The 120,781-nt window shown below is 42.1% G+C and overlaps 2 protein-coding genes across 15 annotated transcripts; one reads left to right on the top strand and one right to left on the bottom strand.

Annotated features, from left to right (window-relative positions):
- Positions 1-1,926: 1,926 nt before the first annotated feature.
- PUS10 (pseudouridine synthase 10) lies at positions 1,927-91,473 on the bottom strand. 13 transcript variants are annotated; one of them, XR_007916329.2, is made up of 21 exons: positions 91,335-91,473; positions 88,822-88,881; positions 85,247-85,396; positions 81,388-81,642; positions 77,452-77,538; positions 40,588-40,622; positions 35,473-35,584; positions 33,254-33,315; positions 32,916-32,961; positions 29,216-29,280; positions 27,701-27,786; positions 26,506-26,631; positions 23,500-23,556; positions 22,597-22,673; positions 22,453-22,508; positions 20,918-21,035; positions 14,444-14,586; positions 12,961-13,060; positions 10,272-10,346; positions 3,204-3,299; positions 2,354-2,488 (listed from the first exon to the last, which is right to left on the bottom strand). XR_007916329.2 is itself a non-coding variant. In XM_051838411.2 (19 exons), the coding sequence occupies exons 3-19, from the start codon at positions 85,370-85,372 to the stop codon at positions 10,308-10,310; spliced, it is 1,590 nt and encodes a 529-aa protein (XP_051694371.1). In that variant the 5' UTR covers positions 85,373-85,396; positions 88,822-88,881; positions 91,335-91,473; the 3' UTR covers positions 8,187-10,307. The 13 variants fall into 13 exon arrangements, 11 of the variants coding, with proteins under 11 accessions (XP_051694371.1, XP_069925189.1, XP_051694380.1 ...); XR_011386631.1 differs by lacking the exon at positions 88,822-88,881 and having other exon boundaries at positions 1,927-2,488; positions 91,335-91,458; XM_051838411.2 differs by lacking the exons at positions 2,354-2,488; positions 3,204-3,299 and having other exon boundaries at positions 8,187-10,346.
- A 48-nt stretch (positions 91,474-91,521) lies between these two features.
- Positions 91,522-119,355, top strand: PEX13 (peroxisomal biogenesis factor 13). Of its 2 annotated transcripts, XM_070069090.1 has the most exons (5): positions 91,678-91,815; positions 109,479-109,604; positions 109,691-110,385; positions 114,862-114,987; positions 118,601-119,355. In XM_070069090.1, exons 3-5 carry the CDS (start codon positions 110,031-110,033, stop codon positions 118,897-118,899), a joined length of 780 nt encoding a protein of 259 aa, XP_069925191.1. In that variant the 5' UTR covers positions 91,678-91,815; positions 109,479-109,604; positions 109,691-110,030; the 3' UTR covers positions 118,900-119,355. The 2 variants fall into 2 exon arrangements, with proteins under 2 accessions (XP_002709900.2, XP_069925191.1); XM_002709854.5 differs by lacking the exon at positions 109,479-109,604 and having other exon boundaries at positions 91,522-91,815.
- The last annotated feature ends 1,426 nt before the right edge of the window (positions 119,356-120,781 follow it).

The raw sequence follows: 120,781 nt of genomic DNA, 5'->3' as shown, positions 1-120,781 counted from the left end.
CTCTCTACTGTTTTCTTAGACTATCCTGGGAAAGGTGACCAGAGATTATCCACTGCTTCCCTCACTCTTGTGAAATCTGGTATCTTTTTATCAGTCTTAATTCTCCCTTCCTGACCTGCCCAAAGCCGTCTACCCCTGTCAGCCACACCTTCTTTGGATAGACCTCTCAGAAGATGCTTTCTTTCCTGGAGGGTCAACCCCAGCTCTCACTCGGTACTGTTTCCCCTGTGTGATCTCATCAGTGCCCACTGCTTCAATTTTCTCTCATGGTACCTAGATGTCCTGATAAACTGGCTTTTCCTCTTGGATTTTTACATTCCTTAAGCATTACCATTTGTCCTGCCATTTAAGATACTTAATAGGATTCTCAAAATCTTGTTTTATTCTTTCACACTCCTTCATATTCCAGTCTTTTTGAGTCTGCTTCCTAAAAATCCTTGTTATTTGTCCCCTCTTCATTTCTGCCACTGTTAGTAAAGGCCCTCATTCTTTTTACAAAACAAGAATCTTCTCTATATTTTAACTAACTCATCCTCTTAACCCTTTTTACATGGTTAGCATTCTTTGAAAAAAACATTTCCTGGGATCGGCATTGTGGCATAGTGGGTTAAGCCACCATCCATGCTGCCAGCATCCCATATGGGTGCCACTTCGTGTCCCAGCTGCTGCACTTCCAATCCAGCTCCCTGCTAATGTGCCTGGGAAGGCAGTGGAAGATGCCCAAGTACTTGGGCCCCTGCCACCAGTGTGGGAGGCCTGGTCTTGCTCTGGCTGTTGCTGCCATTTGGGGAGTGACCTGTAAGATGGAAGATACATTTCTCTCTCTCTCTCTCTCTCTCCCCCTCCCTCTCTCCCTCTCCCCCCTCCCTCCCCCACCCCAGCCTTTCAAATAAAATAAATCTTTTTTTAAAAAGTAAAAAATTTTCTGTTTCCTTACCTTTATAAATGTTATCCACTCTGTCTGCTCTTCTACAGCTAGAACACTCATCATTTAAGATTGGGCTTCTCTGTGATGGTTGGTCCTGCCTCCATAGTCAGGGTGCAGCTTAGTACATGCCCATGTTATAGAATTCATCAATGAATTATTGACATTTAAGTGTTGGTATCACTCATCTCTGGGACTCTACCACCTGGTGCAGTCCTTCCTGGCACAGTTGGTGCTGAGTAAATGGTAGCTACTATTAGAGAAGGAAAGGTGAAATTGACCTAAGTGTGGTTATTAAAATACAGACAAGGATGCAGTTTTTAAAAAGATGCTTAACCCAGGAGAAAAAGCAGAGATGCCAATATTAGTTAAGTCTTGTAAAATATACTTTTCTTGACCTATTTGCCTCCCTTTTAAAAACTCTTTTGTAGCCCTTGAGGATTGAAAAGTTGCATGATCTCATACCCTTGCCTGGTTACTTTGTCCACTGTCAGCATCTCCCTCCATGCACATGGCACCTTCTCCTTGAACAGACACTCCAGTGATCATGTCATCAGTCCCATCAGATTTTTTGAATGTCCAAAATACAGAGCACCATGGGAGGTGCCAAAAATGATTGAGGTGAATGAGACACAGCTTTTCCTTTCAAACATGTCAATCTTTGTCTTTTTGAGGGACATAAAAATTGCATAAAGTAGATGAATTTTTAGTGTATAGCTTGATGCGTGTTTATGTATGTAAATACCATGTAACCACATTTGCAGCACTCTAGAAATTTTCTCTGTACCCCTTCCCAGCCCGTACCTACTATAAAGCAGCATTTGATTTTTATCATTGGAACCTACTGGCCTTTGGAATATTTAACTGTGAGTCTGTGTCAAGAGTGCACAGAAACAGCTGGGCGGTCCACTTCTAACCAGATGCTTCAGATCAACTCATTCTATCTTCCATGTTGAGAGAGAATGGGAATTGGTGATTCAGACTGCAATAGTAGCACCAAATAAGTTATCATAAATTTATTGAAAGATTATCATGTGCTGTTAAACAGTATGGAGAAACAGAAGAGAGACCTTTGTCAGATAATACCCAGCCTATCTACCTCACAGATTATTATACTAAATAAAATAATACATGAGAAGAAACACTGTAAATTGTAGGGCTAATCAAATATTAATAAGCCAATATCGGTATATCCTGTGGCCCTGATTCACCTCTACACACTCCTTCTAGTTACCTTGTACACGACAGAGTGAGAAAAATCACTATGGGTTAGATCAGTAATCAAGAACCTTGAGATAGGTGTCTTTTTAGAATGATCAGCAATTGTCCAGATCTGGGGGATATTCCCTTCTTTTAGATTTATTCTTTGCAGAAACACTTCCTATGTAGAGTGTGGATAAAGTCAGTTAATGACTTCAGTTCTAAAATTCTGTGATTTTGAATTTCTTTGCCAAAGACGATTATGAATCGGGAGTACTTTCACGCTTTCTCAAAGTGAGTCTCATCAGAGTTAATGAAGTTGCCACCAAAACTTTCTTTCATGAAAACTTTTGTTTTCACAGGCTGCATGTGAAAGAGGGAAAATTATAAAATGCTTTTTGTATTGCATATAGTAGAAATTTCATTGTTTGTCTTGAAAGCCCAGGAGTCGATTCTTAGACATAAATATACGGGTTATCTGTCTAGTTTTATGCCTTTGTTTGTCTAAGACTTAGTAAAATAAGTATTTTAACTCATATCTTAGCAGAGTTCAGTTAAAGCACAGGTTTAATAACAGTGGGTAAGATCAAATCTCAAAAGTAATCCTGTATGAAATTTCATTTCATGTGTATGACAGACCAAAAAACTACTGTTTCAACTACCCCCAATAATAAAAAAGATACATCATTTTTTGAAAAGCAATCCCTCTATTCTAAATGTCTGTGGTTTTAGGATATGTACTACTTGCTAGTAATTACCAATTTAAAGAGGTAGAATTTACCATATTCTAATATTCTTACCACTTATTCCCACAACTTCGTTTACTACTGGGCTTTCAAAAATTTAAAGAAGTACAAATAAAATTCATTAAACACTTAATATGTGAAATGGTAATACACAATAATTAGTATGAAATGTTCTTTAGCAGATTGAACTTTCAAGGATATTAGCAAGTAAATATAAATTTATGATAAAAGTAGCAAATATTCACCTTTCCCACTTGTTAAAATTTCTTTATCTAATCAAAACATTACAGCTTTCAATAAAATGTAGTTAGATATAAGTAAGTTTGGAGTACCTAGGGATCCATTTGTTGAATTGTCTTGAGATTTCCCTGGCGGGCCACTGGATTTTTGTGTAATTAGCTGATCCTGTTAGCCACTGTAGCACGGTTCTGGTAGTTTTGAGATGGGAAGGAAAACATAGAGCTTCTGGTTAATGAGCCTTCTTAAATGAATGAGTCAGACCAGGGAATCTTTAGAGGCGATTCTTGTTTTAAAGTAAGTCCTTAAAAATACTGTTGGCTATGATGAATCTAGATCCCAGCAGAATAGCAAAATAATTTTTTGTCTGTTCCAAGTAGTAGTATATGCTTGATGACTGGAAAAACATTGGAGGCACTGCTAAGAATGATACTTAAAAGTTCTCAGGTACTGTTCAATTATTTAATGTTAAGTTTAGTATCGGTATGCAATAGTTTTTAAAATGTCAGAATGTGTTTTATTGTACAGAATATTTTATCTTTATAATATCTTTGTATACAATGATTTTTTTCTTTAATAATAAATGGAAAACTTCTAAAATCCTTGATAAAATGTTACTGCTGCTTGGTTTTCAAAGTATCAACAGATTTTCTACATATTTATAACATCTTCCCGGAAAGGTAATTTTGCTTGCTTACAAATAGGCATTTTGGGGGGTGGATATTGTTGGACTGCTGCTTGCCTGTATCCCACATTGAAGTGCCTGGTGTTGAGTCCTGCCTCTGCTTCTGATCCACCTCCCTGCAGGGTGATGGTTCAATTGATGGGGTCCCAGCCACCCGCGTGGGAAACCCAGATGGGATTCTTGGCCTGTGGCTTCAGCCTGAACCAGCCCCAGTTCTTGCCAGCATTTGGGGAGTGAACGAGCAGATGGAAGGTCTTGGCCTCCTCTGCCCCCCAGACTCTGCCTTCCAAATAAATAAAAACAAAAACTTTAAAAAAATGTTTATGGAATGCTAAAGCTGAACGCTTGCATGTGTATTGAAATGGTAACTTTGTAGAGTAATGAAATGCCTTTTTAAATTGTTTTGGCTTAAACAACAAATTATTTTTTCACAGTTCTAGGGCTGGAAGTTTGAGATCAAGGAACCAGTATTGTTGGGTTCTGGTAAGGACTCTTCCATCTTGCAGATATCACAATTCTTTATTCATTCATCTGGGGCTAGACATGTAGGTTAAAGATTCTACGTCTTGGCTATTGCAAAGAACATGTGAATGCAGATGTATCTCCAGTATACTGATTTCATTTCCTTTTCACATATTAAGTAGTGAGATTGCTTGATCTCATGATCCGTCTATTTTTAATTTGCTGAGGAACTTCCATATTGTCTTTATAATGGATATGCTAATTTACCTTCCCCTCAAGTATCATAAGGGTTCCCGTCTCGCCACGTTTTAACACTTGTTGCCTTTTTGAGAATAGCAATTCAAACAGATGTCAGGTTTTAACTTAAATTTCCTTGGTGATGAGCGATGTTGGGGAAGGTTTCATATACCTTAGTATTTGCATGTCAGCTTTTGAGAAATGAAATGTCTGTTCAGACTTGCCCTTTCCCCTCTGTGTATTCTTGGCACTTTTGTAAAAAATCCGCTGACTCAGGGCTGGTGTTGTGGTGTAGAGGGTTAAGCTGCTGCTGAGATGCCAGCATCCCAGATTTGAGTTCCGGCTGCTCCGCTTTGGATCTAGCTCCATGGCTGATGGTGTGCCTGGGAAAGCAGCAGCAGATGGCCCAAGGACTTGAGCCCCTGCCACAAGCGTGGAAGACCTGATGAAGCTGCTGGCCTGGCCAAGTACTGGCTATTGCGGCCCTTTGGGGAGTGATATCTCTGGAAGATATCTCTGTCTCTCCTTCTCTAATTCTGCCTTCCAAAAAAAATAAACAAAAACAAAAAAACAGGTAAATCTTTAAAAGATCACTTTGGGTAACAATGGATGTTTTAACAATATTGATTCTCCCAACCTATGAATGTGTGGTATCTTTCCATCCTTCCAACAGTGTTTATAGTGTGGAGATGTTTCACCTTTATACTTCCAATGTAGAGCTCCTTCACTTTCTTGGTTAAATTTATTCATAAGCATATATTTTTGTGAAGCTATTGTAAATGAGATTTGATTCTTGGTTTTTCAGACTACTGACTGTTCTATGTTGATTTGGGGTCCTGCAAATTTATTGAATTTGTATATTCAATAAATATACAAAGTTTTTTGGTGGATTAGGGTTTTCCTTAAGTAAAATCACGTTCTCTGCAAACAGGGATAATCTAACTTCTTCCTTTCCAATTTAATGTCTATTATTTTTTTTCTTCCCTAATTGTTCTTGCCAGCACTTCCAGTACTGTGTTGAATAGAAGTGGTGAGAGGGGACATCCTGTGTTGTCTGTGATCTTTGAGAAAGGCCTTCAGTGCTGTACTCTGCTATGGTGTTGGCTGTGGAATTGTCATGTATGGTCTTTATTGTGTTGGGTTATGTTCCTCCTAGATGTAGTCTATAGGCAGTTTTTATGAAAGGATGGTAAATTTTGTCAAATGCCTTTTCTGCATCTATTGAGATGATGTTTTTTGGCCTTTAATTTGTTGATGTATATCACATTTATAGATTTGCAGGTTGAACCATCCTTGTATCCTCGAGATAAATCCCACTGTATCATGGTAAGTGCTTTTTCAAGTGCACTATTAAATTTGGTGTGTATTTTGTTGAATTTTTGCATCTGTGTTCATCAGAGACATTGGCATGTAGTTTGTTTATTGATAATGTCCTAATCCAGCTTTGATATCAGGGTAATGCTAGACTCACAAATGGACTTCAGAATTCCCTTCCCTTCCATTTTTTGGGAAGAGTTTGACAAGGACTGGTAATCATTCTTTAAATGTTTTGTAAAATTCAGTAGTGAAGTTATAAGGCCTCTGACTTTCAAATAAATAAATAAATCTTTAAAAAAAAAAATAGGAGACTTGATTGGAAGTAGAGCATCTGAGACTTGAATGAGCATGCATAGGGATGCCAGCAGCTTAACCTGCTGTGCCACAGCGTGGGCCCTGGAATATCTTTTTGTATAAAATAAGAACTTAAAGAATGATGGGGACATGTCAAAAGAACACAACCCAGCCTGAAGCGTGTCCCATTGGCAAAATCAATACTTAAAAAGCAGAAATTAAAACCCATCAAATAGGAAGGCTGTGAGTCTTGTTTCTGTGTAATTCCTGCAAACAAGAACATTGCACTTAACCCCACAAGTATCAAATTCAGGAAATTAAAACTAATACATTATTATCTAGTCACAAAAATAAACATTTTTAATTACACAGTGATGTAAATAAATGAGAAACTACCTTTTAATGGAATGATGACCAATAAATGTTAAAGGAATGATAAATTAGGCCGGCGCCACGGCTCACTAGGCTAATCCTCCGCCTTGCGGCGCCGGCACACCGGGTTCTAGTCCCGGTCGGGGCGCCGGATTCTGTCCCGGTTGCCCCTCTTCCAGGCCAGCTCTCTGTTGTGGACAAGGAGTGCAGTGGAGGATGGCCCAGGTCCTTGGGCCCTGCACCCCATGGGAGACCAGGATAAGTACCTGGCTCCTGCCATCGGATCGGCACGGTGCGCTGGCCGCGGCGGCCATTAGGGGAGTGAACCAACAGAAGGAAGACCTTTCTCTCTGTCTCTCTCGCTCTCACTGTCCACTCTGCCTGGCAAAAAAAAAAAAGGGAATGATAAATTAGAAAATATTTGGCAATTGGTACAATAATTGATTCAGGTGGAAATCTTGAATGGATGCTAAACTTGGGAGTGAACGTTGGATAGCCTCTTTACAAGATACTAATGGCAAAAGGGAAAAAAGAGAGTTACCTTATCAATGGAGAAGTTTGGTAGACAGTACCTTGATCAAGTGATCAAAGCCCAACCATCAGTAACTGGGCAAATAAACGCTGATAAGATGCAAGTACATAATGTTTTCTGTGTGGTACTCATACCAAAAAGGTGCAAATGGAGTCTGATAATAAGGAAACATCAAGCAAATCCTAACTGAGGGATTACTACTGGCCTGAAATGCTCAAAAGTGTAAGTAATGGAAATCAAGGGAAGACAGAGTGTTTCAGGTTGGGAACTAGGGACATAATTAAATGCACAGTACAATCACCAGACTATGAAGAACACTGGTAGGACAACTAGCAAAGCTTGAAGAGGGCCTGAGGATTGGATAATACTAATGTATCAGTCCTGATTTTGATAGCAGTACTGGGGCTGGATTAAAGAATATCCTTTGTAGGAATTACACACTAGTGTATTTGAGACAATAAGGCATCATTGGCTCAATGGTTCAACTTAAGGGTACCATTTTAAAATGAACTCAGAAAAGCTTATATCAAAGTCAATTTCTTTTGGATTTAAAAAGTATAAAACTAAAGATTAGCCTAAAATGTTTTTCTCTTACAAAATGAAATTTAACTTTTAAATTTATTTGCTATAACTTGAAAATATAAAGTTATCTTGAAAATTTTTCATTTTAGTAGCTTGTTCCCCAGGTATTCAGAATTGTGATTTTCCTAAAATAAACCACAGACTATATTTGGGACACAGAAATACTAAAAACTGCAAACTGAAAGAGCTAACTTTCTCTGAATGTTATTTAAAATACTTCTAATTTAAAGCTTTAAAAAAAGAAACTATAAAATTTTAAGAATTATTTTTAAGCAAAAGGAAACTATGGTATTCTCATTACCTGATGTTTCCAATTTCACCTAGAACAAGGATCAACATTAATTTTTAACAACTTGTGTCTCAAATAAATGGAATGTTTACAGCTAATATTACTCTTTGCTTGAAATTTTGTGTAATTTTGGGTTTAAAAATTTAAGAAATAAGTTTTCTAAGTTTGCTAAGGAGGTTCCTGAATTTTCCATATTACAGATATACTGGATTCAAAGCTGAAACAAAAGAAATATTCAAAAGACTCTTACATTATTTGTCTTTCTGTAGCAAAATTTCTTCAGAAATTGAAAATGATTCACACAGAAGTTCTTTTATCAGAAGTTTATTTCTGTTATTCCATTCTCATTTTCTAACATTGGAAAGAGTGAAAATTATTTGCTACTATTCACATATGAAATCAAAGTGGTAGGCTGGCTTACCAGTTAACACTATTTTCCTGATATCTAAAGTGAATCTTCATATTTATGAAATATGTGTAATACAGAGATGGGAAACAGTGAGTAATTGATACTATACAAGCCATGTGAATACTAAAAAAAAAACCTCTAATAGCTATATTAAGAGTGACAGGAATTACACTTAAATCTGAAATTTTAGGAAAGTTTTCCTTTTTTTTTTTTTTTAAGATTTATTTTATTTATTTGAAAGCCAGAGTTACACAGAGAGTGAAGGAGAGGCAGAGAGAGAGGTCTTCCATCCGATGATTCACTCCCCAGATGGTCCCAATGGCCAGAGCTGCGCTGATCCGAAGCCAGGAGCCAGGAGCTTCCTCTGGGTCTCCCACGTGGGTGCAGAGGCCCAAGGACTTAGGCTATCTACTATTGCTTTCCCAGGCCATAGCAGAGAGCTGGATCGGAAGTGGAGCAGCTGCGAGGTCTCGAACCAGCACCCATATGGGATGCCGGCGCTTCAGGCCAGGGCATTAACCCGCTGTGCCACAGTGCCAGCCCCAGGAAAGTTCTTTTCTAAAACTTTCAGTAACCCATTGTTCTTTAGGTTTAGCTTTCTTTTTTCCTTTTTATTTATTTGAAAGGCAGAGATAGAGAGAGAATCTTTCTTCTGCTGGGTTCACTCTCCAAATGGCCCCAATGTCCGGGGTTGGGTCAAGCTGAAGCCAGCAGCCAGGAGCTTCTTCTTGGTCTCCCATAGTGGTACAGGGGCCCAAGCACTGGGCCATCTTCCATTGATTTCCCAGGCCATAGCAGAGAGCTAGATCAGAAGTGGAGCAGCTGGGACTCAAACTGGTGCCCATATGGGATGCTGGCACTGCAGGCTGAGGCTTAGCCTTTTATACCACAGTGCCAGCCCCAAGTTTAGCTTTCTTAATATTATTTCCCTTCATAACACCATTGGGTAATAAACTTACAGGTGGCAGTTATATGAGATTGTATGAAATATACTTGGGCTTTTTTTTGGTAAGCTGCTTGATTTGGTATTTTAATTCCAAAACTCAGTTATAATGGTCCATGAGTCTAAAAGGCATCCTCAGGTGCCTCCTCCATACCATAAGTACTCAATAATATAATGTTTTAGAAAAGAACTCTAGAGACAAAGCAACTTCAGTTCTATTCCTAGATATGGAGGTAACAATTTTTAGATGTCATCTAACTTCTTTGGTTTCAATATTTATGAAATAGAGACAATTTCCTATTTGCCTTTCATTAAGACGTTTGAAATTAATATATTGAAGTAATACTAGTTTACCCTTTATTTAGCAATCTGTTTTTCAAATTCTTAACCCTGGGATTGGAGTTACTGAAGGCACTTGTTTCTCCTTATTTAAAATGGTATGTCTCAATTACTAAGGTTTCACTTCCCCTTGCACAGAAGAAAGGTATTGACAATTTTAGATTGTCAAAATAGGAACTTGAGGTCATTAGATATGTGACAAATCACGCTCAAAAGGGCTTCTATTGGTAATAGTTTGCTTGAGGCTCACCAGGAAAAATATTGGCAGATTTTCATTTGATATCTTAGAATATTATAGGATACTATGCTGCATAAATCTAGAAAAAAATTTTATTCAGATAATTTTAAAGCTTTGGAACATGATTTTAAAGGTAGAATGCCTCTTCAAGAGGAAAATCTTGTTGCAAGAAATTACAGCGTCTCAGACTAAAAAAGAATGTGTCTTTTTTGTATACCCCTCTAAATCGAAGAATTGAGAGAATGGTTTCCTTATTTTGTTTTGTGGAGATGTAAGAGGAAATGAGAAAAAATCACGACATCCTTGGAACAGTTAGAACACAAAATCTACACACAGAGATCCTGAGCTGTTGCAATAAACTAGAAATCATACAGATCAACATGATCCAGATGGTTTCCCAGACACCGTTATGCTGGGTAAACAGCTGTGTTAGCATGGATGTTGAGTGGAAGTCTACATCATACCAGGAAAACACTACTCTTGGTCTCCACATTGAGAAGTTAGTCTTCCAGAGCAGGTGGCCAGTCAACATCCACAGACTAGAAGGGAGAAAACAGTCATTAAAACAGCTCATACTATTCTGGTCAACAGTTACTGGTAATATTGCTCAAATTTACCATAATACAGCAGAAGAAGATGCATTTGAAGGCAAGAGGTACTGAACACCATCATTTAAATGCTCTTGTCCATTCTAGGGATTCTTAAGCTTAAGCTCTGTTTCTGAATTAAGCAAGCAGCAGGATTTTTATTTTATTTTTTTTTTTACAGGCAGAGTGGATAGAGAGAGAGAGAAAGAAAGGTCTTCCTTTTGCCATTGGTTCACCCTCCAATGGCCGCCGTGGCTGGCGCACCGCGCTGACCCAAAGCCAGGAGCCAGGTGCTTCTGGTCTCCCATGCGGGTGCAGGGCCCAAGTACTTGGGCCATCCTCCACTGCACTCCCAGGCCACAGCAGAGAGCTGGCCTGGAAGAGGGGCAACCGGGACAGAATCCGGTGCCCCGACCGGGACTAGAACCCGGTGTGCCAGTGCCGCAAGGCGGAGGATTAGCCTAGTGAGCCGCAGTGTCGGCTCCATCTCTGATTTAACACATTCAATAGTGTGTAAACCTATAGCCTTGCTGGTAACCTAGCAACTAAATCTAAAAGACAAGAATATGAAAGATCACCTGTAACTAGAAAAGGATTAAGTATCTTTGTGTTTGATTCTTTCAAAGTCTAGTCTACTCTTACCTTCATTTTGCTCTTCTGGAACAAAACCTTGGCCTTCAAGTTATGATGAAATTACAGTAAGACTATTTTGTCCACACATAAACATGTCTGTTTTTTAAAAAGATGTATTTGTTTGAAAGGCAGAGAAAGAGGAAGACGGAGAGAGAGAGAGAGCAAGCTTTCATCTGCTGGTTCACTCTCGAAGGAGCTGGGCCAATCCAAAACCAGGAGCTTCTTCCCAGTCTCCCACGTGGGTGCAGGGGCCCAGGGACTTGGGCCATCTTCTGCTTTCCCAGGCCATAGCAGAGAGCTGGATCAGAGGAAGAGCAGCTGGGACACAAACCGGTGCCCTTACGGGATGTCAGCTCTGCAGAAAGCAGCTTAACCCACTATGCCACAGCATCAGCCCCGCATACCATGTCGTAACTATAAGGAATGTGTTTTAAGAGAAAGTTAAAATATTCATAGTTTTTATTAACTTTAAAAATTTGAAAACTAAAATGAGGTACTGAAACTGTTAATCCATGAGTCATTCACATTCCAGATTTATAAAACTTTGATTAGGAAATAGCAAGCTGGCATTGTGGTACAATGGGTAAGCCACTGCCTGCAATGCAAGCATCCCGTTTCAAGTGCCTGTTTGAGTCCCAGTTACTCTGCTTCCAATCCAACTCCCTGCTAACATGCCTGGCAAAGCAGTGAATGCTGGATCAAGTACCTGGGCCCGTGCCATCCCTGTGGGAGACCGGATGGAGTTCTGGGTTCCCAGCTTCAGCCTGGCCCAGCCCCAGCCACAGCTGTTACGGCCATTTGGCCAGTGAACCAGTGGATGGAAGATCTGTCTCCCCACTATCCCTCCCTTTGTCACTCTACCTTTCAAATAAATCTTTAAAACATAAACACTTTTATGTGTGTGTGTCTTTTACAAATCTAAAGATAACTTCAGTTAAACTAGTTTCACAATGTAGCCATATACAAAACATCCATAATAAGTTAATGAGTGGTTTCTCAAACTGAATTTTTAAACATCACTGATTGCAAGCGTGTGTTGAAGGCAAGGGAGGATAGCCGTGGTGTATTATCTCAAAAGCTCCCCAGGTGATTCCAGTGGACACTCAGGGTTGAGAAACCTTGGCCTGTGACTCCTTGACACTCCTGAGATCTCAGAATGTCCTAAGAACGAGGGCCAAAGAGCTAAAAGTTATCTTCCTCAAAATGATAGGCTCACTGAAAAGGCAGGCTTGCAGGAGCTGTCATTGGGTGCACTGCAGAAACTGCGTAAAGTCCAATCAGAGGATCTGCGATAATCGATTACTATAGTTTTTTCATGCGAGGCAATGATATCAACCTCTCTTTATAACTTTAATATTATTCCTAATACAAAATGCTAGCTTTCCTAAGATTTGGAGGATAAGATGAAGGATAAAGACTATTCCTAAATAGACTTTCATCAAGGAACACAATGTATTACTCACTATGTGATACTCAAATGAAACAAACAATTTCCTGAAATAGCCATTCTTTAGAATTTAACCTTCTTTCAGTTCAGGCTGTAAGAGCAAGAAGTCTGGACCACAGCATAGAGGTCCTTTACAGAAATGCGACTCCCACCCACCCACCCTGAATGTACATTTCTGAGCAAGCTGCCTTGAATTCTTTATAAAACAAAACAGATATGGAAATGTACTCTTGATTTCAAAGGACATATGAGAGTCATTACAATTTTGCTTGGCTTAAAAGTTACTTTATGTAAAGCAACTAGTAAATAGATAAAATAGTAAATGAGACCTTGTATTTTTAATGAAGTCTGAAGGTATTTCTTGTGATACAGTGATACTGTGTGATTATTTTCCAGTACTATGAAGGTGGGTAGTGCTATCTGACTAAGTGCCAAGGAGCATCACTCTGGCTGAATTTGCAAATGTGCACTCCAGAGCTGGCTTACCTCAACATCCAGCTCAAGAATGTCTGCAGTCACACTCATCAGAGAGCCAATGTTTGGCTTAGTTCTCCCGAAGTCTCCATGGACAAACTCTTTGATGTACCTGGGCTTTGTTTAAGGAAACAGTGAAGACAGCCATGCAGTACCAACCAATGGGCAAGATTGGATAGGTCAAAGCAGGAATGTTACAACACCATCCTGAGCTCTGATTGTGATACATGTCTTGGAAAATAAGCTATGGAAAACTGGTTCCTATTAGCTTGGAAGTCAACATAAGGACCCAGGACCTCTGTTTACATCAAAAGTACCAAAAGTCATAGTTTTCTTTTTTTCATTATAGCTTATCCCCAAAGTGTCAAGATTTATATATGGGACTTAAAAATTAGCTATAGAGGCCAGCGCTGTGGCATAGCGGTTAAAGCCTCCGCCCTGCAGTTCGGCATCCCATATAGGTGCTGGTTCGAGACCTGGCTGCTCCACTTCTGATCTGGCCTGGGAGGCCTCCTGGTCTCCCATGCCAGTGCAAGGACCCAAGCACTTGGACCGTCTCTACTGCTTTCCCAGCTGTAGCAGAGAGCTGGATCAGAAGAGCAACCAGAACACAAACAGACACACCTATGAGATGCTGGCACGATAGGTGGAGGTTTAGCCCGCTACACCATAGCACTGACCCCACTGAGTTTTTACAATTCAGATGTTTTAGGGACACGGGCTGCTGTTCTGGGCCATTGGCCACATAAAGTTAAGATCAATATGTACAGTCATCATTCCCATCTGCCAACCATGTTTATTCATCCGGCAAGGGCTTGAAATGCTAACAGGACCCACATTTGGTCATGAATTTGTGGCTTGCATACTATGTAGAGACAGCAAATGAATCCATTAAAAATGTTTCTGACTACTTCCTATGTGCCCAGCACTGGGTACCAAACTAATTACATGAAACATAAATAACTTCAAAGATGACATTGAACTGATTGTACCTCATAATTTAAAGTCATTTTGGGGGCTGGTCCTGTGGCATAGCAGGTAAAGTTGCTGCCTGTGATGCTGCCATCCCATATGGGCACTGGTTCATGTCCCGACAGCTCCTCTTCTGATCCAGCTCTCTGCTATGGCCTGTGAAAGCAGTGGAAGATGGCCCAAGTGCTTGGGCCCCTGCCACTCAACATGGGAGATCCAGATGAAGCTCCTGGCTTCCACCTGGTCCAACCATGGCCATCTGGGGAGTGAACCTGTGGCTGGAAAATTGATTCTCTCTCTCTCTACCCCCTCTCTAATTCTGCCTCTCAAATAAATAAAAAATTGTTTTTAAAGTCATTTTGAAAACCACAAAAGAAAAAAGATATCAAACCAAAAAAGCATGGCTTCTTCTCCACTGTACTTATAATGCTTTCCCTAATACCTCCCAGACCAAGTGGCGCCTCTTCCAGGCCTGCACTAGCTGTTCCACTAGGATCCCGCGGTGCGGACAGCGAGAGGATACGTCCCAGCTTGAGTCTTGAGATGGAGGCGAAAATGATGCTCGTCCACGTAGTGCGTCTCCATGGAGTGAATGACACGCGATCTCACAGCCAGTGGCCTGCGGTGCAGGACCCGGAGAGGGGTTTTCTGGTCGATCTTGAGGTCCTGCAGGGGGGTATGGTCACAGCAGAGAGTCAGCGCGGCCACCCAGGGAAGGATGGCTCGGCTCCTCTGTCACGCAACCCTCGCCACACATGTGCTCGGGAGGGGCTCCATGGATCACACTGCAATAAACCGTCTCCCCTCAGGTTCAGCCTGTGCTCTTCTCAGAACCTGGTCCATAATTCCTCACTTCCTGGGCTCCAGGACCTTCCTCATAAACAAAATCCAAAAAAAGGTTTCAAAGCAATAATCCTCAAAGTCTCTTGCTCTAATATTTAAAGGGTTGGTTACGACCCTAGAGTTCCACCCTGTCTTTTGCTTCAATGGGCTCTTCTGGAAGGCAGTGCTCTTTACAGACTGTGTGTGCGTGTGTTCGTGGGGGGGGGGGGGGGGGAGAGGGACAGGGAGAGGGAGAGGGAGAGAAATGTTATATATGTGAAAGGCAGCATGAAAGGGAGAGGCAGACAGAGACAGATCTTCCATCCCCTGGATCAATCCCCAGATGCCCACAACAGCCAAGGCTAGGGGCAGGCCAAAGCCGGGAGCCAGGCACGCCCTATGGCTCTGCTATGTGGGTAGCAAGGGTCCAGGTACTTGAGCCATCACCTGCTGCCTCCCAGATGCACATTAGCAGGGAGCTGGTTGGGGAAGCCGGAACTCAAACCAGGCACTCTGATGTGGGATGCGGGCGTCCCCAGCAGCAGTTTAACCTGCTGAAGTGCAGTGCCTGCCCCGAGAGGGCAATGTTCGTTCTTTAATTTTCCAACCAACAGAGTGACCTGGGAGGATTTCAGGCTGGGGTGAGAAATGGCTGCTTGCAAGTACAACACGTGCCTCACTTGTGCACAAGCGTGCTTTGCATATTCCAAGGAGGGCCATATATGCGCTCTCGGGGTGGTTGGTTTGGTTTGGTTTTCTGGTTATACAGAAGGATAAATCTGGAAAAGTGGCGAAGGTGACATTCCAATGTAATGATTACAAGTAGGTGTGCACAACAAATCAGGCTCTGAGCAGGTTAGCCCAGCCCCGGAACGCAGCAGTGTCGCCTCATCTCAGCTGCTTCGGGGACGTGGGCTTGCTTTCCTTACAATTAGTTCAAATGAGAGATTTTCCTTTATGTCACAAGATATAATCAAGAAATAAGGAGAAATACTGTAAAAGGTTAATTCCAATTTTAAAAATAGGTACTGGGCAGAACTAGAAATGCCAGTTCCCGAGAACTGGGCTTCCTCTGCAGTTTCTTGTTGGAACGATTCCTAATTCACATGCTTAGTGAGTGCCTGAGCCCTGCTGAGCGAAGAAAGGTTTCTGTCTGGTCTCTGCTGTGTGGCGCTCTCTGCAGAGAAAGGAAGGGCGAGTTCTGACAAAGAGCATGCTGGGAAGGTATAACCGCCGTTATCAGAGTGGTGAGTCAGCAACCCCCCCCCCCAACTCTGTGGTTTTTATGCTTAATTCTTTGATTTTAGAACCATTTTTATTATTATTCTGAGATAAGCCATCTCCACAAGGTTGGCCTTTTCTCTGGACAAAAAGACCAATAAAATAAAGGCCAAGGCTAACTATTAAGGAGTCTATAAAAACAGGCTGCACTTCAGACTGCAGGAACAGCCAGCCTTTAATTGAGCAACTACAGAACGAGTGCTCTTCTCTGATTCCTTCACCTCTCAGTCACTCCCAGGAGGCTGACCAGGAACCAGGCAGGAAGTGGAAATACCAGCTGAGCTGTGAGGCCCAGCACTGCTGCCAGCCTGGCTCTCAGACCAACGCTGCTTGCTGCTCATGTTTCTTGTCTCTGTAGCTGACAAAAGGAAACCATTTACTCTAACTTGCACTCTGCTTTTCAGAAACACAAATACACTTTTTTCCATAGAAGTAGGTTGCCCTTAAAAAGGGGGACAAATAGTACATTTGAAATAACTTTCTCAGAATTGGAAACTGATTCAGTCTTTATATGTTTATGGCAGCAGGAATATTTGCAAACTGTAAAAAATGTTACCAGAAATCCACTAATCACATCAGCCGACTTGGACTATGGACCATTAAAATAGATCCTTTTACCACTGAGTCTGCTTCTATATAATAATCTTTCAGCCAGCATTATTTCTGAATTAGCTCATTGGCTACTACCCTCAAATGAGTTTAGGAGCCGGTGTTGTGGCCTAGTGGTTAAAGCTGTCACCTGTGTCACCCGTGTCCTCTATGGGTGCTAGTTTGAGTCCCGGCTGCTCCTCTTCCAATCCAGCTCCCTGCTAATGGCCTGGGAAAGCAACAGAAGATGGCCCACGTGCTTGGGCCCCTGCAACCATGTGGGAGACCAGGAAGAAGCTCCTGGCTCCTGCCTTAGGCCTGGCCCCACACTGGCTGTTGTGGCCATTTGGGGAGTGAACCAGTAGATGGAAGGGCACACTCTCTGTGTCTCTCCTGGTCTCTGATTTTCAAATGTAAATAAATTATTTAAAAAAAAAACAAGTTTATTTTTCCAGTAGCATTTTGAATGACTCATACACATGTGAAAGAATGGAGAATTTTATAAATCTGTTTTAAAATCTTAAAAATGTATCTACATTATAACCATTATCCCAAAGGCCCTAGATAATTAGGGCTCAGTTCCAGGGTCGCAGAGCTGACCTCCAGAGGGGCCCTTGCTTTAGAGAGGAGCTTCTCTAAGCAGGTGAATAGCGTTGCCACCGAAACCTCATTCTGCACTTTTCCCCTGAAAACACCATGGGTACTCCGTCAAGGCACATCTCTCCTCAACATTTTTCATCATGTATTACTATCCACATGTTTACATGTTAACATATAAAGTAATTGGGATCATATGCTGGTTTTTTTGTTTTTAATTTGAAAGGTAGGCAGACAGAGAAAGAGTCGGACAACAAGAGTTCTCCCGTCTGTTGGCTTACTCCCCAAATGCCTCTAACAGCAAGTTCTAGGCCAGGCTAAACCAGGAGCCAGGAACTCAATGGCAGGAACCCACCTACTTGAACTGCCTCCTGCTGCCTCCCTGGGTGCACATTAGCCGGAAGCTGGAGTCAGGAGCAGAGCCAGGACTCGGTCCCAGGCGCTCCATGCTGGATGTGGACATACCAAATGGCGTCTCAACAGCTAGACCAGAAGTCCCCCATTTTTGTTTTTTGGTGCCTATATAATATATATATATTATATATATTTATTATTTTTCTATTGAAGGACATTCATTTTGTTTGTAGTTTTTATTGATTTTACCACTTTCAACAAAGTTAATAAACATCCCTGTGCAGATATCTTTCCACACTCGAGTTTTCTTTCTGTCAGAGAGATTGGCAGCAGAGGGAGTGCTGGGTAGAAGACCAATGCATTTTTTTTTAATAATCATTGCCATGCTGCTTTCCATAAAGGCTGCAACACTTGCCATTTCTATTGACAATGTATGCAACTATCCTTCTCCTCCATTCCAGCCCACTGCTAGGTGTTACTGGTCCAACAGAAATAAGGTGATGTCTTATTTGAAAAGATGTCCCACCTCCAGATAGAAGTCACAATAACTTTTGGCCACTTAGAGTTGCTATTTTTTAGCTGCCTGCTCATATTTTTTGTCCTTTTGTATCTATTGGGTGTTTATATTTTTATGACAAGTATAAATCCTATTTATGGTATCTTCTGCCATATAATGTGTTTTCTACAGTCATATATATGAGTACATACAAACATATGTGTATGTGTTCAAATCACACTGTATCATCTTTCTATCTACTCTTAACCTTATCTTTCCCCTCAGCACTTAGTACCATTTTCTAATGTCAGTGAATATGCACTACATCTGGATAGTAACAGTCTAATTTAATTACGGTAACCACAGTATTAATTCAGTCCCCTCTAGTAGGTCATCTACATTGTTATAAAATACTGCCCATTTAATTTTTAAAATTTTCACTTTATTTGACAAGCAGAGAGACAGAGACAGAGGAATTGTCCATTCATTATTTTACTCCCCAAATGTCCACAATAGCCAGGACTAGACTGGGCCAAAGCCAAGAGCCCAGAAGTCAATCCAGGTGTCCCCCATGAGTGGCAAGGACCTAAGTGTTTGAGCCATCAATGGCTGCTTCTCAGAGTGTGTGTCAGCATGAAGCTGGATCATAACCGGAGTAGACTGCACTCTGATACAGGATATGGGTGTCCCAAGTGATGACTTAACCGCTGTGCCAAAGTCCTGCCCCAAATACTGCCCATTTCCACAGTGTGATAACTATATGCATTTCTGAGCCCAATTATGCTCTCTTGGCGTCTTTACAGGAAGAAGTGGGGGCAGGTGGGAAGAAAAATGCAAACAAACAGGAAGATTCTCTACAAGTGACACTCCCATGTGAAGGAAAATGGCATAGCCCAAAATGTATAGGCTGTCGTATACTATCAGTGTTTTTTATTTGCACAGATAATCTTAGCATTAATTCTGTTAGGTAAGTTCTTTCTTTCTTTCTTTTTTTTTTTTTTTTGACAGGCAGAGTGGACAGTGAGAGAGAGAGACAGAGAGAAAGGTCTTCCTTTGCTGTTGGTTCACCCTCCAATGGCTGCCGTGCTGCAGCCAGTGCACCGCGCTGATCCGATGGCAGGAGCCAGGTGCTTCTCCTGGTCTCCCATGGGGTGCAGGGCCCAAGCACTTGGGCCATCCTCCACTGCACTCCCCAGCCACAGCAGAGAGCTGGCCTGGAAGAGGGGCAACCAGGACAGAATCTGGCGCCCCGACCGGGACTAGAACCCGGGGTGCCGGCGCCGCAAGGCGGAAGATTAGCTTAGTGAGCCGCGGCGCCGGCCATAGGTAAGTTCTATTTTATATATAAATATATATACAATATATAATATTATTATATATACTATATAATATATAGTATATATTATATACTATATAACATGTTATATATATTATATATACTATATATTATGCATCATATATCAATATTTATATATATTACATACTTATATATTATGTTTATATATTGTGTAATTATATATCATATATTATCATGTATAATACATGTTAATATTTATATTTTACATAATTTATACATCAATATCAATATGATAATATGTAATATAATACATATAATATATATTATATTATATGCATAGTATATAATACAGTATATATTATATATAATATATTCATATATATTAATAATGTATTATATGATTTATGTTTTGTATATTTATGTTATATATAAATATAAATAATGTATAATATATTTATAAAGTATATTTAATATATATTTATATTTTAACAGAAGAGCAAATATAGTAATAGCATTGTTGAGTGTTTTCTATGTGCCAGCTTGTGTTCTTAAATGCTTGAAATGCTTGATACTCAATAAAGAGATTAAATAACTTGTCTAAAGTCACACAGCTAAGAAATGAAGACCTTAGGATTTGCACCCAGGCAACCTGTCTTTAGGGTTGGACTCCTAACCCCTAGCGACACTGCCTCTCCACTGGGTTAAGTGAGTTCCCAGCCACTTAATGACAAAGCCGGGACTTGAATCCATGTCTCACAGGCTCTAAAGCCTATGTTCTGTGACTTTAGTTACAAACAACAATAACTCTTTTACAAACAACAGAAAAAGTAAAAGAGAAAGGAAAAGGGTTAAGTCTCCGCCTATAATGCCAGCATCCCATCTGGGTGCTGGTTCAAGTCCCAAGTGCTCTGTTTTTGATGCAGTTCCCTGCTAAGGCACCTGGGAAAGCAGCAGAAGATGGCCCAAGTCCTTGGGCCTTTGCCACACATATGAGACCCAGATGGAGGTCTGGGCTCCTGGCTTTGGCTTGGCCCAGCCCCAGGCCTGGCTGTTGCAGTCATTTGGAGAGCGAACCAGCAGACAGAAGATCTCCCTCTCAGTGTCCCCCCAGCCCCCATCTCCCTCCCCGCTCTCTGTAACTCTGCCTTTTTTTTTTTTTTTTAATTTTAATTTTTTTTTTTTTGACAGGCAGAGTGGACAGTGAGAGAGAGAGAGAGACAGAGAGAAAGGTCTTCCTTTGCTGTTGGTTCACCCTCCAATGGCCGCCGCAGCCATCGCGCTGCGGCCGGCGCACCGCGCTGATCCAAAGGCAGGAGCCAGGTACTTCTCCTGGTCTCCCATGGGGTGCAGGGCCCAAGCACCTGGGCCATCCTCCACTGCACTCTCTGGCCACAGCAGAGAGCTGGCCTGGAAGAGGGGCAACCGGGACAGAATCCGGCGCCCCGACCGGGACTAGAACCCGGTGTGCCGGCGCCGCAAGGCGGAAGATTAGCCTAGTGAGCCGCGGCGCCGGCCTTGTAACTCTGCCTTTCAAACAAATAAATAAACAAAACATAAACTACCTTTATATCATCTAGGAATTCAATGTCTTTCTTCTGGATTGCTTTATTTATCCATATTAAGGCGCTGTAGGTCTTGGTCTTTTCTTCTTCACCTTCTTTCATGTGTCCTATTGCCTCTCTAAACAGACACAACAAAACAAAGTTTGTCTAAATATATAAAATACTACAAGCCTTGCCCAAAAATTCCCTTTAAGAATAGCTCTATTGAGATAATAAATGCAATTACCCCATTTGAACTACAATTCAATGAATTTTTGTAGGTTTACAGAACTGTGCACCTGTCACCACAATCTCATTTTAAAATACTTTCAGAACTCCCCCCAAAGAAACTCCGTTAGCCATTAGCAGTCACTTCCCATTCCCCTTGAACTTCTGCCCTGGGTAACCGCTAATCAACCTTCTGTCTCTATAAATTTTCCTATTATAAACATTTCCTATAAAATGGAATCACATAGCATGGTGGTGTTTGGTGACTGGCTTCTTTCAAGTCATAGTATTTCCAAGGCTCATTCATGTACCAAGGCTTAGCTCCTTTTAATTACCAAATGATATTCCATTGTATGGATACACAATAATCGATGGTTTCAGTTAACTGCAGCCAACTGCAGTCCAAAAAAATTAAATGGTAAATCCCAGAAACACAATTAATAAGTTTTAAATAACCCTCATTTTAGTACATTGTTCTATTGTTGTTTTGTTATTGTTAATCTCTTACTCTGCTTCATTTATAAATTAAACTTTACCACAGCTATGTACATATAGGAAAACACAGTTTATATAGAGTTTGGTACTAGCAGGTCTTGCAACGTATGCCCCAGATAAGGGGGAACGACTAAATTCCATGTTATTCATCTGCACACCTTTGGGGAGTTTCTACTTCTTTGCTGCTATAAATAATGCTACTATGAACACTCACGTCCATGCCTTTGTGTGGATGTGCGTTCTCATTTCTCTTGCATATTCAATACCTAGAAATGGTTGCTGGGTCACAGGGTAACTCTCACGTTTGACCTTTTGAGAAACTGCCAAACTGTTCCGCGCCGATCCGAAGTCAGGAGCCAGGTGCTTCCTCCTGGTCTCCCATGCGGGTGCAGGGCCCAAGCACCTGGGCCATCCTCCACTACCTTCCCAGACCACAGCAGAGAGCTGGACTGGAAGAGGGGCAACCGAGACAGAATCCAACGCCCCGACCGGGACTAGAACCCGGTGTGCTGGCGCCGCAAGGCGGAGGATTAGCCTAGTGAGCCGTGGCACTGGCCCTGTTTTCTGTCTTTTTAACAACAGCCATCCTAGTGGGCACAAACTGAGATCTCACTGTGATTCTCATTTGCATTTCTGTGATGACCTGTGATGCTGAACATTTTCTCACATGTCTATTGGCTGTTGGTATCCTCCTTGGAGAAATGGCTATTTAATGGTTTCTCCATTTTAATTGGTTTGTTAGAGTTTGTTTATATTCTGGAGACAACTCCCTTATCAGATATTTGATCTGCCCCCTCCCTCCTGAAATCATCGCTGGTTAGCCCACCCCTCACCTTGTCACAAGCTGCAGGTCACGCACTTGGATCTTATTAGATGACTTATTAATTTTCTGTAGTAAGAGAAAGGAAAAAGCAGTCAGCAACTGTGCTCCGTTACAGAGCTGGAGACGTGACGCCTCCCCGTCCCCCGTGCTTTACCTGCTGCAGCTCCTTAATTTCTCGGGCAGTGAAGTGTATTCTGTGCGGGTTCACCAGCTCCACTGCAAAGGGCCTCCCTGGCAGCGCACAGCGGTCAGGAAAGAGAAGCGTGTTGAGGGAGTTACCGTGCGAGCGAAGGCACCAGGGGTTAGAGGCACGAAAGTCGTGTTGAGCTCTAGAGGACTAAGAGTGAGTGACAGCGCTACAGCTGGGACAGGGAAGAATGTGTGAAAAGAAATCAAGGAGCTCTGGGGGAGGCGAGGGCTGGAAACCTGCACGTGGGCAGCAGGTGAAAATGACTGCTTCCCCGAGCTCCAGACAAGCCTGTGGTAATTACCAAATAAAACTCCAACAGCCACTAATTAAAGAACATAACGCAGTCCCACACAGCCATGCCCAGGTACACCGAGCTGAAATCCCATCTTCCTGGTGTAACCCACTAGTGACCTGGAAAGGCCGTGACTTCACGACAGGGAGGCGGACAGACCTCACACAGTTCTCATCAGCTTCCTTGTAAGGCAACTAGGCAGAAGGTGAGCCCTGAATGCTCGGAGCAGATTCACTTTCTCAATGGAGATGTACATTCCGGAAACTGTACTGGTACTTCTGAAACGCTATTAAGTGGGACAATCAATAATCCAACTTTTGGGGAAAAAAACATCGGGCTCTCCTTGTCGGTAAACATGAAAGCCCCTTGTCACTGGAGGCGTGTCAGGGCGGCCCCCACCGAAATGACTCCTGCTAAGACGTGTATAATGCAGGTGATAAAGGGAGCTCCGTGCTCCACAAAGACGTCTCCACTGGAGAAGCTTGGGGCCGTGGGCACTCTGGTTCTGGCTAAGCTGCCGAGAAAGGGTGAGGATCGAAGACTGTTCTAGTCTGGTAACGCTAGGGTGATCTTACCATTTCCTAATGTTCTCACGTCTACATCTTCTCTTCCAGAGGATGAAAAATTAAAACCTTTGGGAAACAGATAAAACAAGTCAGACATAATTGCCCTAAGATATTGGTTCCTAATCTTTGCTGGAAACCCAGTAAAAGGGCTTGAGTAATATACAGGAGAACCCCAAGGGACAGTCATCTTCCCTCCTCTTACCCAGGTCTCTGCTAAAAATAGTAATGGTAATGATAAATACCGTTTACTGAGTACTTATTATCCTCCAGGCATTAGAGTAAAAATAATGCGTAATTTTATTTAGTTCTTATTACAACCTTATGAAGCAGGTATGCACTCCCTGCTAGTGCATTTGGGAAAGCAGCAGAAGATGGCCCCATTCCCTGGCCCCCTGCCACTCATGTGTGAGACCCAGAAGTTGTTCCTGGCTTCCAACTGGCTCAGCCCCAGTTATTGCAGCCACTTGGGGAATGAACCATGGATTGAAGATTTCTCTCTCCTTGTCTCTCCCTTTCTCTTTCAAATAAGTAAATCTTTAAAGGGGGGGGGGGGGTTGGGGGGCCGCACTATGGCATAGTAAGCTAAATCACCTGCAGCACTGGCATCTGATATGGGCGCCAGTTCATGTTCTGGCTGCTCCACTTCTGATCCAGCTCTCTGCTATGGCCCGGGAAAGCACTGGAAGATGGCTCAAGTGCTTGGGCCCCTGCACCTGCATGGGAGATCCAGAAGAAGCTCCTGGCTCCTGATCAGCTCAGCTCCAGCTATTATGGCCATTTGGGGAGTGAACCAGTGGATGGAAGGCCTCTCTGTCTCTAAACTCTACCTCTCAAATAAATAAATAAAATCTTAAAAAAAAAAAAAAATAGGTAATTTCCCCAAGGTCACACAGTTCAATGGCAGAGTGAGGTGTCTTTCATGTCAAAGCCAGACCCTGACTATCAACAATTTCATGGGCAGAGAGAGCACTGTTTGGAAAATGATCCCACCACTACCCTGGCCACAACCTTATAGTGAAAACCCTATCAATCTTTCTTTCCTTAAAACAAAACAAAAACATTCATTAAAAATTAAACTCCATGAAAGAAAGGAGAACAAAAACTGTTTGACTCTAAAAGGCAAGTTCATCATTTAATCAAACCTAAACTGAGTCTGTATATTAGCTATTTCAAAATCCAAATCAAGGGCAAGAATTATCAGACATGATAAATACTCAGCTAAGCTGCAGTGGCCCTTATCCCAGGGCTGGGGGCAAGGGGAACACACAGCGGGACTAAGAGAGAGATGGGCAGATGTCAGATGATGAAAGCCCAGAATATCAAGTAGTTTGGATTTTATCCTGTAGCCAGTCACTGACCAGATTTCACCAGGGAACTGATGTGACAAAGAATGACTCAGTAAGAGAAGTCATAATTGTATTAGGGGAAAATTTCTTTGAAACAATGATTTTGAGAGTGTGTTTAAACTCTGTTACTCATTAACTAGGGAATTAGCAAGTAGACAACATGATGTGCTGGTTCGAAGTGACTGTGAAACAGGTGTGCATACCCACTCAGGGCACATAATACTAGTTCACCTCACAGAGAGGTAAAACTTAGAACTCTCTTCCTAGACTTGTCACATGTGGACCATTAATCAGAAGTATCAAGTGTTATATCTGAGAAGCATGCGATTAGCAAAGGGCAGCCGTGAATCAGGGAGTTCAGCCAACCAGGTTTTACAGTCTGGCCCGCAGCCAGTTGGCACAAAGGCCCAGAGCTGTGCTGTGCCCAGGAGCTGTCCATCATCTTCAGATGCTGAGCTCACAGACTGCGCTCAGTCTGGGGGTGGTCGTCCCCACTCCGGTGAAAGATGGCCACAAAGCACCCTCACGACAGAGTGCAGCGGGGTGAGGGCAGAACGCACACTGTGCCAAAGCCTCCGCAGCTACTCTTCTTCTAGAAAGGGGGTAAGGTGGCCCCAAAAAGACTTTGAGAGAGACTTTTTGTGCCAATGCCTTATTTTTACTTCTTCACAACTTGCCTAAGTGTTATCACCAGTTAGTTGAAGTTAGGTAGACAAATACTCATGGCAATAGCCCAGTCTTTACTGCTAAGGTTCTGGGAAACTGTTGGGTGGCTGGGTTGATTTCTTCTCCATTCAGTAAACAATTCTTAAAGACCCTTAGAAACAGGCCCACCTACCTGATAGGCAATGAACTGTAAGAGTGCTGAAGTCTGAAGGGCTCCCCCCTTCCCAAGTCATTCCCAAAGCCCTGTCATTCCCAAAGCACACTCATCTTACGCTTGTCCAGACAGAAGGATGGATGTCTCCACAAAAGATTTTTCTAATTGTACTAGGAGCCCCTTGCCAAAGAGTGACATCACTCTCTGATATTTTTCCTGACGTGTGACGTGATTTCCATCAGTCGAAATCTTAGTCCCTTTTCTCTTATCTAACCCTGGGTGAAACCAGATTTTACATTGCCTATGGCCTGACAGGTCTGTTGAGAAAAGGAAAACATAAGCCTGGAAGGACCTGGCTCACCCCACAAACTGGACTCATTAATACCCAAGAAATGAAAACACAACACAGCTGCCTTAAGTCTTTGTAAAATGGTTACTGTTGATTTTTTCTAGGCCTGAACTTTATCGCTGGAAAATGTATAGGTGACCTCAGAAGTCACACATTTACAAGTGATTATTCTTAACAAGCACTGGATGTGGACATTGTGTTTCAACTTCCTCACATTCCCCGCAAAAAGGCCAAGGCTGATGTGTGCCAAGGCCAAGGCTGAAGCCCTTTCAAGCCATTTCAAGTAGCTTCAGTTGCTTTGATTTCACCAGGAGTAAGCAGTCACCTTGAGACAGGGAACACCTTGGGCACCTGGATCAAAGTCCAGCCCAGGCTACAGAAGTCCTGGACATGATGATCCCTGTGCGGCCAAGGGGCCTAGACTTGGTGGTGGTTAACCTAATACAGAAATCAATTCATGAATGACAGCAGATTGAACATACAAGTATTACAGCACCTACTCTCTGCTTTGAATTCTGTCAGCAAATGATCTGAAATTAATTCTTCCACCGACGATTCCAGTTTCCTTTCGCCATCAATGATCCAAGGAGTTTGTGGGAGATTCCTGGAGTATTTATTGTATCTCCCTGCCAAAGAAATGTCAGGCAGCCTGAATGGAATGGTGTGATTAACACAGTAGGATAAAAAGAAAAGCAGCAATTATTCGATGAGTGCCAATAGCCTAAGTGCTGGGTCATAAATCAAGACCTCATCTTAAGTAATTTGGGAAGCCAGAACATGGACATATAGATATTTAGGTAAAAAGGTTTAAAGTAGCAACAGAACAGACAAGTAAAGACATGATACGAATAATGCATTAAATGAGTTTGAAAGAAATGCTCAATATATTAATCTGATTAGTGAACTGAGTTATAGAATATTTAATTACTTTATTATTGTAATATAATTATTATATAATATTGAAGAATGCACCAAAGATCGTAAATAAAAAACTATTGCTTTTACACTTCATTTATAATGTACTACTCATTAGTGATAACGTATGCCAAAGAATTCAAACACAGGAAATTTTGAAGTGTTTCTAAGTTGAAACAAAACAAACAAAACAAAAAACCCTAACAGAACATGACTCCTTCACCACTAGATGAGTAAAGCCACACCAAGGTGGGCAGCTCTCATCGCCTGAGGGCAGGATATTGTAATGAAAGCTAAAGAGCAATTTCGTTTTAGCTATTACTACGAAACAGCTGGAACTTTCAAAACAAAATCTGCCTACTTAGATTACCTCTTGGGAAAGTCAATGTAACAGTTTTTTTTTTTTTTTAAGGTGGAAGTCAAGTGTTTAGTCATTTTGGCAATACTGAAATTACTTTTTCAAGTTTTCTTTCCTATTATAAAACCATTCTCTGTGCTGCTTTCTCCTGACAGTTTCTGGTCGCTACATCTGCTAATATTTTTATTCAGCCATCTCTGATGAAAACTACTAACACCTAGCAACTGACATTGCATCTTAAGTAACAAATATCTGGTAGGAATGCTTATAGAACCTAAAGTCTGGTTATCAGTTCTACTTCTCAAAAGAGTAGATGAGTAAGAACCCAATAACAGCAGTAAGAATTTAACAGAAAAGGAGTCGCTTTTCAGAAAGGACAGTAAGTTTGACAGTGAATGTAGATTCCAGACTAAATATTTTACCAGCCACAAAAACAGCACCATGAGCACATTCAATTTCAAGAACAGTGCATACGGCCTTTGGTGAGTTTGGAGGACAAGGAAACTGCCTGCAAAACAAAATAAATTTTACAGCTACTATTTTCCAGATGCAATACTGAATCACAAAACCAACATGAATCGGCATCGTCCAAGACACACACGCAGCCTGAGCGTCACAAGGCCTAACCTGCTCCCTGTCTGAGTTCCCGAACAGGAAGGCCTGTCAGGTGGGAGCACACCACTTTCTACACCTGTGGTTGGTGTTCAGTGAATCAGGGTCTCACTGCTACCTCTGATGCTCAGGAGGCCTCATCTTCACAGATGGGAATTTCCAACAGCCTTGAGATTTGCAGAAATAATCTGGATCTTCGCAGAGGAAACCCCTTTGGGCGCATTAGCCAGTGTGCTACCCTGGGTCACCTGCTGCTGGCTTTCATGACAGCAATCTCTGGGTAGTGTTGCCAGGCAGTGTGAAGCTGGTCATATGATTAAGTCCCACCCAGAAGGAAGTGTGCTACCATTTTTCTGTTTCCTTCTCATTCTAACTACTATCCTGTGAATTAGACCCCAGAGCCAGCAAAGATGGAATGGAGCTGACACTGCCCTCTGCTAAGAAACTGAAATCCAGCTGAAGACAGGAAAGAACAAGGATGACTTTATTCTCTGTCCACCACGCAGAAATTTCTATAGCCACTGACTGGAGTCTACTTGTAAATGACTACATATGGACATAACCCCAAATGCATGGCTTGAAAATTTCATATGGTTTCCCAAGATCACTTAACAAATCAATCATTCAGGAAAACTTAGGCATTATTGGCTGTAGAGTAACTACCTCTACTTTCTCAAATTTAACAAAAAAACTTCCTGAGATTCAATTTTAGTCAATAAAAGACATGAAATTCTCCTTGCACTGTCATTGCTTTATATTCAAATATCTTCGGAAGGATAACTACAGTGACATCTGACTTTATAAAATGAATGCCCTGAGAATTAACATATATAAGACTAATTGTACAAAGTGGCTCTCAGCATATTTACGTCTTAGAAAAGGATATCAGTGACTACAGAGGGAGCTCAGCTGCCTAAGATTTCAACTGGGAGATAGACAGTGGCCTAGAGCCAGATTTCCTGAGTCTCTGACCACTGCTATTGCTGCGACATCCCTAATCCTGGACTTCCCACTATAGTCCATGTTCAGCTGAGGGAAGAGAAGGCTCTGCTGAGTTTGCTCACCTGTGATAGGAATAGCACAGGGCTGGAGTGTTAAGAAATCTGCCTCTCGGTCACTCTCTACTCCCAGTTGATCTTGGGCAGGTCAACTCTCTCTTGGGTCGGTAGTACACTTACCGAACAGTACTACATTCCAAGTACTGTGCCACAAACTGGGGGTCTCACAGTGACTAAGACTGAGTTCTGGTTCCTGAAATACATCCAGTCCATCCCCTTTATTCTAAAAACTCCATGATACTTCTTTGTTTCAATACTTCTACTTACTTCCGGAAATCCTCTTCTTTTATCTTATTCAAAGCTTTCATAACTGCCATTCTAGTGAATATAGACTAGAGCAGGGTAAAATGAAAAGAAAAAGCATTATATCACCTAGAGAAGAAAACATCAGAGGTGACACAAAGAGCATGGTTGGAAAACTGCATCATTTTATATACTTGAAGGAGAGAATTCCTTGTTCCCTCAGACCTCAAGGGGGATTTGGTTGATGCATCTAACCTTCATTCCCTGCATTCCAGTGGAAACCTCGCATGTGCTTGAGGAGACGGCTGCCAGGGTTACAGACAAAGCAGCCAACCAGCCTGCCTGGCACCTGTCAACTCGACAGCCCTCACCAGCCACAAAGCAAGTCCACTGCACTGAACGGAAGAGCGTCTACACAAATGTCTCACTTGGGATTTTTTAAAATAAAAGCCAAGCTACATGGTAGACATATGAGAATTAATTCATGTATGTAATCATGGCTATGATAAATCACAATTGTTTCTTCTGTTATGAGAAATTATATTCACTTAAAGGAGCAAAATGTAAGCATCTTAACAGTTTATCACCAAAGCAATGTTTTTCTTTTTCTCTAAAGATTTATTTGAAAGGCAAAGTTGCAGAGAGGTAGAGGCACAGGCAGAGACAGAGAGAGAGAGAGGTCTTCCATCCACTAGTTCACTCCCCAGATGGTCCCAACGGCCAGAGCTATGCCGATCCGAAGCCAGGAGTTTCCTCCGGGTTTCCCGTGCAGGTGCACTTGGGCCAACTTCAACTGCTTTCCCAGGCCAGAGCAGAGAGCTGGATTGGAAGTGAAGCAGCCAGGAAATGAACCAGCATCCATTTGGGATGCCAGCACGGCAGGCGGCTGCTTTATCCATTAGGCCACAGCGCCAGCTCCAAAGCAATGTTTTTCAAACTATATTCTGGGGAATTTTAGGAAGTTCTGCAAGGTACAATACGGTTAGAACTGGAGCTAGAGTTGTGGCAAAGCAGGTTAAGCTGGTACAAAGTGTCGGTTCACGTCCTAGCTGCTAAGCTTCAGATCTAGCTCCCTGCTAATGTACCTGGGAAGGCAAAGAAAAATGGCCTAAGTGTTTAGGCCCCTGTCACTCATATGGGAGACCTGGATGGAGTTCCTGGCTCCTGGCTTCAACCTGGGCTGTAGTGGCCATCTGGGGAATGAACTAGCAGATGCAACATGTCTTTCTTTCTCTCTCTCCCTCTCTCTGTTGCTCTGCCTTTCAAATGAAATAAATAAACCTTAAAAAACAAATAGGATGGGCCAGCGCCGCTGCTCAATCGGCTAATCCTCCGCCTGCGGCGCCGACACCCCGGATTCTAGTCCCGGTCAGGGCACCAGGTTCTGTCCCAGTTGCTCCTCTTCCAGTCCAAGTCTCTGCTGTGGCCTGGGAAGGCAGTGAAGGATGGCCCAAGTCCTTGGGCCCTGCACCCACATGGGAGACCAGGAGAAGCACCTGGCTCCTGGCTTCGGATCAGTGCGGTGTGCCGGCCGCAGTGGCCATTGTGGGGTGAACCAACAGAAAAAAGGAAGGCCTTTCTTTCTGTCTCTCTCTCACTGTCCACTATGCCTGTCAAAAAAAAAAAAAAAAAAAAATAGGATGGGGCCAGCGCTGTCCTGAATTGCTGGCATCCCATATGGCCACCAGTTCTAGTCCCGGCTGTTCCTCTTCCAATCCAGCTTTCTGCTATGGCCTGGGAAAGCAGTAGAAGATGGCCCAAGTCCTTGGGACCCTGCACCCATGTGGGAGACCCGGAGGAAGTTCCTGGCTCTTGATCGGCGCAGCTCCAGCCGTTTGCGGCCATCTGGGGAGTGAACCAGTGGAAGGAAGATCTCCTTCTCTCTCTCTCTCTGCCTCTCTTCTCTCTGTGTTACCCTGACCTAAATACCTAAATAAATAAATCTTAAAAAAAAAAAAAGTAGGATTAGAACTAAAAATCAAGTGCCTATCTGATAAGACATGGAATCTAGGCCTCTCAAAAGGTCACTCAGTTCACTAGGCTAATCCTCTGCCTTGCGGCGCCGGCACACCAGGTTCTAGTCCCGGTCGGGGCACCGGATTCTGTCCCGGTTGCCCCTCTTCCAGGCCAGCTCTCTGCTGTGGCCAGGGAGTGCAGTGGAGGATGGCCCAAGTGCTTGGGCCCTGCACCCCATGGGAGACCAGGAGAAGCACCTGGCTCCTGGCTTTGGATCAGTGAGGTGAGCCGGCCGCAGCGCGCCAGCAGTGGCGGCCATTGGAGGGTGAACCAACGGCAAAGGAAGACCTTTCTCTCTGTCTCTCTAACTGTCCACTCTGCCTGTCAAAAAAAAAAAAAAAAAAAAAAAGGTCACTCAGTTTACCGTTTACTCCCAGCCATGAGGCAAGAAAAAGACATTTGAGACTCTACAACTCCTACTGGAGAAGTGGTGTGGTGGCTATGACGGTTGTACAAAAATCTGCTTGTCTGATTATTTGATGCTGGCACTTGCATATTTCCTCAAAGGTAACAAAAAGTGAAACCAGACAACAAGATGTCAATCCCTTTAGCCGACAAAGACGGCCATGCAGAGTCTGGGACAGTAACACACCAGGCCTGTCACTTCCAATCTGGAGCGATGTCGCCCATTAACCTTGGGGTGCTGAACACCCATGGGAAAGCCAAGGAGCCCATGCAGCGAGGAAAGCAGGGCCACACTACCTCAGGCCTAGTCTGCATTTCTCATTATCTCTGCACAGAGTATTTGACAAATGTGACAAACACCTCTCCCCAGTTTTAAAAGGCCCGTAATTAGTCAAAACAAGAGGAAAAACCAATGATACATTCTCATGTATCCTATTATTTTTAACAACTCTTAACAACAAATGGATGTCATGAAAACTGTAGATGACTGACTATATGAAATCAGCTAAATAACTAGGGTGTGAACAATTGCCAGTGCCATGCCATGCCATTCTGTCCCAGTGTAATATATTAAAGCACCTCTAATGTGCTTGCTTATTAATGTGAAGCCCAGCTAGTATTGGACAGCAAAGGAGATTTTGAATAAAATGCCTCTTTTGCAAACATAGCTTACAATAAGCTAAATACTTTACTATCCCTAATTTGAAAATCCAAAATCCACATCAAGGAGGCTCAACATGTAAAGTGTAGCAAATACTCCAAAATCTCAAACAATACAAAAATATCTGAAACATGAAACATTTCTGGTCCAAAGGATTTTAGACAAGGGATACTTAACCTGAATTAAGGACTATCCTAAATAAAATTATTAATTTTGGATTATGTTTTTAAAACACCAATTTCTAGGAAATGGATACCAGACTAAAGTTTGGAATGCTACCGATACTTTGAACAGATTTTCCCAGATGATGTAATTTGAGGAATTAAAATCTAAAAGTTGGATTTCCCCAAATGGGTAATAGTAACACCACTGAAACACTGATTCTAAATTAGGTGAACCAGTGAGACAAGTCAGACACCGACAAAAATTTGAGGATGTTTCTGTGCTATAACTTCCTTACCAGATGCAAAGTTGCTAATAGTTAAAAAAAATTACAATAATAAATGGAGCAAATGGGAATATTTAAAAATTGATTCTTGGTGTCATAGAGTTACCACATTTCAATGTATATCCTTTTAAATAGTTATTTGAACAAACAAATGAGAAAACACTCACTAAATAATAAGAAGTTGAAATCTTTACCTGTTTGTTTTTGGCTGGCTTGAAACAATCTGGGCAGACTGTACCTCTAAAATGAAATTCAAGTTAATGTAAAGGTAAATGAGTTTATTTAGGGGTAGATGTAATTCAAATATACTTTATACAACATGGCTGTTAAACTCAGGGCATCAAAAGCAGACAAAAATCAATCTTTACGCAAGCTGCATTGGTTTGCCTAAGAACCTTGTATTACAGCACACATTTTAAACCTACAACAACATGACATGCTCATTAGAAAGAGAAGCAACACTATTTTCATGAAAACCAAAAAAGATGAGTGATTTCACACAATTGACATTGTTGTTCATGTGGCAACTTACAGGAAGTGGCAATCCTCAACTGTTTCTGGGTGAGCAAAGACCACACTCACTTCAAACAAGCTCTAAAAATTATAAAGACAGTTTACAAATGAGCAAAAGGAAACTCACATCTAACAACTTATGAATGGAAATAGACATGAACTCTCAAAGGCTGGCTCTGAAAAAGGGTGACAAGGAAAACTGGAAACACTGCTGTTCTCACATCAGCTTGCTCAAGGAGCAACCGGGAAGGAAAGTGTGGTTGGGTTTGGGTGTGTGTGTGTGTGTTTGTGTGTGTTAACTTCTGAAACTCAGTCACAATGATACTGCCAAAAAATTTTTTAACTAAATTTCAAAATAAATGTGTATGTTTGGGGACAAATATGCAAATTAGATGTGAAGATAAAAGAAGAATTCAGGGAATTGAAAAAAATGAAGAACAATTCTGTTGATACCATGATTAGGATTATCAGCAAGGAAAACAACATTGTACTCACATCCTTAAAAACTACCTAACAAGCTTCTTTGGAGAGAATCAAATTTCTTGACGGATTTGAGTTTTAAAAGAGTCATGTTAGTTTTTTGTTTTATTATAAAAGCCATACATGTACATTATAAAGCGATCAAGCATAGGATGGCTTTTGACCCCTTGGACTGAGGCAGAACTATTAACAATTTGATGCGTTTCTAGGCATTTTGATGAATATAAACATATGCATATATACTTTTTCGGGTATTAGGTATGTTTTTAGGAAACCAACTTATTTAATATTATCCCATGGACATCTTTTTCAGCTCCAGGAATTATCAGACATTTAAACTGCAGAATATTTTTGTTATTAAAAAATGCTACAGTAAACATTCTTGTACATCAAAAAAGTACAATTTCATACTCTCTGTACTTTTACCTCTACAGAGAATTCCCCATTGAACAAAAGCTATAAATGTCATACCAGGTACAACTGTCTTTTTTACTGAATTCTGTGTTTATTGGTTTTATATTTATTGATTTCACTGAATTGTCAGCAAGCCTATTAGCTACTCTAGAATCATAATAATGAATAGCTTCTTCTTTGTTCCTTATTCTAATCTACAAAACAAAATTAAAAGGGACATTTCTTTATTCAAAAAACATCTCACTTGGCCTGAATCTATTAGAACATTACATCTTTTGTTTTCTATTTTCTGTTCTCACTGATTCAACATGTAAATATATTTGTGCTTCAAAACTGAAATTTGAGGTAAAAATATTTTGCATTAATGACTTCTCTAATTTCCAAAGTACTTTCATTACCTCATTTCCTCTTCATACTATCTGTGAAGTGGTTTTATTCTCTATTCTCTCAGTATTCAGTTTAAAGAACAGTCAGAGCTTATTCTTACTCACAGAAGGAAACAGAGCTATATGATTCAGAGTGGCTAAAAAATAAACTATGTAGCTTTATGATTTTGTTAGATAGTTTGTAATTTTATTTCAGTAAGGGCGCATCTGATATTCAGGGAATTTCTTTCAAGCAAAATAATGAAACAATGAGGCCATAGTATTAAAACTAATTTAAACTATACTGAAATTGTTAAAAACTAAATAAAATTTTATAAATATTACAGATTAAAAATAAATAAATAAATAAAATCAAATTTAAGATAAGCTAGGAATATGTTTGGTTTCCACATCTGGAAACCCTCTGAGACTCAATCCATTCCAGAGACTGAAGCCAGGTCTTCCCCGCAGTAGGAAAGATGGCCAAGTGTTCTGGTTCTCAAGGCAGTCTCTGTCCAAAAGTTGCCAGAGGAATCTGAGACCCCAGGAGTGTGGATTCTCACTGTAGTCCTGAATAAGTGTGTGTATCTGAAAATGACTGGCCGCAGACAAAGGAAAATCAGCACCGAGTGGACTCTACATTTGCTCAGTTACTTAGATATTGCAACACAGGAATAAACCTTTGCCTCCAAATACAGTATAAGTAAAGGCAGAGATTCATTTTTAACTTTTTAAGGCCATTTAGGGTACACTGCACCTATTACATTCATAAGAGTCTTGGATCACAAAGAAATCTTTGGGGAAAAAAATGAAAGAAAGGATCTAAATTTAACACTGTCAGGAATTGACATTTTAAAGGCTTAAAAATCCTTCACTGAATAAAAGAGACGATTCTTTTGGCTAACCAAAGCTTTACCACATAATGAAATAAAACTGGTAACACTAGAGAATAAAATTAACAAGGCAAATGACTCAATACCTTTCCATCAACAGGAACACCCAGTTCCTCTGAAAACAGGGGATGAGTTATCCATTTGTAAGCTTCTTTTAGCTGAATTATATCATTTCTTTCCAGAGACAAATTCTGCTTTCTGAAGAACATAAAAATTCACTGACATTGAAAGTCCACTTTTTCTCTTAAAGAATTTATGCAATTATTAAAAATTACTGATCAGGTGCCTATGATGTGCTAGACACTGTTCTACATACTAGATAAAAAGCAAACAAAAATTCCTCACCTCATGGACCTCATATATCAAGGAGCTACATTTTAAATGACATGTAAGATACTGGATTTTTCTGAATTGCCAGATCCCAGGAGATAGAATGGTGGGTGAGATGATCATTTATTGCTCAGAAACTATAAAGCTGTGCATTACAATAATCACACCCGTATTATTTCTTTTCTTGTTGAACATTGGGGCTTACCGTTGGGAAATCAATGTAAAAAGCTGTACTTTTTTTTCTACACTTCTGAAGAAGAAATATTCAATTCTAAAGTATCATTGTTCTAAAATGCTCATCAATGTAATATCAGATAAATGTTTGAATAAAAAACTGACATTCTCCCCAAATATACACATGAACCAATAAATACGTTTTGGGAAGTCCCTATTATGAGTTCTAGCTTTAGTTTGTAATCTAAAATTGTGATAGGAAGGAACTAAGGTAAGAAGAAAGAAAAATTATTAAAACTGCTCCACTCTGTTGAGAACACTGAGATACCACTAAACAAACTAACAAGCTTGCATCATTCAAATAATTAAAACTTGAAACCAGACAAATGGCTATTTTCAGGGCAGTTTTTTAAAAAGGGAAGGTTAGGACCAACTTGTAAATCATCCCTTTTAAATGTCTAATTTTCACTGATAGTTACTGTAGGCAATATCCATTACAATTTAATTCTTTAAAATCAAAAAGCACTACAGTCTGCAGGCACAAAACAAAAAGTAATTTAGCTAATGGCTAAATTTAATTGACATTTAAAAAACATAAAAATCACTGTTTCTCTACAATTGAAATTTAGATCTACCCATTCAGGATCCAGTTGAGAATGTAACTAGTTACAGGGAGTGCGCTCATATGCTTTGGAATTGTGGCTTAACCAATGGAATACCAAAGTAAGTCCTACAGCTGACAAATAATCAAATTATTTCTCTACATTCAAGAACTTATTCAGACACTGAGCTTCAAAAACTGCTCCTAATTCTCCATGTATCAGAAACATTTTTGAAATTTTAAAAAACTATCATGGTATTGGACCAACAGTTTAAGTATTTAATGATATTTGCACAAAACAGTATCACAGTTGACAGTAAGTAATAACTATATGAGAATGGATTTTAAAGAATAAAATGTCAAATCAGAAAAACCACATGAATAGAAACTATTTTTAAAATTATTTAAACGTTGGCCGGCACTGCGGCTCACTAGGCTAATCCTCTGCCTGCGGCGCCGGCACCCCAGGATCTAGTTCCGATCGGGGCGCCAGATTCTGTCCCGGTTGCTCCTCTTCCAGTCCAGCTCTCTGCTGTGGCCTGGGAAGGCAGTGGAGGATGGCCCAAGTGCTTGGGCCCTGCACCCGCATGGGAGACCAGGAGGAAGCACCTGGCTCCTGGCTTTGGATTGGCGCAGTGCGCCGGCCGTAGCGGCCATTTGCGGCGTGAACCAGCGGAAAAGAAGACCTTTCTCTGTCTCTCACTGTCTAACTCTGCCTGTCAAAAAAAAAAAAAAAAAAAAAAGTCTAAATGCTGGAGACTCCAAAGTGTTGCAGCAAAAGCCAACCCCAAAAATAAGTTAAAATATTGCTCAGTACATATTTCAGAACACTGCTGTTTTAAAACCTTCAGTCTTTGAAAGCTATTTAGAGCACGTGATCTAGTTAAAAAGCTTCAGTTATTTTTTTCCCCTCCAGATTAAAGAATCAGAGGATAGGTTAGCAGACAGCTTGGAAATCTTATCCCTATATATGAGAGTTCTTCAAAAATCTGTGGAAAAACAGAATTAAAAGATATAGTTATTTGGGTGTGTGGGGAGCAACTGGGAGCAACTCGGACTAGACTAAGTTACTGGAATTAAGACTTATTCTATGCATCTGCTTTCCCACAATATGGCGCTGAGAAGGGAAACAGCTTCTACACAGCTGCCTCCAGTTCAACCAATAAACTGTGGGACCTGCTCCTGATTGGAGGAGAGCAGCGTACTCGGCGTGTGGGTAGCAGAGTTGGGATTGGTGGAAGAGGACTATAAAGGAGGAGAGAGACAACATGCACCAGGAACATCTATCTGAAGGAACACCTGAGCAGCCCCCGAGAGAGCCGGCCGGCGGTGTGCCGCTCCCCCGCGGAAGTGGGGAATGTGGCAGGGGGAACCGCCCTTCCACGGAGGTGGAAGGGTCGGTAGCCAACCCGGGAAGAACCAGCAGCAAACCCCGGGGAGGGCCGAGCAGACAGAAGAACAGCGCAGGGTCCTGTGTCGTTCCTCCACGAAGACGGGGAGCGACATAATGGTGCCGTGACTCGGATATGAAGCCTGGGCAGGGTTTAGTGTCGTTCCCCCACGAAGACGGGGAGCGACATAATGGTGCCGTGACTCGGATATGAAGCCTAGGCAGGGCTTAGTGTCGTTCCTCCACGAAGAGGGGGAGCGACATAATGGTGCCGAAACCCGGGAAGAACCAGCAGCAAACCCGGAGAGGGCCGAGCAGACGAAAGAACAGCGCAGGGTCCTGTGTCGTTCCTCCACGAAGAGGGGTAGCGACATAATGGTGCCGTGACTCGGATATGAAGCCTAGGCAGGGTTTAGTGTCGTTCCTCCACGAAGAGGGGGAGCGACAGGGGGCAGAAAATTTTCTAAATCCATGCATAGTGGGGGTTTTTGTTGTTGTTATTATGTATGTGTGTTTTCATTTTATTTGAAAAGCAGAGAGACAGAGACAGAGAGATGTTCCATACACTGGTTCACTCTCCAAATGCCTGCAACAGCCAAGGCTGAACTCAATCCAAGTTTCCCACGTCGGTGGCAGAGATCCAAGTGCTTGAGCCATCATCTGCTGCCTCCCAAACTGCACAGTGCAGGAAGGGGTGTGGAAAATGGAGGCAGGATTCCATGCTAGGCACTGTGATAAGGGACACTGGTGTCCCATGTGCTGGATTAACCTGTGTGCCACAACACCCATCTATCTTCCTTCCTGTCTCCCTTCTTTCCTTTTTCTTTTCCTTTCTTTTCATTCATTCAATTACAGAAAAATACTTCCATCTACTGGTTTGCTCCCCTTAATGCCCATAACAGCTGGGGCTGGGTGAGGCTGAAACAGGAGCCCAGAACTCAGTTGGGATCTTCCATGTGCGTGGCAGGGACTCTTGTACTTGAGCCATCACCTACTGCCTCCCAGGTTGTGAATCAGTAGGAAGCTGGAATTGGAAGCAGAACTGGGACTTGAAGACAGGCACTCCAATATTGGATGCAGATGTCCCAACTGTTGTACCAAATACCTACCTGAAAACTTACTTCTTAATTCCATTGCACAAGAACTTTTTGAAGTACTCTTGTATAAGGCAAAAATATAATACTTAAGATGCCAGGTTTTCAATCCTGAAATTCAAATGTGACTAATAACTTTTAAAATACATTTTAGGGTAAATGTTTTCACAAAGGCCCTTAGTCCATACTCATTAATGTAAATTCAGTTCCCAGGGCCAGCAGGGTGGCAGAGTGGGTTACATGGAGGCTTGTGATGCTGGCATCCCATACCTGAGTGCTGGTTCAAGTCCCAGCTGCTATGCTTCTCAACTAGCTTCCTACTAAGGCTTCTAGGAAGCAGCAGATGATGGTCCAAGTTCTTGAGCCCCTGCCACCCCCATGAGAGAGCTAGATCAAGTTCCTGGCTCCTGGCTGTGGACTGGTCCAGCCCTGGCTGTTGTGGCCATCTGGAGAGTGAACTAGCAGATGGAAAGTCTTTGTCTCTCCCATTCTCTCTGATGCTCTGCCTTCCAAATAAATAAAATTAAATCTGTAGGGGAAAAAAAAAAGGACGCTCTTACTACACTTTCAGATTTCTAAAAACATAGGATCAAATTTTATTGTGCCAGAATCATAAATATTTGAGATGCCTAGATAAATCTCCAAAACCTTTGATAAGTAATTATTACTTTTTAAACAAAACAAAACAAAACAAAAAACTCATGTTAATTTTTCTATAAATCACTTAAAGTATGAGATTATGATATAAAAATGTGTATTTCTCTCTGGGTCCTCTCTCCAGATAACACAGGGAGCCTCCAACAAACCACATAGCCCTTTTCATATTGATACAGACTTTTTAATTTCAAAATTCATGAAGTTCTAGTGAATGAAAAGTTGTTTGCTTTTTTAACTCAGTTGGCAACCAAATCCTGGTCTGAACAGGTGAGGCTATTATCTGTTTATCAAACGTAGTATGAATATTCTTGTTTCATTGCAGAAATATTAAAATGTTTGCCTACACAGCACCACCTCGGACCCTTGAGCACAGGAACATGTAACATATGACAGTTAATGCCATGCTACATTCCTACATTCCAAAAATTCTAGGTTTAAAACACATTTGGTGTTTAAAGGTTTCAGATAAAAGATGGCAAACCTATGTTATCTATGTGATATCTATGTATGAACTCACTGATTTTCTGCCTTAACTAAGATTTTTTTTTATTTTTAGTGGATTAACTAAGACTTTACTTTTTATCTTTCAGAGCACAGTTTTACAATTTAATTTCTAAGACCAGTGTAAAATTAACTCTTTTCAGATAACTTCCCAAATAGTACTCTATTGTGCCTAAAGCGTATAAAATGTTCACATCACATCTATACATGGAAAAGGAATCTGCTTTAAGAGATTACTACACTGCCATGCTAGTAAACTAAACAGTACTGACACCCTAAATTTCTACATTAAGAACTATTTTTCCCCACCAATTTCTCTAGTAGCTGGTGAATTCAGTTTTAAAGAGAGGAGAGTAGGAGCAGCCACAGCAGTAGTCGCAGCAGTCATAGCACTTCAAGAATCAGGCGGCTTGTCTCTAAGTGGCAGTGAGAATTCCCTGCCGAGATTACTTACCCCATTTCCTGTTTTACCAGCAACCATGCAGCATGCTGCAGGCAACGTAGTCACACCCAGAGAGAAAAGAAAAAGGGGGAAATGTTCAGTGAGATGAGGTTCCAGCATCATTACTGAACTACTTACCTAATTTGCTAATCAAACTCCCCTTTTTTGGAGGGGAGTTCGGTTTAGAACTGTAGCAGTAATGTCAGTCTCATTTAAAATCATGAATGAGGTAAGATTTCACTTAGCAATGCTGGCCTGCTGTGGCCTAGGAATTCAACAGGGGTATCCCCCTCCTCCCTACTGATTTTTATTTCTCATGATGAGGATGAGTGTAAGTTTCTTAGCATAGGGAGCTTACATTTTGTCTTAAAACACTGTGTTATTTCATGTGGGGAAAGCCCAAAATGACCAGGCACATAATCTCCAAAACACAGAATTGCAGGCCCATTTTTTGTTTTTGTTTTTTCATCAGTGCTAACACATATTTTCACTCTATCTATTTGATGATATCTATACCTCGATGTTCAAGAGTAAGGTGTAGCAATGTCTGCAACTCACTTGGAAAAACACCAAAAACTAAGATGAAGTGATGAGTGGAAAAAAGGATGGCTGGATATATAAAAAAGCAAGTACAGAAAAACAGTAACGACTGTAGAATCAAAGTGTGTATACCAGTGTTTACTGACAATAATTTCAACTTTTCTAAGCACTGGAAAATTCTCATAGTAAAATTTTAGGAAAAACGTTCTGGAAAGGGTTAATTTTAAAAAACTGAAAGATAAGTTGCTAACGTGAAGATAGCATTCACAATCATGGATGTTATATAATTAAATCTGATTCATGTAAAATGCTTTGCCTGGTAGGTGTGTGACACCAAGATTTCTCAGTTTTTCATTAGACTCCCCTAGCTTTCACTTTAACAAAAGGCAAATGCCATGTCCTGCACCGTGGTATGTGGCATCCGGTGAACATAACAGGAACATACCATATAAATCAGTAACATCCCGTAAATAGCTCCTGTCTCTACATGTCACAAAATTGGCCATCATTATCACCCACATACCTTCAAAACAATACATGTATACGTTGCGGTTCATACATAGAGCCATGTCCTTTTAAATAAATGGGAATTCCTTCAAATGACAAGCAGGATGCTACAAACTTGTAAAGACTATAATCATTCAGGAACGTTAGGTACACTAATATATTCAGACTTGAGCCAAGTAGAAAAACTAATCACCAGGTAGGTAAGACCTGGTCCCAGTGCCTGAATGTCTTGGCAGTACCTCCCAATTTGTTGGGTTGTTAACTTAGAGCACTCAATCTAATATCATTTAAAGTACTACCATCTTCCCTCTCAGGTATTCAAGCTCTGTTTCAAACTGTTTGGGTACAGTATAGTACACAAATTACTAGGAATCAGAAAACCTGACTTTAGGCTTTCTGTATTTCCTACGACTTCATTTCCTAATGTGTAAAACAGGAGAATTGAACTAAGATGATGGTAATCTTAACTTTTCTGAATGGTTGGAAGTGATCATTAGTAGGCATTAATTAGTATACAATGTTCTAATTATAGGACTTTGAAATTACAGAAAAAAATGAATAATGGCTGCTTAAAAATGAAACCTTATAGTCAATGTTGTCCCACCCTTCCTTCAGGCTCCTACTTTAAGAGATCAAAAAACAGTAATGACCTTATCTATATAGGTATTAACATGGTCATCCATCCATGTCTGTGGGGAACTGGTTCCAGGCCCTCTCCACTCCCCTGCGTGTAGATACCAAAATCAACAAACACTCAAGTGCCTTATATAAAATGGCATAGTGTTTGCATATAATGTATGCACATCCTCACCCCCCCCCCTTTTTTTTTTTGAGAAACAGAGAGGGAAAGAGAGCTCCCATCCACTGGTGCACTCCCCAGATACTCTTACCAGCTAGCCAGGAGCCAAGAACCCAATCCATGTCTCTCATGTGAGTGGCAGGAACTCCAGTACTTGAGCCATCACCACTATCTCTCAGGGTTTGCATTAGCAGAGTCAGGAACCAGAGCCAAACATCAAACCCAGTATTCTGATTTGGCATACAGATGTCTTTGCTGTCTGAACCACTAAAGACCTGCCCCCTCCCATATACTTTAAATCATCTCTAGATTACTTATAATACCTAATACAATGTCAATTCTATATAAATAGCAGTTATGCTATACTGTTAATGAATGGCAACAAAGAAAGTCTGTACATGTTTAGTACACAATTTTTTTTTTCAAATATTTTTGCTTAGTAGTTGACTGAGTCTGCAGATAAAGAACTGAGTGTACTTCCCACGGATGGACATGAAATGGAAGATTTCATGAAAATGTGTATACAGAACCAAGTAACTAACGTTCCTGTCATGTACTTGGTAAATGGTACCTGTTGTTGCTGAATTGAAACCGTATATATAATTTGCAAATAATAAAATTCAAATTTATCCCTTAAACGATTTATAGGACTTGGTCCCATTTCCTCATATCCCCAAACTGCTCTGCTATAGGTAGTTCTTGAACCTTTCTCATCCACGAGATCTGAGCTATAGAGAACCATCTGTTTCTTCTTGAAGGGTCCTCAGACTCTTCTGTCCTTTTCTGTCATTTTTCGTCTCTTTTTGAGGCAGACTCTGTTCACTATGGTCACTTGCAGGTGATGCAATCAAATATGCAATGCATTCTACCATCCTCTGCTTACAAAGCAGGGTGGAACTGGAGGTTACCAGGGGAAACCAGAGAACCATGTGTAACATGTGAAATTCAATCAACTGTCTTCCGTACCTGAGACTTGCTAAAGGGTTTTTCCTTCCTAATTCCTGGCAGGTTCCCTGTGCAAGCAAACCAGCAGGTTGGACAGAACTAATCACACAGCAGGGGCCAGAAGGCTGAATCCCAGAGAACTCAGTAGTGCTCAATTATTCAATTTTTACCACATGTTAATAAGGCCCTGGACCTGCTACTGCCAAGGAAAAAGAAGTACATTTCTCCCTTTTAGGTCACCAGGATAATTTTAATAAATGTTCTGCTCCTTAGTCAGTGAGAAAAAAAAATGTTCTCTAGAGTAAGCAATTAAATTCTTCCTCCCCAATAGAACCAAATGGCATTAAAGTTATCAACTTTAATCAAATTTGATACCAGAGGCAGTGTGTCACCTCCTGAAAATTCTGGAACCACACAATTTAATCCTGGGCTCTTTATTCAAGAATTCCAAGCTAGTCCTAAATAGGGCAGTTGAATACCTGCTGGCTGAAGTGCTGTATACTCCGGTAACACACACACCCCACAGACAAGGTCTGTGCCTAGGAATGGCTCTTGAGCTTTTGAGTTCTGAGCTGGAAGTTCATGTAACACCAAACAACGAGTGGGTGAACATGCGGCCAGGGATTAAGACTGCTTCAAGCAAAGGCAGCAGGAAGGACAGAGAGAAAGGCATTATAAAGATCATACTGGGGGCCGGTGCCGCGGCTCACTAGGCTAATCCTCCGCCTTGTGGCGCCGGCACACTAGGTTCTAGTCCCGGTCGGGGCACCGGATTCTGTCCCAGTTGCCCCTCTTCCAGGCCAGCTCTCTGCTGTGGCCCGGGAAGGCAGTGGAGGATGGCCCAAGTGCTTGGGCCCTGCACCCCATGGGAGACCAGGAGAAGTACCTGGCTCCTGCCATCGGATCAGCGCAGCGCGCAGGCCGCAGCGGCCATTGGAGGGTGAACCAACGGCAAAAGGAAGACCTTTCTCTCTGTCTCTCTCTCTGTCCACTCTGCCTGTCAAAAAAAATCATACTGGGAACTACGATTCACTCGAGTTGGAGCTCAGGGTATGTGTGTGTGTGTGTCTGCGTGAGTGTATCAATGACAGTAGGGGTTCGATGATTACAGACTAAACTAGAAGGATTAGAAGGTTTTGAGTGCCAAACTAGGACATGAACCCAAAGATGGAAGCCACACTGATGTATATACCAAGTCCCACAGTCGCACGGAGAAGAGCCATTTGATCTTTGGACCTTCTATAGTTCCTCAAGTCACAATATAACTGCTATTTTCATGCTAGTGTTTTTCTTATGTGGTAGGTAAAAAGGAAAACATTCCTTTATCAGGAAAATATAGTGTGAAAAAGCTATATGTTCCAGAAAGGTGAGATAACGTGCCCAGATCACTTTTCTCCTTTTGTTGCCTATCCGGTCCTTACAGACAGCTAAGTGTGTCATTCTTGATAGAGAGAAAGAAACACTAGGCGGCCATAGCAGGCTATGCTTCCAAATATTTTGCAACTGCTTGCAAGGTGGTTTATCTCTTGGTTCCTCAACCAAATATAAAGGAATTCAACACTTCATTATTTGGGCATACCTACTATGTGGTGAGTGCAAGCAAAGTGAAGGCCAGTCTCTACTCATGAGCAAAGCATGAACTAAGAAAGAAAAAAGATACTTCAAATAACAATAAACAGTAGTAGTATTACTAATAACATCAGTGAAAATAATTAATAGAGGTTGTGCCAGGGATATGCTGACCTGATCTTGTCAGTCTTGCCGCAGAAGTGACAACTAATCTGACCTTTGAAGCATCAGTTACTTAGAAGCAGAGGTCGGACAGTGCTAGGAGGACCCCACGAGCTGGCGAATGCAAAGGAGGAAGCAGCACACCCACACTAAGGGGTGTGGATTTTATACTTAGGGCACAAACGGGTTATCAGCAATGGAATGGTGTGGTCACAGTTCTCTTCAGGAATCCTTACTCTGTCCTCAGTGTGAGTTAGCAGAAGAAGGAACTAAGGAAAACAAAGGCATTTGATAAACTACAGCAGTAATTCAAACAAGAAATAAAAGAGAATGGCAGGGCTGGTGAGTGGGGGCAGCAATCCTACGAGACAAGGACACAGACTGGCAGTGATGTTGAGCTGCCAAATAACCATCAATGCTCTTCAAACTCTAAAGTCTTCTGAATGCTTCACAGCTCTTGGACTCATATATAGACTTGTACCAACAGACTTGTGCCAATAGGGAAAAGACAGTAGTCGCCTGAGCAGCTGGAGGCATTAGCAGCACCCCCTGCTGCCAACTCTTCACCCAACATCCACATACGTTCAAGTGTGTTTTTCTGGTACACAAGTAGCCCGTTGGGAACTGGGCTCATTAAGGAGATTAGTCAACAAGAGACACTCCTCTTCCTGCTTCCCGCCCAGGGCAACTGCCTAAGATTTCTTCCTTCTCCTCCTCTGCATCCCCCGGCCTGCTCTAACTGCAGCACCTGCCCCAGCAGGCCCTGCTCCTTGCCTCCTGTCTCAGGCATGGTGGCAGAAAGAGGAAGGGAAGAGAGGAAGGGCAAAGACTCTCCCAGAATCACTGCTTGACCCTACCACTTAGCTGAAGTGAAGACTCCCCCACCACCATCTCTCACCCATCCCACCTCCTCGCTTAGCTTCATTCTCCTCTTTTCCCCAGAGCCTCTCACTTCAACCCCCTGCTGAAATGGCTGCAACACGCTGAATGCGGGTATCGCCTCCGATGAATGAAACTTACGGCTGCCATGTTTAAAAGCCCACCAGAATCCCTACAGGGTTGAGAAAAAAGAAAATGGAGACATAAGAAGAGACCTTTTTATTCTCCGATTCCCCACTACCTTGGCAATAAAAGCCTTTAGATGGTGTTAAGAATGGTGACCATTTTTATTTGGGACAAGGCAAGACAGGAAAAGCAAAGCCAGACCAGGAAAGAGCATGAATCTGCACAGCCAAATGCGGTCCTACAGCCCCATTGGCCCAGTCCCAGAACGGCTACTTCTAAGCTGGGCATTTTAAGGAGAATTTCCACTTCATCTTCCAACAGTGTAAATGCTGTTGTTTGCTCAGCTCTGAAGGACCTGAAGAACCTGACAGAGATATTCACAACAGAAAATTCTGCAAGCGGGTGGGGTGGGAGTCCAGGTAGGGAAGGACAGACAGCTACAAAGACAGACACAGATCAGTCTTGTCCTTTAACGTCATGGGATACTGAGAGAAGTTGGCAACTGAATTTCAGGTAACTCAAGAGTTAACAACATCAGGAAGCAAAACCATCTTAACAAACATCTGTTGGCGACTGGGTGTGTCTGAGAAGTGAAAATACATTTCCTCCTCAGATCTGATTTCAGAGACCCAGCATGGCCACCCACAGACTTCGCAGGGTCTGGTATCTGAATTCCTGTCTTGGGCACAATGTGGGTTCCAAGAAATCCAGCACAACTGTCAGAAGATGAGGCTGGCTTGTGACAGCTACTTCCCTGGGGAAGCCTTTCCACGCTGCCTGCCTGAGGCTAGAACTCCACGCCTTTCATCCAGGCCTGTCGTCAGAAGCCCACTGTTCCCTCATCTAAACCACACCTGCTAACTGGGCCTGTGGACCAAATCAGCCACAAGGAGAGCCTAAAGCACTACGTAAGCCAGTGTTTCCAGGTGGCAGTTGTGCCCATAAGCACATATGAACAGACACACAACCAATAAGTGAAGACAAAGATTTGTACCATTTGTAGGTATACATACAGATAACACAGGTGCACAGCAGAATATCCCATTCAAAGAAGATTTAAAGAATTATAGCAGGGGCCGGCGCTGTGGTGTAGCAGGTAAAGCCGCCGCCTTCAGTGCCACCAGCCTGTATGGGCCCCAGTTTGAGTCCTGGCTGCTCCACTTCCAATCCAGCTCTCTTCTATGGCCTGGGATAGCAGTAGAAGATGGCCTAAGTCTTTGGGCCTCTGCACCTATGTGGGAGACCCGGAAGCTCCTGGCTCCTGGCTTTGGATCAGCACAACTCTGGCCATTGTGGCCAACTGGGGAGTGAATCAGTGGATGGAAGACCTCTCTCTCTCTTTCTCTCTCTTTCTGCCTCTCCTTCTCTCTGTGTGTAACTCTGCCTTTCAAATAAATATTTTTTTTAAAAAAGAATTATAGTAGTACATATACCTTCAAAATAATTAAATTGTTCTATCTAGTTTGATTAAAGGAATTTCCACATTCTTTTTTTAAGATTTTATTTATTTATTTGTGAGGCAGAGCTAGAGAGAGAGGGAGAGACAAATAAAAAGGGTTCCCAATTTGCTCCCCAAATGGGCACAACTGCTGGAATGGAGCCGATCTGAAGCCAGGAGCCAGAAGCTTCTTCCAGGTACCAAGCGCTGCTTTCCCAGGCTATAAGCAGAGAGCTGGATCAGAGGAGGAGCAGCCAGGACACAAAGCACCGCTCATACGGGATGCCGGTGCCACAGGCGAAGTCTTAGCCTACTACACTGTGGAGCCAGCCCCTGAATTTCCACATTCTTAAAAAACTTTGAGGACTCCAAATAGGTTTGTTTATGTTGGTTATATCTATCAGCATGAGCCATATTAGTAATCAAGCTATGAATTTAAAAAATATTAATTCATTTGAAATTAACAAAGTAATAAATCTCTTACATATTAGCATAAATTTGTTTTTAAAATGTATTTTCAGTCATTTGGCCTAGCAGGTGAAACATTCACATCCCACATTAGAGCACCAAGGTTCAATTCCCAGCTCCTGACTACAGTTTCCTCTAATGCTAATGCAGATCTCGGGAGGTGACAATGATGCTTCAAGTAACCAGGTTCCTGCCACACATGAGAGAGACGTGGACTGAGTTCCTGGCTCCTGTCTTTGGCCCCAGTCCAGGGCTGTTGCAGGCATTTGGGGACAAAGCACTGGATGTAAGCTCTTCTTTTTTCTCTTTTAAGTAAGTAATGTTTTCAAGTAAAGTAATTTTAGTCAGAAGCGTGACATGTGGTACATTTTTGCAAATCTCTTTAACATGTCTTAATAGAAGATAGATTTTCTTAACTGCTTTACATTCAGTTTGCTGTAATAGTATATATCATATAAGCTCTGGAAAACTCCACCGAAAGCTCTTTGGAGGATGAGGACAAAAACAGTAAATTATTATAAAAATATTTCTAACCCTATGTACCTCTCATGGATGCCGGCGCCGCAGGTGGAGGATTAACCAAGTGAGCCACGGCGCTGGCCCTGTGGCTGCTCCATTTTTGATCCAGCTCTCTGCTATGGCCTGGGAAAGCAGTGGAAGATGGGCCAAGTCGTTGGGCCCCTGCACTTGCGTGGAAGACCCCAAAGAAGCTTCTGGCTCCTGGCTTCAGATCAGCAAAGCTTCGGCCAATTGGGGAGTGAACCATCAGATGGAAGACCTCTCTCACTCTGCCTCTCCTCTCTCTGTGCAACTCTGACTTTCAAATAAATAAATAAATCTTTAAAAAAAAAGAGAGAGAGCGAGAAAACTACCAAGCTAGATGAAACAAGACAACCTTGAAGGAAAATAAGTGCAATTAATTAATATTTAATTAGTTAAAATTTGACTCAGGAAGAGGGAGAGGGAAGGCTGAACCTGGGGCCGGCATGTGGCACCGTGGGTTAAGCCACTGTTTGGGACATTTGCTTCCCATTATCAGAGTGTGGGTTTGAGACCCAGCTGCTATACTTCCTATCCAGCTTCCTGCTTATGTGTCCTGGCGGGCAACAGATGGTGGCTCACGTGCTTGGGTCCATGCCACCCATGGAGGAGATATGCATGGAGTACCTGGCTGCTGGCTTCTCTCTCTTTCTCTCACTCACTCTGCTTCCCAAGTAGATGAAAATAAATAAACAAACATTAAATCGAGTTAGACCAATAATCCTCTTAGAAGAAACTGAAAAACAATAAAGACCTACTCTAGCCATCCTCTAAAATGGTTTTATATGTAAATTCTACCAAAATTGCAAAGAATAGAAACAGATTGTTCCTTTGTTGTTAAAATTTTCTAGGCACAAGACAGAAACCTATTCTAGAAGGCTTACCTAATATGCATTCATTACATAATTTAGTACTCAAACCAAACATATGTATTTAAATATCTTAACTAAGATATGTTACATTTTTACTAAGATAAACAAAATTTTAAAAATTTAAATTTTATTAAGATAAACAAAATTTGAAAATTTAAACTTTATTTCAGGGGTCGGCACTGTGGTGTAGCGGGTAAAGCCACTGCCTGCAGTGCTGGCATCCAGTATGGGCTCCGGTTCTAGTCCCGGCTGCCCCTCTTCCAATCCAGCTCCCTGCTGTGGCCTGGGAAAGCAGTGGAGGATGGCCCAAGTCCCTGAGCTCCTGCACCCACATAGGAGACCCAGAAGCTCCTCGCTCCTGGCTTTGGATTAATGCAGCTCTAGGCACTGCAGCCAATTGGGAAGTGAACCAGCAGATAGAAGACCTCTTCCTCTCTCTCTCTCTGACTCTCCTTCTCTCTGTGTAACTCTTTCAAATAAATAAATAAATAAATAAATCTATAAAAATAAAAATAAAAAGCTTTATTTCAGGAAAAAAAGTTCAACACAAGGAAATCACTAACTTGACTACAAATAATTCAAAAGAATATCATTATTGAACATATCCATTTCTGATCTAAAAACCATTAAGCTTGGAATAGAAATAAATTTTCTTAAATAGAAAAAGGATATATATTAGAAAAAAGTTAACAATATACTGAGTGTTTAGTTATTGGCATACATATAAAGAGTTAAAACCACAAAATTACTAATTGTAAATAAGGTAATCACATGACTAGAAAATCAACAGAAGACCCAGAGAAACATCAACACACACACACACACACAAACACATTAATTTCCTAATAACCAAAAAAAAATCCCCCTCAAATTTCCTCTTCCACCTCTCTCTCCTCTGCCCCTCCCTCTTCGTCATTCTGCCATTCAAATAAATCATAAAAAAAAAACCCAACCTGTAAAACCAGAGTGGGCATTTGACTTAGCAGTTGAGACACTTGTTAAGACACCTGTATTCCGTATCAGAGTGCCTGAGTTTGATACCTACCTTTAAGCTCCTGACTCTTGCTTCCTGCTAATGCACACCTTGGGAGGCTGTAGAGACAACTAAAATAACTGAGTTCCTGCCATCCAAGTGGGACACCTGGACTGAGTTCCCAGCTCCTAGCTTCAGCACCCTCCACCCCCACCCCTGCCTCCACTGGCAGCATTTGAGGAAATGAATCAAAAAATGGTAGCTCATTCTCGCTCGCTCGCTCTCCCTTCTACAAGCCAGGAAAACACATTTTTTTAAAAGTTAAAAAGCTATGAATCACTTGAAAGATCTTAAAAAAATAATTTTTTAAAATGAAGAGAACTTTTTTCCTAGATGAAATGTCCCTCCCAAATTAGAAATATGTGTTTGTTGAATGACAATAAATGTAATGAGAAATAGCAGGCTGAAAGGAATAAAATAGAGGTTAATAACCATTACAACCAAGAAGCTCTTACTACTCAACTTTTAAATTTTTTTAAAAAATTATATATTTGAAAAGCAGAGCAAAACAGACTAATAGAGTCTGGCATTGTGGCACAGCAGTTTAAGCTGCTGCTTGCAATGCCAGCATCCCATATCAAAGTGCCATGTCCCATACTGGAAATGCTTGGATTTGACTCATGGCTCCCCCTCCTGACTCCAACTTCCTGCTAATGCAGACCCTGAGAGGCAGCAGTGATGGCTCAAGTCGTTGGGCTCCTGCCACCTACAAGAAAGACATGAATTGATTTGTCAGCTTCCAGTACTAGCCCTGGTCCAGCCCAAGTCGTTGTCAGCATTTGGGGAGTGAACCAGTGGATGAGAACTCTGTCAGTCTCTCACTGCCTCTCTCAAAAAATAATTTAAAAGTTGGATCAGGTGTTTTGCCTACAGTTAGGACACCTATGCTTCACATCAGTCTCTTGGTTCAGAGAGCGAGCGAGCGGGAGCTCCCATCCACTGGCTCACCCACAAATGTCCACAGAGGCTGGGGGTACCAAGGCCAGTAGCAAGGAATTCAAGCATTTGAGCCATCACTGCTGCCTCCCAGGATCTACATCAGCAGGAGCTGGGAACTGAACCAAGACACGCCTCTTTTCTTTCTTTCTTTCGATTTGAAAGTCAGAGGGAATGATGAGAGTGAGAGTGAGAGTGAGAGTGAGAGAGAGAGAGAGAGAGAGAGAGAGAGAGAGAGAATCACTCCACTCCCCAAATGACCTCAATGGCCTGGGCTGGGCTGGGCCAGGCTGAAGCCAGGAGCTTCCTCTGGGTCTCCATGTGGGGACAGGGGCCCAAGTACTTGGCCATCATCTGCTGCTTTCCCAGACACATTAGCAGGGAGCTTGAGCCAAGTGGACAGCCAGGACTTGAACCAGCACCCTTATGGCAGTTTAAACCTGCTGCGCCACAGTGCCAGCCCTTGAACCAAAACACTCTGATGTGGGCACAGGCATCCTAACTGTAGGCAAAACACCTGATCCAACTTTTAATTTTTTTTTCCAGTATGGGACATGGCATCTTAAGCAGCATCTTAAACTGTTTGGTTAAACACCCTTAATTTTATCTTTTGTTTCTTTGTATTTATTTTCTTCTACTTGAAAAGCAGAGCAAGGGGGCTGGAGGTATCTTGCATTTGCTAGTTTACTCCCTATATGCCTGTGACAGTCAGGCAGAAGCCAGGAGCCCAAAACTCCATCTGGGTCTCCCATGTGGGTGGCAGGGGACCAAGAAATTCAACCATCATCTGTTGCCTCCTAGGGTGCATTAGTAGGATGCTGGATCAGAAGGCGAGTAGCTGGAGGCTCAATCCAGCACTCTGGATGTGATGTGGAGTTAAGCTGTGGCTTAACTCACTATGCCACAAGGCATATCCCATCATTCCTAATTAAAAAAAAAAAAAGATAAAAAGAAACTCAAATGGTTTCTAAACATAAAAAGATGTGAAATTTCACGGGAAAATCAAGTAAGCACAAATTAAAACAAATTTTGCATTTAGGTTAGAAAATATTGAAGAGTATGGTAATTCCCCACTTTGGTAAAGCTGGAGGTTGTAGTATACTTGTGAACCAGTACTATCTCTTAGAAGGGAAATTTGGAAATATCTACCACAATTTCAATCCAGCATTTCCAGTTCTAAGGACTTACTGGACAAAAATATAGATATACTAGACTCTAGATACAAGAATCTTCACTGCAAATTTCATTTTTATAATTAAAACTGAAGGTGATGACTACTCATCAGTTGGTTAACTGGGAAATTTAACCAACTGATTTGGGAAATTCTTATTTAACCATATGTGAGCTCTGTAAACTCTAACATTGAAGAGTGTCTACCATGGGTTGTTCCAAGAAGAGAAAGCATTACAACACACAAACTCAAATCACGTATGGTACATGTATGTGTTTATACAGCAAATGGTCTATAAAAAGATATATCAAAGTGTTTCTCCAGAAACATTTAGCAAAGAGGAAGAGAAAGAGATTAATTTTAACTGTACACACTTCTCAGTTGGCTTTTTCAATAAGTATGTTCTACTTTTGTAATTTAAAAAAATGCAAATGTAATCTGGTGAATCTTTTTAAGAAGCTAACAATTATTTTATTAACTTATAACCAATCATCTACATTCTTTTGTGTAAGTTTGCTAAAACGAATCACACCTCAATTTACTACTAAGAAGTTAAAAGTAATAACAATTTTGTTTGTATACTAATTAGAAGAATTCTAACTTAAAGATACCTAATAGGTTGATACTCATTATTTGACTTTTAGTAATGAAAAGAAGAGAATGGTATAAAACAATTTCTATCTCGGGCTAAGAATGTTTACCTTTGAAAGATTTATAGACTTTTTGAAATGTAGTATTTCTATGAGGAATTCGTGCTAAACATAGTATTTCTTGCTCTTCCTCTTTATTTCTCAATGCCTGTTTGGATAGGGCCCCATCTCTTGAGTTTACTATAGAGAATGCCTGCAATCAAGTGTTCACAGTATCAGAACATCTGTTATGGGAGAGAACTCAGACTTTCACAGTAAAAGTGTTATTTGTACATTTGCATCAGGGAAATCTAAAGAAAATGCATTAAGAGGACTCACTAATTCAGAATGTTATGTTTGGAATAACAGTCTGGGGAAATTTAGCTTTATTTAGAAAATGCTTTCTTCATAGACAAGGTTGATTAATAACACAAACCAAATTTTCAGGACCAATGCTTTAAATGTATAAGAAAACAGTTTTAAGGGACTCTCAAGTACATTTAAAAAGATCATATAATTAACATACTAATTACAAGTTCATTTATCTATTCATTAAAAGATATCTCCAAGGATCCTTTAAGTTGAAATTTCAATGGACTATGTTGACCTAGTTTAAGTTACTGCACGCATTTGAATGTAAGAAAATTCTACCTGTTTGAAAACACTCTATTATTTTCATCTACTCAAAGAGAATATTTTTCCATTTTTTTAAAATGTAAATCTAATTCCCCATAAAGGTAACAGCTAACTCTGGAATCAGTGCAATGATACAATGAATGCTTTGTTAACTATAAAATTTATACAAAATTCCCCATATATCAGGATCTCATTTTTAAAGAAAGATATTTCTCCAAATTGGTGAATTTGTGAAAACTGAATTATAAGCCAGGCTATTGATTTGAGTCTTTCTAAAGTTATTAGAGCAATACACTAAAAACTTCAAACCAAACCTTTCCAATATAAACTTCTGTGATGTGTTTAGGGTTAGCATGCCTGCCACTCTCTTTTCTTTCCATATACCTAGCTAAATAGTATCAGACCAGAATGAGAAGGAGGACATAACGTATCCTAGAAACCAGATGGGATTCTAAGACAAAGAACAGGATTGTGGTGGGCATTTGGCGCAACTGTTAAGACCCTGTTCCTGGCACATCAGGTTAGGCTGCTAACACGCCATCCCATATGGAGTGTGAGTTCAAGTCCTAGCTACTCTACTTCCTATCCAGTTCCCTGCTAATGTGTCTGGGAAATGGCCCAAGTACTTGGGACCCTGCCACCCAGGAGGAAGACCTGGACGGATGTCCAGGCTCTTGGCCTTGGCCTGGCCTAAACCGCCCACCACAGCCATTTGGGGAATGAACCAGCTGATAGAAGATCTCTTTCTCTGTTTTTATCTCTGTCTTTCTCTATCTCTGCCTTTCAAATAGATAAAAATTAAATCTAAAAAAATTTTATAAAAGAACCTGGATCCAAGTTCTCTTCTTACTTAACAGAAGTAATTTGGAGCAAATTAAGTGCCCTTCTCATGCTTGCTTCCTCGTCTATCAAACACGGAGACTGAGGTTTCTTTTATAATTGGAAGGTGAAATGAGACACCCTCTTTTTTAGTAATTTAAAAAATAAATTACAATGCTTTTTAAAGCACATTAAATAAAAAAGGGGATTTCCTCAACCCTGGCCCCTTCCAAACTTTCAGTTCTGGTTTTAGTGTAAAACTTTAAGGAAGGTGATATTTATTAAATTTTGTCATGCATCTGAGAATGGAACAGCATCTGCAGTGGGTCAGTTTCTAGCCATGAATGTTGGTCAACAGGTGTACAAGACATAAGGGCAAATGACCAAGACAGTTCTAACCACAAACCCAACAATGAAGTACAGTAAGACACTGAGGAGAGGAGGAAGGGACCTTAAATCTGTCCTGTCTAAATCCTGCCAGTAACTTCATTAGAAGGAAGCAAAGCGGACGAGGAAATGCGGATAGAAAATGAGAAAGAAGAAAAGAATGACAGATTCCTAAGAACAACATGGTGGAGCCTTGTCTAAAGGCAAGGTCTAGTGACAGAGGTTTGTTGGGGAAATTTTAAGCAAATTTCTGGAGAATGGTAATGTGAAGAGTTGTTCACAGATCAATACTATTTTTGTGTTTTGTGATATAAATATAGAAGATAGTAACCAGAGGGAAAAAGGCTTAGGCTCATGAGCTACCAAAACTGATTACTGGGAGGCATTTGGCTAAGCAGTTTTAAGCTGCCAGATGGGACGCCTTTGTCCCACATCAGAGGACTAGCGTCTGATTCCTGGCCCTGGCTCCTCATTCCAGTTTCCTGGTAAGTCAGATCTTGGGAGGCACGAGTGATTGAGTTCCCCACGACCAGGTATGTTATCATCTTTGTGCCCAGTTTACTCAGTGAGGAAATACTGCTGCCCGTAATTGTGGCCTATGCCCCCCAATCAAAAGGCTCTCATTTTACTGTCTCTGGAAAGAAAAACTTCCGTCTTTTCCTCTAGGGTTAGAGAGGGGCATTCTCCAGGCAGGCTCGTCGAGTGAAGTTCACCAATTTCCTTACTGCCCTCATACTCCCAGAATTCCTTGGTACTGTTTATTCCTTAAACTTTTGCTGACTGTGGAGTTTGTTTCCCCTTGAGTTTCAAATTTTTGGAAGTCTGCTAAGTCCTTTGCAACTCATGTATCTTCTTTCCAGCTTCCAAAAAGTTACTCCTCTCCACTTCTTACTGTCCACATCCTGGTGGATTGGTGCCCTTGAAACAAATTTCTTCACTGTTTTAAGAGGTTTCACAAAACTATTTCCCTGAATTTGATCTTCCTTCCTTACCAAGAAGTCCAAATGTATTTGCTTAAAGAGATAATTTTTTGTTCTTGTCTTATTTTAATTTTTATTATAATTGTATTATTTTATTTACTGTGTTAAACATATCACCAATACTAAAATGTATGATCTCCTTTTTTTATATTATGTTGACCAGATTTATTGATATATAATTCACATACTATGCACCTGACCCGTTTAAAATCTTCCAGTCAGTGGTTGTTGGTATATTTACAGACATGTATAACCATTACCACATTCAATTTTAGAACATTTTCACCACTTTAAAAAAGAAACTCTCTACCCTTTAAGTATTTCCTATTCCTCCAGTCCAAAAAAAAAAAAAAACCACTGATCTACTTTCTGTCTTGTTTCTTTTACCTTTGGGGTTAAGAATACTTTCTTGCACTATAACAAACCTAATGGAAATCTTCCAGTGTAGTTTTTATTTTATAAACTAGTTCCAGGAAGAATATGAAGAGGAAATATGTTTAAGAATATAGTAGAGTTTATATTCTTTTTGGCAAATAATAATAGAATTCACACCCAATACTGAACTTCAGAATGTTTGTAGATTTTAAGCTTATGTAATGATGGAGTGAAGGTAGAAAAAAAATCGGTATCAATTAGGTTCATAAGTGTATTTAGTAATCAATTAAAAAAAAATTTTAAAGACAGAGTAAGGCAAAGAGAGAGAGAAAGAGCGCATTCCTGGGGGCTGGTGCCATGGCGTAGTGGGTTAAATCACTGTCTGTGGTGCCAGCATCCCATGTGGGCACCGGTTCAAATCCTGGCTGCTCCACTTTCAATCCAGCTCCCTGCTACTGTGCCTGGGAAAGTGGCGAAGATTCTTTTTTTTATTTTTTATTTATTTTTAAAAAAAATTTTTTTGACAGGCAGAGTGGACAGTAAGAGAGAGAGACAGAGAGAAAGGTCTTCCTTTTGCCGTTGGTTCACCCTCCAATGGCCACCGCGGCCGGCACGCTGTGGCCGGCGCATCGCGCTGATCTGATGGCAGGAGCCAGGTGCTTCTCCTGGTCTCCCATGGGGTGCAGGGCCCAAGCACTTGGGCCATCTTCCACTGCACTCCTGGGCCATAGCAGAGAGCTGGCCTGGAAGAGAGGCAGAATCCGGCGCCCCGACCCGGACTAGAACCCGGGGTGCCAGCGCCACAGGTGGAGGATTAGCCTATTGAGCCGCGGCGCCGGCCAGCAGCCAAGATTCTAATGAGCATCTTAGGAGGCAGCAATACTTGGATCCCTGTCACCCATGTGGGAGACCCAGATTGAGGTCTGAGCTCCTGGCTTCAGGCTGGACCTGCTACAATTATTATGGGCATTTGTGGAGTAAACGATGCTTCAAATAAAATTTTAAAAAGTAATTTTTTAAACATATGGGGGTCAGTGTTGTGGTGTAACAGGTTAAGCCACTACCTACAATGCTGGCATCTCATTTGGGCACCAGTTCAAGTCCCCGCTGCTCCACTTCCAATCCAGCTCCCTACTAACGTACCTGGGAAGGCAGCAGAAGATGGCCCAAAATCTTGGTCCCTGTACCCACCTGGAAGACCCAGATAAAGCTCCTTGGCTCCCAACTGCAGCCTGGCCCAGTCCCAGTCTTCCTCTCTCTCTGTTATTCAAATAAAACAAATCTTAAAAAAAAAAAAAAAAAAAAAGGGCTCGGTGTGGTGGCACAGTGGGTAAAGCACTGTGATGGATCCCATGTTGAGTGCCAATTCCAATCCCAGCTGCTCTGCTTCTGATTGAGCTCCCTGCTAGGGTACCCAGGAAAACCAGAGGAAGATGCCCCAAGTGTTTGGGCCCTTGCCACCCACTGGCCTTGGCCTGGCACAGCCCCAGCCATTGCAGGCATTTAGGAAGTAAACCAGCTGATGGAAGATTTCTCTTTCTTTCTGTCACTACCTTTCAAACAAATAAGAATAGAATCTTATCTTCATAAAACACACACGAGGTAAAAGTGGAAAACAGGAAAAGGTCTTGGAAATTTAAAATATAATATCTATGAAAACAAGAAGGTTGGAAAATAAAGGTTAGAAAATTTGTTAGGGGGTGGATCAATTCTCTTCCTGCAGCAGACTAGAAAAACTGAACAGATAAAAAGATCTGCTCAAAGGCATCAGAAAGTTAACAAGGCAGTGAAGAATAGCAAGGCCAAAATCCAAAAGGAGGAAACCACAGATGAGCCAAGCTTTCCGAGCAGTTTTTCCACAAGAGGCACCTGCCAATCAGAAGAGGTGGCTGAGCATCACAAGACGGTCAAAAATTAGAGTCCAGTACCTAGCGAAGGAGGGGGAGTCCTGACGAGCCCTATTCTTCGACTGAATCAGGAAGGAGCACACCCTGAAGTCAGGGTAAATCTGGACTAGAGCAGCCCTGAAGGTCTGAAAGAACAGCTTCGGATCGCTGCGATCCCTTTAACGGAACATAAGGTGATTCAGAACTGCTAATGCCCAAGTGTTGGCAAAAATGTGAAACAACGAGAAAGCTCACCAGCTATTGGTGGAATACAAACATAAACTGGAAAAGCAGCAGTTCCTCATAAGGTTAAAGAGATACCCACCACAGGACCCAGACTAGCCACTTCAAGGTACTGACCGCCCCCCCCAAATAAAATATCTACACTAAGAAATAATACATAGAATTTCATACCAGCTTTATTCATAACAGGCCAGAACTAAGACAACCCAAATGTCTCTCAACAGGTGAATGCATAAATTGTGCTGTGTTCTTAAAATGGAACTTTACTTAAAATCGAGGCTTCTAGCAATAAAAATTACTGATACACATAACAACATGTATGGATCTCAAAATTATGTTGAGTGAAAGCAGCAAGTCAGAAAAGAATATGGCCAGCGCCGTGGCTCAACAGACTAATCCTCCGCCTTGCGGCGCCGGCACACCAGGTTCTAGTCCCAGTCGGGGCGCCGGATTCTTTCCCGGTTGCTCCTCTTCCAGGCCAGCTCTCTGCTGTGGCCAGGGAGTGCAGTGGAGGATGGCCCAAGTGCTTGGGCCCTGCACCCCATGGGAGACCAGGAGAAGCACCTGGCTCCTGCCTTCAGATCAGTGCTGTGCGCCAGCCGCAGAGCACCGGCTGCGGCGGCCATTGGATGGTGAACCAACGGCAAAGGAAGACCTTTCTCTCTGTCTCTCTCTCTCTCACTGTTCACTCTGCCTGTCAAAAAAAAATAATAATAATATATAATGCATGATTGCATTATATATTACATTTGAAAAAATGTAATCTATAATGGCTGAAATTAGCTGGTGCTGGGATTGGGAAGTTTAGAAGTGTTTGAAATGGTCTCTATCTTGATTGTTGTAATGGTTACTTAGGTTTTTGCAACTGTCAGCTCAATGAACTGTGGTGGGCATTTGGTAGAGCAGGTAGGATGTCCACATGCTGTATCAGAATGCCTGGGCTAAAGTCACAGCTCCACTTCCAATTCCATATTCCTGCTAATGTGCGTCTTGGGAGGCAGCAGGTGATGGCTCCAGCATTGGACCCCTGACATCCACATGGGAGACCTGGATTGAGTTACTGCCTCCCAGTTTTGGACTAGTCTAGTCCCAGCTGTTAGGAGCATTTAGGGAGTGAACCAGAGGATTGAAGCCCTATCTCTCTGCCTCTCAAACAATAAAAGCAAAATGAAAAAAAAAAAAAAAAACTCAATGAACTTTATTGTTTAAGTGTGTGCATTTTGTTGTTCATAAATTATAACTTAAAAAATTGAAAAGATTCCCAATATCAAGAGTCAGTGATGATGTGATAACCGCAACTCCTTGTAGACTGCTGATGAGGATGTGAACTGGCACAGTCGCTTTGGAAAAGTCTGGCATGATCTGATGAGTTAAAGAAGTATACTCCTTATACAGTTCTACTCCTACTGATGTACCCTAGGTAAACTCTTGCTCGTGTGCATTAAGATACAGCTGTAAGAATGTTTGGCAGGGGCCAGTATTGTGACAAAGCAGGTCAAGCTACCACCTGCAACACCAGTATACCATATGGACACAGGTTCATGTCCTGGCTGCTCCATTTCCAAACCAGCTCCTTGTTAATGTACCTGGGAAATCAGCAGAAGATAGCCTAGGTGCTTGGGCCTCTGAACTCATGTGGGAGACCTGGAAGAGGTTCTTGGCTCCTGGCTTTGGCCTAGCCCAGCCCCAACTAAGAGCCACCTCTGGGGAGTGAAACAGCTGATGGAACATCTCCCTCTGTCTCTGTCTCTCCCTATAACTCTGACTTTAAAATAAATTAATCAAAAAAAAATTTAGATTAAATTAAAAATGGCCACTGTAGAAATTATCCTAATATATAATAGTAGTACTATGAATACAAAGCAATATATTCATGCAATTAAATATTATACAGTGGGGCCGGAGCTGTAGCACAGTAGGTTAATCCTCCACCTGTGGTGCTGGCATCCCATATGGGTGCCAGTTCCAGCCCCAGCTGCTCCTCTTCCAATCCAGCTCTCTGCTGTGGCCTGGGAAAGAAGTAGAAGATGGCCCATGCACCCACATGGGAGACCAGAAAAAGCACCTGGCTCCTGGCTTCGGATCACTGCAGTTCCGGCCATTGCAGCCACTTGGGGAGTGAAAATGGAAGGAAGACCTTTCTCTCTGTCTCTCCCTCTCACTGTCTGTAACTCTACCTCTCAAATAAATAAATAAAATATTTTTAAAAAAGTTTTAAATGGAATTAAAAGATAAATTAAAAAGATACTATATAGCAGTGAAAATCAGCTAACTACAGCTCTGCATTAGAATATGGATAAATCTTTTTAAATAATTCCAAATGAAAGGAGCCAGACACAAAAAAATTATAATATGTTACAGTTCCACTTTTATTTAAAGTTCAAATCAAGCTCATCTAAACTCTAGTCTTAGGAGTAAAGATCACGGTTACTGTGAGAAAGAAGGAATAACTGCTGATTACTATGGAAACAGAAATTTACTAAAAAGAAAATAAAAACATTTGTACTCAAGGATAGAGTTCAACTTCAGGGACTCTTATCATATAATCTGTTTTCTTTCTATAAGACAATTGCTTAAAATTGAGAAATATGAAGGACTAAACAAACTAGACTAAGACATCCAACAGGTTGACCAACAGATTTACCACATCACAGCTCAGAGCAAAAACGATGTCTATGTGTTAGTGGAACATTTGCTTAAAAACTCACTCCGATGGGGCCGGTGCTGTGGCGCAGCGGATTAAAGCTGTGGCCTGAAGCGACGGCATCCCATATGGGCGCCAGTTCTTGTCCTGGCTGCTCCTTTTCTGATCCAGCTCTCCACTATGGCCTGGGAAAGCAGTAGAAGATGGCCCAAGTCCTTGGGCCCCTGCACCCGTGTGAGAGAAGCTCCTGGCTCCTGACTTTGGATCAGCTCAGCTCTGGCCATTGCAGTCATTTGGGGAGTGAACCAGTAGATGGAAGACCTCTCTCTCTCTCACTGGCTCTACCTCTCTCTGTAACTCTTTCAAATAAACAAAATAAATCTTTAAAAAAACTCACTTCAATCCACACTATACTCATAGTGAATATGATTCAAAGCGCTTCAGAATATACCTGTAGTGTACCTTAATCTTAGCTGCAAAATAACTCAAGTTGCACTATGAACCCAAATTGTTATTCAATACAAGTGCCATGAAGATAGGTCTGCATGTTTATAAGTCTTTCAGTATACCACTTTAGAATCCTTATCTGGTCCTTGACATATTCCAAAGGGTTAAAGGGCATATGCCTACTTATTTGGTGGATGGAGCATTTCTTTGCTTTCAGAAATAGCAAAGTCTCACTAAAATCATCACCTCAAGGTTTCTAACGTGAATTGTTACTGATAATACCAAATGACAATCAGATCATCAATTCACAAAATGACATCCAAGCTTCACAGAAAATTTAAAATATAGATATAAACTGAATTCTAAATAGAAACCATTTTTAGTATGATTTTTTTTAATAATTATTTTATTTATTTGAAAGACAGAATTACAGAGAGAGGTAGAGACAGAGAGAGAGGTCTTCCATCCACTGGTTCACTCCCCAGATGGCTGCAACAGCCGGAGCTGTATCAATCTGAAGCCAGGAGCCAGGAGCTACCTCCGGGTCTCCCACTTGGGTGCAGGGGCCAAAGGACTTGGGCCATTTTCTACTGCTTTCCCAGGCCATAGCAGAGAGCTGGATTGGAAGAGGAGCAGCCGGGACTAAAACCAGTGTCCATATGGGATGCCGGCACTTCAGGCCAGGGCTTAACCGGCCCCTAGTATGATTCTTAAACTAAGAATAAACGGGCTATCTGTGTTGACATCTTGGTATCTATCTCATTATTTCATTTTTTATATGCTTCATGATCAAATTTAAATAAAGTTCATTTTCTTTTTACCTACCCAAGTTAGTTCCCCTCATAGTACCCTTGCCTACCTATTCATAACATTTTAACAGGTACTTCAGAACTAAACTGAGTGTCCACCAGGAAAAATAACTTCAACAACTACATATATGAATAACTTTTAAATTATGCTTTGATGAAAGTAATGACTCTTTAATTTGACATATGTACATAAAAATACTTTGTAAATAAAAACGTGGGTTTTTTTCTCTGTCAGTATCCGCTTGGAGCACTTTCCTGGATTTGAACAGCCTGCCGTGTACCCAGCTAGCCTCTGACCCACTATTTGTTAAACCAAAAGCTACAAACATTTCTAAAAAAGCATTGTGAAACTGTGAAATGACCATTCAATATTACACTAAGATCTTTTATATCAGAGCTTTATAAATTATGATAGTGCCCAAATTGATAGAAAAATATGTATCACATTTTTTAAAAACTAGATAACTTTGCATAAAAAAAAACAAAAAAGAAAAAAGATCATTTTTTAAAGATTTATTTAGGGGCTGATATTGTGGTACAGTGGGTTAAGCTGCTACCTGTGATGCCAGCCTCCCATGAGTGCCAGTTTGAATACTGGCTGTTCTGCTTCTAACCCAGCTCCCTGCTAACGTGCCTGGCAAAGCAAGAGAAGGTGGCCCAAGTACTTGGGTCCCTCCCAACCATGTGGGAGACCCAGATGGAGTTCCAGGCTCCTAGCATTGGACTGGGATGGCCCCAGCTGTTGTAGTCTTCTGGAGAATGAACAAGCAGACAGAAAATCTCTCTTTTTCTCTCTCTCTCTGTTTCTCCCTCTCAAGTAAATAATTTTTAAAGCTTTTTTTTTTAATAGGCCAGTACTTTTTTTTTAAATGATTTTTTATTTATTTATTTGAGAGGCAGAGCTACAGACAGTGAGAGAGAGAGAGAGAGAGAGAGAGAGAGAGAGAGAGAGAGAGAGAGAGAGAGAAAGAGAGAGAAAGACAGAAAGGTCTTCCTTCCATTGGTTCACTCCCCAAATAGCCACAATGGTCGAAGTTGTGACAATCCGAAGCCAGGAGCCAGGTGCTTCCTCCTGGTCTCTCACACAGGTGCAGGGGCCCAAGGACTGGGGCCATCTTCTGCTTTCCCAGGCCACAGCAGAGAGCAGAGAGTTGGATTGGAAGAGGAGCTGTCGGGACTAGAACCAGCACCCATATGGGATGCCTGAATTGCAGGCAGAGGATTAACCTACTGTGCCATGGCGCCAGCCCCAGTTTTTTTTTTTGTTTTTTTTTTTTTTTTTTTTTTTTTTTAATCAGAGTTATAGAAAGAGAGGGAAGGACAGAAAGAGATCTTCCATCTGCTGGTTCACTCCCCAAATGGCTGCAACCTCCAGGGCTGGGCCAGGAACCTGGAGCTTCTTCCAGTTCTCTCATGTGGGTGCAGGGGCCCTAGCACTTGGACCATCCTATGCTCCTTTCCCAGGCATATAGCAGGGAGCTGGATCAAAAACAGAGCAACCGGGTCTTGAACCAGCGCCCATATGAGATGCCAGCATGGCAGGCAGCGGCTTCACACACTGCACCACAATGCTGGCCCCGTAATTTTTTTGTTAATAAAGGTATCTTCCACTGCTTTCCCAGGCACATTAGCAGGGAGCTGGGTCAGAAGTGGAGCAGCTGGGACTCAAACCAGCCCTTTGGAAGGGGATTCCAACATCCCAAACTGCTGCGTCACTATACCAGCCTCATTACTGTTTTTCTTAGAGAGAAAAATTCTCAGCTAAATATTTCTATCTGGGGTCTTGAATGGGTGTCCAGTGTATAAAATAGACCCTATAGTAATTGATCATATATTAATATCAGTGAAAGAAAACATACTATTTTACTGAAAATGGAATATTTGTAAAAGCCACTTTGAATATTTGAAGCAGTACAATCTAATTTTAAAAAGCAGCAGCTGGCCAGCGCCGTGGCTCACTAGGCTAATCCTCCGCCTTGCGGCACCGGCACACCGGGTTCTAGTCCCGGTCGGGGCGCCGGATTCTGTCCCGGTTGCCCCTCTTCCAGGCCTGCTCTCTGCTGTGGCCGGGAGTGCAGTGGAGGATGGCCCAAGTGCTTGGGCCCTGCACCCCATGGGAGACCAGGAGAAGCACCTGGCTGCTGCCTTTGGATCAGCGCGGTGCGCCGGCCGCAGCGCACCAGCCACGGCAGCCATTGGAGGGTGAACCAATGGCAAAAGGAAGACCTTTCTCTCTCTCTCTCTCTCATTGTCCACTCTGCCTGTCAATATATATATATATATATATATATATATATATATATATATATATATAAGCAGCAGCTAATGGGGCCAACGCTGTGGCATAGTGGATAAAGCCATCGCCTGTAGTGCCGGCATCCCATATGGGTGTCGGTTCGAGACCTGGTTACTCCACTTCCGATCCAGCTCTCTGCCACAGCCTGGGAAAGCAGTAGAAGATGGCCCAAGTCCTTGGACCCCTGCACCCACGTGGGAGACCCAGAGGAAACTCCTGGCTTCAGATCGGTGCAACTCCGGCCGTTGCGGCCAATTGGGGCATGAACTAGCAGATGGAAGACTGACACACACACATACACACACCCACACTTACTTTGTCTCTCTCTCTCTCTGCCTTCTCTGTGTAACTCTGACTTTCAAATAAAATAAGTAAATCTTCAAAAAAATTTTTGGGCTTTCATAAGAAATCTGACTCAAAACCATTTTTTACAGCAACTTGAGTCATCTGAGAGAACCTGAGCAGAAATATGGTAGGAAATTGCTAAAAATTGTCCTTTTCATTTTATTTTTGAAGTTATATCTATAGAGAATCACAAAATAAATTAACAGTTTAATCATCAACCTTGTAAATATCACTCTTGATCAAATATTATCAGATCTTTGGTTCTATACTTTTATCAAGAACCATTCCCTATCTTTGAAGAGAACAATATTTGGGGAAAAAGAATACCAGTGAAGGTCAAAACCTAGGTTAAGTCTCTCGTATTAACACAGAAACACAACTATCTACTTTTGAAATCGAATGAAATCACATGAAGGTTGTATCCATAGCAACAATTAAAACTATAACTTTGAAGCTGGACAGATGACAGTTCAAATCCTAAATGTACTATTTGCCAATAAGATGACTTTGTACTTCGACTTTATCATCTGTGAAACGGAAATAATCTATTTTAATTGCCACATCAGAGGTTGCAATTAAATGAGAGAATACATACACACTGTCATATGAACACTCAGTAAATGGTGGCAGCTTGTTTTCCTAAGGTACTGTATCTTACTATTCCTAAGAAATAAGTATATCTTGTGGTGGTGTGGCCATTTCACATATTTTCATATATAAACTGTAACTTTATATACACATACTCACATATACTTGCTATCATTATTACAAATGATTTTTATATAAATAATAACTTCATGGGTTAGAAATATAAATCTAAAACACAGTGGTGATGTCAGAAAGGATAGTTGAATGACTTCTATGTATGCGAGAAACCCAAATCTGAAATAGATCGAGACTAAATTAGAAGTTCCCTTTTCCTGAAACTTAGTCAACTAGGCCACAGTTCTAAAAATTAATAGAAAAAGAGCAAGTTTTAAAAGCTGTTTATCTTTATCTGAAAGGCAGAAGGAGCAACAGAGAGAAAAGTTCCATCAGCTAGTTTACCCAAATGCCTGTAACAGATGGGCTGAGCCAGGTTGAGGCCAGGAACCCGGAATTCCATTTGAGTTTCCCACTTGGGTGGCAGAGGCCCAAATGCTTGAGCCATCATCTACGGTCCCCCAGAGTAGCACTAGCAGGAAGCTGGATCAGAAGCAGAGATGGAACTCAAATCCAGGCACTTTGACATGGAATGTGGGTATCACAAGCAGAGGCTTAACCTTGAAATACAATGCCCACCCCCAAAAAATAATTTGATAAATATCTCCACAGCTGTTAAACAGCAATGTGATGATATGTCGTATTTGATGGAAAATAGTTTTATTGAAAACGGATTTGCAGAATCTTATATTCTTTTCAATTTTGTTTTATAACTATTTCTTTTAAATTTTAAAGATGCCAAATCTGATAATTCATAAGAAAAAGAGCATACAAATTAAAACAAGCAACTTCGAATTTTTATGGTTACTTAGTATTTTTTAAGATTTATTTATCTGAAAGGCAGAGTGACGGAGAAAGAGGGAGAGACAGAGAGTGAGAGAGATCTTCAATCCACTGTTTCACTCCCCAAATGGCCACAACAGCCATGGCTCAGCCATGGTCACGCCAAAGCCAGGAGCCAGGAACTCCATCCTGGCCTTCCATATGGGTGGCAGGGATCCAAGTACTTGGGCCATCTTCCAATACACTTTCCCAGGAGCATTAGCAGGAAGCTGGATTGGAAGCTCAGGAGCCAGAACTTGAACCCAGAACTCCAATATCGGATGCTGGAGTCTTAAGTGGTAGCCTAACCTGCTAGGCACAATACCAGCCCCAAAGTTACCTAGTATTTTTAATGCACCCTGCTGTCTCTCAGTTATCCACAGAGATATTTCAGTCACAGCAACTTCTTTTCTCCTTTGTTCTCTCCTTCTCTATACACTAGGTTCAAACCAAAAAAATGGGCTCAGGATTGTGGCATAATGGGTTAAGCCACTACCCGTAACACCGGCATCCCACACTGGTGCCAGTTCAAGTCCTGGCTGGTCCACTCCCAGTGCAGTTCCCTCCTAATGTACCTGGGAAAGCAGCAAAATATGGCCCAAGTCCTCTGGCCCCTGTACCCACTTGGGAGACCAGGAGGAAGCTCCTGGCTCCTGGCTTCAGTCTGACCCAGCCCCAGCCATAGCAGCCATTTGGGGAACGAATCAGCAGATGGAAGATCTCTCTCTTTCTCTCTCTGCCTTTCAAATAAATTTTAAAAATCTTAAAAAAACAAAAACAAGAAAAAAAACCCAAAGCTATGAAGGAAATATATGCATTTTAAAATATTTAAATATGTGTCTGGGGGTGGGTGTTCAGGCTAGTGGTCAAGACCCTAGTTAGGATGGCCATGTTCCAGGTAGGAGTGCCTAGAATCAATGCTTGGCTCTACTCCTGCCTCCAGCTTCCTGGAACACAGACCTTAGCTGACTCACATGATTGGGTTCACGCCACCCATGTCAGGGACTTGAATTGAACTCCCAGGTTCACCCCTGCCTGTACCAATGCAAGCATTTTGGGAGTGAGCTAGCAAATGGGAATGTCCATTCATTTGTCTGTTCTCTCTCTCCATCCCACTCAAACTAATTTTTAAAAATAAGTAAGGGCTGGCGCCATTGCGTAGCGGTTAAAATTGCCACCTGCAGCGCCAGCATCCCATACGGGCGCCAGTTTGAGACCCGGCTGCTCCACTTCCAATCCAGCTCTCTGCTGTGGCCTGGGAAAGCAGTAGAAGATGGCCCAAATCCTTGGGCCCCTGTATCCACATGGGAGACCTGGAGGAAGCTCCTGGTTCCTGGCTTTGGTTTGGGCAGCTCCAGCCACTTCAGTCAACTGGGGAGTGAACCAGTGGATGGAAGACCTACCCCTCTCTCTCTCTGCCTCTCTTTTTCTCTCTGTGTAATTCTGACTTTATAAGTAAACAAATAAATATATGCCTGAAAATCCTGCCACCTGCTTCCCCAAATCTAATATACACTATATTACTGTGATGGTCTTTAGAACCAATCTTGCTTTTTAGTCTTGCTGGACTATGGCATCCTCCTGCCAGTAACACGATTCATTTCTCCTTGCTGCATGCCACAGTGTTCTTGGGGGTTGGGTTCTTGTTTTATTTATTGGACTTCCTGTGTCTGCATCCCAAAAATGAGTTATTAGATCTCTTTAATACCTGCTTTGATTTTCTGATAGCTGGACTCAGGACTGTCCCTCCTAAACAGGTCTTGGGTTCTATCTAGATCTCAACTAATCCATCCCATGTCACTCATCCTTTCTCCCTTGGAACACATTCCAGTCATATACTGAGTAACAGAACCCCAAAACTGCTCCCATGTCTAGTTCCATGTTCCTTTTGATGCAGTCTGGTGATTTGCTGACTCTTTGCTATTATTCATGAGTATATGGTTTAATAAGTTAGTAGTTAAGAAAAGGCAATGTCCAAGGAGCCAAGGCAGTTAGATAAATGAAAAACATACAAGGAATCAAGATAGAGATGGCAAGGGTTAAAAGATAAAAAGGAACATGATGGAGGGAGGAATACCCAAATTCTGATCGATGTGACACACTGGGCAAGTCAACCTCTGAGCTTTGGGCTCTGATGATACACGCCATCACTTCCCAATAAGTGCCATAAAAAGTTAGGGAGCCCTACCCCAGATGAACACCAAGGTCTCCTGCACTTCCATGATTCTAATAATGTGGACGTTCATTGCCTGATGTTGCAATCAAAGGGGCAGGCTCTGCGAGCTACTTTAAATAAGGAAGATGAGTTTGGACTTTCTGCAAGAACATACTCACATCCTGGGAGAGTTTTTAAAAGTTGCAGCCTGTGTACCTGAAACAGCAGAGTTACTATCTACCCCTTCTCAACCCACTTAGGGAAAGTCTATTGAAAGACTCTTAAGAAGCAGAGACAGTAACCTCAATAATTTTGCATGTCTTAAACTCCCTCATTCAGCAACCTTCTGAAAAGTTTCACGGGTAAGTGGATCATAAAGGGATGAAAGGAAGTTCTAACCAACTAACCAACCTAACCAAAACTAGGATATAGATTTTGAAAGCTGCTTAATAAGCTCAGAAAGAGCTTTAGAAAGAAGCGAGTTTTGTTTTATATGGTTGGTGAAAGATGTTAGTCTTGTAGGGTAAATGACAGAAAACAGAGATTTAGGAAAGCTGCCTGTCCTACAAAAAAAATTGACCACGGAAAACAGACGAAATGCAGAGAACAAAAAAATATAGAAACACACATGCTGAATCAGACAGTCAGAGAATATACATGCTAAATGGCATCCAACTCAGGCCTGAACACACAATATGAACTTGAGTATTTTGTATAGCTCTCTGTACTTGAAGTCAAATCAATTCTGTTTAATTTTGTTCTTCTGACTGAACATAATTAGAAAACAAGCTGTCCTTTAGGAAAAGTGAGCATATCAATCAATAACAGAAGGAGGGAAGTTACTCAAGTATCCAACAAAAAAGCATTCTAGGATTTTTGGCAGGGAGTTTCAGAGGTCTCCATTAGAAAGTACACTCAGAATCTTGAGTATGCGCATTGTTAGTAAAAGGGAATTCATCTCCTTCTCTTCAGATTCAGGATAGGCTTGAGGATCCCAACCTAGTTAAGAACCCCCAAATTTAAGTAAAACTCCAAAATCTCTGCAATACCCATTTGTCAGAATTTAAGAAAATAGTCTCCTAAAATTAAAAAAAAAATGCTACCACAGGAGAGGTACTGCTTTTTTTCTTAGTTAATATTCTAGGGCTGTGCATAACGTGTAGTACTTGGTGCAACACATGGCGATATCAAGTGTGATAAAGGAAAGGGAAAAAATTTTGATCTGACAAAACTCCAACTATATCAAGTTGCATATTAAGAAGTAGGTGCTTCATACAACCAAAGTAACAATATTTAAATGACAACATAAATAGATTGAACAAACTGTTTCCCACATTCTACCCACAGGAAGGCCCAATACACCAAACTGACAGTACAATATCGCCCTCTACTGGAACAAACTAGGAAAGCCAAACCTAAAAGAACAAAACTACAGACATTTAACTTTTAAAAGAACTTAATTTAATGTGTTGGGGGGTAGAGGGGGGCGTGCATGATTGTGGCACAGAGTTAAGCCACAGCCTACAATGCTGCTGGCATCCCATTTGAGCTATTCCACGCCCAATCCAGCTCCCTGCTAATGTGCCTGGGAAAACAGTAGAGGATGACTCAAGTCCTTGGGCCCCCTGTCATCCTAGTGGGAAACCCAGATAGAGTTCCAGGCTCCTGGCTTCAGCCTGGCCCAGCTGCAGCTCCAACCACTGTGAGCATCTGAGCAGTGAACCAGTGGATGGAAGCTCTTTCTTTCTTGCTCTCTAACTCCGCCTTTCAAATAAATAAATTCTTTAAAGAAAAAGATAACAAAATTTTTTTCCTCATAAATGCAAGTTTAATCTATATATTGGCATTAAGTCTGGCATATTCATTATATGGTGGTTTTAGTGTCGCACTAATGGCATATGAGTTTACAAGAATCAATCATGAATGTAAGGTAACATAAAAACCCACTTTGAGAAATATTTCACTTGAAACAGAGTTGAAAGGGCCTAACAAGATTCCTAGTCTAATCAACTATATGAAGCACACTTCCCTTCTAGGTATCTCTGCCAAGTGGTTGCCCAGCCTTGCCTTAAACAACCTGGTGACAGAAAACTCACCCTCCCTGAAAGCAGTCTATACTGTGGCTGCAAATTATTTCCTTCCTGGTTTTATCCTTTTATCAGTCTAATCTCTTTCACAAAGAAGCCCCTCAAACACCTAAGGAGAGCAAATTCCTCCCACAGAGTCATCGATTTCACAAACTGAATAAGCCAAGTTCCCTCAGCAGTGGCTCGTGTGCCCAAGTTTCAGACACCTCCACCATTCAGAATGCACTATATCCTCTAAATGTGGATTTGTTTTCCATTGTTCCTACAACAAATGCCCACAACTTCAGTGGTTCAAAACAACACAAGTTTATCATCAGCAAGGTGTTAGCTGGGTTCCTTTTCGGAGGTTCCAGGGACTGCACTCCCTGTGCCTTGTCAGCTTCATGAGGCCATCAGCACTTGTTGGCTCATGGTCCCCCTTCCTCCATCTCCTAAAGGAGCAGTGTTGCCTCTCTCTGACCATTCTTCCATAACCACATGTCCCTCTCACCTTGACCTCAGCCAGGAAAGGTACTGTTAAGGATAACCCAGGATAACTAAGGTAATCTCCCCATTTTAGGGTCTTGTACTTGAAGCACATCACCCTTTTTTCATATAATGTAACAAATGCACAAGTTCCAGGGATTCAGACATGGACTGCCCACGTGTCTGAGTTCCTTTTGAAGTAGACTGCTCCAATCTGGATATGGCATTTCAGGAATGGCCAGCACTAAGTGAAAAAGGATTGTCATCCTCTTCGTTCAAGATACTATACTTCTAATACCTGAGCCTAGACCTCTGATTATTTAGATTATCTAATTGTCTCATTACCTAGTTCTTAACCAAAATTCCTGAGCTCTCTCTATGAACACAGATTCTAAGCCACTTGTGTCTTTTCCCTTCTTTGGCAGTTTTTTTTTTTTTTCCTAAACCCAAGCATGAGAACTTCCATGTCTTCCTGTTAAATTCCATCTTGTTAGATGTTCCCCATTCATGACATTTCTGCGGATCTTAATTTTAACATTCACCCTACTGCGGTACAGGCTCGATTATGTGTCATGCACAACTGCAGTAAGTGTTCCCACTGTATCATCACTGATGGAAATTGTGACTAGGGGAGAGCATGAAAAGAATTCTGTAGCACATCAGAAATCTCCCTGAAGCTCAGTGATTCTTGAATCTCAATGAATGCACAAATCTCTGCCCTAACTCTAGATACTATGACTTAGGAGGTCTGAGACAAGGCCCCGCAATCTGTTTCTGAAATTCACTTGGAGAAAGACTTCGCACGTCTGATCTGTAAGACTACATTTGGGGAAATATGGTCCACTTTGACACTCGTCATGAATCAGCCCCTTTGGGGTATGGCCATTTGGCACCATCAGTTGTCCCCACTTGCTGCTCAGTTTCAGGAACTTATAAACAAAGGTCGTGGCAAATGACACGGAATCCCAGTCATGCTGGTGCTTCAGTTTTTCCGCGCTCTACCAGCCCTGTGAGTCTGTATAAGGCAGAAATGATGCAAACATGATTTCTTTTTGGCAAACCTGTTCAGCGTGTTGACAGCCAATTCTTTCTCATGCTCAATACTCATAATTCACTCCTTTAGTTCCTGATCTAGAATCTCGCCAGGGACTCAGGGTCAAACTCACCCATTGGTAGTTAACAGAACCAACTTTCTTCACCTTTGGAAAACTGGAACTGCCTTTATCTGTCTCCAGTTCATTTGGAAAATCTCTCTTTTAAAAGCCCTCAAGGATCAAGGACAGCAGCAAGTTCTTTCTCAATCTATCCTGGAATGCAATTCACCCAGGCCCAAATACATGGTCCCATTTAGGTAAACTTCACCCTGTGGAGCTTTCATTCTCCTTTACCAATGATCATTCTACCTTTTTCAGGATGAAGATCATTTTCCTTGATGAAGAGGACAGAAACAAAATAGGATTTTCAGAGTTCTGCTTCCTCCATTTTACCCACCAGCAGTACACCACCAGTTCCAAATAGCAAATCCATTCCTCCTTTCACCATTTTCTTGCTCTGAAGATAAATATAAGTACCTCAAATCTTTCTTAGCAATTCTTGGCAGCTTCTATTCATTAGTGGCTTTAGTTGCTATTCTTACAGATCTAAGCCTTCTTACATTGCACTAACTTGACTCTGTGTTCCTGTATTTCTTTTGAAATTGATCTCCAGTCGGCAAGAAACAACAGTTGGAATTGGGTGACAGGCATACAGGGTTTCATTGGGCTAGTCTTCTATTTTTTGAAGTTTCCGAAAACAAAAAAATCAAACAAGTATTTACATAAATGCAGAGACAAGTAGAGACAGAAACAGAGATGACATGAGATTCCCCCATTTCTTCTTCACTGGGATGTATTTTTTTTTTCCTTAAACTTTCTTTTGTTGGTTGGACTAATTTGAAGTAAAGTCTGAATTGCAGTTTCTCTGAGCATCTAAAACCTTTTATTTTTCACCCCAGATTCCTATGTTGTTTTTCTTTAACTGCCTTTTCTTCGGAATGTTTGCAATCTACCTGGCCAACCTCTAGTTTACATTCTAATCATGCCCATTCCTCCCTCCCTGTCAGGAACACAAACGTTAGGTTACCATCTTCTGCACCAGTTCCTCTATCATCCTTTAGGACCGCAGCACCAGCATGACTTGTGAGAGCATCAGAAACCCAAATTCACAGCTCCCACCTGACCTCTATATTAGAATCTCTGGGGATGGGGCCTGGGAAACTCTCCAAATAAATCTTAATGCATGTTGAAGTTAGAGAACCACTCTGTAGGAAAAGAAACTGTTCCAATCCAAAGGTTGTCAGATAAAGGGCTTTCAACTAGCCGTGATTTCCATCAAATGCCCAGACTGCGCCTGAGAGTCCTTCATACCGTGGTATCCACTGACCACAATTATCTTGTATGTATGACAAACTCATCGTCCCTCCCCTTGGCCAGCTGGCGTAGAGCATACTTCCACTCCTCTATCTAGCCCTGTTCCTCTCCTGTTCACCTCCTTTTGATGATATTTCATCTCATTCCACTCACTGGATCTAAGATCTCAATGCTAATTTCTTACAACATACCTCTATTTCCTTTGCTTTTAACAAATCTGAGTCTTATAAAAAATACTACTCTACCACTGTTACATTCAAATGCTAAGTCCGAACCCAGAAAGTCACCAAGACAGTCAAGAGATGTTTATTCGCTTCCCCTGTATAATCTCAACTCTGTCAAATTTCATATACCACTCCAGACTCTGGAGCATCCAGTTCAGCTACTTTCCATATTGCTGTCTTTTGTGAATCCCTGGATCCTGCCTATATTTATTCTGCTTACCATATGTTATTTGCTCTCTAACAGTGTTTCATCGGTTAATCTGCTTATTTTTCTCCTCATTAGCAGTATTAGGTTAAAGCTGTCCTGACCAGATCAGGAGTTCCTAAGAAAATACACTCAGGAGATACACTCCTTCCCTCCCCCTATTTTCTCCCAAATGATAATTATGCTAACTGCAAACTTTTCTTCTTCAACTCTTAAATTAATGCTTTTCCAATGATGATAATTAAAAACTATGGCTATAACCAGAAAGGAATTGGGAAGACAAAGAGTAGGGATAGATTAGTACAAATTTTTTGGTTTTACAAAGTAGTTTACTTGAGACTAGTTCTTTTCCTGTTTTTTTTTTTTTTTTTAAGACTTTATTTGAAAATCAGAGTGATAGAGCAAGAGGGATAGACAGAGAAAGAGACCTTCTATCTGCTGATTCACTCCCCAATGGGCACAATGGCTGGAGCTGGGCCAGGCTGAAAATGGGAGCCTGGAACTCCATCTGGCTCTCCCACACCGGTGGCAGGGGCCCAAGTACTTGGACCATCCTCCTGCCTTCCCAGGTGCATTAGCAGGGAGCTGGACGGAAGCTGAGCAGCAGGGGATTCCAATCAGGACACTGTTTTGCGATGCTAGCATTGCAGGCGGTGGCTTAACACACTGAGCAATGCCAGCCCCTTCTTACTTCTTTTATAAGCAGAAATGTCACCATACTGATTAAACATTATTTACTTTTAAATCACGTATTTGTGACAATTTATTTCTTAGTAGTGGAAAAAAATCTAATTGTTCAAATGACTCAATTTTCTGTTCCACTCTAAATTTTGAGCTAACATCAATTAATTCTATATACATACTTTTGTTCTATATAAGTTCTAAATTAAAAATATTCACAAGATTTAAATTGAAAGTTACGATGTAGAGTATGGCACTAAAGAAGTTATAGAATTTATATTCAAAATGCAAGAATATTTTAGAGATCAGTGTATTTAGTTTAAGTAGAGATTTATAACAAATAAGTTGTTAGAAAAGTAACTTATATATAGTCTGACTTGCACAGCATATCTCAACTGCAAGGAATAAAAGAGGGGCCGGTGTTGTGGCACAGTGGATTAAGCTGTGGCCTGCAGCGCCAGCATCACATATGGGTTACAGCTGGAGTCCCTGCTCCACTTCTGATCCAGTTCCCTGCTAATGGCCTGGGAAAGCAGCAGCAGATGAACCAACTGTTTGGGACCCTGCACCCACATGGGAGACCCAGAGGAAGCTCCTGGCTCCTGGCTTCGGCCTGCCACAGCCCTAGCTATTGCAGCCACTTGATGAGTGAACCAGTGGACAGAAGATCTGTCTCTCCTTCTCTCTGTAACTCTATCTTTCAAAGAAGTAAATAGGGGCCGGCGCCATGACGCAATAGGTTAATTCTCCGCGCCTGCGGCGCCGGCATCCCATGAGGGTACTGGTTCTAGTCCCAGCTGCTTCTCTTCCAATCCAGCTCTCTGCTATGGCCTGGGAAAGCAATAGAAGATGGCCCAAGTGCTTGGGTCCCTGTACTCGTGTGGGAGACTAGGAAAGAAGCACATGGCACCTGGCTCCTGGCTTCAGCTCGGCGTAGCTCCAGCTGTTGTGGCCCTCTGGGGAGTGAACCAATGGAAGGAAGACCTCTCTCTGTCTCCTCCTCTCACTGTGTATAATTCTACCTCTCAAATAAATAAATAAAATCTTTAAAAAAATAAGTAAATAAATCTTAAAAAAAAAAAAGTTGGCAATAAAAACAAAACATAAAAATAAAAGAAAGTCACCACATGAACAATAAGTATGATTTTCTGAAGAATTCTGGGATGTGAAAAACAGTGTACATAAAATCATAATCCTTGAATAACTATTATTCCTAAGAACTGAGTAGGTAAAAATGAATTACTCAATAATACAAATGAAAACAATGAAACATGTAACACACTAACTTGTAAAAACTTACTAATTCTCCAGTAACTGGAATAGTCACATGTTCCTGCCAAACGGTTTACTGGTTGACATCAGTTACAAAAGGTAAATACAGTATAAGCAGAAGAAACCTATCTTTAAATACCACAGCTTCTGTTTCTAACACGGAATATAAATACATCATGTATTTACTAAATATGAAATGAATATTATTAAAATCATCACAAGTATAAAGATGGACAATACAAATTTTAATGTAAATATAAACTTTGGAAGGTTTTGGTGTTAAGATATGTAACCACATTTAGAAAATAGATGTTTTTTCTTTTTGTTACTCAAACACTGCAACTTTGTGAGTCATTTGGTTTTTGGAAGCCTATTTATTTCTACCAAAAATTGGACATTATCAGTGAGCAATCCAGTTAGGCAATTTCACTGTTGTGCGAACATGACAGACTGTACTTACATAAGCTAAAGTGGCTAGCACATCAACAGGTGATATAATCTTATGGGGCCACCACTGACATGTGGTCCATTGGTGATCAAAATGTCATTATGCCACATGACTGCAAGTCAGAGATACTACTTAAAATCATTCTACTCTTTTTCACTTCCCAGCTTATCTCTATTATTCTGTCCAGCTTTGGTAAGTCTGACTTCAATCTTTAGCCTATCTGAGCGGAAGAACAAATGTGTTCACCCCAGGAAAGTGAAGGTGTGAGATTTAATGTCCCAATGATGCACTGGGATTCTTAGGGACAAGACATCTCATAAATACAATGAATATGTTTGGAATCCATGGTTATATTTTCAGGCTAGAAGTGTCTTACATATTGCATTTAACATAAGTAACAGACAGTCTTATGTTTTATCATCAGTTTTGATAGACAGGGATACTCCAGTAATGACTACCACTATTTTTTTCTTTAACAAAGAAAACAAGTTAAATAGGAAGCTATTTCTCTCCCCTTTAGAAGTGACTACAAGTGCCATCTTTTTACATTTTACTTCAGATAATATGAAGGTTCACTTTCATTGAAACAACCCTACCCTAGAACTATTATAAAACACATACATCTGCCTCAAAAGATATCTGGTTACATCTCTTGCTCTGTCATGGTCAAGCAGAGCTAACATTCAATAAACGTCTGCCACTCCAGGGGGACCTTTAAAAAGGCTGCAATCCCATGAATAACTAACTTGAACAAATAACTCCTTTTACCATTCCCTTATTCAACTATTAAGCAGCTATAAATTGTTTCAATACTTAATAAGTAAATAAAACATGAAAAATATAAGGTAAGAAATATTCTGTTCTCATTTTTTATTAATTCCTCAATTGCTTTCCACATATAACTTTATGTATGCAAACGACCTTACCTCTCTTACAGATAGCTGTGGTGGGAAGGAGACAGAAAACACCAAGTTGGTGAACTCAAATCCAGAGGCCTCAACCTTTTGACACACCTAAGAGAGTATAACAATTACATAAATTTCAAGAATTGCTGAAAATATTCTATGAATTCCTGATCAAGGAGATGATATTGCTAAACTTCAAAACTTCCACGTGTGAGTGGGAGAGCTCCCACAAATATCCTGAGATTAAGTATTAGCCAACAATGCTGTCTAATATCACGAAAAACCAGAACAGGATGACATCTGCAGAACAATCTGGTGATTATCAAAAGACTTTTCTAGAAGTGGTCATCAAAGAAGGATGAACCTTTCTCTGAAGGGAGAAGAGAACTTCCACTTTGCTTATGGCCTTCTCTAAATACTGAAGGAGTTTGTGGATTCAAAAGGCTTCCATAGCCAAGGCAGCTCATGTCAAGAGCCTCAGGTGATCAGTGATGTCATACATAGGAGAGTTAACTGTGAAGTTAACAACAGGAGAGGCCGGCGCTGTGGTGTTGTGGGGAAAGCCGCCGCCTGCTCTGCCAGCATCCCATATGGGCGCCGATTCTTGTCCGAGCTGCTTCACCTCTGATCCAGCTCTCTGCTATGGCCTGGGAAAGCAGTGGAAGATGGCCCGAGCCCATGGGCCCCTGCACCCACATGGGAGACCCAGAACAAGCTCCTGGCTCCTGGCTCCTGGCTTTGGATCAGCGCAGTTCTGGCCATTGCGGCCAACTGGGGAGTGACCCTGTAGATGGAAAACCTCTCTCTCTCTCTATGCCTCTCCTCTCTCTCTCTGTGTAACTATGACTTTCAAATAAACAAAATAAATCTTTAAAATAAATAATTAACAACAGGAATCACTGTGCACTAACTTCCCATGCAGGACCTCTGTCCTCAAAGTTAGATTATGAGAGTTAATAGTAAAACTTGTTCTCAAAGACTTACTTCATCTTTGGCTTTTTTTTTTTTTTTTTTTTTTTGACAGAGTTAGTGAGAGAGAGAGAGAGAGAGAGAGAGAGAGAGAAAGGTCTTTCTTCCGTTGGTTCACTCCCCAAATGGCTGCCACGGACGGCATGCCGCGCCGATCCAAAGCCAGGAGCCAGGTGCTTCTCCTGGTCTCCCATGCAGGTGTAGGGCCCAAGCACTTGGGCCATCCTCCACTGCCTTCCCGGGCCACAGCAGAGAGATGGACTGGAAGAGGAACAACCGGGACAGAATCCAGCACCCCAACCAGGACTAGAACCCGGGGTGCCGGTGCTGCAGGCAGAGGTTTAGCCTAGTGAGTCGCGGCGCCGGCTGATTTACTTCATTTTAGTGTATTAAGTGTAGGATATTCTTACATCTCATGAGTTATAGTTATGAGTAAGAGCTAGCAAAAGATGTATCCTTAGGTTCTTCATTAATTAAATTTCTCAAAAAAAAAAAAAAAGTGAAATCAACTTTGAGATGCAATGCCCTTGTCTCAATCACTGAGGAACTTTTTTTCATACAATTTGTTGAACCCTTTACTTAGTATAAAGTTAATCTTCTGTGTATAAAGTTAATTGAAAATAAATCTTAGTAAAAAAACAAGACTGGAAATAGCAGAGGAAGAAGAAAGAGAGGTTGGGAGAGGGGGTAGGAGGGTGGGCACAGTGGGAAGAATCACTATGTTCCTAAAGTTGTGTTTATTCATTTATTGTTTTAAAGATTTACTTATTTATTTGAAAGTTAGAGTTACACAGAGAAAGAAGAAGAGTTGCAGAGAGAAAGAGAGAGGTCTTCCATCCGATGGTTCACTCCAAAGATGACCGCGATAGCCAGAGCTGTGCTGATCCAAAGCCAGGAGCCAGGAGCTTCCTCCAGGTCTCCCACGTAGGTGCAGGGGCCCAAGCACCTGGGCCACCCTCCACTGCTTTCCCAGGCCATAGCAGAGAGCTGGATCAGAAGTGGAGCAGCCAGGACACAAACCGATGCCCACATGGGATGCCAGCACTGTAGGCAGCGGCTTTATCTGCTACACCACAGTACCGGCCCTAAAGTTGTATTTATGAAATGCATGAAGATTGCATTCCTTAATAAAAGGTTTCTTAGGGAAAAAAAGAAAAGAGACTTTTCTTTTGGGTCACTTTATATTTTCTAAATGTATTCAAATAAATTAAAGCTAAATGTAGCCCTGGTTATTTTTATTTTTTTTATTTTTATTTATTTATTTTTTTTTTTGAGAGGTAGAGTTACAGACAGAGGGAGAGGGAGAGACAGAGAGAGATGTCTTCCTTCCATTGGTTCACTCCCCAAGTGGCCGCAATGGCTGGAGTTGCGCCAATCTGAAGCCAGGAGCCAGGAGCCAGGAGCTTCCTCCTGGTCTCCCATGCAGGTGCAGGGGCCCAAACACTTGGGCCATCCTCCACTGCTCTCCCAGGCCACAGCAGAGAGCTGGATTGGAAGTAGAGCAGCCGGACTAGAACCAGCGCCCATATGGGATGCTGGCGCTGCAGGCAGAGGATTAACCTAGTGTGCCACAGCACCGGCCCCTAAAAATTTGTATTTATTTTATTTGAAAGAATCAGAGAGAAAGATACAGAGAGACAGAGATCCCCTACCTGGTGATTCACTCCCAAATGCCTACAATAGCTGGGACTGGGCCAGGCTGAAGCCGGCAGCCAGGAACCTAATCCAGGTCTCCCATGTTGGATGGCAGGGTTCCAACTAGGTGAGCTACCACCAGCTGCCTCCACGGGTGCACATTAGCCTAAAGCTGGAATCAGAAGCAGATCTGAGATACAAACTTGGGCACTCTGATCTGGGATGCAGGTATACCAAGCGGGGTATTGCCTGCTCCACCAAATGCCACCCCATTTATAGCACTCTTGACAGCAGGAAACAAAAGGCAATCCCATGTCCAGTCATTTACCTTCTAACATTTCTTTTCTAGACAACACCGAGTATGAGTAAGAACTTTTCAGAGAGGACATTTGGCCTAATGGTTAAGGCACATAGGCGTGCCTGGGTTTGTCAGTCAGCTCCAACTCCTGATTGCATCTTCTTGCTGACACAGATCCTAGGACACAGCAGTGATGATTCAAGTAACTGGGGTCATGTGGGTGACTAGATTGCACCCCCAGGGCTCAGCTCTAGCCCAACCCAGCCCTGAGTGTTGCACACACCTGGACCAGTAAATGGGATCAATCTCTCTCTCCAATTTAAAAAAAAAAAAAAAAAAAAAAAAAAAAAAAAAACTTTCTAATCCTTACCAGTGTTAAATAGCAGAAAGAAAATAAACCACTATACTTTTCTTCAATTGAACAGCACGCATGACTGAAATACGTGACTGTATATTTCATTTATTTTCAGATATGTTAACTAAAAGGTAACCTGAGAATAGCAGATTTGTATTTTCAAAAACAATTAAGAAAATGGTGACTGGTGTTGTGCTACAGAAGGTCAAGCTGCCATCTGAGAAGATGGAATCCCATGCTAATCCAAGTCCTAGCTGTTCTGCTCTGATACAGCTCTCTGCTACAGCACCTGGCAAAGTCGCAGAGGTACCCGTGCTGTGGTATAGCAGCTTAAGCCGCTGACTGCAATGCCAGCATACCACATGGGTGCTAGTTTTGAGTCTCGGCTGCTCCACTTCCGATCCAGCTCCCTGCTAATGTGCCTGGGAAAGCAGCAGAGGATGGCGGAATGCTTAGGTTCCTACACCTATGTGGGAGACCCAGTTGAAGCTCCTGGCTCCTGGTTTTGGCCTGGCCCAGCCCCAGAAGGTTGTGGCCATTTAGGGAGTGAACCAGCAGATGGAAGATCTCCGTCTCTATCTCTCCCTCTCTCTGGAATTCTGCCTTTCCAATAAACAAATAACCTTAAAAAAATTATTTCAGGACTTGAAGCTGAAAAGTTCTGAATACTTGCAGCACTAACAAAAACTCGATTATTTACCTGTTTAATGAACTCTCTCTCACTGAATTCCTGAAGAATTCCCAGGCATACGTTGCATACATTTAAACTGGAGTTCTTGGAAGCACTGCTTTCATCTTCAGGGGCAGTGTTACTTCCTTCTCCATTCCGACTTGGACTATCAGTGCCATCTTCCAGACCTTGTAGTCGCATTTTCTTGGGAGGTGGGTTTGTAATTTCCAAAAGTAATTCATCTTTATCAGTTTTCAGAAATTTTTGTAGTTCATTGAGAAACTCCTGGAAAGTTAATAAAAGAAAAAGTAAAATCCTTTAACAATGCCCTTAAGGGTTTCTAGGTGAGATGAAGCATGACAATTAGGACATACGACAGACTCTACAATGCTGATTTAAATCAATTCTGGTGCAATCAATTTATTTTATTAGTCATCTTGGTCACAAGGGAATTTAAAAGAGAATTTTCCGTTCCTATTATTATATGTGTGAACGTTTTTTACAAAGGAGTTTCATGTACAAGTGAAACTAAAGTCTTAACTGAGGTAGGAAGGCTCTATGAACAAATTCATTTTTTTCTTACTAAATCTACATATAAATAAACCTTTTTAAGATTTATTTACTTACTTGAAAGAGTTAGAGAGAGGCAGAGACAGAGGCAGAGAGAGACAGACAGAGTCAGAAAGTCCGCCATCCACTGATTCCCCAAATGGCCACAACGGCCAGAGCTTAGCCAATTCGAAGCCAGGAGGCTCTTTTGGATCTCTCATGTAGCAGCAGGGACCCAAGGACTTGGGCCACCTTCCACTGCTTTCCCAGGCCATAGCAGAGAGCTGGATCGGAAGTGGAGCAGCCAGGACACGAACTGGCACCCATATGGGATGCCAGCACAACAGGCAGTGGCATTAGCAGCTATGCCACAGTACTGGCCCACTTACAAACAAATTTAACCTAGTGTATCTGAAACAATATTCCAACATACACTTGGTATAAAAATTGTCAATTATGCGGGGACCAGTGATGTGACTCAATGGGTTAACGCCCTGACCTGAAGCACTGGCATCCCATATGGGCGCCAGTTCAAGTCCCAGCTGCTCCTCTTCCGAACCAGCTCTCTGCTGTGGCCTGGGATAGCAGTAAAAGATGGCCCAAATCCTTGGGCCCCTGCACCCACGTGGGAGACCTGGAAGAGGCTCCTGGCTCCTGGCTTCAGATCAGCACAGCTCCATTCGTTGAGGCCATCTGGGGAGTGAACCATCAGATGGAAGACCTCTCTCTCTCTCTTCCTCTCCTCTCTCCTCTCTCTCTCTCTCTCTGCCTCTCCTCTCTCTGTGTAACTCCAACTTTCAAACAAATAAATACACCTTTTTTAAAAAATTGTCAATTATGGGGCTGGTGCTGTGGCATAGTTGGCTAAGCCTCTGCCTGCAGTACCAGCATCTCATATGAGCGCCAGTTCGAGTCCCAACTGCTCCACTTCCCAACCAGCTCTCTGCTATGGCCTGGGAAAGCAGCATAAGATGGCCCAACTGCTTGGGCCCCTGCATACCTGTAGGAGATCCAGAAGAAGCTCCTGGCTCCTAACTTTCATTCGGCCCAGCTCCAGCAGTTGCAACCATTTGGGGAGTAAACCAGCAGATGGAAGACCTTTCTCCTGGTCTCTCCCTCTCTGTGTCTGTGTAACTCTACCTCTTAAATAACTAAATAAAAAAAGTAAACCTTTAAAAAATTGTCAATGACATAATTTATACTTTTCCATAACACCCTGAACAAATGTATTAATTTGGCTTCTAGTTCTATTATGAGGGTCATTCAGCTGTAATTTCAGAGAAAAGAAACTTCAACTATAATTAAACTAAGTAGTCATTTTTGCTAGGTTAATAATCTCAATCACTAAAACTTCATAACTACAATATTTGTTTAATATGAAATCTGATAGGCCGGCGCTGTGGCTCAATAGGCTAATCCTCCGCCTTGCGGCGCCGGCACACCGGGTTCTAATCCCTGTCGGAGCGCTGGAGTCTTTCCCGGTTGCCCCTCTTCCAGGCCAGCTCTCTGCTGTGGCCCGGGAAGGCAGTGGAGGATGGGCCAAGTCCTTGGGCCCTGCACCCACATGGGAGACCAGGAGAAGCACCTGGCTCCTGCCTTCGGATCAGCGCAGTGCGCCGGCCGTGGCGGCCATTGGAGGGTGAACCAACGGCAAAAGGAAGACCTTTCTCTCTGTCTCTCTCTCACTATCCACTCTGCCTGTCAAAAAAAAAAAAAAAAAAAAAAAAAAGAAATCTGATAAAGAAGTCAATTAAATAAAAATACCTTTGAGACACTTTACTAAACAAGGTACACAGATGCTGGCAATGGTGAAATGTGGCACCATAATTACAAAACATTTGGATGCATTAATTAAAAGAATCCCTTTACCATACGCTAGTTTGCCTAATTTCTGTCATTCCTTATACTAGATGGCAAAAACTGGCATTCTTTTGAAACCATTTTCATAGTTTAGATATTCTACTCATCTAAAAACTCAGAGGATGCTGCTTCTGTTTTGTCTAAATTAGACAGGTTTTATTATTTAGTTAATACCTTTTTGAAATTCATTCATATTACAATTTACTGACTATAAAGGAAAAACACCTTTCCTTCAAACAAATTTAATTCATTTTATTAAGACATTAGCACTCTTATTTTAATAGAGAAATATTCATAGATACATTTATAGGCATATTATGACCTACATAAACATGATTATCACCTAATATCAATGTCAGTATTTATATGAACGAAATACATAAAAATTTAAGGGCATTTCAAAAATTATCTTCATATATTTTGATATACTTATTTGCAAACAAAATAGGTAACACTGAGTCTCTATATAATACATTTTTTAAAAAATAATCCAGGGGTCGGCGCTGTGGCACAGCAGGTTAATGCCCTGACCTGACGCGTCGGCATACCATATGGGTGCCGGTTCAGGACCTGGCCACTCCACTTCCAATCCAGCTCTCTGTTGTGGCCTGGGAAAGCAGTAGAAAATGTGAGAGAGAGAGAGACAGAGAAAAAGGTCTTCCTTTTCCAAATGGCTGCTACGGCCAGCATGCTGCGCTGATCCAAAGCTAGGAACCAGGTGCTTCCTCCTGGTCTTCCATGCAGGTGCAGGGCCCAAGCACTTGGGCCATCCTCCACTGCCCTCCCGGGCCACAGCAGAGAGCTGGACTGGAAGAGGAGCAACCGGGACAGAATCCAGCGCCCCAACCGGGACTAGAACCCGGGTGCCAGCGCTGCAGGAGGATTAGCCAAGTGAGCCGCAGCGCCGGCCCTGATATATCTTAATAGTGTCTGGTGAGAAGTAATATTTGGTGATATTCTGCTTAGACACCTCTAAGGAAAAGTCGATAAAAGTATTAAATGCGGGCTGCTTCACTTCCCATCCAGCTCCTTGGTAATGGCCTAGGAAAAGCAGAGAAGATGGCCCAAGTGTTTGGGCCCTAGCCACCCACATGGGAGGACCAGGTGAAGCTCCTGGCTCCTGGCTTCAGCCTGGCCCGGCACTGGCCCTTGCAGCCATATGGGGAGTAAACAAGAAGATGGAAGATCTCTCTCTCCTTCTTTCTAATTCTGACTTTCAAATAAATAAATGAGTTTTTAAAAATAAAAACACATTAAATGTACTGTAGAATTCTTCCACAAAGACCCCACTACACTAAATGTGTATCACTTCTAACACCGACTTTTTAAGGTAACAGTTACTTCAAAATTATTATATGTAATTATTTTATTATAGTTTTTTAACTTAATGAAAAAGTATATATAGATATTTGCCCTCAAATGGACAAGTATTCATTTAAAATACAGAGAAATTTTCTTAACTTGAAAAAAGTGGAAATACCTTATAGGGACGTCTGTAAGGTGCATGAACATCCACACCACAGAACCTGAAGATACATCTTGGGCACGTCCCTGTATCTAGCAACAACCGGGCCACGTGCTTCTTTTCCTCGGTCAGTGGAAACATACTGATTAATCGTGACTAGAGAGACTAGAGAGAAAGAAAAGGTAAACCATAAGCAGCTTCAGTGTTTTACAGACAACTAATGTCATCACTTCAAAAAAAAAAAAAAAAAAAGATTTATTTTATTTATTTATTTCAAAGTCAGAGTTACACTGAGAGAGGAGGAGAGACCGAGAGAGAAAGAGAAAGAGGTCTTCTATCGGCTGGTTCACTCCCCAATTGGCCGCATTAGCCGGGGCTGCACTGATCTGAAGCCAGGAGCCAGGAACTTCCTCCAGGTCTCTCACACGGGTGCAGAGGCCCATGGACTTGGGCCATCTTCTACTGCTTTCCCAGGCCATAGCAGAGAGCTGGATCGGAAGTGGAGCAACCAGGACTCCAACCGGCACTCATATGGGATGCCAGCACTGCAGGCAGAGGCTTTACTCACTACGCCACAGCGCTGGCCCCTGAAATCATGCTTTTCATTAGGTATCACTGAACGTTTCTTGGAAACAGAATAGCTAATTCATTAAATTTTTCTATCAGAAATTAAAAATGAAGGCCAGCGCTGTGGTATAGTAGGCTAAGCGTCCACATGCAGAGCTGGGATCCCCTATCAGTGCTGGTTCATGTCCTGGCTGCTTCTCTTCCAATTCAGCTCTCTGCTATGGCCTGGGAAGGCAATGGATGATGGCCTAAGTGCTTGGGCCCCTGCACTCTTGTGAAAGACCAGGAAGAAGTTCCTGGCTCCTGGCTTCAGCTCAGCTCAGCAGGGCTGTTGCATCCATCTGGGGAGTGAACCAGCAATGGAAGACTTTCCGTCTCTCCCTTTTTCTGTCTGTAACTCTGCCTCTCAAATAGATAGATAAAATCTGAAAGAAAAAGAGATGGTCTAATCCATCAACATATCTGTTTAAAAAAAAAAGAAATTAAGAATGAACTTTCAGGGCCAGCACTGTGGCATAGTGGGCTATGCCTCTGCCTGCGGTGCCAGCATCCCGTATGGGCGCTGGTTCTAGTCCCGACTGTTCTACTTCCGATCCAGCTCTCTGTTATGGGCTGGGAAAGCAGTAGAAGATGGCCCATGTGCTTGGGCCGCTGCACCATGTGGGAGACCCAGCAAAAGCTCCTGGCTCCAGATTGCACAGCTCCAGGTGTTGCGGCCATTTGGGGAGTGAACCAGTGGGTAGAAGACCTTTCTCTCTTTTTCTCCTCTACCTCTCACATAAATAAAAAAAATCTTTTTTAAAAAAAAAAAACTTTCGGCCAGCGCCGTGGCTCAATAGGCTAATCCCCCGCCTTGCGGCACCGGCACACCAGGTTCTAGTCCCGGTTGGGGCGCCGGATTCTTTCCCGGTTGCCCCTCTTCCAGGCCAGCCCTCTGCTGTGGCCAGGGAGTGCAGTGGAGGATGGCCCAGGTGCTTGGGCCCTGCACCCCATGGAAGACCAGGATAAGTACCTGGCTCCTGCCTTCGGATCAGCACAGTGCACTGGCCGCAGCGCGCCAGCCGCGGCAGCCACTGGAGGGTGAACCAATGGCAAAAGGAAGACCTTCCTCTCTGTCTCTCTCTCTCTCACTGTCCACTCTGCCTGTCAAAAAAAAAAAAAAAAAAAAGAACTTTCTAAGAAAAAAAAACAAAGTATTCTAAGTTATATAATACTTAGTCAACCTTAATGATAGTTTAGCAGTCAAGTATTTACAATAAAATGACCAGGGGGCCGGTGCTGTGGTTTAGCAGGTAAAGCTGCTGCCTGCAGGGCCGGCATGCCACATGGGCATCGGTTCGAGTCCCAGCTGCTCCACTTCTCATCTAGCTCTCTGCTATGGCCTGGGAAAGCAGAATAAGATGGCCGAAGTCACTGGGCCCCTGCACCCGTGTGGGAGACCCAGAAGAAGCTCCTGGCTTAGGACTGGCGCAGCTCAGACCATTGCAGTCAACTGGGGAGTGAACCAACACATGGAAGACTTCTCTCTCTGTATAACTCTGCCTTTCAAATAAATAAATAAATTGACCAGTAGGTCTAAAAACATCAACTTTACTTTGATAATATAATAACCATGTGGCAACTAATAATCAGCAAAATGAGAAAAGTGTGCTCCTTTCATCCACAAGTAAAGCTTCTAACAAAAATAAATTCAGTGCAAAATATGACACTAACCATTTGTATAAAATATTGCCCATTTTTACAACTTGAATAAACTCACACAGAAAAAATATATATGGATGATAGTTTATCAGTCTGTTGCTAGGAGTACAACAAATTCAAATTAATCACTCTGAGCCGGCGCCGTGGCTCAATAGGCTAATCCTCCACCTTGCGGCGCCGGCACACCGGGTTCTAGTCCCGGTCGGGGCGCCGGATTCTGTCCCGGTTGCCCCTCTTCCAGGCCAGCTCTCTGCTATGGCCAGGGAGTGCAGTGGAGGATGGCCCAGGTGCTTGGGCCCTGCACCCCATGGGAGACCAGGAAAAGCACCTGGATCCTGGCTCCTGCCATCGGATCAGTGCGGTGCGCCAGCTGCAGCGGCGGCCATTGGAGGGTGAACCAACGGCAAAGGAAGACCTTTCTCTCTCTGTCTCTCTCTCTCACTGTCCACTCTGCCTATCAAAAATAAAAAAAAATAAAAAAAATAAAAAAAAAATTAATCACTCTGGCAAAAATAACTTCTGATTGGTGAATTCCATCTACATTACTTTTTTTTTTTTTTTTTTAATTTGACAGGTAGAGTTACAGACAGAGAGAGAGAGAGAAAGGTCTTCCTTCCTTGGTTCACTCTCCAAATGGCCGCAATAGCCGAAGCTGCGCTGATCCAAAGCCAGGAGCCAGGTGATTAGGACTTGGGCCATCTTCTACTTTCCCAGGCCACAGCAGAGAGCTGGACTGGAAGAGGAGCAGCCGGGACTGGAACTGGCGCCCATATGGGATGCAAGCACCACAGGCGGAGGATTAACCAAGTGAGCCACAGCGCCGGCCCTGTCTACATTACTTTAAAATGAGTCTATAACTCTACCTGTCAAATAAAAAAATAAATAAAAATGAAAATCTAGAGTTGTGTTATAATCAGTGATGACATGGCAATGTTTAGTATCATGTGTGCTGTCACATAAATAAAAGGCAGCAGGGCCTTTTAATCCATGTGATTTCACAATTCCAATGAGCTTGCTTCAAACTTGTACAAGGGTGAAGTGCTTACCAACAGCTTACTATGAGGACAAGATTCTTATCATTAGCCTATTTTCCAACACTTAAAAGTCACTACTAACTTCTAAGTTTTTAAATGTTGTGACTACCAAGAGGAGTAGATCTCTGATGCAAAATCATGAAAGAGACAGGAGTACAGTTCTACGTAATTCTTCACCTAAAAATCAACAGCCAGAGCTACAAAACACAGAGATGATCTCTGGCTGGGTTCTAGTTCAGATGAATATGTGAGTTAACAGGGAGATGAGGGGGGAAAAATCAGGCTTACCTAGACATTAACAGTGAGAACTTTCATGGACCGGGAATGGAAACACTTCTTTACGGTTGCCTAGGTAAGAAAGTATATAATATAAACTCTAAATAAATCCATGTGGGTTTATTCAAGTTGCAAAAATTGACAATATGAACTGTGTGGTCAATATGATTCACACAAGTGATCTGAATCCCTTCTCTCAGTCCATTTAATGTTAGTTTGATACCAACAAGGACTGGGATCCTGTATGGGGGCTGAACATCAGGGTTTTTTTTTTTTTTTTTTCTTTTTTTTGAAGATATATTTATTTATTTAAAAGTCAGAGTTACAGACAGAGAGGGAGAGTCAGAAATAGATCTCCCATCCACTGGTTCACTCCGCAAATGGTCGCAAAGTCTGGGGCTGAGCCAGGTGCTTCATCCAGGTCTCCCACATGGGTGCAACAGCCCAAGCATCTGGGTCATCTTCCACTGCTTTGCCAAGCACATTAGTAGGGAGCTGTATCAGAAATGGAGGAGCCAGGATTCATATGGGCTGCCAGAGTTACACAAGGTTAAGCACAGAAGCTTAACCCCCTGTGCCACAGCAATGGCCCCTGAATATAAGCATCTGAATCATATCCCTGGGGCTGGCATTTGGCATAGATGTTGAGAGAGGCTTGGGTCACTTGCACACCACATTGAAATACCTGGGTTTGAATCCCAGTCCTGCTCCCCACTCCAGCTTCCTGTTAATGCACACCCTTAGGAGGCAACAGGTGATGCCTGGGGTGATTGGGTTCCCGCCACCCACATGGGAGCCCCAGATTGAGTTTCTGGCTCCCTGTTGGGTCTGGCCTACCCAAGGTTATGGCAGGAGTGTGGGGAACCTCTGTTTCTGTCTACCTCTCAGATAAATAAGGTGCATCCCTGAAAGCATTCCCCTCACAGGCGATTGTTTCCCTCTCAAACCACCCCCCCCCCACCCACACACACACTTTCTGAGAGGCAGAGAGACACAGAGGAAGCTTGCATGCTCTGGTTCACTCCCCAGTTGCTGGCAGAGGCCTGCCAGTACCCCAACAGGCTGTAGTTGGGAGCCAGGAACTCAACCCAGGTGTCCTACACGTCCTCCATTAAGTTATTTTCCCTCCTTTTCATTAGTTAAGGTCAAGGATTTCATTTAATTCTGAATTAATCTTTACCTCAAAGAGAAACAAACACATCCTCCTCCAATAAACAAATCAACTAGTCCTTAAGAAGAACACTTTGTAGCAAAAACTTCCTTGGAAACCTAAAAAAAGTTATATCAAAAGACATTCTCTCTTTCCTTTGGTTTAAACAATTACTTCTCCAATAATTCACTGGAATAAAGGTACCATACAAAGTCAACCAGCGACAGATCACAATCTCCTGGCTCTGAGTAGTCCCCAAACCTGTTGTGAATTACAAAACCACCTGTCCTGAGTAATCTGAAGAGCTCAAAACAACATAACTCTCTTTCTCTTCCTCTCTCTCTCTCTCTCTCTCTCTCTCTCTGACACTGAGCTATGGATTTGCAGATTTACAAACCTCTCAACATCATTTTCACCCAGCAACAATCTAGCCACCCTTCAAGCACGTTAACATATGTAACTTAAATCTGGTGTTTCATCTTGATGAGATTTCTTAATGATCCAACTCCAGTTATCAGAAGCCAGTTGTTCCCTATTGGGGTCATTATCTCTGTAAGCAGCTCCTGAGAAAGCAGCCCACACTGTTAACTTTTCCAAGGTCGTTGGTGGGGATTCTGGCTTTTGGTTCATCTGTTTTACAGAAAGCACTCTGGAACAAGTTGCAACAGAACAGCCTCCCACGTGTCAGGATCCCGAACCCCTTCTCCACAAGCCAACCAGGAGCTCAGCCCCCGGTTTAATGGAGAGGAAGGACTTTGTTTTCCCTCTTGGACGGCTACCAAAAAGGAGGGATGGAATGGAGGGCATGAGAAAAGCCGGCCAAATGACCAGCCCGAATGTCAAATCGTGAGATCTTTGAAAACTTACTCTGCGACAGAAGGGTGTCGTCAGTTCCGAGGAGTGGGGGTGGGGGGTGTGGATTTCCAGGGAAGGAGGAGCTCACCGCTTCCTTGGGCTACGGACACACCGAGCTGTGGCACCCACCCTGCGTTCTTGGAAAGTTCATCCCAAAGTCTCACCTCGAGTCTCTGAAATGGCCATGCAAGCCCTTTCTCCCTCAGCCAGGTCCAAGACCTTTCCACTCACCCCTCCTTTAGAGCCGGAGGGCAACGACCCCCCGGAAGCCACATTCCCGCACCCAGTCCTCAGACCTCCCCGCTTTACCTTCTCTCAAGATGCTGGAGCCTGAGATTTAACCCCTTCTGACCCTCGGCGGGAATGGGGAAGACTAAAGACCACGCACCCACTGCGTCTAGCAATTCTGTTCCCGAGGAAACGAAAGCTTTAGAACGAAAGTGCCAGCCTCCGCTCGCCAAGACCGAGTGAATTTGGCCGTGCTTGTTGGAAGAGAGAGCTGTAAAACTGTCTAACTTACCGCTTAACCCCCACCCGGACCGGCAGTGCAGGGATGCATGGGGCAATACTCCCGGCTTTGGGGGTTTGGTCCCAGGGTAGCCTCCGGGGAATTCTGACGTCTAGGGCCTAGTAGCCGCTGCCAGAAATATCGATGGGCCCTTACTCTCAGGTTTGGAACGTAAATTCTTCCTAGGGCAAAAGAAAGAGACCGTGTCCCCCCTTTGATGTAGTGGTGTCCTCCCGCCTTCTGTCCCCGCGAGTAAAGCACCGCCAGCTCGGTCCCGACTGCGGGAGTGGGCGGAGTGGCGCAATCGGTGTTCTACCCATTGTGTCTGGCGCGCTAGGTGCTTGTCTACCAGGGCCTGGAGGGTCCGGGAGAGGAGCGGGAGCCGGACTGAAGCGGAGGAGATGGCGTCTCAGCCGCCGCCTCCCCCGAAGCCCTGGGAGACCCGCCGAATTCCAGGGGCCGGGCCGGGGCCAGGACCCGGCCCCACTTTCCAGTGAGTGTGGGATCCTTCAGACCACGCGTTTAGTGGGCCGGCGCGGGGGTTTGATCGGCGGCGGTTGAGGCCGTTGTTGGGAGGAGGTGTCCCCTCCCCCTTCAGCCAGTCCCAGGCGTGGGGTAGGAGATGGGGTCGGGGTGCTTGGGACGGGGGAATCCGTGTCGACCGCTGTTCCCGACCGGGAGGCTCTCAGCAGCGACATTTTTCCGGCCGCCTCTCGGGGTCCGAGTGCCTGTTGGGAAGGGGGGCGACTTCTTGCCCTTTGAGGGGCGAGAGCCTGGCAGAAGGGCTTGACCCCCTCGAAAGCTGCAGACTCTGGGTCTGTGACAGTTGCGTTCTGCTTTTTCGTCCAGCACCGGCGTCGATAGGGAGCAAAGTCTTTTTATAAAAGCTATTAACAGCCTCTTGAGAAGTTGCTGAAAGCCCAAAAGGTCGCTTTTGCGCAACGGGAACCCAAGCCAGCACACTTTGCGTTCTTTGGAGCATACCTCGGCGGCTGTTTGGGAGAGGCGGCTGTAAAGCAGGACTGTGGAGCCTGAGGCCTCTGTGTGCCAGATAGTGTGCGTTATTTTCCTAAAGCCGACAGTGCTGTGCTTGTGTTGTTGTTAGTCAGTATCAAGTGGGTTTAGAACTTTAAAAAGGTGAACACGGAGATTGAAGAGTTTCATGAGCCTTTCGCGTTTGGTTTTGGGTGGATCTGGACATCTTCAATCTGTTGGTGTGACTGCAGTGTCAAATCACCCATTGTAGGTTTCCCTAACACATAAAGATCTCCAGCATATTGGAATGTGTTTTTGCTATGTTCTGAAATCTTGGGAGTTTTTTTTTTTATTTAACGCTAAAATGCTTGAGTACAATACCTTAATTTAGTAGTTATAGAAACATAGCAAATTATAAGCTTTAATTATGCTATCAAGCCACAGTAACACTTTTTTAAAGGAAAAACAGTTAAGGCCTTCCATTCTTTCCAGTAGTAACTTCTGTCCTTATTTGGTGCTTAGAGTACCCAAAACTTTTTTTCCCTCTTAGATTTGTTTCTGAGGTTTGTATTAAATATTCTTATACCTAAACCTTAAAAGTATAGTAAATAATAATATACATTATATATATAATTTCCAAGTCATATAATAGTAATATACGTTAATAATTATATACAGTATATATATCTATAACATGTACATATTATTGTTGCATAGATCTATTTGTCTCTTCATGTTTTCTGATCACTTTTCTTGACTGTTACCAATTTCTAAGAGTACTTCATTGTTGCTACTAATGTTTTGTATGTTTTACTAATACCTTCCCACCTGTAGCTTGTCTGCTCCTATACTTACATTTTCAATTTTTTTAAAATTATAGATGTTTTTCATTTTAGTATAGCCAAATTTGTCATGTTGTGCTTTTTGTTTTGTTGCTTCTACTTAAATCAGGAAATTTTTTCCATTTTCTTCTTAGTGTTCTGGTTTTCACATTCATGTTTTTAAATCTGGAGCTGACTTTGTTGTACAAAAATCAGTGTGACTTAGAGAACTAGTTTCTTTTCTATGTAGATCGCTAATTGTTCCAGCACTGTTTGCTGAGCAGTCTATTCCATCCTAGTTTGTAATACCATGTATCCCATATAGAACTTTCCTAAATACGTGGTTCTGCTTTGGAGACTTTCTAACTGGTTCTGTATGTCTTTAAAAAAAAAGTATTTAAGTATTTGAAAGAGTTACAGAGAGCGAGCGAGCTCTTAACATCCATTGGTTCACTCCTCAGAGTGAACAGCCAGGGCCGCAACAGCTAGGCTGGGCCAGACTGAAGCCAGAAGCCAGGAGCTTCCTTCAGGTCTCCCAACATGGGTGGCAGGATCCCAGACACCTGGGCCATCTCCCACTGCTTTTCCCAGGCCATTAGCAGGGAGCTGGATCGGAAATGAAGCAGCCAGGACTTGAACCGGCACCGGATAGGATGCTAGCATCAGAGGTCAGGGCTTTACCCTCTACATCACAATGCAGGCCCCTATTTGTCTACTCTTAAGCTAGCACCACACTATCTTAATTACTGCTTTATGATTACTTTTGAAATATGTTGTGTCAAGAGTCTCCAGACACTGCTGTTCTTCAAAATTGCCTTTGTTACACTTAGCCTTTATAAAAGGACTTATTGGGACTTTTATTGGAATTGGTAAGAATTTCGGTCTCCTTTTTTTAACCTTAATATTTTATAATTATTTCTATCAAATCCTTTCCTAACTTTGTTTTTGTTGCTGATGTCAACAGACTTTTTTATGTTTCCAGTTAGTTATTAACTGTTAGTTATTTTATGTTAGTTATTTTCAAGTTATTAGTTTGACATTTTCCAGCTAATTATTATTATTAATCAGACTGCTATTGATTTTTTAAACATAAATATTATATACAGCATATCAAACTCTTGTTCTAATGGCTTGATTGAAATTCTCTTGAATTCTATGTAGACAATTCTGTCATCCTCAAATAAGCCAGTAGAGTTAGCCAACATCCTTATTTATTCCTGACTTCTCGTCAGAATGCTTATGAAGTCTATTATATTTGCTTTTTGGTTTTGAGAGGTATACTGTCAAACTTCTCTCTACCTAGCTCAGATTTTTATTATAAATAAGCATTTAATTTTTATGTATGACTTTTTTCTATCTGTCAAGATAATTATATTTTCCCTGTAATATGAAAATGTGGTTTATTACATTTTAGTGTTGAATCATTCTTGCATCTTGGGATAAATTCTCAATTTTTTTATATGTATCCTAATTTCTGTTTTAACATTTTGAGACCTTTGCATATATGTTCCTTGATGAAATGGTAATTTTCTTCCTTTGTACTATACTTTTCTGGTTTTGTGGCAGACTTTTATAGCTTTCTAATTCTTATTCCTTTGTAGGTAGGCTGTCTTCTCCTTGTAGCCTTTAAGATTTTATCTAATACCTTGATCCTCTGTAGCTTCAGGATGTCTGAGTATGAGTATACACACACACACACACACACACACACACAGGCACCTTTATCTCCTGCTCAGAGCCATAGTATTCATTCCAGGACCCATAATGTTCAATCTGAGGATTCATGTCTATTTTTAATGCAGAATAATTCTCACCAATTATACCTTTAACTACTGTTTACAACCTTGCATACTTCTTTCCCAGCTCTTCCATTAAACACTCTGAGGAGTATCAGCAATGATTCTGCTACAAATAACAAATAGGTGACTTAATGTGCTTTAAACTATGAAGGCATTTATTGCTTAGTTAACAGTAAATCTTGAGATCTGCCTCAGTATTGTCATCTTAATTTTTCCGACTTCTTTTTCCCCTCCCTGTCAGCTTTCTGACAGTTTCAGCCATCTCTGTCTTGTTTTTGCTGCTTAAAAAAGAATCCTTTTTGCTTCTGATGGTTTCAAGATTTCCTCTTTGTTCTTGAGCATCACAAATTATACTTTGTAGGGGGCGGCATTGTGGCAGAGCAGGTAAAGCTTCTGCCTGCAAGGCTCGCATCGCATATGACAGCCGGTTGAGACCCGGCTGCTCCGTTTCTGATCCAGCTCCCTGCTAATGCTGCTGGAAAAGCAGCAGCAGATGGCCCAAGCGCCATCACGTGGGCACCCACATACAAGACCTGGATGACACTCCTGGCTTTGGCTGCAGCCTAGCCCAGCCCCAGCCGTTCCAGCCATTTGGTGAGTGAACCTGGGAAGTGAACCAGCATATAGGCAATCTCTCTCTCTCTCTAACTCTAACTCTAACTTTCAAATGAATAAATAAATCTTTAAAAAAAATTATACTTTGTTGGTCCTCAATGTGGTTTTCTTTGTATTATTCTGGGAGGGATTACTTAAAGCTGACTTTGAATGCCTCAGTGGTTTCAGCCATTATCACCTCAAATATTACTTCTGCCTATTTTCTCTTTAATCCTGTAAATCAAAGTACATAATCAGATCTGCCCTATCTCTCTATGTAAGCATATGCCCTGAATCTTACTCTCTCTTCTGTAGTTTGTTTTTTTATTCTGATGCTTCATTTGGCGTGTTTTTTTCTGAACTCTCTTAATTCACTGATATTTTTCTTTTAGTGTGTCTAACCCAGTATTAAACTGGTCATTGAGTCCATAGTTTCAGGCTTTTTTTTCCAAACATGAATTTTATCATCATATCGACTCAATTTTTTTTAAAGATTTATTTATTTGAAAGTCAGAGGGAGAGACAGAGAGAGAGAGAAACTCTTCCATTCTTCACTCGTCAAGTAGCTGCAACAGCCAGGGCTGGGCCACACCAAAGCCGGTAGCCTAGAGCTGTGTCCAGGTCTCCCAGCACTTGGGTCATATTCCACTGCCTTCCCAGGCCATTAGCAGGAAGCTGGATCGGAAATGGAGCAGCTGGTACATGAATTGGTGCACATTTAGTATGCTGGTTTTGCAGGCGCAGCTTTACCCACTTTACCACTATGCCATCCCCACTGAATGAATTATTTTTTTAATGAGAGCTGGACATTGTATGTAGACAATTTAAGACCTAAGGATGGTGTCTCTTCCAAAGACTTTCACATTTAACTCAAACTTCAGGCCATTCGCAAGTGAGGATCACTCCAAAGGGGCCAGCACTGTTGGGCAGCGGGTTAAAGCTGTGGCCTGCAGTGCTGGCATTCCATATGGGTGCCAGTTCTTGTCCTGGTTGCTCCACTTCCGATCTAGCTCTCTGCTATGGCTGGGAAAGCCGTAAAAGATGACCCAAGTCCTTGGGCCCCTGCACCCACATGGGAGACCCAGAAGAAACTCCTGGCTCCTGGCTTCAGATCAGCCCAGTTCCGGCCATTGCAGCCATTTGGGGAGTGAACCAGCAGATGGAAGACTCTCTCTCTGCCTCTGCCTCTCTGTAACTCTGCCTTTCAAATAAATAAATGTTAAAAAAAATTAGGTTAGGTTAAGGGTGTCACAACTTGTCACTGACTCGTAATATGTTTCATTTCCTGAATTTGAGGCCTTATCAGGTTGATTGATTTATTTGAAAGGCAGAGTTGGATTGGGAGGGGGACAGTCTTCCATCTGCTAGTTCATTCCCCAAATAGCCACAGCGACCAGAGCTGGGCTGATCCAAAGCCAGCTTCTTCCGGTTCTCCCACATGGGTGCAGGGGCCCAAGGACCCAGCCTATCTTCTACTGCTTTCCCAGGCAATAGCAGAGAGCTAGACTGGAAGTGGAAGAGCCAGGACTTGAACTGGCACCCATATTGGATGCAGACACCGCAGACAGGCGGCGGCTTTACCTGCTATGGCACAATGCCAGCCCTGGGGCTTAAACTTTGTAAAAATCTTAAATTTGGGTCAGTAAATTTTATAATCTCATTTTAGGAGCCAAAGTGGTATGTCCTAACTCCCAGTCTCAAGCAGTGGACCAGCGCCACTTTTGTGGAACACTTACTGGTTCCTAGCAGCCTGAGTCCCAGCTGTCACTGCTTGATTCTAGACCCATGAATGAGAAGCCGATAGCTTCAGCATCCTCACTATTTTACATTTATATTTCATTTCTGTTCCATAATTATGTGTGTCCTGTGTTAAATCTAGATTGGCTGTTATTCTGTTTTCCCTATTGCTTCTCCTTTTGAGCAGAACTGCTTCATCAAAGCTTAAATATACTACACTATGTGGCAGTCTGCTGAATTCTTTTTTTTTAAGATTTATGTATCTATTTGAAAGGCAGAGTTGAGAGAGAGAGAGAGGTCTCTATCCACTGGTTCACTCCTCAATGACCACAACAGCCAGAGCTGGGCCAGTCAGGAGCTTCTTCTGGGTCTCCCATTCAGGTGCAGGGGCCCAAGGACTTGGGCCGTCTTCCACTGCTTTCCCAGGCCATAACGGGGAGCTGGATCAGAAGTGGAGCAGCCGGGACTCAAACCAGCGCCCATATGGGATGCTGACACCAAAGGCGGCCATCTTACCAGCTATGCCACAATGCCAGCCCCTTGCTGAATTCTTTTTAAGTTTTGTTCCTTCTTATTTTTTAAAACTTAGATTTTATTTATTTGAAAGGAATAGAGAACTTCCATCTGCTGGTTCACTCCCCAGATGCCCACAACAGCCAGGATTGGGCCAAACCAAAGCCAGGATCCCAGAACTCAGTCTGAGTCTCCTGTGAGCTGTCATCTGCTGCCTCCCTGTGGTGTGCACAAGCTGGAATTGAAAGCAGACCCAAGACCTGAATTCTGATGTGGGATGTGGTGTCCCAAGTAGCAGCTTAACTACTGCACCAAATGCCCACCTCTTGTTCCATTTTGAAATACTGAGTTCTGGGGCCAGCACTGTGGCACAGCCAGTTAAAGCCTAGACTTGCAGTGCTGGCATCCCATGTGGGCACCAGTTCAAGTTCCGGCTGCTCCACTTCCGATCCAGCTCCCTACCAATGTGCCTGGGAAAGCAGTGGAAAATGGCCCAAGTCTTTGGGCCCCTGCACCCATGTGGGAGAACCCAAAGAAGCTCCAGGCTCCTGGCTTCATTATTGGCCCAGCTCCAGCCATTGCTGCCATTTGGGGAGTCAACCAGCAGATGAAGACGTCTCTTTCTGCCTCTACCCCTGCCTCTGCCTCTCTGTAACTGCCTTTCAAGTAAATAATCTTTCTTAAAAGTTAATTATTGATTTGTGTAGGAAACATCCTCACCTGTCTACTCGAGATGGACTTGAACTCAGCAAGTGCACCAAAAGCAAGACTTTGTTAGTCTTGCAAGATAAGAGTGTCTGATGAGCAGGCACACCCAGAGCAATTTCAGCAAGCAATTTATATCCTAGCATACAGGTCCCTGCCTGGTTCCTCATTGGCTGAGTACTATGGAGTGCACCATCTTCCTGGATTGTTGCCTAAGTTACAAAGTTATGTTCCTCCTTTGTACTTTGATTTCCTCTTGTGAGGTGGCTGCTCCATAACATCTTGTTTGCCTAGTGAGTTTTACTGCATATGAAGTCAGCTAATAGTAATTTTCCATTCCATGTTGAAAATGGACCACCAGGCATTGTTTTTTAAGATTTATTTATTTATTTGAAAGTCAGAGTTACAGAGAGAGAAAGAGAAGCAGAGAGAGGGAGGTCTTCTATCCGCTGGTTCACTCCCCAGGTGGCCGCAATGACTGGAGCTGCACCAATCCAAAGCCAGGAGCCTGGAGCTTCTTCCTGGTTTCCCACGTGGGTGCAGGGGCCCAAGCACTTGGGCCATCCTATACTGCTTTCCCAGGCCACAGCAGAGAGCTGAATTGGAAGTGGAGCAGCCGGGACTTGAACCAGCACCCAAGATATTTTGATGTGTATAGCTCAATAATAAAACAGCTGATTTTGAAATAAGCAAACTATCTGAGTAGATATTTCTCCAAATAAGATATAAAAATGGTCAATAAGCTCATGAAAAGGTGCTCAGCATCAGTAGCTCTGAGGAAAATGTAAATTGAAATTGTGAAGTGAGGTGACCACTTCACTTCTACTAAGATAGCCATAATAAAAATAATACAGATTGGCAAGGATATGAAGAAATGGGAGTCCTCATACACTGCTATGGGAATGTGCAGCAGAGCAGTTGCTTTAGAAAACAAGCTGGCAGGTCTTCAGAAGGCTGAACAGAGTAGACAGATGACCCAGCAATTTGCTTCTGTGTATATATCAAAGATAGAGGAAAACATGTATACATAATCTTTAAATTTATTTTTATTTCAGTTGTAAGGCAGAGAGCCTGCGCACAAGTGAGAACACATGCTTCCATCTGCTGGTTCACTCTCCAAATGCCCACAACAGCCAAGGCTGGGCCAGACCACAACCTGGAGCCAAGAACTCCATCTGTGCCTTCTATGTAGGTGGCAGAGACCCAAGCACTGGAGCCATCATCTGCTATTTGAGTGCCTTAGCAAACAACTGGAGCTCAGACACGGAGGGGGAGCTTGATCCCAGGTCCTCCGAAATACAATGTGGACATCCCAAGCAGCAACTAAACCAGCTGTGCCATAGTGTCAGCCTCTCACACAAATCACATACATAAATGTTAATGTCAGCATAATTCATAACAGCCAAAAAGTGAAAACAGCTTAAGTGTTCATCAGCAGATACATGGACAAATATAATTTGGCAGTAAAAAAAAAAATGAAGTAAAAAATGAATATCCTTAATCCAAAATCTGAAAGGGCTACGAAATCTAATTTTTTGAGCACTGACATGACACCATCAATGCAAAATTCTACATCTGACTTCATGTGACAAGTACAGAACAGAGGCACACTAAAAATATTGTATAAAATTGCCATTGAGAGAGGTGATTGGCTTAGCAATTAAAATGCTGTTTAAGACATTCATGTCACACAACAGAGTACTTGGTTTGATCCATGGCTCTGGCTTCTGATTCCAGCTTTTGCTAATGCAGGCCATGGAGGTGGCAGTAGTAGCTCAAATAGTTGGATTCCTGCTACCCACCTAGGAGACCTGGACTGAATTCCCTGATCACAGCTTCGGTTCTGCAGCTGTTATGGGCGTCTGGGGAGTGGGCCGGTGGATAGGCGTTCTCTCTATATATATATCTCTCTGACTCTCAAATAATCACTTAAAATTACCATCAGGTTATAAAGTATATATGAAACTAATTTTGTATTTAGACTCGAGTCCCCTACTCAAGATAACTCATTGTAGATATGCAAATATATCAACAACTGAAACATGGTTCCAAGCATTTCTGATAAGGTATACTCAGTCTGTTCTAATATATGCAGTAATATGAATCAGCTTTGGAGACACTATGCTAGATGAAAAAAACTAGTCACAAAGTGTCACATATTATATTTGAGTCCATTTACCATGGAGCTTAATGATTTGCAAATTCCATATTTGCTAATTGGCCTACTTGTTGAACTTTATTTGTAAGCCCCAAAATCAGTACTTCCAGCATTTTCACAGTCATTCTTGGACATGTATAGGGTGGGAAAAGATTTGAGCTGAATTATGAGAATTAATGGTAAAAATAGTCTTCAAACAGTACTTTATACTTTGTGTGTATGTGTGGATGCAAACTGTTGAAATCCTTACTTAGTATATATTAAGTTGATCTTCTGTATATAAAGATAATTAAAAATGAATCTTAATGAAGAATGGGATGGGAGAGAGAGTAGGAGATGGGATGGTTTGCAGGTGGGTTGGTGGCTATGGGGGGGAAACCACTATAATCCAAAAGGTGTATTTTCAAAATTTATATTTATTAAATAAAATTTTTCTAAAGAAAAAAAAAGATTTGAGCTGAGTTTGAACAAAGCAACACTCAGGCTTCTTTTTTCACCTCTCATGCTATAAGCATATTGCCCTTTTCACGGTCTGTTTAGCATTCAGTTTTTCACATTTTTGGTTATGTTTTTTGCTGTGTAAAGGGGCCCCCAAATGTAGGATGGTGTTCTTAAATACAAGAAGGCCTTTTGGAGAAAATGCATGGGTTAGATCAGTTTCATTCAGGCATGAGATGTATCTGTTAATGAGTTAACAATACACAAACAAACAGAAAATAAAATATCTGATTGGTTGATGGAAGTGTTGTGACCTGAGACTTAAAGAAACCTAAATTTCTATTTCTCGCAGGAGCAGGGATTCAGTACTTGCTAAATCAGAGTTGAAAGTTATAGGATATAACCAACATAAATAACAAGAATCTACTATACATGAAATGTCCAGAATAGGCAAGCTTATAGAGACAGAAGGTAGATTGGTGGTTGCCAAAGATTCGGGATGGGGCAAGAAATGGGGAGTAACTGCTAATGATTACAGCATTTCCTTTTATCCAATAAAACTGTTTAAATGATGTTTGGAAGAAATGGAAAAGATTTGAATATCAATTAAATTATTTACATAGGTGATACAGGACTGTTGTTAATTTTTAAAGATGGTTTGTATGAAATATCTTATTAGGAAGTGAATGCTGAGGTATTTAGGGGTAATGTATCAAGTTTAGAAGTTAATTTCAAATACTTCAAGAATTTGTATAAGACTAAAGAATAAGAAAGAGAAAACAAATTTGGTAGAATCATAGCAGTTGTTTAGGCAGAAGCTATATGTATATTATTATACCTTCAAATTTTTGAAATTATTATTTGAGAGGTAGACACAGACACACACACAAAGAGTTTTATCCATTGGTTCACTTTCCACATCTGGGACTGGAGCCAAAAGCTGAGAAACAATCCAAGTCTCCCACCTAGGTGGCAGAAATTCATTTACTATCTTTTCTTTTTTTATTTTAATTTTTAAAAATATTTATTCATTATTTGAAAGGCAGAGTTACAGAGAGGCAGAGAGAGAGAGAGAGAGAGAGAGAGAGGTCTTCTATCTGCTTGTTAACTCCCCAAATGGCTGCAACGGTCAGAGCTGGGCCTACCCAAGGCCAGGAGCTTCCTCCAGGCTTTCCTCCGGTCAGAGCTGGGCCTACCCAAGGCCAGGAGCTTCCTCCAGGCTTTCCTCTGTTCCCCTTCCCCTCCCCCTCCCCCTCCCCTCCTTTCCCCTTCCTTTCCCCTCCCTTCCCTTCCCTTCCTTTCCCTTCCTTTCCCTTCCCTTCCTTTCCCTTCCCTTCCCTTCCCTTCCTTTCCCTTCCTTTCCCTTCCTTTCCCCTCCCCCTCCCTCCTCCTCCCTTCCCTTCCCTCCTCCTCCCTTCCCTTCCCTTCCCTTCCCTTCCCTTCCCCTCCCCTCCCCTCCCCTCCCCTCCCTTCCCCTCCCTTTCCCTCCCTTTCCCTCCCTTTCCCTCCCCCTCCCCTCCCCTCCCCTCCCCTCCCCTCCCTTCCCCTCCCTTTCCCTCCCTTTCCCTCCCTTTCCCTCCCCCTCCCTTCCCCTCCCCTCCCCTCCCCTCCCTTCCCCTCCCTTTCCCTCCCTTTCCCTCCCCCTCCCTTCCCCTCCCTTTGCCTCCCCCTCCCCCTCCCCCTTCCCTTTCCTTTCCTATACTGATACTTTCTGGCTTCTTTTAAATTTATTTATTTGAAAGGCACAGTTACAGAGAGGCAAAGGCAGCAAGAGATTTTTCCATCCACCAGTTCATTCCAGCTGAGCTGATCCAAAGCCAGGACCCAGGAGCTTCCAGGCCTCCCACGAGGGTGCAGGGGCCCATGGACTTGGACCATCTTCCGTTACTTTCCTGGGCACATCAATAGGGAGCTGATTTGGAGGTGGAGCAGCCGGACTTGAACCAGCACCCATATGGGATGCCGACACTGCAGGCGCTGGTTTTACCTGCTGGTTTAGCAGATAAAGCTGCTGCTTGCAATATCGGCATCCCATATGGGTACCAGTGCATGTCCCAGCTACTCCACTTCTGATCTTGGCCACATCCAGGAGCAGTTTACCTGATTGGCAGAAGGCAGAGGTGGGGAGAAATGTGCCTGGGGGTCCCACCACCTGCCAACAGTCAGGCTAACTGCATGGGCTAGGTAGGCAACCTCACAGGATTGCTCATAAAAAATATAAATTTGCTTGAAGATAAAGATTTATGGAGTTCAGATCTAGTAGAAAATAGAAATCCACAAAGATGAGCATGGCATTTGAAGACTCTCAGAAAATATTCTTCTCATACCTGAAGAACCAATTTAGTGAAGAGCTAGTTGAATTCACATTTTTTTTAAAAAATTTATTTTATTTATTTAAAAGAGTTACAAAGAGGGCCGGCGCCGCAGCTCAATAGGCTAATCCTCCACCTAGCAGCGCCAGCACACCGGGTTCTAGTCCCTGTCAGGGCGCCGGATTCTTTCCCGGTTGCTCCTCTTCCAGGCCAGCTCTCTGCTGTGGCCCAGGAAGGCAGTGGAGGGTGGCCCAAGTGCTTGGGCCCTGCACCCCATGGGAGACTAGGAAAAGCACCTGGCTCCTGCCTTTGGATCAGTGCAGTGCGCCAGCCGCAGCGCACCAGCCGTGGCGGCCATTGGAGGGTGAACCAACGGCAAAAGGAAGACCTTTCTCTCTTTCTCTCTCTCTCACTATCCACTCTGCCTGTCAAAAAAAAAAAAAAAAGAAAAAAGAAAAAAAAAGAAAGAAAGAAAGAAAGAAAAGAAAAGAAAGAGTTACAGAGAGCGGTAGAAGGGTCTTATATCTGCTGATTCATTCTCCAGGTGGCCACGATGGCCAGAGCTGAACCCATCCGAAGCCAGGAGCCAAGAGCTCCAGGTCTCCCATGTGCGTGCAGGAGCCCAAGCACTTGGGCCATCTTCCACTGTTTTCCCAGGCACGTTAGCAGGGAGCTGGATTGAAAGTGGAGCAGCCAGAACTCAAACCGGTACCCATATGAGATCCCAGCACTGCAGGCCAGGACTTTAACGCACTGTGTCACAGTGCCAGCCCCCGAATTCACTTTTGATAGCCTCTTAGAACATGGTGGAGTTCTGAAATGCTGATAAATTACCTGTCATACGTGTATTAGGGCCTGAAAGGATAAATCTAAGTGTGAAGACATTAAAGAAGTAGACAGGCCCTTACGAAAACGGAGGCCCAGCTTCAAATCATGAATTTCTAAAGTTAAATCAAAGAGATCATGGATGAATAGTACCACTGCTAGCTCCTTCCTGATGCAAAGTAGAGGAGCATTCAGAAAACAATCTCCAGAATGAAACACACTGGGAGAAAGAGAATGTCATACAGAGACGTAAATTATTGCTGCAGTTCTTCATATATGTGCAACCGACGTGCAAAATCAAATAGGCAGACACCTGCACATTAGCTAATATAAGTGGAAACTGGGTAAATCACAAGTGGAAAAAAAAGATGCATAATGAGTCCAGATCATAGAGTTATTACCCAAATTTTTATTATACTTTTTTATTTGAAAGGCAAAGGGGACAGTGAAAAATCTTCCGTCTGCTGGTTTACTTGCCAAATGACTGAAACAGCTAGGACTATGCCAGGTCAAAGACAGAAGCCAGGAACTCCATCTAGGGCTCACATGTGGGTGACAGAGACCCCAAATACTTTGGACCATCATCTGCTGCCTTCCCAGAGGGAAGCTGGACTGGAAGCAAAGGAATCAGGACTCTGAACAAACCGAAGTGGGGTGTGGGCATCCCACGTGGCAGTTTAACCTGCTGTGCCATAACACCCACCCTAATATTTGCTTTATAGCAGAACCTTGTGAAGAAAGGACTTGTTGATAAATTGTGATGCATGTTCTTTGTTGTGGACTGGCCTTTTGAGTAGCAAAAGAAACCTGGAGGGTAATTGGCAAGAAAATATCTAAACTGAAGCACAAATAGATAAAAGGCTGGAAAAAGAAAAGAAAGAGATTTTAGGAGTTGAAACAAGGTATAACTTACAAACAGAAAAAATAGTTCTACAACGATTGAAGCAGTAGTTTTCAAAATATTTGTATTGTAATCAACACTTTTATAAAATATAGTAAAAATATAACAGTGTAAAATTAATAACTACTTAAATCTCATTTTCTGTACTTTTCTCATTATGGGCTCATACAAATGGTTTACAAACTAATACTGATGCACAGACCACAGCTTAAGTGGCATGGTACGAAAAGAACCTGAATTCATAACTAAAATCTTCCTCACTAAGAGAATTCCAGGTCTATATAACTTCACCGATAGATTTTCACATATGTTTAAGAAGTAATTATACAGGGCCCGCGCCGCAACTCACTAGGCTAATCTTCCACCTTCGGCACCAGCACTCCGGGTTCTTGTCCTGGTTGCTCCTCTTCCAGTCTGGCTCTCTGCTGTGGCCCGGGAAGGCAGTGGAGGATGGCCCAAGTGCTTGGGCCCTGCACCCACAGGGGAGACCAGGAGGAAGCACCTGGCTCCTGGCTTCGGATCGGCGCAATGCACCGGCCATAGCAGCCATTTGGGGGTTTAAGCAATAGAAAAAGGGAGACCTTTCTCTGTGTCTCTCTCTGTCTAATTCTACCTGAAAAAAAAAAAAAAAAGTAATTATACAACTTTCTAGAATATTGAAAAAACAATACTCCCAACTCTTTAAAAGGCCACTATAACTGATAACCAAATCTGACATAAGTTACAATTTAAAAATCACAGGATATTCTCATGAATATAACATAAATACAAATAATCAACAAAATACTGTCAGACTACATACTGCAACATTTTCATGGTCTACTTGATTTTACTCTGTAGTGCAAAGTAGCTTTAATGTTTGAGGATTAATGTAATTTACCATATTAAGAGAATGGAGAAGAAACATCATGTAATCATTTTCACACTGAGAAATCATTTGATAAAGTTTAGCATTCATTCATGGTTTTAACAAAAAAATTAGAAAATAGCAATAAGAAAGGAACTAGTAAATTTACAGCAAACATAGTAATTCATGGTGACGTGTTGAAAACTTTCCCCTTAAGTCAGGAGTGAGATGAGGATGCCTGCTAACATATTTCTAGTCAGGTTTCATTTGAAAAGGCAAGGATGCTTGATATCCTCACTTGGATTCAAGGTGTAATATGATAAGGATGAAATAAACCTATCATTTACAATGCAGGGTCCCTAATATTTAAAATTCAAAAGCATAGGGCCAGCGCTGTGGTACAGCAGATTAATGCCTTGGCCTGAAGCACTGGCATCCCATATGAGGACCGGTTCAAGACCTGGCTGCTCCAGTTCCGATCCAGCTCTCTGCTATGGCTTGGGAAAGCAGTAGAGGATGGCCCAAGTCCTTGGGCTCCTGCACCCATGTGGGAGACCCAGAAGAAGCTCCTGGCTCCTGGCTTTGGATTGTCACAGCTCCGGCTGATGCAGCCAATTGGAGAGTGAACCATCGGATGGAAGACCTCTCTCTCTCTCTCTCTCTTCCTCTCCTATCTCTGTGTAACTCTTTCAAATAAATAAATAAATCTTAAAAAAAAAAAAAATGAGAATCCAAATCAAGGTTGCTGTATACAAGGATCATACGTAAAAAAAAGAAAACTCAGTTATTTCACATAAACAACGTGATTTAGGGATAATACTATTTTCTTTTTCATTTGTTTATTTTTCTGAAAGGCAGAGTTATACAGAAAGAAAGATAGATAGAGGTCTTCCATCTGCTGGTTCATTCCCCAAATGGCCACAACTGCCAGGGATGGATCAGGCCAAAGCCATGAGCCAGGAACTTCCTCTGGTCTCCCATGTGAGTGCAGGGGCCCAAGCACTTGGACTGCCTTCCACTGCTGTCCTAGGCACATTAGCACTGACCTGGATTGAAAGTGGAGTAGGGCCGGCGCCGCGGCTCACTAGGCTAATCCTCCGCCTAGCGGCGCCGGCACACCGGGTTCTAGTCCCGGTCGGGGCGCCGGATTCTGTCCCGGTTGCCCCTCTTCCAGGCCAGCTCTCTGCTGTGGCCAGGGAGTGCAGTGGAGGATGGCCCAAGTGCTTGGGCCCTGCACCCCATGGGAGACCAGGAAAAGCACCTGGCTCCTGGCTCCTGCCATCGGATCAGCACGGTGCGCCGGCCGCGGCAGCCATTGGAGGGTGAACCAACGGCAAAGGAAGACCTTTCTCTCTGTCTCTCTCTCTCACTGTCCACTCTGCCTGTCAAAAAAAAAAAAAAAAAAAAAAAAAGTGGAGTAGCAAGACTTGAACCAGCACCGTATGGGATGCTATTGTCACAGGCAGTGGCTTTACCCACTTTGCCACAACACTGGCCCCTAAAAGGAAACTATTTATAGTAGCATCTAAGAACAAACAAATATATAAGAAAAAGCCTAAAAATATACTGTGTAGACTAAACTATAAAACGTTTAGGGCACAGTAAAATAATTTTTCTAATTGTCAAATATCTTTAAAAGTCCTAAATAAATGTAACAAATATTGGCCGGTGCCGCGGCTCACTTGGCTAATCCTCCGCCTGCGGCACCGGCACACCGGGTTCTAGTCCCGGTTGGGGTGCCGAGTTCTAGTCCCAGTTACTCCTCTTCTAGTCCAGCTCTCTGATGTGGCCCGGGAAGGCAATGGAGGATGGCCCAAGTGCTTGGGCCCTGCACCCGCATGGGAGACCAGGAGGAAGCACCTGGCTCCTGGCTTCGGATCGGCGCTGCCGGCCGTGGCAGCCATTTTGGGGGTGAACCAACAAAAGGAATACCTTTTCTCTCTCTCTCTCTCTCTCTCTCTCTGTCTCTCTCGCTGTCTAATTCTGCCTGTCAAAAAAAAAAATATTGTATTTGTGGATTGAAACTTTGTGTTTTTTGTCAGGCAGGGTTAGACAGTGAGAGAGACAGAGAGAAAGGTCTTCCTTTTTCCATTGCTTCACCCTCCAAATGGCTGCTACGGCCAGCGCGCTGCACCAATCTGAAGCCAGGAGCCAGGTGCTTCCTCCTGGTCTCCCATGCGGGTGCAGGGCCCAAGCACCTGGGCTATCCTCCACTGCCTTCCCAGGCCACAGCAGAGAGCTGGACTAGAAGAGGGGCAACCGACCTGCACCCCATGGGGGACCAGGAAAAGCACCTGGCTCCTGGCTCCTGCCATCGGATCAGCGCGGTGCGCCGGCCGCAGCGCGCCGGCCGCGGCGGCCATTGGAGGGTGAACCAACGGCAAAGGAAGACCTTTCTCTCTGTCTCTCTCTCTCACTGTCCACTCTGCCTGTCAAAAAAAAAAAAAAAAAAAAAAAAGAGGGGCAACCGGGACTAGAACCCAGGGTGCTGGTGCCGCAGGCGGAGGATTAGCCAAGTGAGCCATGGCACCAGCGAAACTTTTAATGTTATAAAAATATTGATTTAAATCCAAATATAGATTTAGTATGATTTCAACAATCTCAGTAGGGTTTTTTGCTGGGAGGAGGGATAAAGAACTTGAAATGCCATAAAATTTATATGGCGGTATGAAGGGTCATGTAGTCAAGATAGTTTTGAAGGTGAATAACAGTGTTGGTGGCCTTTATTGGGTATTAAAATCTATTAGAAAACTATAATAGTGAAGATATTGCCATTTAAATGTAACAATGAACAAGTGTCTAACTGGTCTAACTGTAACCTTGAGAAACTGAGCCAGTGTTGTAAAAAAGAAACCACAGATTTTAAGATAATACCAGTATAAGGAAACAAGAAAAATAGTAGAGTTCAGTCAGCTATTTTACTCGTTTTATCTTTACAATGAAGTCATAAGCATCTGAATATTAGAGACTATATATTTTTTAAGACTTTATTTATTTGAGTGATGGAGTTACAGACAGTAAAGGAAGATACAGAGAGAAAGGTCTTCCATCCACTGTTTCACTCCCCAAATGGCCGCAACACCCAGAACTGAGCTGATCCAGAGGCAGGAGACAGGAGCTTCTTCTGTGTCTCCCACACAAGTACAGGGACCCAAGCATCTGTGCCATCTTCTACTGCTTTCCCAGGCCATAGCAGTGAGCTGGATCAGAAGAGGAGCAGCTGGGACTAGAACTGGTGCCCATAATAGGATGCCGGTGCCGCAGGCAGAGTATTAACCTACTGAGCCACAGTGCCAGCCCCGTGAGAATATATCTTAACAGTAGTTCCCCCTCATCCACAGGGGATGCCTGAAATTTTGGATAGTACTAAACTCTATATATTGATATATACTGAATTTTTCCTACATACGTATCTATCATAAAGCTTAATTTCTAAATGAGGTATAGTCAGAGATCAGCAACTATAAGTAATAAAATGAGCGGTATAGCAATATGTTGAAATAAAAGGTGAATGTAATCTTTCTCCCCCAGGAATAGCATACTGTACTATACTGTACTGACTGCCCTCTGTGGGTAGCGGGAACCACAGAAAACAAGACCGTGGATTAAGGGTCCTGCTGCACTCTTCAGGCATCTTCAGTGTAGTCTGCCATTACAGTAGGTGTACAGGAGGTGTTTAATAGTTACTTTGAATTGACTATTGTATGTTTAAGTTAACTCTCTTGACTCTTTTTTGGTTTTAGATCTGCTGATTTGGGTCCTTCTTTATTGACAAGACCTGGACAACCAACACTTACCAGAGTGCCCCCACCTATTCTTCCAAGGCCATCACAGCAGACTGGAAGCAGCAATGTGAACACTTTCAGACCTGCTTACAGTTCATTTTCTTCTGCATATGGTGCCTATGGGAATTCATTTTACGGAAGCTATAGCCCTTACAGTTATGGATATGGTGGGTTGGGATATAACCGCCTCCGTGTGGATGATCTTCCACCCAGTAGATTTGTTCAGCAAGCCTAAGAAAGCAGCAGAGGTGCCTTTCAGTCCATTGAAAGCATTGTGCATGCTTTTGCCTCTGTCAGTATGATGATGGATGCTACGTTTTCAGCTGTGTATAACAGTTTCAGGGCCGTATTGGATGTAGCAAATCACTTTTCCCGTTTAAAAATACACTTTACAAAAGTGTTTTCAGCTTTTGCGTTAGTTAGGACTATAAGATATCTTTACAGACGGTTGCAGTGGATGATAGGTTTAAGAAGAGGCTCTGAGAATGAGGACCTCTGGGCAGAAAGTGAAGGAACTGTGGCTTGCCTTGGTGCCGAGGACCAAGCAGCTAACTCAGCAAAATCTTGGCCAATATTCTTGTTCTTTGCTGTTATCCTTGGTGGCCCTTACCTCATCTGGAAACTTCTTTCTACCCACAGTGATGAAGTAACAGGTAAGAAAAATGGAATGGGTTCAAAAGCCATATTATAATTCAATTGTCAAGAAGAGATTTATTAAATTAGTATTTTTATTTTCACCTTGTATTTATTAACTTGATCTGGTTACATTTTCAGTTAAGAACTTTCAAAGTAGAAGAGGAATATGTAGCAAAAATAGGCTTGTTAAAGTATTTATTGTTCAATTAGCTTAACAATACCTTTCGCCTAACTTCTGTTTATAAGGTACAAAGCTTGGTGCTATAGAGGATACAAAGATACACAGGGCATAATCTCTATCTTTCTGAAACGTCTTGATTGGAAGGTGGTTAAGACATAAATATAGGTAACTGTAGAGCCAGAAAGAGTATGGTAAGGAATGTGATAGTGAGGAGTGAGACCTATGATTTCCTGGGCCTTTTTGTATGCAGGACACTGTGGTAGCTAGGTATTTATATCTCACTTCACTGTTTAAACAACCGAAAGAGAGGAATTCTGCACACTTTAAGAGTGACAAAACAGTTGAAATAAATCACTTTCCTGAGGTCATGTCTTTAGTAAGGCAGAACCAGTAACAAAACCTGGGCTTGCTAGACCATTAAGCCTGTACTCTCTCAACTGGTACAGAATGCTGTCTTACTTTAGAAAAGTGAAGCAAACATTTCTTGTTAGGGTACAGGAGGAAATAACATCTGAGTTACACTTTGACATATGGGTAATACTTCATTGGTTAAATAGAGGGAGGGAAAAAACTGTCAAGCAGATGAAACAGCTTGAACAAAAGTATGTAGGCAGGGGCTTGGGACGGTGGCCTAGCAGGTAAAGCCACCGCCTGCAGTGCCTACATCCCATTTGGGTGCCGGTTCGAGTTCCGGCTGTTCCACTTCTGATCCAGCTCTCTGCTATGGCCTGGGGAAGCAATGGAAGATGGCCCAAGTCCTTGGGCCCCTGCACCCATGTGGTATACCTAGACAAAGCTCCTGGCTCTTGACTTTGGATTGGCTCAGCTCGGCTGTTGCAGCCAGTTGGGGAGTAAACCAGCCAATGGAAGACCTTTCTCTCTCTTTCTCTCTCTCTCTGTCTCTGCCTCTGCCTCTCTGTAGCTCTGCCTTTCAAATAAATAAAAAGTCTTAAAAAAAACAAAAAACATACATAGGCAGAAAATCAGGCTGGCCTTAGGGCTTAGCAGGTTAAGCTGCTGCTTGCCACACCAGCAACTCCATATCAGAGTGCCAGTTTGAGTTCCATCCAGCCTCATACTGGTATGCCTGGGAAGGCAGCAGAAGATGGTCTAAGTACTTCGAACCCTACACCCTATGTGGGAGACCAGGATGTAATTCCTGGCTTCAGCCATTTAGGGAGTGAACCAGTGGGTAGAAGATTCTCTCTGTCTCTCTCTCTCTCCTTCCCTCCCTCCCTCCCCTTTTTCCCCTCTCTTCCCCTCTCTCTCTCTGGTGCAAGATTCTGTGTGTGTGTGTGAGAGAGAGAGAGAGAGAGAGACTCTGTGTTTCAAATAAATAAATAAATCTTTAGAAAAAGAGAAATGTAAGATTTGCTGAATAGTTACCATATAGCATTGAATAGAAGGATGGTAAGAAATAAGACTGAGGGGGCCGGTGCTGTGGCATAGCAGGTAAAGCCTCCGCCTGCAGTTCTGCATCCCATATGGGTGCCGGTTCGAGATCCAGCTGCTCCACTTCCGATCCAGCTCTCTGCTGTGGCCCGGGAAAGCAGTAGAAGACGGTCCAAGTCCTTGGGCCCCTGCACCCATGTGGGAGACCTGGAGGAGGCTCCAGGCTCCTGGCTTCGGATCAGTGCAGCTCTGCCCGTTGTGCCAATTGGGAGTGAACCAGTAGATGGAAGACCTCTCTTTCTCTGTCTCTCTTCTCTGTGTAACTCTGACTTTCAAATAAATAAATCAATCTTATGCAAACGTTTCTTAAAAAAATAAGACTGATAAGGCAGGGTAAAGGCTTAATAGTAGAATATTGTAATTTAATTTTAAGAGTTAATCTTTACTTAGTAAGGAATGATTTTTTTGGTAGTTTTTTTTTTTTTTTTTTTTTTTTTGACAGGCAGTGTGGACAGTGAGAGAGAAAGGTCTTCCTTTTGCCATTGGTTCACCATCCAATGGCCGCCGCGGCCAGCGCATCCCGCTGATCCGAAGCCAGGAGCCAGGTGCTTCTCCTGGTCTCCCATGGGGTGCAGGGCCCAAGCACCTGGCCCATCCTCCACTGCACTCCCTGGCCACAGCAGAGAGCTGGCCTGGAAGAGGGGCAACCGGGAAAGAATCCATTGCCCCAACCAGGACTCGAACCCAGGGTGCCAGCGCCGCAGGCAGAGGATTAGCCTATTGAGCTGCGGCACCGACGGTAGCCTTTTTCTTAAGATTTATTTATTTATTTATTTGAAAGGCAGATTTACAGAGAGGCAGAGAGAGAGAAGTCTTCCATCCACTGTTTCACTCCCCAGATGGCCACATCTGAGCTGAGCCAATCTGAAGTCAGGAGCCAGGAGCTTTCTCAGGGTCCCTCATGCAGGTGCAGGGGCCCAAGGACTTGGGCCATCTTCTGTTGCTTTCTCAGGCCATAGCAGAGAGCTGGATCAGAAGTGGAGCAGCCAGTACTCGAAATGGTACCCATATAGAATGCCAGCATTGCAGGCAGTGGCTTAGCCCACTACGTCACAGCGCCAGCCCCTTGGTAGTTTTTGTTTAGTAATTTTTAGGTTTTGCTTTTTTGTTTTTTTATTTAAGAGACAGAGAGAGAGAGAGAGCACTCTCATCCAGTGGTTCATTCCCCAAATGTCCACAGTGACCAGACTTGGGCCAGGTCAAAGCCAAGAGCCATGAACATAGTCCAGTTCTCTCATGTTGGTGGCAGGAACCCAATTACATGAGTTGTCAGCACTGCCTCTTAGGGTCTGCTTTAGCAGGAAACTGCAGGCATCGAATCTAGCACTCCCAATATATAATGCAGGCATCATAACTTTTGGGGCAAATATCCACCACAGTTTTTGCTTTTTTTCAAGCAGGCTGTGATATACATCTAAATAGTGCTCCCAAGAGGTCAGTCTATCTATAAACAGTAGAAGATGAGTCAGTAGAGGTTAAGACAGATTGAGTGGCCAGTGTTGCGGTCTAGTGGATACAGCCGCCACCTGCAATGTGATCCAGCTCCCTGCTGATGGCCTGGGGAAAGTAGCTGAAGATGGCCCAAGTATTTGGGGCCCTGCCACCTATGTGGGAGACCTGGAAGAAGCTCTTGGCTCCTGGCTTCAATCTGGCCCAGCCCTGACTATTGCAGCCATCTGGAGAGTAACCAACGGTGGAAGGTAGCTCACTCGCTGGCTCGCTCACTTGCTTGCTCTCTCTCTGTAACTCCAACTTTCAAATAAACAAATCTTTGCGGAAAAAAACAGGTTGAAATTAGTAAGATTCATAAAGGATTTGAGTTACATTTACCTTTGTATTCTGAATATCTAACAACCTGCTTGGCACGCAGAAGGTGCTTAATATATTAATTAGTGGCATCAGTTATATTGCCTTTGTATTAGACTACATGAGAGAATGGAGGCTTGAAGTAAGCTGTGTGAGAACCAGGTTGATAGAGTAGACTAAGTGAATTTAGTCACTGACTAGATGTGCTATGCAAAGGGAAAGGGGGAATCAAAATGCTCTATACCTTTAAATTTGGGTTACTGGATAATATTTTATCCATTAATTCCATATTTGTTGAGTGCCTACTATATGAAAGGCACAGTTCTGTGAATCAGAGGTAGAGAATTGAATAACACAGTTTTTTAAAAACTGATCTTTGTGGCAGTCTAATAAAGGGAGACAGTAATCTTGTAAATAACATTTATAGTAAGTTGGAAGGTAGTAAATGCCATGGGTGGGGGGAGGGCAGAGACAAATGTTGGGAAATTCTAGGAGTAGAAAGAAGAGTTCCAATGTCAGGTAAGTCTTCCCTGAAGGGAGATGCATGAAGCAGACCTCAGCTATTGAAAGAAGAGTGTTTAGTGCCAGCACCATGGCTCACTGGGTTAATCCTCTGCCTGCGGCGCCGGCATCCCATATGGGCGCCGGATTCTGTCCCGGTTGCTCCTCTTCCAGGCCAGCTCTCTGCGGTGGCCAGGGAGTGCAGTGGAGGATGGCCCAAGTACTTGGGCCCTGCACCCACATGGGGGACCAGGAACTCCATCCAGATCTCCCACAAAGGTGGCAGAGGCCCAAGCACTTGGACCATCGTCTGCTTCTTACCCAGGTGCATTAGCAGGGACCTGGATCAGAAATGGAGCCACAGGGACTCCCAACTGGCATTTATATGGGATGCTGCCATCACAGGTGACAGCTTAACTCTTTGTACCACATAACTGTGCCCAGAACTTTTCTCTTGACAAGTAAATGTATGCAGCTTGCAAGCAGACTCAGTGAAATATCTGCATTTTCCTTTTGTAAGCTTTACTAACTGTATCTTAATTTTGTTTTATAGACAACCACAACTGGGCAAGTGGTGAGGATGACCATGTAGTTGCTAGAGCAGAATATGATTTTGCTGCTGTATCTGAAGAAGAAATTTCTTTCCGCGCTGGTGATATGCTAAACTTAGCTCTTAAAGGTAACAAATCATGAACAGGTTGGAATTATCTCTGAATTCTTAATATTTATAAATGTAGTATTAAAGACTGCAACAAAAGATCTTGTTTATTGTTAGCTGACTTTGAGGTAATTACTAGAATTTTTCTGTGGTATCAGTTTAGACCTTCCAAATCTGGAGGAGACACAGAAAAGTTCACCAACAGAGTTGTCCCAATAATATTTTTGTGTGATAAAGATTTCACTTATATATCTTTTCAAAGCACTTGAATTCCAGACACTTACTAATCCCCAAAAGAATTATATATTGTTATTTAAACATCCCTTTTTGTCCTTGAGTACTGGACTGGCGTTGCCTTCTTTATTATTTGAATAATTTTTACTTCAGAAACTTTTATCATGAGTGTTCTAAAAATTAGTGTCATGAATGTGTTCAAGAACCTCAACAAGAAATTTGTGCTTATCTCGGGTTAATTTGTGGACCAGGTCACTAATAGTTTTTAATGACTTTAGGTAGAATTACCTTTTCCTTCACCTTTCCCCAGTAAGGTAACCAGAAATTTTGTGTATTTTTTAAGTGTGTTGTGTGTTTGTGGGGCTTCCATTTTATTGTCAAAAGTCATATTTTGTTGATAAAGGTACTAGTAACAGTAACAGGTATAATTATAGAGTATTTACTATGTATATAGCACTATATTTTACAGCTTCAGTTACCAGGGGTAGGAGCCTTTTTCTACTAAGGGCCATTTGGATATTTATAACATCATTTGCAGACCATACAAAATTATCAACTTAGAAATCAGCCTGCTCTAGATACATTGAATTTTCAGTCCTACCTGCGGTTGCTTTAGCAGGACCAGATCAGATGATTTCGTTTGGTCTTATGCAGTCTGCAGACTGGATGTTTCCTACCCCTGAACCCTTAGATTAATGCTGTAAAGTGGCTGTAATTATTATCCTGTTTTGCACATGAGGAAACTGAGACTCAGAATGAGCAAATGGTCCAGTATCACAAAGCCAAGATGTGATGAATGTAGGTTTGTCTGACTTCGGAGCCTGTGCTTTTAACCACTCTGGATGCCTTTTCTGTGGGAGGATCCATTAATCGATGCTAGAGCCTCTGCTTGGTTTTGGGCACTCTTAAAATAAGGAAAATATACTTACCTTAGGTGTTCAAATCATTACTTTAATGTTATATAACTGAAAAATTTAGATCAAATTACTGAATCTCTGCCTCATTCCTTCATAAATCTTATGCATGTAGATATTGTATTCATATTCTTCTGGTAAAAATAGAAATTATTTTTGATTTCAAAATAATTTTTTTAAATTTGTACTTAAAGACATGAACAACTAGATAATGAGTTTTAATTGATCTAAATAAAGAATGAAGAAGACCAGGTGTGATGTCTTTGAATTACATCATAATATTTCAGAACAATTTATATCTAGTTCTTCAACTAGTCATGCCTTTTAACATTGCCTTTGCTTTTCTCCATTGTTCAAGAAATGTATGTTTGAGCATTTAGAACAAAGTCAGTACAGACATGCTTAATTATATATTTCATTTATTTCCTTTTATAATAGACTATTAAACATAGAAGTCACGTTGTGCTATACTTAAAATGTTGAACTACATTTGTAGCAGTTAAACAGATTTTTGAAGATGTGGATACAATAGATGGTAAAATATACAGAATTGAATATATTACATAATCTTTCTTACCTTAAGCTTAGAATATCACCTTTCACTTCTTATCCTGTCTCTAAAGATAACTGAGGTCTTCAATTTTTTTGTCCATCTTGGATTAAAATACACATTCATTATCTTCAGAATTATTTATCACAATGGGATAGAATGGATTTTATATTTTGGCAAAAAACATGTAAAAAAAGCTGATACATAAAGGTATAGTTTGTAGAGGAGGTAGACATTTAACATAGCAGTTAAGATACTCATGTCCCATATCGGAGTTCTGGATTCAACTCCCAATTCCAATTCCGTATTCCAGCTTCCTGCTAAGGAAGGCAGCAGGGGATTGCCCAAGTAATTGGCTTCATGCCACCCTTGCCACCCTTGTGAGAGACCTGGCTGTGGCCACAGCTCAGCCCTGGCTGTTGCAGTTGAGGCGTGAGGCAGTAGATAGAAGCTCACTCTGTGAATGTGTGTGTGTGTGTCTATCTTCTCCCCACACATAAATATGTTTTTTAACTTTTTAGAAAAAATAGAATTTAAGGTTTATTTTGGTGGAAAATATTTTTAAAATCTATACATAGTTTTTTTTAAAGCCAGTTTCTTTCTTTCTTTCTTTCTTTCTTTCTTTCTTTCTTTCTTTCTTTCTTTCTTTCTTTCTTTCTCTCTCTCTCTCTCTCTCTCTCTCTCTCTCTCTCTCTTTCTTTCTTTCTTTCTTTTTTTAGTTTTTGACAGGCAGAGTGGACAGTGAGAGAGACAGAGAGAAAGGTCTTCCTTTGCCATTGGTTCACCCTCCAATGGCTGCCACGGCCAGCGCACCGCGCTGATCCGAAGGCAGGAGCCAGGTGCTTCTTCTCCTGGTCTCCCATGCGGGTGCAGGGCCCAAGCACCTGGGCCATCCTCCACTGCACTCCCTGGCCACAGCAGAGAGCTGGCCTGGAAGAGGGGCAACCGGGACAGAATCCGGAGCCCCAACCGGGACTAGAACCCGGTGTGCCGGCACCGCAAGGTGGAGGATTAGCCTATTGAGCCACGGTGCCGGCCTATACATAGTTTTTTCATACCACAGATTTTTCATGAATTTTTGAAGACCCTTCGTATGTATGGATTTCAAAAGTCTTTGCACTAAAATAAACATCTTTTCATTGCATTTTCTATGAACTTTATAAAATACCTTCATATTTATTTTCTGTACTTATCCTCACTTACCCTGTTGAGAAGCAGTGAGATATTCTTTCCTGAGATTCCAATTTAAAATATTAAAGACATTAATTTAAAATTTTTTTAATTAAAGGCATTGCTAATTTTAGTTTTAAAGATTTTTATTTATTTATTTTAGAGGGAGAGTGGGAGAGACAGAGAAAAAAGTCTTCCATCTACTGGTTCACTCCCTAGATGGCCACAATGACCAGAGCTGGGCCAGTCTGAAACCAGGAGCCAGGAATTTCCTCCAGGTCTTCACATGGATGCAGGGGCCCAAGAACTTGGGCCATCTTCCACTGCTTTCCCAGGCCATAGCAGAGAGCTGGATCGAAAGAGGAGCAGCTGGGACATGAACCGGCATCCATATGGGATGCTGGTGCTACAGGCAGAGGCTTAGCCTACCTACTATGCTGTAGCTCCAGCCCCTAATTTTTAGTTTTAAAGAGGATGAATCTCCTTACCCTATGAGTGGGCCAACTGACAAAAACTTTATGTTCTTCAAGATAGAAAGAAAATTTAGTAAGTAAAAAAATTTAAAATGTAAATTATAATTATGGACCTTAGAACTGGTAGGCGTATTCAGCATTTGATTTTGAATATCTATGTGCATGTACTATTTATTTATATATTTTGTTAGGTAAATGTAACATTTTACTTAAATATGATATTTTACCATCAATAATCTATTGAATCATCCAAGTATGTTATAATTACCAAGCTTTTTTTTTTTCCCCAACAGAACAACAGCCCAGAATACGTGGTTGGCTTCTGGCTAGTCTTGATGGTCAAACAACAGGACTTATACCTGCAAATTATGTCAAAATTCTTGGCAAAAGGAGAGGTAGAAAAACGGTGGAATCGAGTAAAATTTCCAAGCAGCAACAATCTTTTACCAACCCCACACTAATTAAAGGAGCCACAGCCAATGATTCTTTGGATGAACAGGAAGCTGCCTTTGAATCTGTTTTTGTTGAAACAAATAAGGCTCCAGTTGCACCAGATTCCACAGGGAAAAGTGGAGATAAACAAGATCTTTGATCTCTTTCATGATCATATGCAGTTGAACAATAGAGTACTTTTTTAAAATTATTTCTGATAAATCTACAATCCAATGAAAACATGTTATTGGCTATTCCAGGTATTTTGCTGCTAGAAATTATTAAAGTTATATGCAAGTATGTTGGTCTAGTGACCTGGTTATGTGTTACAAGTTATTGGACCACGAGGACATTGGTTTCACCTAGTTTTTAAGATTATGAAGACTGCTATCATTGTCATCTTTTAAATCCCTAGGTTTATTGGAGGGGTAAGACTGGTGAACCATAGGATATATGGTTTGCTGCAGTAGGGATCATTAATGCTTATTAAAATTCAATTCATTGGCTTGTAATCCTCAGAAATTGATAACATAAATATGAGAGCAGGCAAAAAGGAGACCTTTTTTTTAGATCCTTAAGTAAACTGAATAATAAAAATGTTCTGACTCATATTCTATCCAGTGTTGAGTTTGCTTTAGTCAGTAGTAATATGTTTTTGCCCACAAATAATCAATACTATTATCTTTGTATTTTTTAAATGTATCTTGAAAAGGTCACTAGAAGCATTATAGAGATTGTTCTAGAATGACAGAATATAGCCTTTACAGTATTGCTTTACAGTTTGCATTTAGTGATATAACCAGATCTACCAGTAATGCTTTTTTAATCTTTTCATAGATTCTCTGCTTCTACTTTTTAAAATTCCATATTCATGTGTTCTTTAAACATTGAAAATGTGTCACTTTGCATATACATTTGTTTCAGGTTTAGTTTTTACTACTGAGACTATAAACAAAATACTCAATTGGCATTTAGAATGTGATAATGCTATTTGACTTATTTGTTTATTAATGATCATAAATATGGTTAACTTTCAGTACACTAAGTATTTCCCACAAAATTGGAAACTTTGTACACTTGCTGTAATTTCTACAGATTAATACTATCAGGAATACAGGTGTGTAAAAATATGCTTGCAGGTTTTGTTGAAAACTTAGAATTATTTGACAGAGATTACAATTTAGTATTTTTATCTTTATTCTTATAGACTATATTTACCAAATAATTCTAGAACAGTTCAGACTAAAACATACAGGAGCCATAAAATAAACTCAGCATTGAGGAATTTTACTAGAAGCTTTTGGGAAGCCCTTTTTTGAAATGACAATGTAGTAAGTAATGTAGCATTTAAAATAGCAATATTTGTGCAGAAACAGTTATCTTGGGCCTATTTTCATAACAGTTATCTTAAGCCTATTTTCTCAGGTCTAACCCACAAGTTGAGGAGATAGTTTCTTGTATTTTCCATTTGTGTTCTATAATTAAAAGTTCTGCTTTTTTTTGGTAGGGAATAATTTATGGAAATTCTGTTTTTTAAACAAATTTTTGATAAACTGGTATTTGGACATCTAAATTGAATGTTAAAAGGAAAGTGGAAGTGAAACGTGGAGTTAGTGCTACTTATATTAGGAAAGATGAATTATTAGCATAGAATTTATGTCTGCTACTTAAAATGTGCAGGAAGAAGAGTAACAGAATGAATGACAAACCAATTTCACTTTTCTTAAGGTGTTTATTGTTTGGTTAAGTATGCTAAATATAGTATACATTTTCTACTGTTTGGGTCTGGAAATTCCCTTTCTGTTAAAATTCTAGAAAAAGAATTTAAGGCTAGAATAAGCAGAGAAATTTTGTAACCTTTTTTATCATGATAGTTTTATTATAATTCCTAGATGACATTAAATGTTATGGTGAAGGCTCCAATATTTTCATTTTTAGGAACTTACCTAAGAAGTGCTACTTTACAGGAATTACTAATGGAAACCAAAACATTTTCATTTAAATAACAATACTAAGTTAAAGTAAGATAATAGATTTCTTTT

Source organism: Oryctolagus cuniculus, chromosome 2, assembly GCF_964237555.1.
Source record: "Oryctolagus cuniculus chromosome 2, mOryCun1.1, whole genome shotgun sequence".
Classification (NCBI taxonomy): Eukaryota; Metazoa; Chordata; class Mammalia; order Lagomorpha; family Leporidae; genus Oryctolagus; species Oryctolagus cuniculus.
This window is presented reverse-complemented; position numbering and strand designations above follow the sequence as displayed.

Coding starts and splice junctions, on each gene's coding strand:
- PEX13 (XM_002709854.5), top strand. CDS start 110,031: ATGATGATGGATGCTACGTTTTCAGCTGTGTATAACAGTTTCAGGGCC. Junction 110,386..114,861: donor CCACAGTGATGAAGTAACAG/GTAAGAAAAATG, acceptor TTTGTTTTATAG/ACAACCACAACTGGGCAAGT. Junction 114,988..118,600: donor GCTAAACTTAGCTCTTAAAG/GTAACAAATCAT, acceptor TTTCCCCAACAG/AACAACAGCCCAGAATACGT.
- PUS10 (XM_051838411.2), bottom strand. CDS start 85,372: ATGTTTCCACTGACCGAGGAAAAGAAGCACGTGGCCCGGTTGTTGCTA. Junction 29,281..32,915: donor AGCCAGCCAAAAACAAACAG/GTAAAGATTTCA, acceptor ACCCTGCTCTAG/TCTATATTCACTAGAATGGC. Junction 21,036..22,452: donor GACCTGCAGCTTGTGACAAG/GTGAGGGGTGGG, acceptor GTGTCTGTTTAG/AGAGGCAATAGGACACATGA.